Source organism: Corvus moneduloides, chromosome 1, assembly GCF_009650955.1.
Source record: "Corvus moneduloides isolate bCorMon1 chromosome 1, bCorMon1.pri, whole genome shotgun sequence".
Taxonomy (NCBI): Eukaryota; Metazoa; Chordata; class Aves; order Passeriformes; family Corvidae; genus Corvus; species Corvus moneduloides.
This window is the reverse complement of record NC_045476.1, coordinates 148,874,536-149,018,714: the sequence shown is the minus strand read 5'-3', so window position 1 is coordinate 149,018,714 and position 144,179 is coordinate 148,874,536. Positions and strand designations below refer to the sequence as shown.

At 37.1% G+C, this 144,179-nt stretch overlaps 2 long non-coding RNA genes across 2 annotated transcripts; both read right to left on the bottom strand.

Annotated features, from left to right (window-relative positions):
* Positions 1–38,026: 38,026 nt before the first annotated feature.
* Positions 38,027–129,798, bottom strand: LOC116454771. The gene is made up of 3 exons (XR_004244195.1): positions 129,634–129,798; positions 59,647–59,727; positions 38,027–39,183 (listed from the first exon to the last, which is right to left on the bottom strand). It is a non-coding gene; the product is annotated as an uncharacterized LOC116454771 (long non-coding RNA).
* On the bottom strand, positions 94,228–120,399 carry LOC116454766. Its single transcript, XR_004244194.1, has 4 exons — positions 120,388–120,399; positions 108,874–108,878; positions 96,552–96,555; positions 94,228–95,082 (listed from the first exon to the last, which is right to left on the bottom strand). It is a non-coding gene; the product is annotated as an uncharacterized LOC116454766 (long non-coding RNA).
* Positions 129,799–144,179: the final 14,381 nt, after the last annotated feature.

Here is a 144,179-nt window from a genome sequence, read left to right as displayed (position 1 = left end):
TCAGGAAAATGTTTTTCACCCAAAGAGTTGTTGAGCTCTGGATCAGGCTCCCCAGGGAAGTGGTCATAGCACCAAGCCTGTCTGAGTTCAAGAAGCATTTGGACAACACTCTTGGTCACATGATGCGATTTTTGAGTTTTCCTGCACCATGCTAGGAGTTTGACTTGATGATCCATTAACAAACCATTATATTTTGCAATACATTCTTTTGCAAACAGTAAATTTTCAACAAGACAAAAAATGACCATAGGCACAATCAATGTAAATTTAGCTGATCCATTACATTACCGTGAGTGTTTTACAAGATAGACTTTTTATACTAAAATCTGGATAAAAAAATACTAAGAATATAAGATGCATATTAATGAAACTAGGTGAAGTCATCAGAGAACCTGCTTCAAAGATTTAGAAGTCAACAACCAGATTTTCATTGACATCAGTGGATTTTGCATACAATTAGAAGCACTGTTTCTCTCTTAGTCATGCTTATTCCCTTCTCTCAGACATCAAAAAATTTGTCTGTCCCAATATGTGTGGCTCTGCATACATATATTGGAGATATGCAGAGCAAGAGGGAGTATAATATATTCTAGGGCAGAAGCCAGTAGATAGTTTATTTTCTAAACAAGTTAGCTACTATCACTGAGAACCAAATAAGAAGTCAGGTACATCAGGTTAGCCCAGTTTATTTGTTGGTATCTGAATCTTTAAGAAAGTTTCCTTTAAAAAAGGTTTAGATCTAAGATATAGACCAAAGAAGCATGTAGAATGCAATATCATGTAAAATGTCATTTATTTAAACTTAGTTGGGACATAAAATTCTCTACATTAGCAGTTTTAAGCAACATCATGCTTTGATATTAACTAGGGTGTATTTGCATCACAAATTGAGGTGGTCCTCTGTCCAACCCATCAGAGAATGTTGGTGGTACTGGATGCTGCAAAAAATATGAATGTGGCTGCTCTAAAATTTTGCAGTGTAATTCCAGAGGATGCAATTGCTTCAGTTTCAAATCTAGGTAAGAAAAATACCGTCTTCTATAACACTGCTTGAAGCACATCACAGGCCCTTGCACAGAAATTCTATTTCTGTGCGTGAAAGTCATCTTACATATTCTAACATTAAAAAGTCATTGTAAAATAACGTAAGACTATAAACTACTTGAAGCAAGTCTCTGCCTCCTACTCCCATGACTCTCTGGACAGCCTAGTGGAATACCAGATATTCTTTGCCTCTCTGTCTTTAATTATGACATGGAAATGTAACTGCTTCCATGTTAATGAGATGATAGAAGAGTGCTTTATAACATTACAATGAATAAAGAATCTATGAGGAGATATGAAAACTGGCTCAGAGTTCCTGCAGGGGCAGAGTAAACAAAATACTTACTCAGGGTCTAACTGCTCTGTAAAATCCATCTTGTAGTATCTTGAAGAAAAAGAGAGTTAGTAATTATTTCAAAATTTGGTGCAGGTATATGTAATTAGAAGAAGGACTGAAATATGAATATGGGAGTATATGACTAGAATGATGATGTGTTTAGCTCTTCCCTCTACGTTGTTTAGGTAGCTACCTCATGGTTTCGAAGTCATATAAGGACATTGGCTTCTAATGAAATAATATTTTTACAATTTCAGCTTAATTTTCTTTTACTTTTAAGAACCATCTTCCTAAGACTTTGTTTATAGAAGATGTTGGAAAAAATTAAAATCATCATGAATGCATTGCATGTCCAAAAGATCCAAGGGAACTTATCCACTATCAAACTATTGAAAATACCAGGTTAATAATTCATTTCTTTCTCCATAAGGCAGAAATATTTAGTTGCAATTACTTAATACCATACTTGCAAAGTTGTTTAAAGAGCCAACACATATATGTGATTATATGATCAACAATATTAATTATTCTGATTGATAATTTTTTGTGAATATTCACATTTCAGAGCATAATTTGATGAAGTTTTTTCAGGACCAAAAAGAGCAAAGCTGCAATTTATGCTATGAAAAATTTAAGAAGCCAAATCAGTTATTTGATTTCCATTGTGTTTTTAAACTTATTTTATGTCACCTGACATTCCTCATGATGTAGTAGGCAGTCAGCAAAGAGCACAGTAGGACAAATGGCATCAATTAGAATAGAGTACAGCAGAAAAACAGATGTCAGGACTTAGCCCTTTATAAAGAATTTTCACTACCTATAGGTACTTTAGAAGCTGCATTTCTTTCAATATGTTATCCATAATTCTTCTCATACGTTTTGAGCTGAGGCCAATAATCTTATCTCTCTATTTTGTAATGGTTTTGTGTTCTTTACGTGAGAGTGAATGTAGACAATAACATATGGATTCTGTATTATTCTGTCTGACAAGTAGAGAGACTATACTGTTCCAAGTTGAAAATAAATATAAGAAAGGTAACCTTTATAAAGAAAGCAAATAATGGAAAAAAAAAAAGATGAGTAGCTTGTTTTATAAGGTGGTACAGACACATCCAATTACAACATATATTAGCTGCTGATGTCATTCCAAAAAACAAAGTATAAGCCACAGGAGTAACTGCAAGTTCTGTTGCTAAGATACCTACTGGGATAGTGCAATGTCCTGGCACCGAGAAATCTTTTGCCTGCCCTGAGCGGGGACAAATGGAGTCCAATCGCGGCGCGGGGGAACGGGCGAATCACCAGCTTGGGTTCGCCTCACTCTCTGATGCCTAGGGCACGCGAAGGAGGTAGGATAAAGCAGAGGGACTCTCTTGGGGGAAGAGGGTTTATTTGGAGCAAAAATCCACAGAGAGAGACCCAGCCACGTGCCTGGCAGGACAGTTTTGTACCTCAACAGAATGGGCGTGGAAAACACACAGTAACCAATGATACTTCAACTACGGTGTGTTACAGGGGTGGGGAGAAGGGATTACAGCAAATGGGGAAGGGGTAGGTGGGGAGGAATAACGGAGACCAATTATCTGCCGAATAACCTAGATCTCTGTGGAAAAGCGGCCACATATGAGAAATATGGGGAAGGGAGAGCTGCAGCCACTGGTAAGGCACAGATTTATGCATTTTTTCACAGCTTTTTGGGTGTTCTGTTAAGGCTTTGGGCTGTAGAAGCATCAAACCACTGGACCTTTCAGTCCCCTGGTCTGGCTGAACCTGGCTTTGGCCATGGTTCACTGCAACATTCTGTGTGTTAGTCTATAGCTTAATCATACAGTATAGTATTGCTAGAAGCAGTCTATGAATGATATACCAAGATTGCAAGAATAAGGACTAGGGTTGGCCAGGCTTGCTCTAAGTGAATTCATCAGTATCCCCAAAGTCCTCCTTCCTAAGGCTGCTCTCAACATATTCACTGTCCTGTCTGTATTGATACCGGGGATTGGTTTCCCCCACCCAGATGTAGGATCTTGCACTTGGCCTTGTTGAACTTCATGAGGTCCCTATTTCCCACTCCTTAAGCTTGTTCAGGTCCAGCTGGATGCTATCCCTCTGCTCAAGAATATCAACTGAACTACTCAGCTTGGTGTCACCTGCAAACTTGCTGAGCATGCCGTCAATCCCATCATCTATGTGATGAACTAAGAAATATTGTTGGACCCATTATGGAGACTTGAGAAACACCACTGAGTGTTTTCCATTTGGACATTGAGCCATTGAGTGTATCCATACAGCCAATTCCTTCTCCATCGAATAGTTCATTCTTCAAATCCATATCTCTTCACTGTAGATGTAAGAATGTTGCAGACCACCATTATCAAGACAGACATCATTTGCACTTCCCTTGTCTACTGATGCTATTCATTCCACTGTAGAAGTGATGTAGGGTAGAGAAATACAGGCCTGATAAGAAAGCACACTCCTAATATTGTCCCTGCTCGGCTCTGTGGGGTCCCACGTGCACCCACAGAAGCACGGGTGGGTTCAGTGTTACAGTCAGTAGCAAAGAGTTGAGAAGGGTATTTGTGTGCGTTCCGGCAGGAGCATTTATTGCTTCTACAGCGTCAAAGGTTGCAGAGGCAAATACAAACATGATCCCGAAACTCACAGTTTTATCCAGGAATGGGGAAAAGGCAGGACTAGGGAACAGGGACCAATGGGGAAGCTCTGGGGGAGTGACGGGGGGGTAGAGGTTAGCAGCCAGCTGGGGAATCCAAACTGGGATAGATTAACATAACAGAACAAGCATCCTGGGAGAAGCCTTTCTGGTCACCCTAACACGAAGTGGTTCTTGTGATACTAGGGACTTGTCTTACTGAAAACTCTCTGTCCCTTGTAATGTATGTTCACCGGCCACCACACACTCATTGAAAAGTGTGGAAACAGGATGCAGCATAGAGGAGTATAGGCATGGGACATAGGCTTTTCACTAGACCACCCTTGGCTGTAAACAACTTATCCATGAGCGGTTACAGAAACTGATTCTGAGGGTACCAAGGAAAACAGACGACTTGTACTAACATACCAGCACATACAGCCAATTTGGAGGTAGTCTGGAGATACAAGACGCTGAAGAAAGATCATGCTACCAAACATGAAAATGACTCCTTGGGTAGTGTAGAGAAAAAACTGTCTAGAAGAAACTATCAACAAAAACATCACATCTTTCTGTCTTGGCAATGTACTTCAGATATGAAAAATTCCCAGTAACACTCCATCACACACGCCAACACCAGAAAAAAACTTAGGACATAGGAGCAGGGGGAGGATAAACATAACACCAGGAGAAGTAGTAATAGCTGAGAAATGTGTATTTAACAATTTTAATTGTATTAGTATTTTTTATTATTCTGTAAAAATTATCTGGCCAACAAATACTAGATTTCAGTTATAACAACACTATCTGCTTTATATGTACATAAAGTGACCTTTTTCTTTGCCCATAAAAAAGATTTTGAGTTTAACAACCCATGCATTTCTCATCCTGGCATTAAAACTCTTGGGGATATTTTTAGAGAACTTTTTCAGCATGTATATTCCTTAAAAGGGACCCAGACATAGTAGAAAATCTGGGAGCAGGAGAATGACTGGGTGAGTCAGGAACACAGGAAAGAATAGCTTTGTTATTTGCATGCTATAGCGATGTTGGATAGCTGTATAAGGGATAATTTGACATGTACCTCTGTGCCAGAAAAGACACTTCAGCAAGTTCACACCATTTATTCAGTGAGTTTCTTTCTGAACTGAGTTTAGCTTCACAATATGACACTCCAGTGCCTGGACTGGAGTTACTCTTGATTTACACTGTGGTAAGTGTGATTAAAATTTGCTCTACTGCTTAAAACAAGCATTTAAGGAGGAGCTGATCATGCAGGAATAGATTCAAGTGACATCCAAAATATCATCCATGTTATGCAACTGGAAAAAGCTGTTGCAGTGGGGATCCTGCAACACGCATATATCAAACCAGGAGTCCCGTGGAAAGGAAATATATATGGACAGACAGATTCTTGCTAGATGTTTCAGAGATGTTTATTTCTCCAGCCGCATGGCCGGAGCTCAGCGGAGGAACTGTTCCAGTCACGGGACCAAGGGTCCTTCTGCCCGCGCAGGGAACACAAACCAACCAATGGGAACGAGGCTGAGCAGGGGCAGGGAAGCCCCGTGTCTGTGCCCTCAGGGCCCCTCTCCCAGGGCTACATGGCAGGGGAGGGACCCCAACACCTCACCCGTTTTATTTTAATAAAAGGAGAATGAAAACAACTGGATAAACATAACAAGAACAGTTTCAAAACAAAACAAGCCACCCTCCTGAGTCTTTAAATGTCCAAACAGATTCTCTGGAACATCTTAGGGCTGACAGAAGGGAGACAGAATTCTCTGAGCATGCTTTGTGGGGAAACTGAGGCAGGAGAGGGTTTAACTTCTTCCCTCCCCCTTTTCATCCCCCACTCGGCATTGGAAAGGGATTTTTGGGGAAACAACTGGCAAAAGCATGGTTTTGTGAGGGAAACCATGGATGAAAAAACGGATTGGGAATACACTGGGGGTAATAGGACATAGGGTAAAAGGGAAAGGTGGGATTAGGAAAGGGAAACTGTAGGGGGGGCTTACAATGGAGATATTGTCTAACATGACTACGATTTTTTGCATATATACTGCCTTTTACAGAAACACCATCAGGCCCAGTGACCTGCGATGCTTGTAACCCTTTTCTCCCTAGTACAATATTAAATTCCACCACCTCTCCATCTCCCAAGCTTGGGATGCATTTTTCAGGGTTATTCTTTTTAATAGCAGTTCTATGCACGAATATGTCTTGCTGGTTGTCACACCTTGTTATAAAACCATAATTTTGCTTAACATTATACCATTTTACTATCCCTAAGGTCTTAGTTACTATGATCTTTTTCCGAGTGGCTGCTGTTTTCTGTCTCGCTGCGTCTTTGCTCTCTCCTTCTGTCGCTCCCGTGTTGGAATTGTCGGGGCTGCTCATGCCTGCGCGCTCTTCCCGGGGTCGCGTTTGGGGCTGCGCGGGCCGGGCCGGGCCGCGCCGCTCAGTTCTCCGCGCGTCGCCTCCTCTGGTCGCAGCTTCGCTGCCAATGCCTGGCGCTGCACTCACATCTCGGCCGGGCCCCCGAGCGATGACCCCCCCGCGCCCTGCTCCAGCGCGCGTCTCGGCTGGGCGCGGCTCCGTTCCACTGCCATTGCCGCCCGCCGCCGCCCGCGCGCCTCCCCTCTCAGTCGGGCGTTCACGGGGCTCGCTCCACCACGCGCTGCGCAGGGCCGGGCGGGCACCGCCGGGTCCCGCCGCGCCTCGCTCCACCACCGACACTGCGGCTCGCGTGGCTCCGCCCGCGCGCGGGAACTGCCTCGCTGCTGCTCACAGAGCGCTCGGTGCACGTGGCCTGGGCCGCACGGTCCCTGAGCCAGGCTTCCCTTCGCCAGGACACAGCTGACATTGCTCAGCAGTCTCGGTAACTAAATAATATTCACGAAAATATTCTTCCATCGGCATATATTTTGACTCAAATATTAACTGTGTCCAAACGGTTTTCCAAAAGCCCTTGGTAAGAATTAAATCCCAAGAAACATAGAAAAAGTTCTTAAACAACCATGCCAGGAAGTGTTTCAGTTCTTTCTGAGCTTGAATCAAGCTAAAATTTACAAATCGTTGTTCAAGAATCGTTTTAAGTTTAAGATAAATGTCCATATGCGGCTCGGAGAGCCAAGAGTCTTCCCACGGTTCCTCCATAGTTTAGATACGGAATAGCAAAGCAAAACCAAGAAGAGGAATCCAAAGTTTCCAGGGTTTACTCACACAAATCAGTCGCTTAGGGATCGGGGATCGTTCTGCTCTCAATTCGCCACCATTTGTTGCAGTGGGGATCCTGCAACACGCATATATCAAACCAGGAGCCCCGTGGAAAGGAAATATATATGGACAGACAGATTCTTGCTAGATGTTTCAGAGATGTTTATTTCTCCAGCCACATGGCCGGAGCTCTGCCAAGGAACTGTTCCAGTCACGGGACCAAGGGTCCTTCTGCCTGCGCAGGGAACACAAACCAACCAATGGGAACGAGGCTGAGCAGGGGCAGGGAAGCCCCGTGTCTGTGCCCTCAGGGCCCCTCTCCCAGGGCTACATGGCAGGGGAGGGACCCCAACAAAAGCAACAGTTAACAAGCCCAGTGAAGCAATAATAAACTGGGACTTGACATTCCTCCCTTGTCTCCAGGCTGTTGGCTTGTGCAGTAAAAAGAACTAACTGTCCATTCACTGAATTTTGTCAGTCTGATTATCTTTTTTTACCTGCAGGGACTATCCAGTGTAACAAGGCCTTAGAAAAAGATCATCGTTCTTTTAGCTTTTTAAAGTAATTGAAGAGACAACTTCTAGATGGTTTAACCCCACTGCCCTTTTGCAAGATGAATACGTGGATGCCAGTGGGTCTCTGGAGTTTGTTGCTCTTTTATTCTGTAGCTATATTATAACTCAAAGATGAAGCTCCCTGAATAATCATTACTCTTTTGTTCTTTTTACTGACAGTAATTTTACTGTTCTTATTATTCTCTTCAGTATCTGTTCCTCTCTACACAACATGGAAAGTATAAACACAGAACAACACTTCCCAGTCATCATCTAGTATGGAAAATTCGTATCTGTTAAAATACACAGTGTCTGTGCCCTGCAATCGTACTCTGAAATCTAGGCTGTAGACCTGATCATAAATACTTTGATAGGTAAAGCATTTGCCTAAAGGCCATATTAGAATGGCCTTACCAATTTCCAGTTAATGCGATTCATCTGAGGTTCCCCAAAAGACATAGCTTTAGTCTAACTTTGGTCTCAGTGAATATCTAGTTAACAAGTAATATCTCCCTTGAAGCTTAAGAAGTCACTTATTCACTTGTCTTTTTAATCTGTTGCTTACCAGGACCTTGGACTCTTGATCTCCTTGCCTACATTTTTCTCTATCTTATTTTTCTGTTGATAACATGTTGGTTACTAAGCTGAAGATGATCACCAAAAAGAAATTGGGCAATTAATAGGTAATAGATTCCCAGGCTTGTGTTATATTTTCATATGTCTGCTAAACACTGTCACGTGTCCTATAGGTGATTTCTAAAGAACTATAACATTTGATAGGACAAGGTAGTTAAAATGAACATCAGAAAATCTGATGCCATGCTTCTTTGTAAGCCTTTCCATTACTTTCAACAGTGCTGTAGAATGTATTAATTGGGAGGCAAATTGTGGATTTATAATAATTATATATCCTGTTCTTTTCAAATAACTTATTATTTGCTTTATTAATTGACACTGAAAACTGAATTGATGTTCACATGAATAATGTAATAATAGATAGCTTTTATATCCCCAAAGTTTCCCTTCTCATTATTAATGATCACATCATTTAAATAAATTTATTGCTTAGTTCATTCATAAACAGAGAATCATAAAATCATAGTATCATAGAACAGTTTGGATTGGAAGGGACCTTTCTTATAAGCCACCTTTCTGGACCCAGTACTCCTTGTGGGATTTAATGTGAGAGGAGTGAGGGGGAGCATCACCTCCCTCGACCTGCTGGCCACACTGCTTTTGATACAACCCAGGATATGGTTGGCTTTCTGGATTGCCAGTTCTTACCCAGTTTTTCATTCACGATATCCACCTATCTGAGTAGTAATCAGAGACATCAATGTCTCCTTTAAGTGATAAATCTAATTCGTCTTCTCCAGGACTCATGAGTGGCAACATAGAAATTTTCCAGCCTGCTAAACATAAATGAATGAACAGTGCCACCTTTGTCTTGTTACCTTCTGCATCACGAAAACTCTTTCATAATCCTTAGCAATGTAAGTTGTGTCACTTGAGTGTCCTTTTGCAGATCATCCTGGATAGCATTCAAATCATATCGTTCCAGGAAAATTATATGGAATGCCTTTTGGCATTTTAAGGATGAAAAAAGCCTGCAAAACTGATTGACCATGTAACACTAGTTTTCACAGGCAACTTCTGTAGGAAAACTGAAATTTTATAGGCAATTTCACTAGGCGAAGATGTGAACATGTGCCTTCAATGTGTCACAAGAGCCTGGTATAACATATTTCGCAACGGCTGACAAACCAGGTAAACTATGGTCATGGACTCTGCAGGATATTTTGCCTCAGCAAAATATCCAATTTATGATTTTTCTCTATGTTCCCCTCTTCCGCTTAAACTCAAATGCTGATAAGTGCTCTGCTCTACTAGCAAATCTATTGCAGGATTGTATCCATATAAAATGCCTAATCCATCAAATCTAAGATGTTCCCAGGTATTTTTTTCACTATTTGGATAATAATGGGACTGCAGTATTTTATAGTACTGCTATACGATCAAGGATCTGAATAAATCCTTATCTCATAATCACTCTCACACTATAAACATTTATTTCTGCTTGCCTGGAGTCAGTAGTCAGAACAAATTATGAGCACAAAATGAATTGCTGGAAAGATGCGTATTATTTTTAGCATAATTTCATCTCTTCCAAGCAAGCTAAACTGGACTGAATATGAAGGAATTCAGATACAAAACCCCCTTAAATTATATTTTTTTAGTCTATTGAAATGTGAAATTTACCTTCTGAGCTAGATTTGTTTAAAAGTGTTCAGGGTGTTACTTTACCCATAATCACTTAATGAGCAAATGTCTGAAAAATCTTAAATAGTTTTCAAATTTTAAATGTGATGGCCAGATAGAAGTTGATTGATTACTGATTTTCTGCTTAGGAGACTATAATTCAAATCTTTGGGACATCAACCAATTTCATAGCTCTGACTGTATTTTAATAAATTGTCTAATTGTCCAAGATGTTAATCCATTTCCTGTGACTACAATCATCCTCTGCCTCCTTTCTCAATGGTAACTCATTTTTTTATTACACTATAACGTAATATTTGGAACTTTTCAATGCCGTAAGGACTTAAAGAATACTGTTGCCTCTCTCAAAACACTGTCAAGGCCAAAGAAGGAAATTGCCATAAGATAAACCACCACAGCAGGAGCTTGAGATAAACACAGACAGGAGAAATTTACAACACAAAGGTACTAATCAAGCCTGGTGAGGCAGATTTGGTTAGCACATAATGGTTAATGCATCCAGACAAAAATTACCACTGTGGCAAACTGGGAAAGGAGGCAACTGCTTATACATATATCATCAGTCAAACAAAGATCACCCCAAGTTATGGGAACAGCCTCTACATAAACTTGGAACAGCCTGAGAAGAGCCTCTCTGCATATCTGGAACTTGGACTATATAAAAGTGGTACCCCCAGAAGAAGAACTCTGGGACCCTCACCACCTAGAAGCCCAAAGCAAAGGAAGACCAAAGGGATCCCATTGGATCCATGGGTGCTGACTATCTTCTGCTTCTCTCTCTCTCTCTCTCCTTTCCTGAACCATCTCTTTTCTATTTCTTTCTATCTCTCTACCTCACATTTATTTTTAAATAGAATCCACATTATTAACTTCAGCATATGAAAAAGTTGTTCATAATCCTTAGCAATCTAAGTTGTGTCACTTGAGTGTTGTTTTGCAAACCATCCTGGAAGCATTCAAATCATACAGTTTCAGGAAAATAATGCTGATTGCCTTTTGGTATTTTAAGTGTGAAAAAGGCCTGCAAAAGTGACTGACCGTATAACAATATTATTCATGGGCAACTTCACTAAGGAACACTAAAATGTTACCCTAACTCAGGAAGATGCACCTCTCACTAATTGGATCATAACAAATGTAATCTTTTTTCCTAGCTGCAAATAACATTTTAGACAAGACTGCAGTGACAAATATTTTTAAAAAGAAATTTATTTATTCGTGATGTCTTTTAACTTAAGGAATGCAATGTAATGCCTCATAAAAATTCTAAATGAAGTCAATGACAAATTAAGTCTAATAACTTTAATCATATGCAACTATTGTAAAGCAGTGTCATGGATTAACTTCAGTCAGTACCAAAGCACAAAACAGCTACTCATTCACTTTCCATGGATAGGATGGGGGAAAGAATTTTAAGAATAAAAGTGAAAAAGACTTGTGAGTTGATGTCCTGGTTTTGTCTGCAATAGTTGGGTTTTTTTCTAGTAGCAGCTACAGTGCTGGTTTTTTGGTTTAGTAAAAGAATGATGCTACTAATAGACTGATGTTTTAGTTGTTGTTGAGCAGTGCTTGCACTGAGTCAAAGACTTTTCACTTTCCCATTCTATACCAGTGGGGAGTTACACCAGAAGCTGGGCTGCAGTATGGCCAGAACAGCTGACCCAAACTGGACTATTGATATTCCATACCATGTGACGCCATACTCAATCTATAAATTAGCAGGATCTGGCCAGGAGGGCCTGATCAGTGCTTGGGGAAAGGCTGGGCTTTGGCCAGCAGGTGGTGAGCAATTGTACAGTGTATCACTTTTTTTTCCTGTGTTTTGTTTCTCTCTTTTTTTTTCTTCTTTTAGATTTTTTCATTTTTATTCTGCTTATTCTTATTATTAAATTGTGTTTATTGTTCATGGGTTTTACCTTTTTCTTATCCTCCTCTCTGTCTCACCAGGGATGTGGGTGGAAAGTGGGAGAGTGGCTGCAATGGTTTAGTCACTGGATGGGTTTAAACCATGGTGGTTGAGATAAAGAGAGCTAATAGGTAAAGGAAAAGTCAAGCATAAAGCAAAGTAAACCAAGGAATTAATTCACCGCTCCCCATGGGAAAGCAGGTATTCAGCCACCCCCCAGAAAGCAGGGCTCCATCATGCAGAATGATGACTTGGGAAGACAAAAGCCATCACCCTGAATGTCTCCCCCTTCCTCCTTCTTCCAGCTTTATATGCTAAGCACAACACCATATGGGTCTGGATTGTCCCTTCGGTTTGTTGGGGTCAGCTGTCCTGGCTGTGTCTCCTTGCAACTCCTTTTGCATCCCCAGGCTCCTCGCTGGTGGAGTGGGGTGAGAAGCAAAAAAGACCTTGACGCTGTTCAAACACTGCTCAGAAATAACCAGACCATACCTGTGTTAGCAACACTATTTCCAGAAAAAGTCCAGAACATAGCCCCATACTATGTAGAATGAAGAAACTTAACTGTGAAGCAGCCAAAATCGGCCCAGGCAAAAATTTACTGCCTAGAAAATTAGTCCCTATCTGTTGGGGTTCCTCCCCCCTGCCATGTGGTCCTGGGAGAGGGGCCCTGGGGGGGAGACACAGGGTTTCCCTGCTCCCTGGTCAACCTTGTTCCCCATTGGTTGTTTTGTGTTCCCCTGCGCAGGCAAGGACCCTCAGGTCCCGTGATTGCCGCAGTTTTCCTCGGCATCCTCATCAGCCATGTGGCTGGGAAAATAAACATCTCTGAAAATATCTACCAAGTATCGGTCCATATATTTCTTTTCCACAGGCCTTGTTGTCTGATACACGTGTTGCAAGTATCCCCATTGCAATATTTGGTGGTGGAGAATGCTGGCAAGACACTAATCCGTAAGGACAGCGATAGATTTATGAGTAAACTCTGGATTCCTTTTTCTTGTTTTTGTTTTGCTGTTCCATCTGTAAGCTGTGGAGGAATCGTGGAAAGACTCTTGGCTCTCAGAGCTGCATATGGACATTTATCTTAAACTTGAAAAGATTATTGAACAACGGTTTGTAAATTTTAGCTTAATTCAAGCTCAAAAGGAACTGAAACACTTCCTGGCGTGGTTGTTTAAGAACTTTTTCTACGTCTCTTGGGACTTGATTCTTACCAAAGACTTTTGGAAGACTGTTTGGACACAGTTAATTTCTGAGTCAAAATATATGCCGATGGAAGAATATTTTCGTGAATATCATTTAATTACCGAGACTGTTGAACAATGTCAGCTGTGTCCTTGCGAAGGGAAGCGTGCCTCAGGGTCTGTGAGACCCAGGCCACGTGCGCCCAGCGCTCTGTGAGCAGCAGCGAGGCAATTCCTGTGCACGGGCGGAACGATGCGAGTTGCAGTGTCAGCAGCAGAGCGAGGCGCGGCGGGAGCGGTGCGACCCGGCGGTGCCCACCTGGCCCCATGCAGTGCGTGTGGAGCGAGCCCCATGAACACCCGGCCAAGAGGGGAGGCATGTGGGTGGTGGTTGGTGGCAATGGCGGTGGAGAGGAGCCGTGCCTAGCCGAAACACACGCTGGAGCAGGGCGCGGGAGGGCCGCCACTCGGGGGCCTGGCCAAGACGTGGGCGCAGCACCAGGCAGTGGCAGCGCAGCTGCAACCAGAGGCGCCAGCAGCGGTGGCACGTGGGGAGCTGAGCATCACATCCCAGCAGAGCCCACACAGCCCCGAATGCGACCCCAGGAAGAGCGTGCAGGCACGAGCAGCCCTGACGGCCCCAGCAGCCCTGGCAGTTCCAACAGGGGAGCAAGCGAAAGTGAAAGAGAAAGCAAAAACACAGCAAGACAGAAAACAGCAGCCACTCGGAAAAATGAAAAGATCATAGTAGCTAAGGTTTTTAGGAATAGTAAAAATGGTATAATGTTAAACAAAATCATGGTCTTATAACGAGATGTGACAACCAAGAAGACATATTCGTTCATAGAACTGCTATTGAAAAGAATAACCCTGAAAAATACATCCCAAGCTTGGGAGATGGAGAGGTGGTGGAATTCAAAATTGTACAAGGTAGAAACGGCTTACAAGCCTACAGAGGTCACTGGGCCTGATGGTGTTTCTGTAAAAGGCAGTATAGATGCTAAAAATTGTAGTCATGTTAGACAATATCTCCATTATAAGCCCCCCTACAGTCTCTCTTTCCTAATCCCACCTTTCCCTTTTACCCTATATCCTATTACCCCCAATGTATTCCCAATCAGTTTTTCCACCCATGGTTTCCCTCACAAAACCATGCCTTTACCAATTGTTTCCCCAAAAATCCCTTTCCAGTGCCAAGTGGGGGATGACAATGGAGAGAGAGAGAAATTAACTATTGTTGTTTAGAGTTCCAACAGGTACAAATGGAAGAAACCCTCTCCTGCCTCAGTTTCCCCACAAAGCATACTCAGAGAGTCCCATCTCCCTTCTGTCAGCCTTAAGATGTTCCAAAGAAAAAATCCGTTTGGACATTTAAAGACAGGAGGGTGGCTTGTTTTGTTTTGAAACTGTTCTTGTGATGTTTATCCAGTTGTTTTCAATGTTAAGTTTTAAATCTCTTTTGTTAAAAATAAATGGGTGAAGTGTTGGGGTTCCTCCCCCCTGCCATGTGGTCCTGGGAGAGGGGCCCTAGGGGGGAGACACAGGGTTTCCCTGCTCCCTGGTCAACCTTGTTCCCCATTGGTTGTTTTGTGTTCCCCTGCGCAGGCAAGGACCCTCGGGTCCCATGATTGCCGCAGTTTTCCTTGGCATCCTCAGCCATGTGGCTGGGAAAATAAACATCTCTGAAAATATCTACCAAGTATCGGTCCATATATATTTCTTTTCCACAGGCCTTGTTGTCTGATACACGTGTTGCAAGTATCCCCATTGCAACACCTATCCCACAGTTTTTCTTGTAAATTTGCTCCCTTATGATAACAGCGTATTGTACTGTTATGACAGTCTAGCTAAAGGAAGCATGACTTTTATTTGGGGAACCATTGTGACATGGTGTAATTAAATTATTATAACTGATAATAATTGTATATAGAAATTCTACATGGAAATCGGAAGAATAACTAAAAAGAAAAAAATTGAGTCATGAAAATTGTTTTAAGAGCAAGTGTTTTTTAATACACTAACACAGTATTCCATATTGCGCTCCCTGTGCTGAGTGTGATGCAGTTGTTGAATATGTATATTACACATCATTCTCTGGAATGAGTGACTTTGTAAAATCTTTATACAAATTATTACTTATTCTGTCTCTCTTGGTAATAAATCCTTACTACAAAAAGTTATGAGTACTATCATATATTGTTTTCCTGTATTTTTTTTAACTTGTTGATACATTATTTTTGTGATTTTGAGTATGTACTCAAATAACTTTGTATTTGGATAGTTTAACAAATTTTGGAATAACTTTTGCTAATATATCGAGAAACCACAATCATAGGCTACTCAACAGTAATTGAATAAAAATCCATATTGCTAAAAGGTCAGGTGTAACATTCCTTTATTACAATATTCTCTGATATTATTTACATTCATACAAACACAAAAAATGTTTTGCAATGAGGTTAGATAGAAATCTAGCCATCGGTTGGCATGCACATTATATCATTTTACTTTCCCAGTACCACTGAATGCATGGGACAATGAATAGCCTCTAAGCAGAATGATAATGTTGTACATGCTGTTTTCACTGACACTAGTTTATAATTTGAAGCCAGAAGCTGTGATGTAAAACTGGGTATTATCTACTATAGAGCAAGAAACTGGCGTTTACATTTTTATATAGTTTATGAAAGACAGTCTCTTTCAACACTGAAGTGTTGCATTGCCTGCATCTGTCTTTTCAGCAAGACAAGTAATTATTTTCTAGGATTCAGTATATTGAGCATGATAACATTCGTTTAACATGCTTCATTGTCTTTAATTTTGAAGTTTCAATGAATTTGGATTAGCTTCTTAAAGAAGACTAGACTGATATGCTAAATTCAATAACATAAGGTCTGGAAAATAAAGGTTTCTTTTCTTACATTCTTTTCTTTGCGAGTACTGTACGTGCTTTGTAAGCAGTGACTTTTTTCTAGTTTAGATTATACTGTAGATTCTTATTCATGTTGTAGCACACCTTTCTTAAACCTATTGAAATCTTATAATTAAGTTTTCATTTTTATTGCTACCAAAGAGAGTTGAGCCAGACTTTCTTCCATCCTCCTTAAGTTCTTCGAGATTTTTGATTTTGCATCCAGAAAATAAGTCAGAAAGATAACAAGAAATAGTCCAGAAGCTATTAGGGTATGACACATCAATGATGAAGATGCTTACGGGCAAAGTGAGATTAAAAAAATTCTGTATTTTCTGCTTCATGCTAGTGATTTGCATATCAGTGCTAATCATTTTATGGAAGCATACTAGCCATTGATGCAGAATGATGTGGAATAGGAAAGGCCACTTCCTTTGCAAGAGAGGAAAGACCAATTATCTTGTTACTTTCTTAATCACTGACCTACAGCAATCTAGTGCTTTGGCTTTCTCAAAGAAAGAGAGGAGATTCAGAGTCCTTTTAAAACCTGTGTAACAACTTCTGTGTAAACATTAATGGTTTTTCTTTTGGTAACGCCATCAAAAATAAAAACTAGTCTGTTTTCTCATTACCTATAGAAATGTTGATGCTACACAGGAACTCAGGATAAATCTGTAGAAAGATAAATATATTCTCTTCTAATTTTTGGTATATTGTGCTATTGCGGTGGTTTAGATTAGGAGGTTTTAATTTATTTGAAATGAATACATTTTACTTAGAAATGCATTTAAACGTGTTCAGATTTCTCATGAAATTAGAGTAATGGATTAACTTTGCAAAAGGATTTAGTTTGTTGAAATATGGTTCACAAGTTTTGTAGAATCTTCCTTTGCAAAACTGATCATTTGCCAGGGCTGTGAGTGTTTCTCCTCAGGAGGGGCTTTGGTGGTGTGGGCTGATGGCCACCTCAGGCAGGTTCAAGAGGCAGTCTTTGTGATGCTCAGCAAAGTTCAGTGCCTCTTCTGCTTGGGACTTGCTTTAAAATTCAAAATCTTCTCTGACTAATTTGGCAGCTTTGCCTTGAAAGTGGTCTCATATCTCTGACCTGGCCACCAGACATTCCTTTCTGTCTTGAGCCTGAACCTGCCCTGCATAAAGGGTGTGTCACTGAAACTGGACTCCAGTCTGCCCCAGTTGATGCCTCCAGAGCTGCCCTGCTCACCTTGTTCAGCCACACAGGACAGCGCCTTGCTGGCCTCAAGCCTTCCCTCTCTGTCCTATTGTGAGTCCCACTCCTCAGTTTCCTGGGTTTGCAGAGCCACTTTGCTCTGCTGCTCCTTGATGGAGCTGTGGGGAAGTAGAAACAAGCATGTGCATACGAAAATAAAAAGCCAAATTTCTAGATTTTCTCTGTCCACTTATAAACCCCCCAAACCTTTGTGTAGATAGAGTATGCCCATAGCATCATACTATATGAGGAGGGAAGAAGGTACAGTCAAAAATACTATTTTGTAAAATATTGCACCTATACATGCACTTTCTTTTTCAGTACTGGATGTTAAGACAATTTACAAGCATTAATAATCTGAACACTGGCAAAATAACACTTCATCAATGATGTAGATTAGAACTAGAACTCTATTGATATAGCTTATTCCTATTACTTTTTGCTTCCTAACATACATTTCTCCTAAGAGTTGTATATATTGTAATTAGTTACAAAAAGTACAGTTACATTTTTTGAAACAACAATGCAGGTTATGAAAATGAAAAAAGAATTCAATTTTAATCAGTCACACAAATGGTGTACAGTAAAAAAAATTACAATCTTGCTAAACCTGATATTTTATTCCATCTCTGTTAGAAGGTATATATTTTTTGAAGAGTTTTTAATTTTTTTACATAATTCCAGCTTTCTTATGTAAATTTTAAGCAGCTTTATTTTGAAAACTGAAATATGTTTTTAGGGTTTTCTGGTTTAGGATAATCTTCAGCATAAATCTTTTACCTAACAAACAAAACTGACGGACTTCTGTGAAAGATGCATCAGCTAGGCTCTGGTTAGCTTCCACTACCATCTTTATATATAAAGACTGAAGGAGCTCTCTGTAGTTTTAGTCTTCCCATGGAATTACCCTGAAGATTTATTAACTTAAAGGTTTGTTATAGGCTTCTTTAAGCATAAAGTCAAGAAAATAGGTCATTCGCATTTTTATATTTTAATTTTAAATAATGTTATTAGTTTAAAATCCAGGTGTATTTACTTGAAATTAATAGTTGTTTAATTAAAACTATTAATTCAAGAAAACCATCTGATATATAGCTACTATCAGTCCTATAGGGGTAATCAACGTTTAATTCCATTCCACTTGTTGCTGTTTTATTCTGAATATTAATAATGTAATATAAATAGCCATTTGTATTTTTGGATAAAGGTGTTACTAATATTGTTTTTATTATTAGTCCAATTAGTCACCATGGCACAAAAGTTGGTAGTGTAGTGATGAAGTCTGCTGACAGCACTGAGTTGAGACATCAATACAGAGAAACAGGATATCACAGAAGAGGAAAATCTGGAGGATGAGAGAATAAAAACAGGACAAAAATTTGTATTAGAAATGCAAATTTACAGTCCTAGGTTCTATTAAAAATGCTACAAGCTCTCATGTTCATTAATTGGAAATAATTGAGTTGTGGGGAAGCTTTTTGATGAAAGGGAGTTATTAAGCCAGAATATTCCAAGACAAATACTTACATCAAGAACCAATGAGTACTACCTGTTTTATAAATGGGACCACTGAGAATTCATTTGAAATTCTGTACACAGCTCTGGTTCTTTGTTGTGATGAAGACAAACTGAACTGGAACAAGTGGAGAGAAAGACAGGCAGGATGACTAGGAAAATGAAACACCCATCTTATGAGAAAACACTGCCAAAAAAAAAGTCTAAGAAGGCACAGAATATATGCTATATATAATTAGTCAATAGCTTGTTAAGGTAGGAACAAATTTTATGGCTTAAAACCTATATTAGAAACCTTAGGGAGTGATTTACAAAATCCTCTATTTCAAACATCATCTGCCTGTGATTATAGCTTAGATCTTCTACATTTTTTTTCTATTCTACATAGCTGACTATAATGTCATATGTGATAGTAATGTTGCTAAAATATACTGTATCTATACATTTGCTCGGTCTCTTAAGCAATTTTTACAATCTTGTTTAGAAAACAGAAAGAGGTTAAACTGTCTGAATCCAAGCTTGAGGATATTATTTATGATTTGCTGTTACTGATGGTCAAAGACCAGTATTATGAGAAAATAAATATCACTAAAAGCCCTACACATCCTCTATCTGCTTCAACACATCAAAATGAGTTATTCAGGTGCAAATCCTCTACGTTTGAAGCTTTAAAGTTTCATTGTCCCTTGTTTTAAAGACATTGGATGAAATAAAACTTTTCTGAAGGTAGCCAGATCACAATCAAAACCAAGGGCAGTCGGTGGTTACAAGTCAATACTTGCGCTAGACATTAGTGTCTAATTAGTAGTATAGCACTGACTTAAAATTTTCACTAACTCCCAAAATTGAGATTAAATTTCTTTATCTTTTCAGAAACGGAAATTCTCATTAATATTTTACCTATTTTCTTGCTAATTCTTTAATCGCAGTTACATTTAAATTAAAGGATTATGTTTTTAATAAGTAATCTGTCAGTACTTATCAAAGTTGTTAATATCAGGCCAAATCTGAGACTTAGGGGAGCTCTTATCCCCAGTCTGTTTGCTGTGGTTCCACTTTGGATGATCCCATGGCAGCAAGCCTAAGCATGTCCAAAAATGTAGATAGACATGCACACAGTGCAGAGGTACAGATGTATGAATTGACACAGAGAACAATGATCTTCCCAGCACCCCCATAAACCCCATCAGAACTCCCAGCTGTGAACAACTCAGCCAGATCTTCTTCCTTTTCTTCACTTTATCATGTCAAGAGTTCCCCCATTATCACTTCCCTCATCCCCTAGACTCCCTTGATCTACTAACACATGCACATCTGCTGGTCTCTTAAATCCTGACTAGCCTGTGTCAGTCATATCTTCCCAGAGTACCCAGCCCATGTCTCTTGGGCTCTGTTTGTCCAGCCTTTAATCCTGACCCCAGCTTTTTCAGACTCCGAACAGTATTGACTTGCTGGGCAGTTCAGCTTGAGGAAAAAGAGCAAATTGCATAGAGAAACAGAATTCACATATGCAAACACATGCACTCACACAGAACAGAGCTGGTTGAACCTCTTCATGTCTGTGCTGTACCATTTCTTTAAAGTCCCAACTGTTACTGCACTAAGCTCTAGGGCACCAAGCCCTAGAGCTATATTTTCTTAAAAATACACTTTACGTTATGGTTTATATTTCAGGGCTTTTAAAATTTATTGGGTTTGCCTTTATTGTGAATAACTGTAACCAAGATATAAACCATACCCTTACAGATATATTGCTTGGTACATATTTTGGCTTGAAAGTGTTCATCATAGTAAATAAGTTTCAGGATGATTTTAGAGAGCAAATATGACACTCAGGGTGCAGTGACAAGTTTTCATCAACTGAAAAAAAGGTAGGAACAGAAACTTGGAATTCAAATGGCTACTAGAGCAGATAATTTTCTGTATCTCTGAGGACTGGCTAAAGTCATGACTTGTTTCAAAAAAGTAAACCCCATCAGCAGCTGATTGCTGGAGCTCCAATTTAAAAGCATTACAAAATAATTAAAATATCAGCCTGACCAGCAGGTTTTGGACATCTTTTCCTTGTTGGTAATTGTACAAGAAAGAAATGACTGCAGATAGTGAAAATCATACAGAAAAATCTCAGAGGCTAATAGTCTGTTAAGAGATTGCTCTTACTTGTTTCCCAGAAAGAGACTTTGAATTCACTGCACAAAGAGAAACACTTGTTCTAGTCTAACAAAAGAATTTTCTAACTTGCAAAATCACTAAGTTGTATATCTTATGCTCGAGCACATGCTTACACCTGAGTGAAATTTTTACATTAGCCCCCTGAAGTTCTTCTGGAAAATTAAAAAAGCAGTTTAGTTTTCGTCAGTGTATCAACTAGTGAGTTTGTAAATTCTTGTTTTGGTAGAAGACTAGAGGGCATTTAGATAATCTAATGTTTTCTTATGCATGCAAAGCTACTCTGTGTAGAGACACCCATCTTCTCCCTGAATTTTATATAAATAGTCACAAGTAAAATTTTTCAAGTCAATCTGCAAGATTTTTCCTCAGATGCTAGCAGTGGCAGAATTTCACCCAGGAATCATTACTTGTTTTAAAATGATCTTCATTCTGAGGTTTGATATTTTTTTTCTCCTTTGGTCCTATAAACTGGGCTCTGTGTCATTTACCTTTGATATTTTTAAGCTGGTCAGTTGAATATGGTTACAGAGCTACATAAATGGCATCTTTGTGATTAAGCACAACATAGCTTCCATAATTGAAGAAACCACATAAGTGACAAATACCAATTAATAGATATGGGAAAGAAATATCAACTGAGAACTGTACTCTAGGGTTTTATGGTACATAACACTGATTGCAGCTTCCTTGTGTTTAGAGAATGATAAAACTCTCCAGCGAGCTTGATGATGTCTAGTAAAAATGGACTTTACACAGAAAAAAGATCTGTAAGAATATCAACAAAGAGTTTCTGAACAAGAAGGCAAAATATAATCTTTTGCCTTTCACAGAGTTGCTAGTCCAAATCTACTTGAAAATTTTCAAAGTTTGCATGAACATGAGAACCAGAACTTGAACATTAGCAAACTTAAATGGCATCAAAAGCCAAGGAAAAAAAAAAAGCGAAGAAAGAGTAGGACATAGAAAATTCAGGAAGATAAGAAAAAAGAATAACAAGGAAAGAAAGAAGGAGATAGAATAAGCTGAAAGTGATGTACAGGCTTCTGTAATTGGTGGGGAACTACAGTTACCAAATAGGATACTTGTGAGAGACATACAGATTCAGTAGCATCATTGCCAGAAAATATGACACTATGGCTAAAAAAAGTTGCAGTTTTCAAAAGTTTTCAATATTATCTTTTGTCTATGAGTATGAGGGTTAATCAGACAGTTTTTTCCCCCCTGGTTCTTGTGAGACCTGTTAACAATGCAATATTTGTTATATTTGCATCTGTATATCTCTGTATTGATCTTTTTATTTTTCCAAAATTTTTTCAGTAAACATAGGTAGGATATTATGTAACATTAAAGTGTTGAATTTTCTTTGTTTTCAATATTATGTTTGATGTAGTACTGTTACAGCGGGGATTACTGTAACAAGCATATATCAAACCAGGAGTCCCGTGGAAAAGAAGTATACATGGACAGATTCATGGTAGATGTTTAGAGATGTTTATTTCTCCAGCCGCATGGCCGGGCCTGTGCTCAGGAACTCTGCAGTCACGGGACCCGAGGGTCCTTGGCCACACCGGAGAACACAAACCAACCAATGGGAAATGAGACTGAGCAGGGGCAGGGAAACCCTGTGTCTCCCCCCAGGGCCCATCTCCCAGGGCTCCATGTCAGGGGGGGAGACCCCAACATAGTACTATCTCGAAAAACATTGGTATACCTTAATATACCATTATATTTATAACTTCTACAATGTTATGTTCTTTAAGAGGACATGTAGGCAACATGAAATGTACCATTAAATGTTTATGTTCAAAGTAAGTATATGATGACATTTACTGCATTTATTTTTAATCCATAGTCATGTAGGTTTAGATTACACTTCTTTTTAAACATTCTGAATTGTTGATAATTAATTTTTTCAGTAGGAACTCTATTCAGAGTTTGCAGTGATAAATCAATGTATGTTCCACACAGAATAAGATAACCTACAAAGCTTTAGAAAGGGTTTAGAAAGATTAAATAATCTCTAAGTTTTTAGAAGTGAACAGATTGTCTTAGTCTCAATGGTGTGGATGCTTTTCTGGTTGCATTACTATTTGATTTTCTATGATTGCTTTCTTTTTGGGCAGAAGAAATATTTTTATCTGTTTGTACCACACATAAGAGCAAGGATCTTCAGTCCATGACTTCAAGCCACGTAGTTGTTGCTAGAATACACGAAATAAAACAACATCAATTGACAATAAAACCTAACCAAAGATGAGAGGTCAACAGACTAGGGGAGATGTCTCCAGCTGTGCATTGTTGCTATGGTGGCTTTGTTGTCAGGCAGTTTGATTCAAATTGCTGTTACTCTAAACATTCATTTGCATTAAATCATTTAAAGCAATTTGTTCTTACATGTGGTTGATCTCCCATGTTTTTAGAATAAATCATATCTGTCTCACTCAAAAGATGCATGCAACTGGGACAAGCTTCAGCGTAATTAGTGTCAGAACTGTTCTTTTCCTCCAAGCTATTAAGAAAAATAAATTCAACTAAAACCTCCAACAGAACAAAATAAAATAGTCTGTTTGACAAAACAACTCAAAGTACTGCTACAATTAAAAGATTTCATGAAAATAGTGTAGAAAATCATGTTATGGAAAGGGATCTTTTTCATGGCCTGGGAGGCATGAAGTAATGCATTATTCATTTTCACCTAGACAGGAGTGCAGCCATAGATGTCTAGAGATTAAAAAACCAAACCAACCAACCAACCACTCAAACAAAAATCCCCGAAAATAAAAATGGAGAAATTGCTTACATAAAGAAGCAGATAGATATCATATCCATTCTCATGTATTTCTGATCATTTCTCAATGCATGTCTTTTCTAACTAACTTACGGCTATTCTAGAACTGCTGATAAAACCCCCATCCCTTAGATACTCCATATAAATCAACCTACACCTATTAAAAGAAAATCAAAACCAAAAGCAAATATACACACACAAAAAAAAAGCTACTTCACATCACAAGTTCATGGTTGTATAAACACTTTAAATACTTTACAATCCATTGATATTCCTCAGTGGCAGTGTCTTTTTGTGGTTATTCTGCTAGGATTTGATCTTTCATTTCAGTTTACAGAGGAATACTTCTGTTATTTTAAGACAACCAGGACCTAATGTAAAACACACCATAACTGGAAAACAAAGCCTGAGATGTGTAGTGTGTATCTCAATAATGAGGAGAATCCAGTCATTCAAATTCCAGTACTTTGATATTGTCATAGTAGAAACTGATGAAAACCTTCTGACCAATCTTATATTCTTGAAGCTGTTGATATTGCAGTTATCTGTTACAGATCACTTATAAAACCTCTCTTCATATGTCCTATATTAAAATGATTTCACCAGATGCTTTCAAAATGAAAAAAAAAAAACCCACCCTCTTTCAGTGGTACCTTCCTTTCTTTTTCTGGCACACATAAAATATGTAATTTTGCACCTACAAGTTTCCAACAACAGAGCTGCATTTTCTCTGAGATATTTTGAGCACAAATAACTATAACCTCCCTGTAGTTATTTTATCACCAACAAACCTCCATTTCATTTTTTTCTCTAATAGTGTGAATTTTTCATTATTTATATCCACAAATCACTATGAAATACTAAAGTTAAGAAGGCATTTCACCTACACCACTGAATGGCTAAAACCGCATGCTAACAGAGTAGCAAAGAGCATTGGAAAATCAAATATGACCAATTAATCCTGGGATTTTAACTCAATTAACTAAGCCTAACTATATTTCTGATATAAAAGAATAACTGAAAAGGTTAACTAAAGAGTAACTAAAAAGGTCTTTTTTACTGAAAATGTTGATAATATTTGCATCAGTCAAGAAAAATAAAGAATGATGTAGAATTAATCATGGTATTAATGATATTTATGTAAGGAAAAAAAGTAAAGAAATGCAGTTAGGAAATGGAAAACTGAGCCTGAGTGCTAATAGAATTCCAACTAGAAACATCTATGTCTGAGAAAATATCTCAAGAAAATCACTTGAGTTCAGTCAGTTGAGGTACATAGGGCTAGAATCTCTAAACAAAGCACTCAAAAAAATGCTGGGCAAAACCACACTCAAAGAAATATGACAAGAATCTGGTTTACATGTTTTTTTAATTGAGTCATATCACTTAAATAAATACTACTATGCTTTATCACTAAATTTTGTATGGCAATTAGATAAAGGATCCATTGCAGTGGCTACATGGTAGATGGCAGAGCTGGCCATATAAACTTTTCTTTCTTTAGCACATATGGATCATGTGTAAGTAGCAGGAATTGCTACTGTTTTTTAAACAAGTCTCAACACATATATATCATAGTCATAGTCAGTTATGTGGATTTAAGTAATTTTTGGGTAAAATAGCTTGTCCATTACTCTAATTCTTTTCATTATTTAGAAATATTGCTAGACCAATAGACTAAGCTCTGCTGATTCATTTTCAACAAAAAGTTGCTTCTGTTCTGGAAATCTGGGAGATTTATTAAGGAATTCTTTTCATGTGCTATTCACATGCCTCTAGCATGCAACAGCTAAATTTTATGTTATTCATCTTGAGCTGACCAAAAGCCATCCACTGTTCTCCCTTTGACACCTTGAAGTGGCTACCTGAAAACAGAGGCTACACAAGATTAAGAGAATAAAAGCAGGTATTTATTTGAAGGGACTTCAAAGATACACCGTGGGAGTCAAAAGCCTCTCAGGGGCTCCACCCAAGATGGACGCTGGGTCACGGGTTTTTCACACTTTTATAAGTTTTGTCTATTTGCATATCAGGGTTAATTCTCCAATTATAATTTCAGGTAATGATGTAATTACCCCAAGTTTGCTCCCCGTGGCCAGAGGCTCAGTTTAAATATTTCAGGGCCTGGGACAACAACGCGTCCTTGAGTTCAGGCCCAGAGAGGGTTTGTTATGTCTAACCAAAATGTGAGAACAGTAGGTAACTGTAGGTTATATGAAGTTTCAGAGTTACATACTAGGCAGTACAGGATCTGTAAAATATAAAACCTAAAATCTAAGGCATCACCTTCATCCACCAAGTCAGGCATCCCATTCTAGTGAGTTATATGGTTCATTCAAATTCACCTTCGTAATTCTTGATCACCTTCTTGTGTTTAATGTGTTTAGAAATGGTCTCCAGGAAGATTTACTCCACCACCTCCCCTGGCACTGATGTGAGGCTGACCAACTTTTAGTTCACTGACCATCTCCCCCCACCATTTCATTTCTTGAAGATAGGAATCATATTTTGTTAATATAAATTGTCTTCACACTAGATGCAAAACATCAAGAGAAGAAAAACCATCAAAGAATTACAGTATTTTAGAACCAGAGAATATCACTAAATTCCAGGGATGGAAAACCTTTGTGCTCTGCTTGGGTTGCTTCTAACATTATAGCTACAGTGTCATATTAATATTAAGGGAAACTTTGTCATGGCAAATGGAGCGGATCAGCATAAATTAAAGCAGTCCTGAATTTTTTTGATAGTTCTAAATGGCAAAAGGCAGGCTTTTTATTTCCAATGAAAACAATCTATGCATTAAGATTGGACATGTTGCAAATCTTAATGTGAGTCATTACCTAGTGAAACAACTTCTTAGAAAATCTGGTGTATTTTCTATCACTTCAAGCATCCCAGAACCAGAGTGTGTAAGGTTGACCAGTGGGTCAACCTCCCTGCTCAGATAGTCATCCTAGAGCACATGGCACAGGATTGCATCCAAATAGTTCTTGAATATCTCCAGTGAAGAAGACTCCACGTCTCTGGGTCCAGTGGTCAGCCACCTGTGCAGTAAAGAACTTCTTCCTCATGTTCAGGTGGAACTTCCTGTCCATCAGTTTCTGTCCATTGCCTCTTGTCCTTTTGCCTCTTGTCCTTTTGCTTGGCACCACTGAGAAGAGCCTGGTACTTCCTCTTGACACCCTCCCTTCAGATACTGATGCACATTGATGAGGTCCCCTCTCAGTCATCTCTCAAGACTCAACAGGCACAGTTTCCTCAGCCTGTCTTTGTAAGGAAGATGCTCCAGTCCCTTAATCATCTTTGTGGCCCACTCTGGGAGTTCCAGTTCTCTCTTGTACTGAGGAGCCCAGAACTGGACACAGCACTCCAGACATGCCTCACCAGGGCTGAGCAGACAGGCAGAATCCCATCCCTTGATCTTCCAGCAATGCTCTTCCTAATGCACCCCAGGATTCCTTTGACCTTCTTGGCCACATGGGCACACCGCTGGGCTTGTGAACAGTTGTCTACCAGGACCCCCAGGTCCTTCTCTGCAGAGCTGCTTCCCAGCAGTCAGCCCCCAGCAGGTCAGCCCCCAGCCTGTGCTGGTCCATGGGGTTGTTCCTCCCCAGGTGCAGGATCCTGCACTTGCCTTTGTTGAATTTCAGAGAGTTCTCTGCCATCTCTCCAATCTGTCAAGATCCTTCTGAAGGGTTCACAACACTCTGGCGCGTTGGCCACTCCTCCCAACTTTCTGTCATCAGAGGTTGTCATCCTGAGGAGGCATCTGCCCCTCTATCCGAGTCATTGGTGAATAACTTAAACAATACTGGGCCCAGTATGGAACTTCGGGGAATGCCACTAGTGACAGGCCTCTAAACTAGACACCCTACCACTGATTACGACCCTTCAGGATCTGATGTTCAGCCAGATCTCCATCGACCTCATTGCCTACTGATCCAGTCCACACTTCCTGAATTTGCCTATGAGGATTTTGTGACAGTGTTCACAGTCTTCCTGAGGACAATAGACATTGTTCTCCTCTTGTACATCCTGGTAATTGTTTCATTGTAGAAGATAATAAGGTTGGTGAAACATAATTTATGTTTAACTCATGCTGGCTATTCCTGATCACCATAGAAATGGCCTCCCCAATGAGGTGCTCCATCACCTTTCCAGGGATTGAAGTGAGACTGACTGGCCAGTAGTTCCTTGGTCCTTATTTCCCCTTTTGAAGACCAGGGTAACATTTGCGTTCTTCCAGTCGTCAGGTATCTCTTCTGATTGCCATGACCTTTCAAAGATGATCATGCAGGTATGGAATGTCCTCATTGAATGTATTTGGTGATGAAACTACTCAATGTGAATTTTTGCCCTATGCTCTATAGAAGACTGGATCATATTATCACAATAGAACTTTTCAAACCAAATGTCATTATTTTAATCGTTTTAAATTATACTTAAGAAAATTACACAAAACATTGAAGCATCTTGGATGAATGCTTGGAAATACATAACAATACTAATCTAAAGTTACTTAAATTCTCCAGCTGCTGTAGATATATTTGCCCTAAAATCACTTGTTCCTTTCCATGCTTGTCAGAGACTGAATTATATTTTATGACTTAAACATTTTCTTAAAGGACTTTTAAAACTGTATTACGAAAGCTGCAGAGAAGACTGCCGCACCCTGAATGGGGCCCTGACTGAGGGCTTACACTGCTCGCTGATGAAGATAAGATAAAGTAACAACTCAGGGCTGGGGACATTCACAAAACACAAGCTTAACACCTCCAAAGTGGAGAGACCTCCGCCCCAGCACTATCAGCTGCCAGGCTCACACAAACCCTCCACTAAAGGGCAGGGGGAAGAGAGGCTCTGGGTATCTTGGAAAAACCTGTGGTCAGAGGTGCAGTGACTGCCCATCCTCCACTGTGCAGAGGAGCCCAGCTGAGGGGTCTTCACCAGGGCGGGGGGAAGCTTATCCACAGCAGAAGGGGGTGACATGGCCCATCACAGGGGCCCCCAGACCCTGCACCAGAGCCCCTGAGATGATGCAACACACCCTCAGTGTTGCAAGGGACAGTGTGTCAAGCTAGCCCCTGCAAGAAAAACACATGGGTGTTCCCACCTCACCCGAAGTGTATATTAATCCACGGAGTTCTGTACTCGTTGGCATGTGGTGTGGTGGCGTGTGGTGTGGCGGCATGTGGTGTGGTGGGGTGACATGGCGTGTGGCAGCATGTACCGGTGTGGCCACAGCGGTGACAGGGGACCCTCACCACCAGCAGACCGGATGGAGGGGAGCAACGAGACATCATTGGGACCCTCAGATGGGTGACATGCTTCCACCTAACCCCTGTCACCTCTCCCTGTTCCCCCAGCCCCCACACACACTTCTTTTTCTTTCTCTCTTTCTCTTCTCTTCTCTTCCCTTCTCTTTGCCTCTTTTACTATTACATAAAATACATCCATTTTTTGGCAACAACATCTAACCTCGTTTGGTTTTAATCTCGTTTCTGGGAATATTTTGAACCTTTTAAGTTCTTTCCGGTTTATGCTCAGAGACTTAGCTTGCTTTGCTTTTCTGGGCCTAAACCAGATTGTAACAATGCTCCACTGCAACAACTGTCTCTTTTTTCAACCAAAGCTACCCAGTATTCCTGATCAGTTCTTTCTCCTTTGAAGTTTCAGGACCATCTATGAATCTTTAATAGTTCCTTACTAAAATGAATCAGTGAGTGTAGAATTTAGATATAAATTTTAGACTAAAATAGTGTGGGTCAGAGTTGTCCACTGAACTTTTAACAACTCAGTTCATAACCTAACTTTTATAACAGTATTTTAAGTTATAGGGGTGGAGAAAAATACACAATTCCAAGACATTTTCTCTATCCCTAATTTTCGGTGATATTCTTACTTAAAAGTTCTTGTTCTCTGACCAACCAACAAATGCCTGAATCTGGGTAAGAAGCCTGATCAGCCCAATTATTTTCTAGAATAATGTAACAGAAGGGGTCCCTCAGCTTTTCCTCCTATTCTTAATTCAGTTACTAACATGTCTAAAAAAGTGCTCTACATGTTAATAACACCAAAAACCATAGCAAAGATAACAATAACAACAACAGAAACAATAACATGCATATTAACCAACATTATAGTGTAAATGTAATTTGAGAGTAATATTTGGTACATTAAAAGTTGTATAGAGACTAATAAGCACCTTTGGCCTTAAAATTTATTGCTCTAGACTATGGTTATTGCCTCATAAACAAGAAAAACCCCTCAAATTACCATAATCAACTCTGCCACTTACCATGAGCAGAATGCTAAAATCTCTAGACTGGTTCAAAGTAAAATGAAACATAAATTCATTCCTTTTGCAGTTTGGATCGTGCTTATCGTATATCTAAAGAGAAAAATATGTGTACCAACCACCAATTTATTGGAGCATTGCTAATTTGCATATCTAATTTCAAGCTGTACTAATTGCCTTTGAAAATGCCAAGCTTGTTTATTAGCCATTTCTTTTTTTCCTGAAGGAAGAGTCTATTTACACAGAAGCATTCACCGTAACTGGAAAATCATTATCCTGGGACCTAAGGAAAAAAATAAACCAACATTTCAAATGCATCATGGCTAGGTACAGCTCTTTTGTCTTATATAATGAAATTTTACAATTAAGTTAGCAGATGCCTTTAGGCACATCAGCTGGGGCATTATTTCTCTTAAGTGTTTCATCTGCTTTAAGTATCATAAATTTGAGTGTTTCAATTGCTTTGCAAGCAGCACATAAATATTTTGCTTTTATTTTTTTTATATGTGTCTCATTTAATGGTATAGGTCCAGACAAAAAACATTATGAAGTTCAATTCATTTGTGCTTATTCCATTTTAAAATAAATTGCATAATTACTAAGATATCTCAGTCATGAAATGAATTTCCATATCTGCCCTCTCTGGTTTAACAGAATTCCTTTAGTCATTTACTTACTAAAAAGCCCAACCATAATAAAGTCAGTTTTACTATGTCTCCAATAGAAATAATTACATGTTTAATGTTTAAGGTTTTACTTTTTTTCTGTGATAAGAAGATATAAACTGCTAAATTTAGTACTGCTGTTACTATACTAGAGACTAATATAAAAATAGAAACAAACTGTGGTAATAGGGAAGTAAAACATTTAATAAACAACATTATACTTTCTAATCAAACCTGAGTAAGTATAATACCAATATTTTAGGAAAATCTAGAAAGCTTAATCCTACACTATGCCTCTGGATGGAAAACGTGAAAATTTAATTTCTAATTTTTATAAAATTTTCTATAAAATTTTGTCCATGTTCTTAAAACTGGGAAAAGCAAGAAGCAAAATGAGAACAGTTTTTGTAGAGAATGTTGATAGTTAACTTTACATAAAATTCAGAACAGATACAGAAGCCCATCCTTATTCACCAGTTCTCACTATTAGCACAAGATAAATTAACAAGGTGGTAGCAACTGGTTTTAGTTGGGTTTTTACTCTTCATTCTTAAAGCAGGACATTTACCCTTTCTCGTTTTCCCACTCGTGCCGAGAAGAGAAAGAGAGGGAAGGGATGGGAAGGGAAGGGAAGTAGAATACCATTTTTTTCATTCATATTACAAAGGTGATAGAGTTAAGAACTCAAATTCAAAGAACTGAAAAAGTTAGGTTTTAAAGAATCATAAAAGCATAGAATCATTGAAGCATAGAATCATTAAGGTTGGAAAACACTTCTAAGGTCACCAAGTCAAACCACCAACTTAGCGCCACCACTGTTCACCACTAAACCATGTCCTCAAGTGCAATATCCACATGGCAGTATACATTCAGTCCCACAACCGATGATTGAGGAACATGCAACAAAAAAATAAACACAGCAGAGACAGCTCTTATCAAAAGACAAATACATAATTGTCCTGATAGGTAAATTCCAGCAGCCTTAAAATTTGATTGAAATGTCTTCTTTTTTTATGGATTATAAATATAAGGGGTAGCATTAAAATTTCGTTATTCACAATCTGTTGTGATTATGATCTCAATCCTTTGCTCTGCAATATCAGAATCACAAGAACTCATAGAGATATGTGAGTTTGTGAAATCCAATCTTTTAATAGGATCCAGTTAATTTTGTCTTTAAAACCATACAAATTAATAGTACAAGAGGTACAAAAAATACCCTCAGGATGATAGAAACATATTGCAATTTTCCACCTAAAGTTTATAGTTTGAAACTTCATCTGTGTATATATTTTTGTACAAGAAACTAAAGTCTCACAGTTTGCAGTCATAGTTTATCTGTGATTATGGACATGGCACATAAAAATAGCAGCAGCACTTGTCAGGTTTATGCCACTTTAATAACTTTACAGTAATAATGAACTGTAGAGAGAGAAGGAGAATAAATAAAATGGGGGGGGGAGCAAACCAAACATAAAATGAAAATATAACTGAGTACTTGCCTCTGAGTCAGTGCTACAGAGTAGGAAGGGTTTGTAGTGAATATGGCTAAAGAAATACCTCACGCAACTGAATGTATCTCTGTGCTGTTATCAGAAGCTCAGTTATGACTTTTTATTTTCCCGAAGCTGAGCTACAAATCTCAGGACAGTAGAGCTTTACCTAACCTTCTATTGCATCACAGCCATTGAAAGTAATATACATATAAAATACTTACTTCTGAAAGATTTTGTTCACAACAGTCTAGATAAATTAAATATTTCCAGGACGACTATATTGCTTAAATGCATTTAATCATGACATGATAATCATGATAACATATTGCGACGTATCATATTTGTTATAAGAATCTTCTGAACTTTTCTGATAAAAATTTAACATTTTACCACCTTTGGTGCCTTTTAAGACTAATACTTCATATTTTTTTTTAACTTCATTTTATTAGATGTCTTAGGAATAGCTTTGGTTCAGGAATAATTAGTAAATTGTGTGGCCTTTCCATTCCTACAAGAAAAAATGCTTACAGCTATTACATGCATTTTTAAATTAATAATTTGAACCAGTTGAGAGGTGTTCAAGTTTTTTCAAATCTCTAAAGAAAAAAAAATATTTCTTCAAGTGCAATATTATTGGAAATGTGGAATTTTTCATCAAGAACTGACAAGTTAACAACTTTCAAAATAAATATTTATCAGTATCCTTGAGATCTGAAGATATTTTTGCTGAAAAAATTATTTGACCCTGTACTCATTAATCTACAAAATTCTGCCTGGAATTTTTTTTTTTTCTTTTTTTGGTAGAATCATAGAATTATTTAGATGGGAAAAAACCTTTCAAATCACTGGGCCCAAGGTAAATCTAACACTGCCAAGTCACTGCTAAAACATGTCCCTAAGTGCCACATTTACATATCCTTTAAATACTTCCAGGAATGATGACTTAACCACTTCCCTGGACAACTTGTTCCAATGCCTCAAAAGCTTTTCAGTTAAGGGTTTTTTCCTAGTATGCAGTCTAAACCATTTCTGGGACAGCTTGAGTCCATTTCCTCTTGTCCTGTCACTCGTAACCTTGGAGAAGATGCCGACCCCCACCCAGCTACAAGCTCCTTTCAGGTATTTACAGAGCACAATGTGGTCTCCCCTGAGCTTCCTTTTTTCCAGGCTAACCAACCCAAGATCCTTCAGCTGTTCCTCATAAGTCTTGTGCTCCAGGTCTTTAATAATCTTTGTTGCCCTTCTTTGGACATGTTCCAGTCATTGTCTTTCTTGTAGTGAGGGGCCCAAAATTGAACACAGGATTTGACATCTTTCATTCATTCCGAAGTATCTTTCACATGCTGTTTACTAAGCTAAGTTTTTTTTATATTGTGTTAATTAAGCTCTACTGAGGACATTCCTTAATATATTACTGGGGAAATTTGTTGCTTTAATTAGAGTTCATGATTTAATATTTTAATCTTTATTGCCTGACTGAATTTAAGAGTGTCTAGAAAACGGTAGTACTATTGCTATGAGTAAAATCTGCAAGGTATTTTGTGCTACACAACAAATGCTTATAGCTTGTTTGGAGTTAAAAAAAAAAAAAAAAAGAACAAGAACAATGCCATCTTCTTGCCAAAAAGAGCATAAGTAAATTCTAGTTAATTCAGAATCTCTTCAGGAATGAGGTACCTTTTCAACTGCTTTTTTTATGAGCTTTAACATCTTTAAAGAGAGATGTTTTCAAGAAAGAAAATGGCACACAGACACAATACTCAAGGCAAATAGATGTAAAGTGTTAAACATGTTCGTATTTTATTATATCTTGTTTACATTTTTCAATTTTATTTTATCTTTCCTTTATTTACCATATTTTACAATATTCAAAATGGACTATATTTCAGAAATATTAAGTGTTAAATTCCAATGTATAATAACTATCTTTATAGAACAAAATGTCTTGAGAGTTCACATCTTTATGTGATACAATTTCATCTGGAATCTGTCAGTGGAGCAGAAATGGGAGGACCCTGTCTGTCACTTCAAGAAATATGATCACTTTCTTATTATTCACTGTCATACCATCATAGTGCTGATCAGCACCATGTTTCTGTAATGTAAGGTTATGCACAATGAAAGAAACATCTATTATTTCTGTTACCTTCTGAAATTGTTTCATTTACAAAATAATTAATAATACTGATTATTTGACTACACGTGCTGGTTTTGGCTGGGTAGAGTTAATTTTCTTCACAGTGGCTGGTAGGGGGCTGTGTTATGGATTTGTGCTGAACACAGTGGTGATAATATAGAAATGTTTTTGTTACTGCTGAGCAGGGCTTACACAGAGCCAAGGCCCTTTGTGCTTTTTGTACTGCCACACTGACGAGGAGACTGGGAGTGCATGAGAAATTGAGAGGAGACACAACCATGTCATGTGACCTACACTAACCAAAGGAATATTCCAGACCATATGAGATCATGCTCAGTATATAAAGTGGGGTCAGGAAGGAGGAAGAGAGGGACATTTGGAGCGATGGCGTTTGTCTTCCCAAGTCACCGTAATGCATGATGGAGCCCTGCTCTCCCGCAGATGTTTGAACATCTGCCTGTCCATGGGAAGAGGTGAATTATTTCTGGCTTTGCCTTGCTTGTGTGCTTTTGCTTTTCCTATCAGCTGTCTTTATCTCAACTCATGAGCTTTCTGGTTTTTATCCTTCCAATTTTGTCTCCAGTCCTGCTGGTGGAGGAGTGAGCAAGCAGCTGCATGGTGCTTGGATGCTGGCAGGGGTTAAGCCATGACAGTATGTCAACTATGGTTCAAAGTTTCATAAATAACAGGTGGTTATTCTTTTTCCCTTTGAGAACTGCTCTATTACCACATTTTTCTCTTACTTGTAGTGAGGTCTGCATATGCATGCACCTTGAAAATAGCAACTGTTCTGATGAGTTAATAAAAGCACAGAGTTGATTTTGTCCTCTGGTCAATAGAGACACCAACTCATACATGTTCAAGAGTATTAGATGAGTTAGAGGAGTTTTTTTATCTCACTAGGTAAGGCATCCGTGTTTCAAGAAGTGAAGCTCATAAGTACTACTCGAGATGCTACCTAGATGTGGTTGCATATGTTTTTTCTGTGTCTGATACTGTGAATTCTTTAAAATATATAACATATTTGAAGTTTTTTCAGTATTCTTGAGAGTGTAAATGTTGAGGCAATTGTGATATTTAAAAAATCCTTCTACTGAAATCAAATACAAAAATACCTATTTTGATTATTCTATTGTCTACTATAATAATTAAACATGTCTTTAAAAAGGGCATGAATTGCTTATTCTGAGTGCTTGACAAATTATAATGTTAGCATTTAGCGATGGTATACATGAGCACTAGCAATGCTGCAGACCGACAGTAAAATAAAACTGATCCATTAGTAAAAAACAACAGTCATTCAAACATAAATGTAGCGTTTTATATGATTTTAGGGTTTTTTTGCTTCCTGTTAAGCATAAATATTTTCATCCTTAATTTAACTTATATTATAGTGAAACTTGAAGAGATCTATTTTTCATGGTAATGTTGTCTATTTGATAAAGTGCCTTTAGTTAAAAATGTGATAATTGGGCTGAATGAGACAGTCTGTTTTCATAATTGGAAACAAAAAATAAAGATATGTGCAAAATTCACTTTGGTTAAGCTACTTGCTTGATTCTTCATTCTGTAGGTAGGTATTGAAAATAGTAAGGAATTTATATTATGTGGGGTTTTTTTACTAAAATGTAACACAGCCTTTTAAAAAAGCCCTCAAGCCTATCACATCAAATTGCCATAATATATCAGCTTTGAAACCGTATCATGCATACTAAATGAATCCTTTGCATCAGTCTTTCCCCATGTGTCTGCTCAGGTTCTTAGAGGAACATCCTAGAATAACAGGTTAGAATAATTAATAGCATTTCAAAGTAACTAGGTTTCTAGAGTATCTCAATCTATGTGCATCATTCCTGAGACAATTTAACAAGGGGCTAATATTGAGAAAGATTGCACCATACTTTCTTTATTCATCACTTCTGAGTATCTTGACCTTTATTTATTTGTCCCTGACTATTTTTTTACTGGTTAGTCTGCTTCAAAATTTCCATTTCTCAAAATTTGCTTACAAAATAAATTATCTCTACAACCTGTCTTCTAAAGCATGGTGCAAGATACATTATTGCACAGGGTAATGCAGGGAGAAAGGGGTTGAAAATGGAAGATTGACTGAGAAAAAAAAGAATAAGAGTTGTTTTCATTCAAAGATGGCCTTGCAGCTGGAAGATACTAAGAATATTCGGTGTGGGAATTTTCATGTTGTGGTTACCTTGGGTTGTTTTCTGTCTGCGTTGGGGAATGGAATTTCTGCAGAAGATAACAGGATGTTGTAAAAAAGACCTAAAAAACATTCTTCACAGGCCTAGGCTTCCCAGTTGGGAGGTGAAAGAGAGATACAAAGCTTGAGCGTTGTAAAAACAGTCTTGTGAAGGAATGCACATGTGCCAACTCCTATGATATGTTAGAGAAGGGAATAAGCATGCACTTTTTGCCCTTGATAAGAGGGAATAAGCTTAGCAGCCCATTTTGCCATTGTGATGATGGAATAAATCTACTCTTTAAGCACTTCATATGTGGTTTTTGGCCATATTGGTTACCTGCATATATTCAGTTTTCACAAGTATCTTCTTGTAGTTGTTACCAGAATGAAACCTATCTGCAGAAAAATGTGCCGTTTCCCAAAAATATTCCTTTAGTATGAACACCATTACTGTAAAGTGTATTTCTATTTTCCAAGTTTATCTTTTAAATGTTGTTGCAGTGTATATTTGAAACTTTTATTGCAATAATTGCAAGTGACCATGTTCCCAATATTTGCACAACAAAAATACAAAGGGAAAAAGTTTTTAAGTAGGATTTCACTCCTAATAATATCTAAATGTCATGGAGTACTGTGTGAAACTTTATGAAATCCCGTGTTCATTAATGCAAACCAGATCACATTTAAGAAAGAAGAAGGAAAGAATAGGCTATATTTCTGTATTAAACATAGCATTTGTGATGGCTAACCTTTTTGTCTTCCTCAATGTAGTCACCAATGGTAATTTTTCATTACATGTCACTTTGGGGATAAGTTAGACTCTGACCTTTTGTACATAACATACATTTTGGAGTGTTCTTCCCCCCAGTAGCTGCTGTATGTTAAAAGTTCATCTGTGAATTTACTAAGTTTTCTGCTCTTCAGGAGTAAATAATGCCTTTAGAAAAAATCATCTACACACCCACAGAACATCGATTATTCTGAAAAAAGGTACTGTGTATAGCATCTCTACATTAATTGAAGAGAGTTTCCATAAAAAAATGTGATAAAACTAAATCATAGTTGTAGGTACAAAAATGCTGTTAGTGAGGATTTTCTTGTTATTTTTCTAAGTCCGTGAGAGACTTTTCTCTCTCACAGAAGAGGTAGCAGGGAATGTAAACAACCAAGCCACCTGCAACCTTGAAAAGTCTTGTTTATGGTATAGTAGAAAAATATTTTGATAATGGATGTTTTAGGATTTTAGCCAATCACCCCCAAGGGGTGGCTGGTCCTTTGTCCAATTAGACTATGAAGAAAAAAGTCTATAAAAGAGTTTGTAAAATAATTAAATAAATCAATCTTGCTGCACAATTCCTGCCTGTTGGATCCTCTCTCCTCTTCCTCCCTATGGCTGCGGGACACGGTGATATACCGTAGGAACCAGGCCTGCGGTAATACGTAGTATGGTTTCATTGGAAGGGACCTTTAAAGGTCATCTAATCCAACCTCCAATAAATGAAGCCTAGATGGATGGGTGATAGACTTAGCTCTTCCTGTTTGCTATAACATGAATGATTAACAGTGGATAGCATCTCTGTAGGTAATGAATACAAGATTTTGATGCAATGAAATGCTTCAAACTCATAAAATGAGTAACAATATACTGCTCTACAGCAAAACATATGCACTGACCCATATTCCCACAAAACCAGGAAAGAAAAAGGAGAAAACCAACTTTCATTTTGATGCTATTCTCTACATTTGTAACATTTTCCAGAGTCTAGCAAGTAATTTCAAATTATTAGTTACAAAATGGCAGCCTCTATTTCCAAAGATTGCTTTTGGTGTGAATAGTTTATGAAGTCATCACACAATTTTTCTTCTGACATCTGGTTAACCAGATTTGGATTACAAATAAAGTAAGGATCCTATCTTTGTGTATTTTATGTTAGTTTAAATCCATCTGTCCAAGAAAGAAGCCACATTTTCAATCCTAAATTGGACTGAAATAAAACACTTTTTATACAGAAGATAATCTCTAGTTATGAATTTTTCCTGACATATATTAGCATTGAACTTGGTGTTCTAGTAATGACATTTTCTTTAAACTCCATACCGGTAGTAAAATATTGTCTGTATTGACACCTCTTAAGCAGTTACTAAAAGACCATTTCAAATGTCAAACAATCTCCACAAGCTCTAACCCTCTGTAGTGTAAAGAATTGCAAAAAGATCACTTGAGATAATCTCAATAATTGGTTTCAGAACTGCATATGCATGTTAGAAACATATTACAAGGAAAGTAAATCCAGGGCAGATGGATGAAGCAAAATTTTCATTTCTTGTTTACAGGAAGCTATATTCTCTCCCTCCATTCAAAATCAGGTGGAAATGTATATAATGCTGATAATAAATAGCACACGTAGAAGACTGTATTATTATTGGTCACTAGCTCTTTTAAGATTCTGGTTTTTTTGGGTTTTTTTGGTTATTATTTTTTCTCCTGTCTATACCAGAGAAGTGACTCAGCTTGATGTAATCATCTTGAGGGGATGCCTCTGGCTCATAGGTTACAGGTACCTATGTTGCTCAACAGCTGTCAAGATGCTGTCTGAAAAAGATGGAAACAGTTTTCTTCATTTACTGTTTTAAATGAAAAATACATATTTCTCCCCATTTCTATCAAAGATTGAATGTCATTTTCCTATGCACTTAATAATTCTTTCTTTGTACTAAACTAAAATATTTTTACTTTTTGGTAAAGATAGTAAGTAATATGCATTTTATTTGTCTCTTTTTGTACAAATGAACATATAGTATATATACATATTACACATATATTACATATATACATATATATAGTATTACACATATATTTTTTATATACACATATTTTCTACTGGTTCCATCCTATACCATTATCTGTCTAAACTTTTGCTTATTTACACTTAAGGTATTTAAATTTTAGTCTCCCTCAAGAATATTTTTCTTGCTTATATTGTCTTAATACTCATCTAGAATGGCTCACCCAGGTGAAATACTACTATATAACCAGATTCTGAACTGCTAGAATTAACTTGACAGCTCAGTTGAATGACTTTCAATACAAGTGGTCACAATACTTATACCACATCTTGTATAAGCCAGGATGTTAGGACAAGGGACTTCCTTCTTTAATTTTTTTATTTTGATAAATAAAAAATGAAATTCTTCTTCCCCCATAGAGTGGTTAGTAGAAATTTTTAAAGTTATTTCTTAATGGGTAAGCTAGGCGTACTCTTAATCAGAAATATTAGTACTAGTCTGGATTATTTTCTATCTGCACACCTTATTAAAAGAAAGGGAGAAAACCCACACAATTACACCCATTACTCCAACTTCCCAACAGACTTCAGATCAACTATCAGGCTTCTAATCTCTTTCATTTAGTTTAGAACAAAACAACAAAATCTACATTTCAGCAGTAATTACTCAACTAACATAGAGAGTCATAAATAGCTCATTTATAAATAATGTTTATAATATGCTAAAAGATTTTCTAAAACTACTTTAATCTTCCTGAAAAAGCATACCTTTTATTTTTAAATTTTTTTATCAGAGAAACCTCAATTTTTGGGCAGGCTAGATTAACTTCTTAACTTCCTATCTATTTACCAAGCTCTTCTTTCCATCTATTTGCATTAGTAAAAACACCTTTCTGATTTTAGAGACACTAAGCCATTATCTATTACAGCAGCCACTAAGCCACAAAGCTAACATTTGACAGGTCTAAGTACCTACTTACCAGAATAGAAATATGTTACCTGTCCAAGTTGATTCTTGTTTTGCTAGTGCCATTTCTTATTGTCACACACATTTTTGCCTCCTTGTTCCTTGAGGGGTTTTTTGTCATGAAAGCAACAATCTGGTTTCTCTTGCTTCACAGGATATGAGGATTCTTCTTGTGTGAGCATTTCAGGCAAAATATCCAGTAGAAGAGTAAATAGTGAAGTATACTCAGAAGTGAAATAAATTATGTTTGCAGAGGTTTTCTGGAAAATAATGAATCTGTGCTAATTCAAGAACAGCCATGGGACCTCAAAGAAAGGTTAAGACCACTCCATGTCATCTAAGAAAGGAATGAGAGCACTGGTGGGAACCACAGCACCAGATAAATGAAAAGAATGCGGGTGCTAGAATCTCTCATTGCTGATATCTGAATATAAGTTTGTAACTAGAAGGGAAAGTTATACTGCATATTGTAATATAGTGGAAACAGGTTTTCTTCCAAGGTGATGAACATTCAGTATATGGTATCAACTTTTAACGAGTGGGGTTTCACAGGACTCTATCTTAGGTCCTGTGCTCTTCAACATTTTCACAAATGACTTGGACACAGGACTGAAAGGGATACTGAGCAAGTTCACTGATGATACAAAACTGGAAGAAGCTGTTGATTCTCTTGAAGCCATGGAAGCCCTGCAGAGAGATCTTGACAAATCAGAGGCCTGGAAAATCCCAAACAATGTGAAGTTCAATAGGGAAAGTGCCAGATTCTGTACCTGGAATGGGGCAACCCTGGATGTACAGACAGACTCAGGAATGAGATGCTGGAAAACAGTGCTGTGGAAAGGGACCTGGGGGTCCTGGTCAGTGGCAAGTTGAACAGGAGTCAGCAGTGCCGTGGCAGCCAGGGGGGCCAACCTTGTCCTGGGGGGCATCAGGCACAGCATTGCAAGCCAGGCAAGGGAGAGGATTGTCCTGCTCTGCTCTGCACTGGGGCAGCCTCACCTCAGGTGCTGGGGGCAGTTTTGGTCACCACAATATAAGAAAGGTGACCTGTCACTAGTGTAAACTATTAGAGAATGTCCAAGGGAGGGCCACAAAGATGGTGAAGGGCCTTTAGGGGAAGCTGTATGAGGAGCGGCTGAGGTCATCTGGTCTGTTCAGCCTGGAGGAGACTGAGAAGAGACCTCATTGCAGTCTACAACTTCCTTGTGAGGGGAAGAGGAGGGGAAGACACTGATCTCTCTGTGGTGATCCATGACAAGATCCAAGGGAATGGCCTGAAGTTGTGTCAGGGAAGGTTTAGGTTGGACATTAAAGAAAAGTTCTTCACCCAAAAGGTGACTGGTCACTGGAACAGGGTCCCCAGAGAAGTGGTCACAGCATCAAGCCTGACAGAGAAAGAAAAGTCCTTTGAAGTTGTGTCCTATACTATTAACTATGCAGTACAAGACAGTTCACAGTACTCTATAGCTCAACAGTGTGATGGCTGATTTAGCTACAGATAGCATCGTCTCCTTGAGAAGAAATTTCAGAATATTTCAGACCCTAAGTTATAGAATGATTTTCCATATAAATCATAGCCGATGAAAAATTAAAGATATATTCAGTCTGCTTTTGGAAGCAATTAATTTACTCCAACTGTGTTCATGATCATCAAGACCTTGATTGCAGGGTTACTAGAGACAGTGTGAAAAAAAAAAATTATTCATAACAGCTTGATTCTTAAGTTCATTCAGTCATCAGATGATACAGTATAATTGATTCTGCATCTTAATTTTAGTACAGAATGGCAATTAACTTTAAATGTTAAATACAAAGGATTGTTCAAAGATGTTTAGTGGATGTTAATGAAATAATAGCAAACTTAAAAAATAAGGAACTTTATATATTAAGCAAATTATTTTTGAAAAGCTGATATACATTTTTTTAATTTGTTCAATAATGTTTGGGTTTTATAAATCCAGAAATAAAAGTATTTTCATTTCATGTGGGGTTGTCTCTGGTTTGAATGTATGGGTTCTTACTGTTTCACAATATATGGCTGGGCTTATGCAAAATACTTAAATGGAGATCTTTTAAATAAGTAGTTACGACTTCTGTTGAAATTAGCAGAGTATCATGACTATATGTATAAATATCTGTAGCTATTAATTTATTTGGAGAATCTAAATTATTGAATTATCTTGATACATGATGGTGAATATTAAATAAGAACAAAATCATAATTCTATATTTAAAATTAGTCTGCTGTTAGCTGTTCTATACTCTAATTTTATTTTATTTCAGTACTAAAATCTGTTACTCCAAACGATATGATATATATATATTACATTCAATATAACCTCAAAAATCAATTACATGTAAAATATTTTAATGTCTGTTTTAACCTCTATTACCTTTATATAATATTTGAACATGTTTGAACAGCTATCAGTGGTATAATTCACTGAAATCTGTCAGATGAGGTTTGAGCCATATCAGTTTCCATGTAAGTGTATTATGAACTCCCTTTGTGGAAGAAGTAAATACAAGAAAAAGAGGAAATATTATCTGTAGTTATATGTGTCATCCTGCCTTATCAATAATTATTCTACATATTAATTAGGGAAATTTATTAACAGCATTAAAGTATTGATTTTTTAATGTAGCTAATTAGAAGCATCTTATGTTTACTTACACAAATCATGCCTTTGATATTCCTAAAATAACACATAGAATGACTACTTATTTAGACTAATATTAGTAATTTGCTGCTTTGGACAGAATTAGCACTTTTTAAAGCATTATATTCATGGAAATGATTAATTTTCTACAGGAAGGAACAGTTTTCATATGCAAAAATATAAAAGCTCTTTTCCCCAGAGATCTCTAATTGCTCTTCATTCTTTGTTTGATTTTTATGAAAGATGCAACCATTTCTCAATCCAGAATGTAATGATACCGCCAGAGCTCCAAACTCCATCCTCTTTCCATGTGTTATGGGTGAGGATAGACAAGATGGTCTGGGTGAGTTTGTGGGTGTCTCCTATGGATCACCCGCCCAGGAATATCAAGCGGAGCAGGCCCTCCGCAGAGAGTTGGCAACAGCCTCACACTCACAGGCCTTGGCCCTCATGGGGGACTTCAGCCAACCTGAAACCTGCTGGAGGGAAAACACAGCAGGGCACAAGCAAGCCTCCATGAGGTTCCTGGAGAACTTTGATGACAACTTCTTGACTCAGATGAGAAAGGAGCCAAAAGAGAAGTATTTTGCTGGACCTTGTACTCACAGACAAGAAGACACTTACTGGGCACATAAAGGTGGAAGGCAGACTTGGCTCCTGTGACCATGGGATGATGGAATTAAGGATCCTGAGAGGAGGAAGCACAGCAAAAAGCAAGATCACAGTGTTGGACTTCAGGAAAGCAGGCTTTGGTCACTTCAAGGACCTTTTTAGCATAGTCCCAGGGAATAAGGTCCTAAAGTGAAGAGGGTTCAAGAGCAGTCCATCACAACGAGGAAGAAATCAGTCAAAAATACCAAGCCTACGTGGATGAACAAGTAGCATCTATTTAAAGACAAAAAGGAGGCATTCAGAGGGTGAATGCAAAGATGAGTAACCTGGGACTAAATGAAAAATTCAAAAGAAATTAAAATTATGCAAGTATTCAGAAAGGATAGATAAGATGATTCAAGTAATTCTAAAACTAATTAGCTTAATACTTTATTTCCAGTATATTAATAGAAATCCTGATATAGAATCAAATAAGGTATTAAAAAAAAGAATAATAATTAGAATGGCTTTCTAGATAATATTTCTTCTAAAACTTGGCTCCTTTTTTCTGGCAAAGACACGATTGGAACATTGGTCAGCTCACAATTCAATGTCACAATTTTGACATTTTGATTTCAAAAACCTATTATTTTTTAAGAAAAGTAGGGTTGTGAAGATGATCAAGGCATTGGACAAAAGAAGAAGTTGTGATAATAAAACCTTGGAAGAGGTTGGCAAGAGGTTGTGCAAGTTATCGAGTCTCCTCTCAACTTGGTGATGTTCAAAACCTGATTATACATGGCCCTGACTGTTATATATTAAATCCACCAAATTGGCCTTCGTATGTTAAGTGCCCTGATTTTGCATAAGATGTTAAATGTCCTAGTTTTGCATTTTGCATATTAAGTGTTTTAATTACCAAATTAGTATTTACATACTTTAAATGCCCATCAAAGTAGTTAAAGATATAAAGTTAAATTCTCAGAACCATTTAATCACACAGTTCCTAGTTAAAAATCCCTGTTGATAAAATATTCCCAAGTTTAATCCCTTCCTTAAGCCTTAAACTTCTAAATATCTTGTTTCCTGCATATACCCAAGTTATCCAAGTTAATGAGTATATTTTAAAAGATTCTTAAAGTGTTTATGGTTCAGTTTTAAAAGTTCCTTAAAATGACTGTTGATTGTTCTGTTTTAAAAGTTCCTTGAAGTATTTGTAGTGCAGCTTAATGCTTTTGTTAGTTGTCCTTAAGTTCCGCAAGTTTCTAAGCCCAGCTCCAAGAAGCAGACTTCTAGCTGTCAAGAGCTGTTTTCAGTCTCCTGTCCCTTAACCTGCAGCTCAGCTCCATGGCAACATGAATGTCAATGAGGACATTTTCCCGCCTTTCAAGCACCCGAGACAAGAAGCTATCCCATTGGCTGGTTCAAATGACCTCACTTCAAGACTCCACCAATCGCACCAGACCATGGGGCTGGACTGTGGGCGGACCTGGGCGGAGCATGGACATTATAAAATCAGTGCACAGGCGCGGAGCTTGCATTTGCCTGGGATTAGCTGTGGGTGAAACGGAATGCTGGTGACTCAGGCCTCTATCCCCCAGAGGGACCATTTTAATTATCTAACTTTGGAGTAGCCAAAATTAACCCAGTGTTGCAGGCTTCCTGCACTGGGGCCTTGTGCCAGTTAGGCCTAAAGGTCTCTAATCGCTGTGGACCCAGGTTTTAGGATTTTTACTTGGGATTTTTACTTGTGGATTTTCCCAGACTGGATTATTTTAACTTTAATTATTTTTTTAAATTATTCTTTTAATAAAACAGGTGTTAATTTTTAATTAACATCAAGAGTGCTGTCATTCTTGACACTGAGTAAGGTGCTCTAGTTGCCCCACTTTTAAGCAGGAGAGTTTGGACTATACAGTCTCCGAAAGTGTTTTCAAATATCATCCATTCTGGGATTCTGTAAATACCAGAAGACATTACTTGAAATAAGCCTTATTGGACTGATACATTTAAAAGCATAATTCTCAGAGGGGAATCATGTTTGAATAACTCTTTCTAGGGAAAGTCCAAACTGATTGATACTACAACCAAACCTGTTAGCACTTTAATCTGTGCTCTTGAAGTATCAGTTCAATGTTGATTACATTTCCAGATAGCTCAAAGATTGACAGAATCATAATTACTCATGAGAACAGAGTAAACATATAGCAAATTTTGTATTGAAACATGAACTCACCTTATTCAAAGAATAAAGAACAAAATAAAATACTCTAAGAATAACATATGGAAATCATAACTGTAGATTAGGGAACAGTATCATGAAAAGTTGTCACTATAACAGGCTCTAGGGGTGATGTGATATCCTGTGCAGCACTGCAGAAAAGTAGACTGATCTTTAGAAGAATAAAGAGTACTAAGAAAAATAAAAGTTAAGAGATTTGTGAATCGAGTTTAGTGCACACATTTTTAATGACAGAAATAAAAGTTGTTAAGGAATAAACAAAAAATTCCTCAAAAGAAATAGCATGGTTTCAAACATCTTGTGAGAAGTAAGACAGCTTCCTGTAGAACTCAACAGAAAAAGTTGTGTTGAAAAAAACATAGTGTCCCCAGCTTAACTGAAAAACTCAAAAACAAGTGAAGTCTAAAGTTGATTTCTTTGTTGGTTTTGTGGGGGTTTTCCTGGTTTTTTTGGGGATTTTGTTGGTTTTTTTAAAAGAATGTTGAACTTCTCTAAAGAAAAACCACAAGAAAGGGTGAAATACCTGTGTTTTGGTAACTTCAAAATGTATAAGATGGTTTCATAAATGTAGTCTCACTGAAATTCATGATCATGGTTTCCATACCCATACTACTGAACAAAAGATAAGGCAAGAAGATACACAGGATATGGGATAAACAGATGCATCTGCTTGCCTTACACTCTGTCCCTTGACTTAGGATAACTAGTAAAATCAAGGAACTTTCTACTTTCTATATAAATATATCTTATATGGAAATGTTGGGATCCTTCTGAAACCACAAAAATAATATTTTCAAGTATAAGATGAAATACTTCTAATCAGAACAGAAAACTCTTCAAGCATTTTCCAATAGGAAGAAGAAATGAAAGTAAGTCCTATGTCTTAAAAGCTAGCGTTACTATGAACCACTATTCTAGGAAAGATATAATACAAAATATATAGTCAGTTGAAATTCACATCACTTTACTCGTAAGTTAGTTTATACAGTATAAAGAACTTTATAAAATCCAGTTTGACTTCCTGAATAACACAACTTACAATAACTTACTTTAATAATCTTATATTACTGTTACAAACTGTGTTAGAGTAAAGCTTAAGCTTCAGAAAATGTTTCATCTTATTGTGACATTATTAAGAAATGGACACCTTAGTGCAACAATTCCAAGGTCATTTTTTCAGGTAAGTCAATATTGTATACTGTCTGTTTTCAGCTGGGGTAGAGTTGGTTTTTCTTCTGAGTAGCTGGTACTGTGCTTTGTTTTGGATTTAGAATGAGAATAATATTGACAAACACACTGAAGTTTTGATTGTTATGAAGCAGTCCTTACTCTGAGGACTTTTCAGTGTTGCACACTCTGCCAGTGAGGAGCTGCACAAGAAACCAAGGAGGACCAAGCATAGCAAGGACAGCTGACCCAAACTGATCAGAGGTCATCATACCCAGGATATAAACTGGTTTATACTGTAATATAATCTTTTTAATAAATTAAACATAGCAATGTTATCTTAAGGGCATTTTTCCAGTTCTTGTCTTGAACTTTTATTTATTAGCTATACCATGTTTATATGTACCAACCAGTAGAACCGTATTTATTAGTTATTGCACCATCACTTTTGCTGTCCTCAAATCTCAAATCTTCAGCATTTTTGCTGGAGATATTAAAACTAAAAACCTTAATATTAGTCTTCACATTTATCAACCCTCTCACTATTCTCGTATTGATTCAACTAAACAAGATATAAATTATCACTCTGTTATAGCATTAAACAGAGTCCTTATGGTTTCTTTATTGTCCATCTTGTCATCTAAATCATTTTCAGAGCTTCTGCTCTTCAGTGTAAAGTTCAGTGTGCTGTTCAACAGGTTTCAATCATCTGATGTATTATTCTAGAGCTTATTTTATATGTTATTCTATAGTTCTACCTATTCTAGGTAGGCAGTTGCTGTTGCTGCAGAGATCTCCCTGACCAGAAAGCACTAAGGGATCAAAGCCACATCTTCTAAAGTACTGACTTCAATAGAATGATATTAAAAGAATTAGACCTTCCTCTATCCACTACTTCTGAGTTACTGGGTATGCAGAAAAATTGTGAGCATAGAAGAGCATATGAGTTCAACTTGTTCCAAATAATTCTGGTAAATCTTGCAGTACCACGGTATATGTTTGAAGTCTACAGTGTTCATTGTTAAAGAAATAATGATAAATTAATTCATAAATTTAATAAGTGTAATTATACATCATTACAAATTACTATCCTAATTCCATAGATGGTGAACAGAGGCAGAGAGATTAACATATAAAAAGAACTCACTGAGGAAAGAGTGAAAAAACTTGTTCATGATTTTTTTTTCATTCAGTTAAGAGAGTACTGTGGATTTCCATCAGGTTCTCTGTCAGTAACAGCAATCCCTTCAGATCATTATTTTTGTTCAGCCTTGGGTAGCTCAGCGTGTGCTTCTCCAGTCTGCCTTGACTCAGGATTTCTGACAGTCTTCCACCTTGATACACTGCCTGCACCCAGCTCAGCCCATCTCAGAAATCTGATTCCCATTCTAACAGATTAACAGTGCAGAGGAGACAAAACTCCTTCCACCTTTTCTTGTGCAAAATTTTCATTCTCTGAATGAAGAAATGATACTGCTCATTTCCAGGGCAGAGGCTGCTTAGTCTGCATGACATCATGGCCAACTTATTTGTGATTTTCTATCAGGAACTATCTGAAAACAAGTAAGTTCAACTTTTCCCATCCACAGTTAAGATTTTTATCTTAAAAAGAGAGACAGGAGGGAGAGATAACAGGGAGAAACCCCTTCTTTCAAATGTCAAATTGCAACTTTGAAATTCAGCATTGTTACAATTTATTAAAAACACACACAGAAGAAAAAAAAAACCAAACCAACACAAAACTACGAAACCCCAACATCCCTATAAATCTCCTAAAAGTATTCTGTATGCTTATGGATTGGTTCTGAATTTCTAGAAATAAGTGTACCTTACCCTGACATAGAAATGCACTGAAGAATTAAATCTAAACAAATGTTTAAAGAAAAGTTTATAATATATAAAAAGAAAAATTGCAATAGCTTTATGCTGTCATTACAAAAAAGAAAAGTATCAGAAAAATTCAGCAATGATAAACAGAAGTGATTTCAAATGCTAATAAGAACATTGAGAACATAATTTACAATGCTATGCTGGTATAACGGTACTATTAAGTAAATCATGAAATGCCACACAAGCTGTTTTCATGCTGGGACTATCTTTATAGTTACTGATGAGTTAGTATTTCACTTCAATTATATAGTTGAAAATCTTTAATAATTGCTAGCAATGACAAGAGTGAACTTCAAATAGCTCTAAATAAAATATTAATGCTGCAATTATTCAGAAGCATAACAAAAGCACCCTTTTAAAATTCTCACAGGATTTATGCTCATTATCATCAAATTTATGATTAACTAAAAATACCACCACTATAAATTCATTATATAAAATACCTTATTTAAATGTCCAACAAAAATTTTGAATTCATATTTCATCCACGGTCATTAGCCATAACTTTCTAGCATTTGTGCACTTCTCAAATTACATTTTAATAATGAGGATAGTAAAAGGGAACTATAGTTTCAGAAACAAACATTCAGTTTAGCCAGGTATCATATAGCTAGATGCATTCCCCTTTCATAGAATTTGAAATGTTCAGTGTTTCCACCATAAATATGATAAGGAAAAAAATGCAAGTCTTCTATGAATCTATTTTTATTGTATTTTTAACAATAACTTTTGCAGGGAACTTGACACTCTTAAGACTGCCTCTCAAAACATGCACCTTAACAGCATATTCCATACATCTATTTTTGAGCATTTAGTTTAACATTCTAACATATTTTAAGGCCCAAAGTTACTTAAATGGCAGTAAAATGCACAATAAAAGAGCACCACTTACATGAATGTAAATTAAAACACTTTCTCATAAAAATATAAAGCAGTCTTGCTTGAAGTCACAACTTAGAATAAGTCCCTAAATACTTAATTTGTAAGGATACTGGCTACAGCTGCTCCACAACTGTCTGTTACAGTGAGGAATAGTCCTACTATCTGATCTTTATGGATTTCTATGCCTAAATTCCCATGATCATCTAGTCTCTTCTCTAGGAGCCAAGGGTAATATAATTTCTATAGCGGTTTAAGGGTAGTGTAAGAGATATAGTTAGAACATCATGAAGTTCAAATTAATGATCTGACTATATAGTGATACATGCCTGTCTGTCTTTTTTCCAACTGCTTCCATGTGGAACGAATTTTTATATGGTATCAGGTAAATTGTTTGGCCGAACAAGAAAAACAAAGGATAGTTTATTATAAGCTGAGTAATTCAAGCATAAAAAACCCAGTAACAGCAACAGTAAAAGAGGTAGCTAAAAAGGAGAATTAAAATAACTGAGCAGTTCCTCACTAAGGGTTTTAAACAGTTTCCTACCCCAGGAACAATTATTTGTAACCAGCCATGGGCTGCCTTCTCTTCAGCTCATACCAGTATGTTCTTGTGCTCTTGACTTGAGCTTTAAGACATTTCAAAAGAAACAAACAGCTCAAGCTAAATCACAGAAAAGGGTTCACCATAGGTAAAGGTTTTAAGCTCTCCTCTCTTCGTCTTTAGTAACAGTCTGGAAGATGAGTTTTCATTATTTCTGATGATTGTGTTAATCAATAGGGTCTGTGCTGTCAAAAGTATGTTTCATTTTGAAGTGGTTGTGGTTATTCCAACGGAAGTTGGGTTTTATCAAGTTTAAATTTATTAAAAACTTTACCAAGCACACTTCATAAAAAACTTGCCTATCAGTTAAGGCAAAGCATATAATTTTCTCACAGCGTCAGACACACATTTTGAATTGATTAGTGCTGAAATAAGAGATCAATCTAGAAGCATTTGAAGTTAAGTAAAATACCCTGCTCCTTTCACTCGCATCTCTGGGTTTTGGTTTTTTTGTTTGTTATTATTAACACTATTATCAATAGTATTAATAATGATAATTGTTATTACTAATTTTCCATCCGATTATAAACCACAATCTCTGACTTCCAATGGCTGCTTGAAGAAGTAAAGAATAAAGTTCCCTCATCTTGCCAGAACTCTATGATTATGCAAACTCCTGTCTTGCTTTTCTTATTGATCTCTTGTAAACTTTCAGCCTGAGATAGAATGCATTTTCTTTAGGGATAATAAAACTAAACCATAAAAAAGATAAAGATAAAATGCAAAATATAAAATATAAATAAACAAAACCAGCACACAAGAGCAATACTAGGAAGAATGGTCCCCTACTCTCCTCCATCACACCTCTTTCCCACTATTAGCCTTTCCATTGCTGTTGAAGCAAGCGAAGAAAAATGTATTTTAAAAAAGGTGATTTGTTCCAACTCCAGCATTTCCAGATGCAGTAGTCTGAGTCTGATGGAGACACGAATGGAGCCAATATTTCAAAAGGTTGTTGCAATGAAACGCTTTTGAGGAATCAGTATAAGATTTCTGTATGTCAGAAAAAGAATTAAAAAATGTTGAGATAGGGTGTAAAACAGCAAAGAATAATAAGCAAAAATCAGTAAAAAGGAAAACGATTAAAACAAATTTGTTAGCAGTTGAAATGTTTCAAGAGGGTTTCTGTTTTCCAAATAAAAATTTAATTCACTTTATATGTATTTTACCAGGTATGTTACCATTTCATAGTTTTAAATCAAAGGTAGTTTCTGCATGATAATAATTTCTAAATCAGCAGCACAGAATATATGAGTAGATAGTAATTCAGTGTGAGAAAAAACTGACTCGTTGAATTTCAAGTTTCAAGAATAAAAATGTGATAAGTAAAGAGCTCATTAAACTGATACTGTATAGCATGTCTTTAGAAAAGGTGCTCTACAGCCCCAGGCTATCTGAGTGAAGATGAAAAAATTACTGTAGGCACATGTTTTGCTGTGAATATGTATTAACTCAGTATAGGATAGTATATTACATTTTTAATCAAAGTGTCAGATGATCTTATATGTCCCAAGTCCTTTATTGGGTAGAACTAAATGAGCTTTTGCTACTCTGGATAAGAAAGATGACAATTCCAAGTCCACTGGTATTTTGTACTGAGTAACTCCATTCTTTATACTAGTTTTTTCCTTAGTGCATAGTTTCGTAAAAAGAATCTTAAGGTGTCCAGCATTAGTGCTGCAGATGGTTATTTGCAAGATGTCAAGGAGACAAACACATGCATCTAAGCCTGTGTAATGATAACAAAATAATTTAGATAATCTCTTCTTCATTTGACACTCCCATCTCACATAAGAAAACATATGGAATTATGGTCAGAGGTGCCACTGCAGAGAATTGTCCTTCCTCTGCTCCCGAGATGAAACAATATTTCATTTAGCAATGATTTTTTATTGGCAATGACCGGTAGACACAGACCTCCTGCTACCTACTTGACTCTAAGCCACTATGTCTCCTGTGTGCAAACTGTGTAGGTGAAAGAAATGTGGAGATATAGGGTGATTTCCTAATGTCTATTAATTCACCCCAGAACCTGTCATTTTTTAAGACCTGAGCATCTCCAACCCACATTGTCCTGACTGCTCTGACAGAGAACTTTGGAAGAATAATGTGCTTAGCTTTGGGACATGACCAGCCTGCAGAAGTAGCATAATTTAAATCCTCTAGAAGTTTTCAATTTGGGGATTTTTGAGTTTGGATCTTAACATATAATTAGTGTGCATTGTTCAGATACATTAGTAAGTATAGTATACATGGTTTAGATCAGTTAGTATATATTGTTCGGATCTACAAAATTTTCATATCAAGATAGAGATGTATTTGTATTGGATATTATCTGTTCATGATAAAAGAAAATACTAACTGTACACAACTAGATGAAGGGCTAAGACTAGCAGATTTATCTGAAAACTGATGCTTGTTATGATGTTGATTAGTGTTTTAAGTGACTTTTACTTAATGATGATTAGTAGACTTTGAAAAATCCAAAGGGTATTAACTAGTATTAACGGACATGACAGCTCATTTTCTCACTAATCTTTTAAAGAAGACTGTAAACCTTCCTTCAGAGTTAAAACTGCCTGAGTATTAGTATCAGAAATAAAAGAAAGTGAAACAAATCTTAGCTTGTGGGTTCCCTCAGGATTTTGGTATGTACTGGATGTCATACATGAAATCCCTATTTGTGCTTAGTCTTTGCATATTAAGTGCTTTAATTAATTAATTTTGAGTTAAATATTTTTAAATTGAATCTTAAAATTAACCCATCAGCCCATGTACAAAAATCAAGTTCCATTATCAGTGTTTTCAATTGTTCAAAGTAGTTTATTAAGAGAGTTGCACCCTTCCCAGTTAAAAATTCCCCAGTTAAAAATCACCAACTTGCTCCCTTTGCAAACTTCAAACCACCTGTACACCATAAGAGTTATCTTTCCTGTGTTTACTGTATACTTTTACAAGTGTTTTAAGATGTGTTGGATGTATTTTAATACTTTTTTTAGGTGTTTTTACTTGCACTTTGGTTCCAAGGCCAAAAACCCCAGTTCTAACAGCCAGCAGCTATTTTCAGCCCCACAACCATTACTCTGTAGGCAAGCTCCATGGCAACCTGAATTTTAATGAAGGCATTTTAGCTCCCTTATCTCAACTAATACCACCCCTGTGACAACGATGAGCCATTGGTGGACGGAGATGATCTATCAAAGGGAAAGCACGAATCACTTTAAACCGAAGGGGCGGGCTGTGGGTGGGCTGTGGGCGGACTGGGGTGGAGCAAAGACACTATAAAACAACAAGGCAGAGAGGTGGTCTTGCTCTCTCTCTCTGCAGGCTAGCTGTGGTGGATGCCTGTGCTGGGCGTTAAAAGCCTTACTCCTATTAAGGAGCCTTTAATAATTTTTTTTCCTGACTTTTAGACCAGCTAAAAGTCAGTCCAGCACTGCAAGTCTTTTTCTCTACCTGAGGTCTAGTGCTGTCTCAGCCAGAAGATCTCAAATCCCTGCGCTCCTGGGGCATACCATCTACCGAGCAATAGGATCCCAAATTTTTATATTTTTCTAATTTCTGTAATTTTTCCATTTTTCTGTTTTCAATAAATTATTTTTTTTTACTAAGAGTTGTCTCATTTCTCACACTGGATATCAATCAGATCAGAAGACGAATTTGACAGACATAAATTAATAAATTTCTGACAGTTGGATTTTCAATCTGTTGGATTTAAGTGAGAGATCAGGATCCTAAGATCTGTGTGCCTTTTAGGACACACAGATTCAAGACATACAGAGCTGCTGACCTGAAAATGTTTATTCCTGACAGACATCATCTAATAGCCTTCTGTATTGCGAGAGGATTAGAGAAATATTTTGTATACAAAAGAAGCGTTCATGTCATAATGCTACTTTTCAAAAACATTTTTTTTTTAACATAATCCTTAACATATTTTCTATTCCTGTCTAATAATTGACTAAAAGCATTGCTATAACTGCTTTCCTGATACAGGATTGTTCTCCTTCTTTTATCTAGTTAAAGTATCACACAAGAGTAAACCAGTGATCCACAAATGTTTCAAGCCAGGGAAAATGATGTTGAACAAGTAAGATGCTGTAACAATAAAATTTGCTTTTCCACAATAATGTTCCTTGCGGTTTTTATTTTATGAAGATAGATAGATAGATAGATAGATAGATAAAAATAGACAGATAAAGATATATATGTATTTATATATACTAAAATTAGAGAACCTCACAGGTCTACCACATCTGAGCAACCAGATGCATAAGCAGTCAAAACCAGTGTCCATAAGGCTACAGAGCCATATTTCTTTTCTCTCTGGCATAATGAATCAAAAATCCACTGCTAAAAGGTCAAAGAAATATTCTAAGAAATAAAAAAAATTTAATCCTTTAAGCAGACAGAACATTAATTTCAAATCTTCAACACCCTAGAAATTATTTTAACATGTTTTACTATGCTGTGTTTTAAAAGTGATAGGCACTTCTCTTTTTAAACTTACTTTTAGAAGGAATAGCTGAAATAGCTACCCCATTCCAAATCATTGGTATGTATCTAAGGAAGTATGATGTATATGTTTCTTCTGTTGGTTGACTTGGCTGTCTTTCTATACAGCTCTATGGCTGTTGCAAACACCACTAAAATTTCCCCATGCACTTTGCGGAGACTTATTTACATTTACTTTGAGGTGGGTTTGTTTTTTGGGGTTTTTTGTTTGTTTGTTTGGGGTTTTTTTGTTGTTGTTTTGTTTTTAGTTTTGTTGTTTTGGGGTTTTTTAATTGCTTGGTTGGTTTTGGTTTTGGGTTTTTTAGTGACTATAGACCTTAAAGACCAGTCCAGGGTTTAAATGGACCCTTAGATAAACTAAGATGCAAGTTAGTTGAAGTATGACTTCTTTTGCTTAGGGATCTAAAGCTTTGAGAGGCACCTCCAGTCAAAGCTATTGCTGAACATGCATCTAATTCTTACCAAAGCCATACAAAATCCAAAAAAAAAGGTAGTCCAGCATTTAAAACCTGATTTTTTGGAAAGCTTAGTCAGACTCATGGAATATTATAGGGTGAAAAGAACAGCTGGAAGTCATGTAGTCTGTTTTCTTAGACTAAGACTAGCTTTGAAGTTAGTGAAGGTTGCCCAGGGTCATACCTAGCTGAATTGTAAATATTTACAAGGATAGAGATTCCACATACAACGGCCATCTCGTTGCAGAGAGGTTTGTATGATTTACTCTTCCTTATATCTAGCCAAAATTTTCAGTGTTGCAACTTGTTCTTACATATTTTATATTAAACAAACAACATTAAACACCTTCTTTGGTAAACAGTGCTATTTTCTAGTCACCTTTGGTGTCTATGAAATTTGACACCTGTTTTTGTAATGACCTAGCATCCGTGGGAAAGATTTAATCTACTTTTCATTCTGATTACAAGGTCAGCTTCAAAGCACACATAGGTAGCCAGTTGCATAAAGCAACAAAGTGCCAGAGGCCTGACAAGCAGCAAATAACAACCCATTTAGGCCATTATGCACACCACTCTTTTAGATTAAAATAGCAGACAATGTGCCTAAGTCAATAACAACGTTTGAGATTCATTCCATTTTCCAAGAAGCCACACAGCAAAACTGAGCAAGTCCTTTCTCTGTTGTTTTTTACAGGCTTTTAAGCAGCTGACAGATACTGGAAATCACAGCCAAAACTTTTTTTTCTTTGCTGTTTTTTTCATGCAGAGTCTTATGCCGGCTAACTTTTAATCAGGTTACTTAAATGCATTTGCTAAATCTGTAATTTTTTATTTAGCTTTCAGAAGGAAGGTTAAGACATATTTCAAGAATACAGCCGAGTATCAAAAATATGACAAAGCTAAGTGAACTATTTTCTGCCTTTTTTTCAGCTGACCATTTAATCTGCATTATTGAGTTGGTTTATTTTGCTTTGTACTTGCTGATGTGCATTACACAGTACATTTCTCAGACCAAATTTTTTTTCCATTTACTTGACAGAATTCACTTTTGTACATCATAAAGTGAAATATTTTAAGCAAAAAACACGTTCCCAAAAAGCAGTGTAGAGAAGATGCAGGAGGAATAGTTTGATTCTTCTAACTGTATGGTGATAAATAGTTTCCTTCTTTATCCTGTCGTCAATGAGTTTTAATGGCTCGCATTTAAAACCTTACTGAAACATAGCTCTTGCACTTAGACTTACTTTATTCTGCCTCCATTGGAAAGATTGCAATTGAGGTAGGTAAAACCATGAAGTAATTTTTAAAAATTATTTATCTTTTCTGCAAAAATAATTGAAAAGGCTGATAGTAGAAAGTCTGTACAGATCCCTGTCGATACCTGGTGAGAGAAGAATACCTACCAAACTTCTGTTTGATCATCTGAGAAATGCTGATTGGTAATGAAGAACGAGACTCACCAAGTGCATGTATCTGCAAGACTTGTTAATTATGACTTGTGCTGCAAGATATTGCTGTAGCTTGGATTTGCTCTTCATTTTGTGGTGGGGGTTTGTTTTGTTTTGTTTAGTTTTTTCTATAAGAAGTGTTTACAGGCAAGATGCTAATTTACATGTTAGGTAGTCAAGCATTGAAACATTGCCCAGGAGGGTGGTGGAGTCGCCATCCCTGCATGTGTTTAAGAGGTGTTTGGATCCATCACTGGGTGATCTGTTTTATTCATTTAGGGGTTGCAGTAGAAGTGGTGCTGGGTTGATGACTGGACTGGACTGATCTTCCATGGCATTTTTTAAGGTTTTAAAGAGCAGGAAACAGAGACATTACAGAGACATTACTTAATTGAAGTGCAGGATTGCTCATGAGTATGTTGCAGTCTCTGGCTTGCTGGTGCCAGATAGTGAGGTGCCGTGACCTTCCTAAAAGCATCTCCAAGGCGAAGCCACTCGGTAGGACCACCACACACTCACACACGCGTGCACACACACACACGGGTAGCTCCAGTAAATGGGTTGACGGCAAAGATGCAGGCAGGGTCTTCAAATGGAGTTGCACAGGAGGGGTTTATTGCAGCCACACGCGTGAAGGGTTCCAGGGACTAAGACAAAGAACATTGGAGGGTCCAGGGTTACATATGGGAGCTGAGGGAGCACCAGAAACTAATGATCTGAGGGCATGGTGGCGGTACACAGGTAGGGCTAGGGTATGGGAGCCAACGGGGAAGCTCTGAGGGAGTGGCAATGGGGCAAGGGCCAGTGGGGGAACAGGGAGTGAAGAATCTTCTAGATCAGGGGCATGTAGAGTAACAGGGGGTGGGGAGGCCAACAGGCCAACCGGGGAAACAGAACTGGGGTACCTTAACATAACAGAACAGAGCATCCTGGGGGAAGCCTTTTCAGTCACCCTAACCTGGGGAGGGTCTCTTGTACTTAGGGACTGTCCCATCAATGGACTCTCTTTGTCCCTTGTACCACAGGCTCACTGGCCACCACATGAGTACAGTAATACTAAAAAGAAACAGTTTTTCTTAATCTAAAGAAGCATTATTTCATGCTTCTTTCACGTATGTTTTTCATGTATTTCTAGGAACCTCCTTCGCAAACAAAGTGTATGATGGTAATCCTTAGTTCGTGTAGAATATTTTTCATGAGGAAATTTTCAGATGTTTTTTAAAGAGGATTTAGTTATTCTGAATTTAAAAACCACATTTGTATTTTTGGGCTGGATGTAAAACTTTTGAAAAGGGACATTACATCACGTATATGTCAGACCTTCTAGTTTGCAGTTAAAATTCCAATGAAATCTTAAGACAAATGGTGTGACAGGCATTAAAAGACATCTCAAAATATTCAGAGATCATGCTGATCTTATAGACACTTTTAAGAATATATTAATTATTGGAGTCTGAGAGCAATTTACTTTCTTCTGTGGAATTAAAAATCAGTTGGAGACAATCAAATTAAAACGTACAATAATTCAATGTTGTTAGAGAATACATTTTTTAATGTTTCATAATGTTTTAATGTTTTCTTTCCCGAGAGAAGGAGCAAAAACTAACTTCATCTACCTCAAGTGTCCTGAATTTACAGTTCTTCCAGGACTGGCCAACACTGACACCACCTGATCCTGGACTAAAACAAAATCCCTTAGAATTAATAAAGATTTCACTAATAAGACCACAATTAGATGAGCACTGGTACCCAAGACAGATGTAGTTTATAATTGTGAGGTTATATTGAACAAGGATCACATTAATTACTGGCCTTTTCCATTAGGAGAGCAGGCCAGATACTGGGTAATTTTATATCTACTTAGGCAAGCAAAATTTAATTTGGAATTATACAGATTTAAATTTAGAAGTGAATTACTCACTTGACCCAACTGAATTTTTTAAGAAATGAAACAGTTGGAGACTCTGAAGGTAGTTAAGATAGTTGTCAGAGAACAGACAGGTACTGAAGAACTGAGGTCAGGTTTATGACTAATGGAAAGAAGAAAAGAAAAAAGAAAAAAGAAAAAAAAAAGAAAAGAAAAGAAAAGAAAAGAAAAGAAAAGAAAAGAAAAGAAAAGAAAAGAAAAGAAAAGAAAAGAAAAGAAAAGAAAAGAAAAGAAAAGAAAAGAAAAGAAAAAAGAAAAGAAGAAAAGGAAGAAAAAGAAGCGAAAAGAAAAGGGAAGGGAAGGGAAGGGAAGGGAAGGGAAGGGAAGGGAAGGGAAGGGAAGGGAAGGGAAGTGAAGGGAAGGGAAGGGAAGGGAAGGGAAGGGAAGATTTTGCAGCTGGGGGGGTGTGCAATGATCATCTAATCCAACTGCTTGACTACATCAGGGCTACGCAAAAGTTAAAGCATGTTTTCCAAATGCCTTTTTAACACTGACAGGCTTGGGGCATCAAACACCTCTCTCAGGAAGTCTGTTCCACTGTTTCATGATCCTTTCAGTAAATAAATGTTTCCTAATGTCCAGTCTAAATCTCATCCGGTGAAGCTTTGAACCACCATGTGTCCCAGAAAGAAAAATTCAGCACCTCTGTCTCTCCTTCTCCTCCTCAGGAAGCTGTAGAGAGCAACATGGTCTACCTTCAGCCTTCTTTTCTCTAAACCTGAGTCCTTAGCTCGTTGTCACAGGACATGCGTTCCAGCCCTATCACCTTCTCTGCCCTCCTGCTTTTGTTCCAATTAATCATACTAACAGAAAAAATGTGAAAACAGGTAAAAGTCAGAACTTCATCTCTGGAGGAAACATCTGGAATTGTTCAGCCTATAGAAGAGAAGACTTGTGGGGGGATCTTATACATATATATAATTACCTGAAGGGAAGGTGCAGAGGCGATGGACCCAGACTCTTTTCAGTGGTGGGCAGTTACAGGACCAGCAGCAATGGGCACAACCTGAAAAAGAGAAAGCTCCCTCTGAACATCAGAAAACTGTTGTCCTTTGTGTGTCAGCAACAGAATTTGGCCCATACCTCCACATGACACCACTAATGCCAGGAAATGATGAGTTCAGCATGGCAACCCTCACTAAATCAGTCATTATGATTACATAATTTGAAAAAGTTATATTTGCCATATAATTTTATAAATTTGGTTAACATTTACTTATATCCTATCTTAGTCTATTATACTAATTACTTAGATAGTAAATACATGTTTCTAACAAATATTTTAAAGCCCCACAAAATTAAAATCCTCCAATTTAATAATTTTTTAATTTTCATTTTATTTTTCATTTATTTTGGCTTGAGAAAATATTGAAGAAAATACGTAAGCATAACAGGGCTAACATTTATATGGCATTTATATTTTCTGGTAGCTGATACTAAAATATTTTTGTTTACTTTAAGTTAAAAGATAGTTTATGACTTATGATGAATCTTCTTCTTATGCCTCACATCCACATGCGCTTCAGGCAAAATGTGGGACGAAAAATGGAAAAGTCAGAGACTTTTGTATTTCAGGATACTCTGTGATTTCTTTGATTCTTTCAGCAGATTACAGAAGCTGTGATAAGCATTAAGATACATGTCATATTGCCATGTCTGCCTTTGTTTTTTTCCTGTTGTGTTTGCCTAAGTGGATTATATTTCATTCCTCTATATATTCCTAGCATTGAAGCTATGAGAGATTGGTTGATAAAGGCAAGTTTTACTTCTTTGAAAGTCTTTTTTTTCTTAGAACATCAACAATTGTCAGCTGTACATAGCCAATGCTGTATAAATCAAGATAGATATCACAGAGCAGTGGAGTGATATTGTCATTAACAATCTACAAAAAAAATGCTACATTAGATAACTTAATCATTTTTCTCTGTGTTTACTGTACAATGCTTATAATGATATGATGATGATTTTATTATAAACTTCAAATAGAATTTCTCTGATACATACTTACACTATATGTAATATGGGTAATAACAGTTCTTACAATAGCAATGGCACTGTGTGACTTCATTAACAAATACACGCATCAATGTGCTGAAGTGGAATCTGGTTTATTCACATCTCTATACAGATGATTAAAATGGGATGAGCTGGGATTAAACAGCTCATGTTCAATAGTTATAATGCACAGACTACATACTAGGTAATTTCTAGCTCCAGGAAAAGTCAAAGATACACTGACCAAGTAAACATGGAGAGATATAGGATTTTATTTTTCAGTTTGCATGATGTAACAAGAAATATCTACTGCAAACCAGATCCCCAAGGTTTCAGGATATGCCTCATACAGTTATATTTCTGACAGAGAGCTTTTTCCTGATGCTATTATTCTGGTTATTATCACCTAACAAATTTAAAAGCTCATTAAATATGATTAAAATTACAATTTTGAAGGAAATAAAATAAAAAAGAAACCCAAAAATAAAAATACCGAACCAACAAAACCCAAATCAAACTCTAACAAAAACCAAAACTAGGAAATACAAGAGCTGTACAAAGTGAATAAAATAAAGAAAGATACTAATAAATAGCTTTATTATTTGTCTTCATTTCACTCATATTGATTTGAAAGTATACAGTTAAAATATATAGACTCTGAAAATTAAGGGAAAGTTGACTACAAACCTAAGCCCACTTGTGTTATTTTTCAGTTTATCTACAAGTGCTGTGCTACTATGACTAACAGATACTGTTTAAGTATGGCATCACAAGCCAGCCATTGAACACTGTTTTTATTCTTAGAAAAACTACTGCAAAATATGAAAGAGGAGGTTTTGTGATGAATGGAAGGAATATATAACAAATAAACAGCCTTGAAAACATTGTTCTTCATATAACAAGATCTGAAAAAGAACTTTTAATTATTCTAAGCATACTTCATGAGGGGAAAAAAATTGTTTTTCTGATAAATATAGTGCATAAATTCTTATTAGGAATGTCAGGTTGCCATCACAATATGTAGTCATGTATTTTGTTAAGAGAAGTAGCAAGCAGACATCTTTCTTATTTACAAACAAAGGATATTTGACAATGAGCAAAGACAAGAGAGAAATTTGTTGGTCACTTATGACTTCCCCTCAGCAAAATTTAATACAAGAGAAAGACCACTTACGATATTTAAAAGTAAGTGACACAAATGTACATTCCTAAGGCAGTCTGTTTGCAAGTAATCTGTGACAGACAAAAGTGCTATGAAATAAAGTGAGGTTGACAGGGTCCATAAAACAAGCTGTGCACTTGCCTGAAGATGTAGAGTATCAGACAAAGGTCTGTAAATGCTGAAAGTCTAAATGCAGGCTGCTATGTCCTGTGCTTTTAAGGAGGCATAGATACATATAGAGAATTTTTAATATTTTCTGATGGAACAAAAACAGACTGTCTCTCCTTGGTTAGAATATAAGGTTAAGAGAAGAAAACAACAACAAAAAAACCCTAAATAAAACAGAAGTTCCAAGGACTGTGAGGGTTTGGGTAAATGCGGACTTATTTAGTCAGTTCAGGCATCTTGACTCTCAGTCAGAGAGTTTCAGTCATATGGAAATGATTACCCTCAGAAATTTGAAATTTCTGTAAGAGGTCTACTTTTCACAAGGTTTCTTTAAACACTTTCTGAAAATCAGAACTTCAGTATTTTCAATTGAAGATGCACGTACTGAGTTATAGAAAACACTGCTCACTCCTTTTTTTCCCTCTCCAGCCTTAATTTTTGTGCAGCTGGAAGAGACCCCCAATTTAAGTGTTTTACCAGCCTAGACCCTGCTCAAAGAGAATTTTTTTGAAGATAAATAAATGATACTATTCTATTAGTAGGACTGATTATGGTCCATTTTTAACTGCTATCTTCCTTTAGGCTTCTTTTGGATACTGCTCCTGCAGCTGCCCAAAATCCTAAAAGAAATAATTATTTTTGAATTTGTTCCTTTCCATTAGTGGTAGGAAAGACCACCATTTGGAGTTTTGTCATAAAAACACAGAGGAAAATTTGGACTTTAAATCAGGATAAGGCTCTGAGTTAGCATGATACTGAAAGCTAGTAATAGGCTTGATGAACAAATCTATTCAGATCTGTTTGGTTAAACAAGTGTTTCTACTTTTGGTGGCTGTCACGATGTTTGAAGCAAATTTCATGTTTTAACAGATGGTGAAACAGTAAACTGGACACAGAGCAGGAGTCCTGGCACAGTCCTACCATACGAGGACACTGTTAAGATTCAAGACCAACTTGACTTTTCCAGGAGGAAGCATTAACTATAAGCTGAGAAGAATGTGTATCATAATTTCTTGGTATACGTAAGAAACCCTGGTTGTTCCCATAATACTTCATTCAATGTTACTGCTTTTATTGACTTCCAAGTCTCATGTAATTTAAACATAATTGCTTTATAGCAGCTACATTCTCTTAAGTGACAATGACAAATATACTATTGCAATTTTTTACATAATCTGTCAAAGAGAGTTTTGATGAGTGAATGATGACCAAGACATCCTTTCTTGGAGAGACTATTTACAAGCACTTCAGATTAAAAATACTATCATCATTGTAATTTGAACAGCAATAAATTTTGAATAGACTATTAGCAATCTAATGAAACTATTAGTAAATTTCTGAATTGATGAGTGAGATATTTTCCTTTACCCTATGTGTCAGGTGTTTTTCAGTTCTAATTTGGATGCAGTGGTTGCACTACTCTGAAGAGGTTTTTGAGGTTTTGGTTGTGGATTTCTCTGTTTCCCCATTTCATTTTTATGTAGTGAGTTGTTCAACTGTTTAGTGTCCCATCTTCTGGAATAGTGCTAACAATGGAGAAATAAGTTTAAGAAGGAAGTAAAGAGAAGAGTAATCATGGATGGCACTGATTGATGGATCAGCATTCAAAGATCTGTGGTAGTGGATCTTTGAGTGCAGTCAGGAAGGAAAAAAGATGAATGTTTTAAATGACCTTTCCTAAGAAAGCTAATGGATGGGCTCAGCTACAAGGACAGTTCTTTTTATGGAGTAATGGTTGAACTTCTGTTGAAGACCTATAACTAGGGAAGAGATGTCTTTTATATCAAAGGAGGGGTTTATTTTTTTGGAAGATTATCCAAGCACAATTATCCCTCATCCCTTCAATCCCTCTTCTATGACAGTATTCACATCATGCTGCTCTCTTACTGTCTCCAACCTCAAAAGAGAAGAAAAAAAGAAATGAACAAAACCCACACCAAACCAAACAGTCAAGGAATAAAAGTTTATTACAGGGAAATTAAATTTGTAGGCAACTCTGTTACAAAAAATACAGAGTTGCTTTATAAATAGGTCAGTAGCATTTTATAGCTATAGACATTCTTATGTTTTGATTTCACTATAAAGCTAAAAAAGTGTTCGGAGTTCATTATTTCACAGTCTATTTTTTTTATGGGGGCCATTTTGTGCACTCTATTGATAGAGTTCTGTTTCCAGTCCATTTATTATCTGACATAATCTAGATATTTTAGCTCCATTTTTTGTCAGGAGTTCTTTCCTCTCCATTACCCACTACCTAGCTTATTAGCACACAAACTTGCTTCTTCCCTCATGAAATGGATGTCCATCAGATCATTAGAGGCATGGCTTCCTAATCTAAATGCCCATTTTTTTACATCTGTGATATTAGTCTTCTAACTATTTCTTCAATGTCACATCCATTTTTACCCAGTGTGCATGTTAGACCAAGTAACTATTACACCACTGCCCATGTAGAGCATGAAGGAAAGATGTTGGGCAGCATTTTGGTGACAGCAAAGAAACTCATTTTATATACCACAACTCTGAAAACAGGATGCTTTGATGTGCAGAATTTAACAAAACAAATGAAAGACTTGATGAAAATAAGCCATACAGTAAAAAATGTAGATTGCTACCCAAAAGACTGAATGCTGAATTCATAATTCAGTCCTAAAAAACCCCAAACCCCCAAACAAACAAGAAACCAAATAAAACCCAAACCTCCAATCTCATGAAACTCTCAACAAAACAACACAAAGCAAAACCAACCAAATCCTCACTAGAAATATTGTCTATTTCTTTTCAGAAAGATATTTCAGGGAATTAACCTTCTCCCTTGGTAAAATTGCTTTAGAGAGGAGATGATTTTATTTTCTTAAAGAGGTGTATTGATGGGTTTAGCACAGATGGCAAACATGACAGATATTTATTTGTTGAGTGTGTTTTCATATCAGGAACATGTTTTATGGAACAACAAGCTTGAAGACAGATTTACAAACCACAAATATATGATGCTCATATATTTTTTTTATCTTTTTGTGACATTATTGGAAGTTAGATATGAGATGCAGTTTCTCCCTTGATTATAAAATCTTTGTTTGCAGAACTACCCTAGAAACTGAGAGTATCGTTAACCAGCATTCCAAGATACTGTAAGAATGGTGACACATAGTTGTTCACTGAAAAGAAAAACAATCTGAAGTAATAGAAAGGAATTTAATATGCTGTTAAAGATATGTAGCCCAACAAAGGAAAGTCAAAGAACTGATTACATAACCTATTATGGTATCCATTATATTTCTCTCCTAATGTCTGACCACAAAACTTGGAACAAAGAGGAAGGTGGTATCCTCTGTGAGGAATGAGACAACTCTTGGTTCTTAATTAAAATAATTAAGAACAATTTATTAAAAGATCAGCAAAAAAAAATTGCAAGTACAAAATCATTATAAAGTCAAAAAAACCCCCAGGTCTGCAGTGATTAGAGACCTTGTTGGCCGAACTGGCCCAGAAGTCCCAAGGCAGAGACCTTACAATGCTGAGGTGACTTCAGCTAACCCAAAGTCAGAATGGTTAAATTGCCTCTTTAAAGAGGTAGAGGCCTGTGCTCCCAGCGTCAGACTTCACCAGCAGCTAATCTGAGGTGAAAGAGACCCCCTGACTTGTGTCCAGCAGTTTATAGAGTCTGGGTCCTGCCCATGACCGCCCACTGTCCAGCCTCCATGGTCCTGGATGATTGGTGGTGTCTTGAGGTGAGGTAATCTCAGTCTGCCAATGGCTCACTGTTGTCTAGGGGAAAAATGTCATCGGCTCTAAAGGCTGGAAAGTCTTCATTAAAATTCCAGGTTGCCATGGTGCTGAGTTGCAGGCCAATGGCCAGGTTCTAAAAATAGCTCCCTGTCAGTTAGAAGGTCTGCTTTTTGGCAAAGCTCAAAACTCACTTAAAATTTACAAAGGTTAAGAACACTTGTTAAAAGGTCTAAGACTGGGTTATAAGTATTTCAGAGAACTCGTAAAAACAGGGTAATTAACTTGGACACATATGGGAATTAAGACATTGTGGGTTTTTACACTTTTTAGGGACTAAAGAGGGCAACAAACTTGTGGAACTTTATTAAAAAGGGATTTTTAACGAGGAATTACGTAAAACACTCTTTGATCAACTAATCAGGGGAATGACTTTGGAACTTAGTAACTCTCAACTGGGTTGATGGGTAATTTGAATAAGCAATAATTAAACAATTAACAATTAAAAGTTGAAACACTTAATATGCAAAGGCCAACACTCCATTTCATATATGACACCCTCAAATATTTTTGGGGACTGATTTAGTTTAATATTTCCATTACTGATATGACACAAAAGAGAAATAATACCTTAAAAAAAAATCAACAAAAATACTATATTTAAAACTGGGCTGTATTTTAAGAGAGAAAGGAAATAGAATCAATAAATCAAGTGCAGGTGTCTCAGTTTTAAAGACTAGTAAGAATTTAACAGATAAACTGAAATTTCACATTCTAAAATGTAAGCAGGACAAGAAATATGTGAACATTTTAATTGATCAGAAAAGAACCATGATTCAATGGTATTAGGCAGTTATGAAAAGGACAAATTTAAACCTGGAATGAATTCTAGTACATATATTGAAGTATTTTGATTGCAGTATATGATGTTTTCTGAGGCTTGTATTTTTAATAATTTATTTTTAGGAGCAATAACTCCATTCAAAAGTTTAAGAAGCCTTATGTGAAATGTGACAGCCCCTGCTCAAAACTCCCCTGCTCACTCTGCTCAAAGCTAACTGATGAACACATTGACTGTGTGTCACTAAGATTGTTGTTCAATCTTCATAACAAACTATTTTCTTTAGATTTTTTTTGCTCTTTTAACTTCTTGCTATATTAGAGGCTTCAACTTGAATTCTTAATTAACATGCTTTAATTCTTATTATGTTCTCTACATCATGGACTAGAGTGTATGTCATACAATAGGATAAGTCAGCATATTTTCCCTGAAGCATTTGTAATAAATTTATCCCCAGAGTCAATTATCCCCTCGTCATCTCAGTAATTGCTTTGTAACAATATTCCATGAGGCTATGCTGTGTGGAGTAAGACTTCCATTATCAAGAAAAAAAGAGCCATCTTTTCTTTGTCTTTCTTTCTATGGTAGCACTGTAGTTCAGGCAAGAACAAAACTCAGGTCTCATAGAAATATTTAAAAGACAGAAGGATCTTTCTTTTATCAAAGCCCTTTTGTCCCTGTAGTTATTAAATAAAGTACTGGTATTCACAATAACAGACTACTCCTTGTATTCAGCTAGCGTTGCATTCATCAGGCCTGGGCCTATCACAAGCATTTTCTCTGAACTTATCTTGTCTTTGTTACAGCTTTCTTTTAGCATATTTATTTATAAAAGTATTTATGTAATAACCATATAGCTGTTCTTCAGCTTGCTTTAGTTGTGTTAAACTTGGAGTATAAAATTCTTATATTTTGGGTGTAATGTTTAACTTGAGGTATAATATTTTTTAATTTTAACAAGCACTGTTAAAATTTTTTATGTAGACAGTAATAGCAAGTAGTTTTCCTTTGTGCTGGACCCTAAGACAAGGACAAGACTAAAGGAATTCAGGCATACAGTGAGAGTGGAAACTGTTAGCAGAGGATGATACTGGAAGTTTATCAAAGTCATCAGCAGCCATATATTTTCAGTAATGCAAATATAGAAGCTGGACAAAAATAGTTTTAGGTGCAATAAAAATTAAACCCAATCTCTACCTAATATATATAAAAAATGCCAATGGTAGCCAAGTGCAATATAACTTGGTGTTTCAATGAAGAAGACCACAAAAACAATCAGAACACTGGAACACCTCTCCCATGAGAATAGGCTGAGAAAGGTGAGGGTTTTCAGAGTGGAGAAGACAAGTCTATAAAATTCTACTGACCTTATTACAGTCTTTTAATACTTAAAAGGGGCTGGTAAGAAAAATTGTGACAGGCTGGTTTTAAACTAAGAGAGTAGATCAGACTAGGTATAAAAAAAGTTTTTACTATGAGAGTGGTGAATAGATTGCCCAGAAAGGTGGTAGATGCCCCATGCAGGGAAACATTCAAGGTCAGGTTGAATGGGGCTCTGAGCAACCTGATCTAGTTGAAGATGTCCCTGCTTGTTGCAGGAAGTTTGGACTAGATTACTTTTAAAGGTCTCTTCCAAGTCAAACTATTCTATCATTCTGATTCTAAGAAAGAAGGTGTGAAACATGCAAATCAAACAATAGAAATAATCCTAAGCAAACCATAAGGTGAGGAAGAGAAAAATCTTGAATATTAATGTCTTCTTCCTACTACCAAAAGGGAAGGAACTTATCTGTGTACACAGCATGCTTGGGATGCTGACAACTTGTTGCAATTGTCTCCTCCCTACAGAACTCTTGACATCAAGATCCAGAAGAGCAGTGAAAAGCTCAGAGCACAATGCCAATAAAAAAGGTGAAGATATTAGATAGTATATTTCTTGTATAAGAACTTGCAATTTTAGTCTTGTTAATGAAATTTATTTAGAATTAATAAATTAGATAGCAAGTATTTGCATCATTCTAACTGGGTTAATATAACTGTCTGTTGTATTTTGGTTAGATTAGTAAATACTTCTTAAAAACCAGTAATAATTTTTTGGCTTCACTTAAAAGTGAAGTATTTACCTTTTTGTGCATCACTGTCTAAACCAAGGGAATGCAAGGAACTAGAGAACTGAAGTGAGCCAAATGCACACATCAAATACATCCAAGAAGTTATGTTAATCTTCTTTAAAAATTCTCAGAGAGGCAATATATTAGAGAAGATGAGGGGTTATCTGAATTACAAAACTGGAAAGAAAAGTAAAAATAATAAGGAAAATAATTAATCAATCCTTGAGACAGAATGCGGCCACTAAAACCTCTTAAAACTGTCTGATGACACTTGTGATTAAAGTCTCTTACAAAACCAGCATTTTCCATTCCTTCTGCAAACTTCAGGGTCTACTTGACTGTTTCTATAATTTCATTCTAATTCCATGGGAAGCAATATCCCTGTATTTGTGGGTTTTGCTTTCACAACAGTATTGCTATGCATTGCCACGGTCACCCATTTAGAAGTATCAGAAATATCAAATATGTGTACATATGTAGCAAAGCTGGAACTAATGGAAAAATAAAAAGTAATGAACTTATTCGGTAAGGGATGAGAGTGGCAAAGGAGGAAAAACCAGAGAAAAGAAACAGAGGAAATAGGGAATATAAGGAGTAGAAAATCATGTGATCTGTGCTGTTTGATGGTCCTTTTAAAGGACCATCTGAATACAGCAGTTTGGAACAGGACAGTAAATCCACTGTTCCACTCTGCATATGTCTGACCTAGTTCCAGTGTTTGGAGGGACCTGGCATGAGTGAATGATTAGGACAAGAACCATGAAGCACTACAAGGGATCAGAAAACCTGCCAACACTAAAAACAAAGTAAGAACTGCAAACTGGCAATATACAAGTCAGGAAAACTACCCATCAAGACATGATGAAGATTAAGTATTTTAAAGCTACACTCATTGCTTCTTGGAGTAGTTACTTAGAAACTCACTTAGGAAAAAGTATCTAATTTAATCCTGAAAAGTGCTAGTTCAGATGTTAGAATCTAAAAGCCACCTTACATTAGAAAAAAGGAGAAGTACATAAACCCAGCTCTCTGGTAGTTGGGAAGGCCAAAATTTCTACTTTTGAGCTTTGAAAATGAAGAGGTACATTAGAAAGAAATTAAACTTCTCACCTGAAAGAATAAAATGCTTGTTCATTGCAACCTTGCTGAAGGATGCAATATTAAAAGCTCAGTGTAAATGTAGATTGCCATTCATAATGGCTTTTGAAAAAAACACATAAAGAAGGAACTAATTCCTCAGTATGATTAGAGAGAAGCCTATAAAAGGCTGTTAGTGGATAAAAGGTACCCTTCAAAGTAGAAACCATATCAAAATGAGTAGAATAGAAAAGAACCTTTAAGAGATTTTGAGAAGCAAATGCTCAAGACATTAAAACTAATAATAAAATGTTTCAACTCATAAAAAGCAAACAGCTTTCTACAAGCGAGTACTAACCCAGTGCATAGTTGAGATAAAAAGTAGCGCAAATAACAAAAACCATACTCAGGAAGAAAATTTCAGTGTTTACTACAGGGAATTGTAAGGAGTATCTGCAGCAGAGAAAGGAGAAGAAACCTGAGGAATTTCCTCAGATAGAAGTGTCAATAGAAGGTATTAAAAACTACTAATTCAAGTAATAGTAATGCACCACCACTTGAATATATTCACTGAAAAAATGCTACAGGAACACGAACTCACTGAAGTATAAATTATGATGTACAAAATACCTTTTAAATTCACCTCAAAATTAGAACAACATATGGAAAAAAAAAGGGTTCATAAAGATTTCCTGAGGGTTTCTGGAGAATTATAGACCAGCAATTTCTATTTGAAACTAACTCACTGTCCTAGAAAAAGAAATTAAATTCGAAGACATATGAATGAAGATTTCATTTTCAGATCTAAAGTTAGCTATAAGAACTTCCTGAAAGATTTCACAATACTGATCCATTGGTGGAAAAAAGAAAAAAAAATCACTGAAATGGAATGTGGCTAGCAATAGTTATGCATGTAACAGGCAGGATCTTGGAAATACCAATCATGCAAAGTTGGTCCATCTTTCAACCTGCATTAGAACCAGTGCCACTAGAAAAGCCCAAAAAGTATTAGTAACTGAACATTCCTTATTGAGAGGCACTGAAGCACTCACTTGCCATACAGTCAATTTCTCTTGAGATCTTTTCTGCCAACTAGGAGCTCACCTTTGTGATGCCACCAATAGGCTGCTGAGGTTGGTGAGCCCCACCCCTACTACTCTGTGTAGGTCCCAATGATACTGTGACAAGGCAACTTAGGACTGTCAAAAGACACTATATGTCCCCTGAAGCAATGTTAAAAGGATCTGGAGCATTGGTGATATTCTCCTCTGTCCTACCAGTCAGAGGAAGAGATTAGTTAAGATGATGCAATAACCAACAACACTAAGACAATAAGATAATAGGAAAGAAGACAATAATTTTTTTCACACAGGAAAAGAAGGGTGAGGGTTGATCTCGCTGACTTTTACAGCTTCCCAAGAAGGGAAGATGAGAGAGTTGCTGATCTCTTTGCCCTGGTATCCACTGATAGGATGTATCGGAATCATTTTAAGCTGCATCACAGAAGGTTCAGGGTGGATATTAGGAAAAATTTGTTTACTGAGAGGGTGGTCAGACACTGGAACAGGCTTCCTAGAGAGTGGTTGATATCCAAAACTTGTCATTGGATAGGAGGAAATGACACAATACCCTTAATAATATGCTTTAATTTTAGTCAGGACAAGATGATTGCTGTAGGTCCCTTCCAACTGAGCTATGGTATGCCTTTCTATTCTAGTTTAGTCTAGTCTAGTCTATTCTAATTTATTCTATTCTATTCTAGTCTAGTCTAGTCTAGTCTGTTCTATTCCACACCATTCCATTCCATTCCATTCTAAATATTTCTGAAGAATTGTCAAAAAACCTTCAGAAAGCTTACTCTAAGTACTAGAGGTAGAAATTCCTAATAGGTCTCCTACTGGAATATATTTGCTCTGAATTTACTGCCTAGATTAAAAGCAAATTGTAAAATTCATTATTTTTTCACAACTTTTTTTTATAATTAAGATGTTGTACATGTGTTAGTTTTCTAACATAGAAACTACACCCAACTCCATTATTTTTAACTTGAATGAATTATGGAGAAATCCCTTAATTCAGAGTGAAAGAATTCTTTTAGGAGATAAGAATTCTATTTTGTGCTCACATTTAGAAGCTCCTTCCTTATTTTAACAAATGGTCTGTGTAAGGTTTTTTGAAGGGAAAAAGTCTTGTGCAGAGGTGGGTGGGAGTTTGTAAAGTGTTTTCATACTACTAAATTACTAATACCATGCTTTAAAATCTCCAGTTTTAAATGAGAATTGAAATGTTTTCTAAACCCATCAGTTCAGGACCCTCTGTTGTTAAGAAAATCCTAATGAAGCTAAGTGCCTTGGCTAGCAAACAATTTTGACTTTATATGAACATAAACATAAATTCTTCCTCATTGCCCAAACTGCTTCGCAAAACCTTTCACTAGAAGTTGTGTAATGTCTAATGTGAAAAGAACTGGGCATAATTCATCTATCATTTTTATGTGTAAGATACAGGAAAACATGAAAATAAAGAAAACCTATTAACAACTGCTGAGTCTCAGATGGGTCTAAAGTGGATTGTTGTTAAGTTCATTGTACTTAGACTTTGTACAGACTACAGGTTGCTGTATGAAGTATTATAAGAAATCATTATGACCATGGTCTTCCAGAGTTTTTGAAGAAAAGAGAAAAGCTTACTCTGACTTAAACTGTACTTTACTGGAGCAATTTCACTTCGTTGAAATAGTAACAGAACTTTAATTTCCTGTATTTTTGTGTATTCATACTGTTTAGAATCTACCAGGAACTTCTATTTGCCAATTTTTTGAAAGCATGAAAATGAAATGATGATATACTAGCCTACCATCAAGGTTTATTACTTCAGACATACTGGAAGAAGCACCCAAAGACCGTGTTTCTGTTACTTTATAGAAAGACATTTTCATGATCTTTGGTTGCTTTTAGACACATTAATCCAGACAGTGTGAGATGAAGCTGAGAAATAATATTGCATTTTCTCTTTCCTCATGATCATATCAGTAATGAATTCAAAGCCTTGGTATTATTTTTTGGGATTGTGGATGTTTCTGCTAACAAAACCAACTTACAATCTGCCTCTTTTTGATGCTCTCCAAGGAAATTTTTTTTATCGAAGTTAGGGCTAAGCATTATGAAATTTTGATACTGAAATGGAGAAACTTTACAGTGAGCCAGACAGCTAACAGGAAATGTAAACCACAGCTAGGGAGTTTGCATGGCATAAAGCCACCTAAATATATGTCTGGAAGCATAGCCCAAATACTTTTGCAAAGCCAAACTTTTATTTGCTGCCTAAACCTGGAAAAAATATTTCCCTAGCCACATTGTCTTGAGTGAAGCAAATGTGTATGTGCCTATACACTGTACCAGATGTGAAAAGATTTGTCAAAAGCCAATGATCTCAAACAGCTACATTGTTTAAAGACAGAAGTTTTGAAGAATATATTATGCTGGTGCTGTGACACAAGAAGGATTCCTTAATGCAGAGAATGTGTTTCAGAAATACCTAGAATATTTTCTGCTAATATATTAGGTAGTCAAAAATCAAACCGAGCCTTATATTCATTTCATATGTTGCTGTAGCTGGGACGAGAAGGTTTCGAAGTAATACATCTTCTAATGGTTGAAACATCACAAACATTCCTGTTCTTTTGCCTTTCTCCCTCCTCTATTTTACCAGGTGCTCCACTTAGATGAAGAAGACTCTCTTGAAATCCATAGAGAACATTTCTTTAGCTACTATATGCACGTTTTCATGCACTTTAGAAATATTACAACAGCACCAAGGTATCAGTTAAGTGTGAAGACACCACTGAAAATGAGGAAAATAGGCCATTGAGAGATTTATAAAAACATTTTAACAGAAAAAGCTGGAGATAGACTTTTGATTTTGTTTTATTTTTCAACTCTTTGCAGATATTTGCTTTGATCTGGCCCTGAGGACATATTTAACAAAGAGAATTTCTCTAGAAAAGGTAAAATGTTAATTTCCAACAACCCTTGGATAGAAGATTTTGGAGAAAAAATATTGATATCTTCCAGTTTCTTAATCCTAATTAAGTAGCGAGGATACCTTGTGCTTCAAATTGTTGCCAGAGTAATAAAGGCAATATGGCAGAGGGCAAGTACTAGCAAATACAGTAAAGTAAAATAATATGCTGTCATGGTGTGACACTGGCCAAACGTCAGGCACTCATGAAAGCCACTCACTCACCCTCTGCTGCTACAGCTTGATAGAGGAGAGAAAAAATTAATGACACGTTCATGAGTTAAGGACCGGGAGAAAACACTCCAAGGGAAAACAGGCTCAGCTTAGAAATACAAAGTAAACTTATTACTAACAAAATCAGAGGAGGAAAATGACAAGCAAAATAAGGTGTTATAAACACCTTTTCTTCCCCCAGCCCCTCCCTCCTTCCCACTAACAGCACAAGGAGACAGGGGGTGAGGATTTGGTTTGTTTGTTCCCCAAGGTTTTCTTCCACTGCGCGGGGAGAGGAGTCCTTCCCCTGCTGCACTGTGGGGTCCCTCCCATGGGAGGCAGTTCTCCGTGAAATACTCCAACATAGGCCCAATCTCATTAGCAGTAGTCCTCCCAAAACTGCTTCGCGTGGGTCACTCTTCCACGGGGTGCAGTCCTCCAAGGACAGGCTGCTCCAGCCTGCAAGCAAGGGCTCTCTCTCTACCGAGCCTCCCACTGACTCACAGCCTCCTCCAGGCATCCACCTGCTCTGGCACGGGCACCTCCCCCACAGGCTGCAGGTGGATCTCTGCATCTCCCATGTATCCCCACAGGCTGCAGGGGCGCAGCTGCTTCACCATGGTCATCACCACAGCCTGCAGAGGAATCTCAGCTCCGGTGCCTGGAGCACCTCCTCCCCCTCGTTCTCTACTGACCTTGGTGTCGCCATGTTGTGTCCCTCACATGTTCTCACCTGCTCCTCTTCTCTGGCTGGAATTAAAACTGCACCACTACCTTTCTTTTGATTTCTTCTTAAATATATTATCACAGAGGTGTTACCATCATCTCTAATTGGCCTAGCCTCGGCCAGTGGCACATCCATTCTCAGAGTCATCAGGGATTGGCTCTGCCATAGTGGAAGCTTCTAGCAGCTTCTCACAGAAACCATCTTTGTGGCCCCCCTGCTACCAAAACCCAGCATCTGCAAAACCAACACATATGGTAATGGAAAGAAATTGTTTCCAAATACCACCCATATAAAAGAGAGAATACATTTTGCTAAATTTGAAATTTAATGGACCTTAAGAGAAAGGTGTCTGGTTACTGGCAGTAGAATCATAGAATATTTTAGGTTGGAAAAGATCTTTAAGATCATTGAGTCTAACCATAAATCAAGCACTGCCAAATCCACCACTAAATTGTGTCCTAAACTGCTGTATCTACATACCTCCATTGCTGGTGACTCAACTACTGCCCTAAGCAACCTGTTCCAATGCCTGACAACCCTTCCCATGAAGAAATGTTTCTCAATATCCAATCTAAACCTCCACAGGCACAACTTCAAGATATTTCCTTGAACCAATAAATCCTTTTGTCCCCCAGCCTGTTGGAGGTTGCCCCAGAGTTTGCCCCAAGATCTTGCACTTGACCTTGTTGAACCTTATGAGGTTTGTGTGGGCCCTCTGGATGGCCCTATTCTTCAGGTTTGTCACCTGCAACAGTAAGCTTAGTATTGTCTGCAAACTTGATGAGGGGGAATTTGATGTCACTGTCTGTGTCACTGATAAACAGTATTGGTCCCAGTTGAATGGGGGACACCACACACGTCCATCTGGACACTGAACCAGTCCTTCCAACGAAGACATCTCTCCTTTAGAGCAAAGAATTCTGTGGGGAATATCAAAGGCTTTTCAGAGGTCCACATAGATGACATTTGTAGCTCTTCCCTTTTCCACTGATACAGTCACTCTCACAGAAGCCCTCTAGGTTGGCCAGGTGAGATTGTCCTTGCCAAATTAAGGTTAAGCCATGCTGGCTGTCTAAAGGGCATTCAAGGAGAACTTGGGAAAAACCAGATATTCCAGGGGAACTTTTATATTAATCTTTCTTAATCATGTTTTTCCATCTTTGATACTGCTCTAAGTCCTAAGTTTTGCACATGTATAAAGATGCTTAGAAATCTGAAAACAGTAGCTACTTGCATAACTGACAACTTGTTGTTGAAATAGATTAATATTTTCCATATATGGGGCCTCCACAGTGGGTCAGTGTAATTCAAATCCTGAGACAAATGACATCTAAAATAGGGTTCCAGAATAACTAATTTATTGGCAAAGCAATATATAGAATTGCATCATCATAAACATTTGCTTTGTTTCATGACATTAGCATTATCCCAGCTAAAGTAAATGATACTAGATGGGCTTGTACTGAGGGATATTCAAGGACAGTTCTGTTATATCTCTCCAGCCTAGACCCTAAGCATGGTTTAAGCAAATCTTTTTGTGTGTTTATACAGGTTGGAAATACCAACATGAGAAGCTAGCAGATTTAATTTAAGTGACTTCCCTATCAGTTCTTCAATGGAGTAGAGGTTCCTTCCTCACTTATGTATCATCAAGTTGTAAGTGTTGTAACTTCATCCATAAGAACCAAGCCCAGAGTAGTCTATAAGCTGTATTTGATACATAATTCATCAAGCATTAGTGCTTATCATCACAGAAAACAATACTCACAGAAGTGGTTGTCATAGCAATTAATTGCCAGCATTTATTTTTAGAGGTGAAGCAGGCTTGTCATCTGTGAAACTTCTTCACATCAGAACTCTGCATCGGATTCCTGAGGTATTAATTCCAAGATTTCAGTTTAATTAAAGCCAGTGCAATGGGTCTTTTTTTTTGTCTCTGCTGTGTTCAATCAATGACATCAACCAGTGTCTGTACAAGCTAGATTTTTGATTAGTAATGGATGGAGACTGTTCAATATACTTTCATTGCCATAAGGGAGAATTAGATATTTACTTTGTCATTTATGATTCATACAGTGTTACAAGAATTAGATTTTATAGCTAGTTTTGTTTTATCTCATTGTCAGGTGATCCCAGTGATCCACAATTTTGCTTACTTAATTAAATAATATGCTCAACTCTTCCTGAGACTATTACTGAGCATTTAAATAAATCCATTTTTTGATAATGTGGATGGCTTGACTTCCTTCTAGACATTCATGAGTTTGCCAACATTCTACTTATACGTGTAAAATTTCAGATATTGCACAATGACTGGTCCAATTACCCAGGAAAAAAGTTGTATTTTGACATTATGATTTTACTCAATGAGAAAAAAAAAGGCACCTGGGTATCTGACAAGAAGATCTCACACAGAGTTTAGATATATGTCTTTCATCAGAATTAATTAGCTTGAACAGAAATATTGAAGTGTGTTTTTGCATATTTTCTTTTCAAATAAAGTGCCAAATCTGAAGACAAAATTATTGTCTTCTCTAAAAATTGTCTATCTTTCTAAAAACCATATATGATTATATTCATTTTAAAACCTTAGGATACAAGAATTAGTGGTGTCTTCATAGCTTCATGCAGACTTGAATATCAGTCAGGTGAGACGTGCGCAATGCAATTTTTTTACCTTAGTCTAGGGCACAGCATTGTCTCAGCTTCTCAGAAGAGATACAAATTTGTCACTGCCTTAAACATACTGCATTCTCTATCAAAATATGCAGTTCACCCCAAAGTGTCCCATATGTAAAATATAGGGAAACAATCTTACAGATCATCTTTGATGATCTTGGCAAAATTCTGGAAATAATTTTGCTTGTTTTGCTGGCACTACCATTCATTAGAAAAACACACTGCTCTGAAAAACACTGTAAACAAAGGAAATGAAGCTGAAGCTAACCAGCAGCTACAGGGAGAGTGGCTTTCTGCATTCCGTCTGCCCCTGCTGTGGGGCCGCCTGAGAAACAAACGCTTCATCTCAGAAACCTCGCATGATGTATGCATTCCCTGTGTGGAGGGGTTTTCAGCCACTAGGAGCTGGCAGAAGGGGGTTTTACCCCTCGCGTGCCGACACAAAGAAGCCCAGAGGTCAACGCTGAAACCCCTCTGGAAGGCGGCATTCAGTGCCCAACACACAATGAAAAAGGAGCAGAGCTCCTCACCCAAAAGGGGTTGTATCCTCCTGTCGCTGTCAGGCAGGCACGCAGGCGAAGGCAAAGAAGTAAAGAGAGGGGACTCTCCGTATGCGTTCCATGCAGGCTTATTCCCGTGAAAAGACAGGGACGAAGAGGCCAATTGGTGGGAGGGTCCAGGGATCTTATACTGGGTACAGAATAGGTGGGGAAAGGGATCTCAGCCAATAGGATAGAGACAAGCAGGTGGGATTGACAGGAAGGGAACCAATAGGAACAACACATAGGAGGGACTCAGGGAAGGGTCCAATGGAGCGTCAAGGAACAAAGAACTTTCTAGAACTAATACATACTAAAGAAGGAAAATGAATATACATAACTTCATACATAAAACAAGAAGACAAAATATTAACCAATCAGGGGAAAACATGCAAAAGACAAAACAAGGGAATCATGGGTTCTCACCATGACTGAGAGTTACATGCTAAACTTGGGCTGCTAACCACCACAGCTGGTTGTCTGAGTTCTCCTCAGGAGAAAGAGTAGCTGCAGCCACCTGCACCGCTACACCTGTGAAGCAGAAAAATTCTAGAATTTTAGTGTTTAGGGTTTTAGTTTTTTGGTTTGATTAATTTTTTTTTTAAGAATTTCTTTACTGTACTGCTGCACATAGAAGGATCAGAAAGCTCATGTCTGCTACAGCTCTTTAGAACATGTTTCTTGTCTATATATCTGGACTGAAAAACCTGACATTCGTTGGGGCAAAATGAGCAAGTGAATTTAGTGGACATGAAGCAAATTATTTTATTACAAGAAGAAAAGTTTATTTCAGAATCAGATGTTCAGAATCAGATTTTTTTTTTTACCATCCTTTTGTATCTAATGGATAGATATGAAAGTGTAAATAGCACCAAAGTGTAGCTTTTAAATTCTGATTTCACCTGAAATAATTATTCCTGAAAGGATTTTGTCAATGGATTGTAGTTTTTTTCTGTTTGTTTCTTTGTTTACAGGCAAGTTTTGAGGTGTTTTTCGGATTCTCAGAATGAAGGTTTTCCATTTTTGTTTACAATGAACAGACCAAAATATTTTATGCAGTGGACATGAGAGATTTTCTTCTGTCTAAAAGTAGTTATTAGCCTATGTTCAAAACAAATACATATATATAGCTGTTTTATTGTCCATTGTTTTCCAACATTTCTTAAAACTATAGGGAAGAAATACAGGACAAGAAGGAAACCTTCAGGACAAAAGTTGCTAAAAGGAATTCAGAGGACAGATGCTCTGAAATGAGGTCACAGCAGTGAACAGCTCCTCACATGTTAGGAGTATTTTAGAATAATCAGTATTGCATGAAAAAAACTGTATTTTCATTGATATTTTCTCCTTCCACAATTTTCTAATTTTAAGCAAGTAAATGATAGCAACGCTATTTTAAATTTCTGGTGCAGAGTGCCTACCTATACCCTCCGTAATTCTCAAGGCATCACTAAAGACTGGAAAATAGGAAGTGAAGGAAAAATACCTTCTGGAGAAATGGTAAGAAATGAATATTTATGAATGGAGTTTTGCAGCACCATTACTGTGATTACTTGAAACAAACAAGGCTGTTCAAGAATTACTCTAAAAAAACCAAACTAGTGTCAGAAGCACTGGTTTTGCTCATCTGTATTTTGTACCTAATTTCCTGAGATCTTTATGTGTAATGGACAGACAATATTAATGTTGAGCAATTTAACACACATCTGTTTATGAGAGGTTCTGGAGGAATTGTGTGTGAAATAGCCTTACACATGACTCAGTAAAATCTTACAGTTTATATGGTTCAATTAGGCCTGTGAAATCTGGAAGTATCACTGAAGAATGGAAACCAGACCTGCAGCTAAAGTGCAAGTGTTTTAACAGGTAGATGAAAACTCACTCTCAGAGAAGTGGCAAAGCCTAAAGGAAAATCATAGTCTAACTGGATAAATGTAACGTGATTGTATCAGGCAAAGCCCAGTGCTGGAGCAGTACATAATATTCTCTCATCTACAAAATAATTTCACAAATAGCTGAAAAATAACTAGCAGGAAAATCTCACCAGCTCACTGCTTAGCACCAAGTCCATCTCTCCTGGTGATCAAAGTTACAAAAATGAGGAAGCAATTTTTTTTTTCCCTAATTTGAGGAAGCAGGAATACTTTGTGTATGAACAAACATGACAGGAAGTGGATGACAGGAATTGTGTCCTCCTGTTAATTGTTCTGTGCATTAGCATGATTTCCCTTCCTGCTTTGCTGGAAGTTTCCTCTTGGGAATGGGAATGATTAGGGGAATTCTTCTTATATGAATATCTGAGTAGTTCTGTAACTGTTGGGGAAAAAAGCCATTACTGGGGAAAAAAAAACATTACTGGGACAAGTAATTTGCTGTTTTATGGTCCTGACCTAGCTTATCCTTCCTAAGGAAAAGGAGTTGCTCTCATGTCATTATTCTTCCATTGTTACAGAAGATATGGTAATACGGTGATGAATTTCAACAGTCTTTAAACTTTGTTTAAGGAGGAATAATTATATGATTTTCTTTCTTTGTGGTACAGTAGTTGAAGAAGAGCTGATACCAACATTCTGAACTGATGAGGCAATACAAGTTCTTTCCAGATAAGCACATTTTCCTAAGAATTAGTTTATGTCTGCCTTAAATATTTAGTTCTTTTCAACACTCTAAACCCAATAATTGGATCAATTATGAGAAAAGAGAAGGAAAAGGTAATTTCATTTTAATCAGAATGATTCCCCAGTACTCTATTATCTAAAGGCACAGTGCCCTCCCACGGTAAAAGCATCTGCCAGGGCAGGACTCAGGAATGTCTTGGCTCTGCTTGAACTCTGGAGGACACATATCCTTTTTATTGGTTGCCAAGTCAGCCTAGCTCATGGAACATGACCCCCTGGGCTGTCATATTCTTGATTATTTGCTCTTCCACAGGGCTGAAGGAATTAGGAAAAAAAAAAAAAATAGAAGAAAAGGTTGAAAGGATTCCTGGAACAGAAAAGCAATATATTCTACAATTGAAGTCAAGTTTTCTTAGATCATGTGCCAAAAAAGGCATAGTAACATGAAAGACCAATTATGATGAGATTAGCCTCTTCAAAAAGACTGATCAAATAGCTCATTAAGGGTAATGTATGGTGTAATAGCAATGCACTATGGCAAAACAAAAGGAATTCAGTATTACTTTGCATATCTAATCAAGATAATTTCAAAGCATTTCTACATTTAGACTGAAAATATTTTCTGTAAAAAATTACTAATACTTTTACAAGTTATTCAACTTTTTACTTGATAAAATCCTCATTTCTTTTTCATTAAGAATCATTTTCATAAAGGTTGGAAAAGACCTCTAAGACCATTAAGTCCAACTGTAAAGCTAACAAGTACACCATTGAACCATGTCCCTAAGTGCCACATCTACATGTCTTTTAAATACCTCCAGGAATGGTGATTCAGCCACTTCCCTGGGCAGCCTGTTTCAATGCTTGACAACAATTTCAGTCGAGTACTGTTCCCTAATACCCATCTAAACCTCCCCTGCTGCAACTTGAGGCTATTTCCTCTTGCTCTATCACTTGTTACTTGGGATAAGAGACCAACTCTCCACTCATAATCTCCATTCAGGTAGTTATTGAGAGCAATAAGGTCTCCCCTGAGCATCCTTTTCTCCAGGCTAATCAGCTCCAGTTCCCTCAGCTGCTCGTCATAAGACCTGTGCTCTAGACCCTTTACGTGCCTTTCATAAGTCTGTCCTGACCAGGCCCATTCACATGGTTGTTCTTACTGCACCTCATTTTTTAAATAAAATTCAATCCAGACTTTTTAATATTTATTCAAAATATTTTTGTTGATTTATTGGGTAATTGTTACAGTGCGGATACTGTAACACGATGTATCAAACAAGGAGGCCCGTGGGAAAGAAACATATATGGACCAATTCTTGATAGATGTTTCAGAGAGATGTTGATTTCTCCAGCCGCATGGCCGGAGCTCTGCCGAGGAACTGCTACAGTCACGGGACCTGAGGGTCCTTGCCTGCACAGGGGAACACAAAACAACCAATGGGGAACGAGGTTGACCAGGGGCAGGGAAACCCCATGTCTCCCCCCCAGGGCCCCTCTCCCAGGGCTACATGGCAGGGGGGTAGGAACCTCGACATTTCACCTGTTTATTTTTAACAAAAAAGATTTAAAACTTAACATTGAAAACAACTGGATAAACATCACAAGAACAGTTTCAAAACAAAACAAGCCACCCTCCTGAGTCTTTAAATGCCCAAACAGATTCTGTGGAACATCTTAGGGCTGACAGAAGGGAGACAGGACTCTCTGGGCATGCTTTGTGGGGAAACTGAGGCAGGAGAGGGTTTAATTTCTTCCCTCCCCCTTTTCATCCCCCCCTTGGCATTGGAAAGGGATTTTTGGGGAAACAATTGGCAAAGGCACGGTTTTGTGAGGGAAACCATGGGTGGAAAAACTGATTGGGAATACACTGGGGGTAATAGGATATAGGGTAAAAGGGAAAGGTGGGATTAGAAAAGGGAGACTGTAGGGGGGGCTTACAATGGAGATACTGTCCAACATGACTACAATTTTTAGCATCTATACTGCCTTTTACAGAAACACCATCAGGCCCAGTGACCTCTGTAGGCTTGTAAGCCTTTTCTACCTTGTACAATTTTGAATTCCACCACCTCTCCATCTCCCAAGCTTGGGATGTATTTTTCAGGGTTATTCTTTTCAATAGCAGTTCTATGAACGAATATGTCTTCTTGGTTGTCACATCTCGTTATAAGACCATGATTTTGTTTAACATTATACCATTTTTTGCTATTCCTAAAACCTTAGCTACGGTGATCTTTTCCTTTTTACGAGTGGCTGCTGTTTTCTGTCTTGCTGCGTTTTTGCTTTCTCTTTCACTTTTGGGGCTGCTTGTGCCTGCGCGCTCTTCCTGGGGTCGCATTCGGGGCTGCGCGGGCTGGGCCGGGCTGCACCGCTCAGTTCTCCATGCATTGCCGCTTCTGCTCTCAGCTGCGCTGCCGCTGCCTGGTGCTGCACCCATGTCTCGGCCGGGCCCCCGAGCAATGACCCCCTTGCACCCTGCTCCAGCGTGCGTTTCGGCTGGGCGCGGCTCCGCTCCACCGCCGCCATCGCCAGACACCACCCGCACGCCTCCCCTCTCAGTTGGGCATTCACGGGGCTCGCTCCACTACATGCTGTGCGGGGCCGGGTGGGCTCCGCCGGGTCACGCTGCTCCCACCGCGCCTCGCTCCGCCGCCGACACTGCAGCTCGCGTCGCTCCACCCACACGTGGGAATTGCCTCACTGCTGCTCGGAGAGGGCTCGGTCCATGTGGCCTGGGTCACACGGACTCTGAGGCAGGCTTCTATTCACCAAGACACAGCTTACATTGCTCAACAGTCTCAGCAATTAAATAATATTCATGAAAATATTCTTCCATCAGCATGTATTTTGACTCAGACATTAACTGTGTCCGAACAGTCTTCCAAAAGTCTTTGGTAAGAATTAAATCCCAAGAAACATAGAAAAAGTTCTTAAACAACCATGTCAGGAAGTGTTTCAGTTCCTTTTGAGCTTGAATTAAGCTAAAATTTACAAATCGTTGTTCAAGAATCTTTTCAAGTTTAAGATAAATGTCCATATGCAGCTCTGAGAGCCAAGAGTCTTTCCACAGTTCCTCCGTAGTTTAGATATGGAATGGCAAAACAAAAACAAGAAAAAGGAATCCAAAGTTTCTAGGGTTTACTCACACAAATCAGTTGCTTAGGGATCGGGGATTGTTCTGCTCTCATTATCCACCATTATGTTACAGTGCGGATACTGTAACACAATGTATCGAACAAGGAGGCCCATGGGAAAGAATATATATAGGGACCGATTCTTGATAGATGTTTCAGAGAGATGTTGATTTCTCCAGCTGCATGGCCGGAGCTCTGCCGAGGAACTGTTACAGTCACAGGACCTGAGGGTCCTTGCCCGCGCAGGGGAGCACAGAACAACCAATGGGGAACGAAGTTGACCAGGGGCAGGGAAACCCCGTGCCCCCCCCCCCCCCCCCAGGGCCCCTCTCCCAGGACTACATGGCAGGGGGGAAGGGACCCCGACATTTAATCAAAACTACAAATTGCCCACTTGATATGAGCTAGATAACACAAGTTACTAATACTCAAGCTAATAATAATACCTAAATGGTATTTTATATTTACACAATAGGAGTATCTAAAAATATACCTTATGTTAAATTTTTTTTGCTCTCAGAAAACACATTAAATGATTTTGTGGCTAAGTGGTCCTCTATTCCTGCTCTAGTCTCATTGCTTGACATTGTGTAAGTCACTTAGCTTCTTTTTTTCTTCATGTTCAGCCTGTAAGGTGACTAGTATGCATGTTTCCATTCTACACACCTTTTAATGCAAGGACATTAGTTCATTGTATTTTTCTACAACTAAGACCATGGAGGTTCTTGGTCTAAGCTACATAATCTGAATGCAGACATATGGCAGCAATGATACATGAAACCTTTCCTTCTGACTTGAAAGAGATCTGAGAATGACCTCATCAAATCAGACCTTTATTTAACTATTCCCCCAAATCCCTAAATCTTTACCAATGTGTTGCAGTGACCCAACCCACTGCGGGGCTGGGGCAGCGTGATGCCAATCAATCCCAGCCCATCCCCTGGATCAAGTTTTCTGAAGAGGCAGTCTCAGAGGGTGGGTCGAGGGGCGGCTCAGAAGCCTAAGCCGCACCCCCTGGGCGGTGCCCGGGCCCAAGTCACCTCCCCCGGTTCGGGAAAATTCCCATTTACTCGGTTGTTCATTGGTTCTTTGTTGCATATCCCACCTCTCAGTTTTTCCCAGTGGTTCTTGTTACATTGTATCCTCCCCCAGCTTGTAACTCATTGGTTGTTTTCCCCTTTCACCACAGATTTCAAACGCTCTATAAAACTGAGGACAAGCCTTGGGGAAGCATCCCATCGCATTCCATCCCTTCTGAGCTTGTTCAGGTTGCGAAACCTCTAACAATAAACCTGTTAGAAGCTAGACCAGAACAGCCTCTCTCTTCGTCTCCGAGCTAACGTGAGCTGATACCCTCGGCTCCTGCCTTGTTCCCTCTGCAAAGAAGCCAGCTTTTCCTGATGCCGACGCACAGAAGAACACAGTTGGACTCTCTTTGACCTGGGGCATGCCAGAGCTCATGCTTCGAGCACAAGTACTGCATTACCAATGTATTATATATGGTCATGGAAACAGGAATTACGTTTGAGTTCAGTGTGAGTTGGCTGTATTGAATAGATCTCAGATTTGTATGAAAATGCTTGTGAGCCACTGGAAAGAGTTGGAGACTTCAAGCAAGTAACTTACTTTTTCTTGAAATCTGCCAAGTATGAGACTATTGCATTTATTCTTGTAATGGCAATCCTCTTTAATAAATGCCAGATTACTAGAATGTAATTTGTGATCATATTAACATGAATACAGCTCTTAGAATCCCGCTGGAGCCTCTAGAAATATTATTAGGATTGTCAGTAGAAAGGAGTGTATGGTTTAAAGGGTTCTAAACTAATCATGCACTTATTAGTTATGGCCAAATTCCTGCTAACTCCCAGATGAGGGAGAAAACAAACCAGAACTAATTATTACAGTTGTGCACACAGGGGAATGTATCTGTAGTAGAAAAAGTAGAATAAAATAGCTCTCATGCCTATAATTGCTTTCTCCATTATGTCATTTTGAATTATTACAGGAAAAAAATAATAGTAGCATAGTAATATGAGGTGCTGATAGACTACAGCAATATAAAAATGGGTATCAAGGCAGCAGCTGCGGAATGTTACTCTGTGAAATAATCTGTACAGTTAGTAGAAACAGATTTATGAATCCATTTAGCAGGACAAATAGGTATACCTCTGACTTGAAAATAAGCAGATTCAGTAGCACTAAGACTCTGATTTCTATGTTCCATCTTTTTACTTTAAAAAAATGTCAGAATGACAAGTTTTTTTCTTTCAGAGTATGAAAAATATGTTTACCACAGAAATAAACGTTAAAGGGAAAACACTCTTTTTAGAGGCCATCCTGATAACTTTCTATATGGTAAGGCAGCTTTTTAAAACCAGAATCTAATCTTACGTTTTAATAAAATTATGGCACTTCAATAAAGATTATGTAATAATAAAATCTAGTAATTTAGATTTTCCAGGAAGATCATTCTTAAAACTTAATGTGCTGTTTCCAGCCATGACAGCAGTAATTTTTTGCAGTAGTCAGGAGGGGTCATGGTTAGGACCCAGAAGTTATTCTGTACCACGTCACATCATTGCTGGGGGTGGGGGGAAAGGGACGCTTCTGGGGACAAGGGGCTCTGTCCAGTTGAGAAAACATGCTGGAGAGAACCATCTGGTATTGTCTGTTGTTGGGTTTATTTTTCCACATGAATTGTTTCTTATAACCTTTGTTATTAATATTATTGTTGTTACTTTTCGTTTTCTTTTCTTGTTGCAGTTTCCAGTAAATTGTTCTTAACCTGTAATCTTTGCCTTTTGTGCTTCCAATTGGAGGGGGGAATGGGAGTGGCACATGGTTTTAGTAGGAGTACTAAATTGGAGAATACCATTCCTAAACCATGACAATCTATCTAAAAGAAATTACTCTTAATTTTATTCTGTTCTGTAAATGTTTGATATTAGATAATTAATCAGGTCTATAGTTCAATAAAGTTCTGAAATGAGGCCCCTCAGCTGTATTATAAAATTGTTGCAAAAAACAGCAACTTCATCACAAACCATCCAGATCATCTCTGTCCCTCATATCCTATGGCTTCGTGTTTTACTTTCTGCTCCAAGAAATGTAGATAAAACCTCCACTTGAGAGCTGCACATATCATTATCTTTATTTCAGTAACAATCTCTAGTGTGATGTCTGAATTATTGCAACAGAAGGAAACTGGGTCTTTTAGAAATCTCAAAAAAGAAGGATAGCTGCAAAGTTCAATCAATTAAGCATACAGTGCTCTCTCCAGTCCCTTATTTGGCCCCAGTGTTACATTTTCTGCTGATAAGATTCCTATATCAGATGTTCCTATGCTTTTCTCACTTGCAGGAATCAACTAATATGACTTTATGACCCTGATGAACAGGAAAAATGTCCATCAGAGAAAATGGTAGTGGTGACTTCCTTTCATCCGGTACTTGATCAGTGTTTATTCTGAATATCACTGCTTTGGATTCAATTCCATCCTTAGGATTTCATTCCATCTGGAGCTGAGGCCTCATCTGCTCATTTCACTTGAAAATTGATATGCATCCATCTTACAACCTGCCACTGAGGTGGGGTAATTGAGCTTGTTAGTATATCCCTTGGGGAAGATTAGACTGAAACAACACTGCACAATCAGGGGGTGTGTATATATATATATACACACATGTATATATATATTTTAGAACAAATTGGTTGCAATGGAAAGGAGATATGTAGTTGTTCTGGTTATTAGCTATAATAAAATAACAGTATAGAAGTATGAAGATATTTAAGAAAATATATAAGAAAAAGAAAGAAAGGATAAGAATAGACAGAGGAGAGGAAAGATATCACTACCCAGGGATCCAGCAACAAGGAATTTAGATGTCCATGGGTCACAGTCTTGATCCATCAGGTGTGAGGGAAGCCCTGGGAAAAAAAGAGTTCAATGGGTTAATATACATTCAGGTTCAGGTGAGAAAACCCAGTACCTCCACTAGGGGAGGAGTGAGGGGAGCTTTAACGACATGGATCATGTGCAGTCCTCTCATGGAAGGCCCCAGAAATTAGACTGGGGGTGCTTTGGTGGTCATTGATGTTCACAGAAGCCATTTGTCCCATAAATTGGGGCGATAAGTGTATGAGCACTTGCTTCTTTCCCCACAGTTTGCCACACTGGGAATTTTTTTCTAGATGCATTAACCAGGATGTGCTAACCAGATCTTGCCTCCAGGCCTGGAATTAGCATCTTCCTGTTGAAAATTCCTTCCTTCTGTGTTTATCTCAGGCCCACTGTGGTGGCTCATCTTATGGCAAGTTCCTTCTGTGCCCTTGACAGTGTTTGAGACAAGCAGCTGTGCTCTGTAAGTCCTTACACCATTCTGTGGATCGAACACTGTCTTCCAAAGACTTTTCATCAGTTCATGGTTTGTCCACCAGGGTTGATGCATATGTAGTGGAGAAAGGACAGAAAAAAAGGAAGACAGAAGAAGACAGATAAAGCAACTCACTGTCCAGTACAATGCGATTACCAAAACAACAAAATAAAACAGTAAGCATCAGAAGAACAACTACAGGATTAGTCTAAGAATTGAGGGGATAAACCAGGATCTGAATATCTAAAATCACATCCCTTAACATTAACAAAGTTGCAAACACAGGTAAAGTTAAAAGCCCTTAAGACAACGTGCTAGGAAATGTACTAGTACATCAGATATGTTCAAATGGCAATACAAGTCTGATTTACTTTGAAAAAATCCATTCCTGACAGGAGAATCCCACCATGGGTTCATCACAGAGGGAACAGAAGTTGCACTTTGTAATATAATGTCTAATGATCAATTACATGTTTGGTTCCACAAACGGTTCCAGGTAGAGTTGCATGGGAGCTAGTAAAAGGCTTCTTTGTGTTCTATCCATGTCCCATTTTAGTCCATGACTGTCCTTCTTTCTGCTCTAGGAAGGGGGACTCAACCATGTTCCATGTAACATTTTCTTTTGTTTTGTTAAGACTATTAAGTTCACTCACTAATATCTCTGAAAAATTTAGCTAAATCATTATAAATCTAGAGGCAGAACTAGGAGGGTTAATACACGTTTTGACAAATTCCTCCCTTCTGTGCTTGTCTCAAGTTCCTGCTGCAGTGGCTTATTTTATGGCAAGTTGTTTCTGTGCCCTTGACAATGTTTGAGACAGGAAAATGTGCTCTTTAAGTCCTTACATAGCAACTCACCGTATCAAAAACTGTGGGAACTGAAGTCAGAGATGTCTATAACAAACACACAACATTTATTTGAAGACATAGGCCTCTGTTGTAGTCGCTAGGTTTAGTTTCGTAGGCTGCAGCTTTCCTGAGAGCTCAGTGGAGATTCTTAGGGCAGTGCGACCACAGTCGCCCTCCCGTAGTCCATTTCGGACAGCCCCGCAGTTCTTGCTCCAGCAACTAGCAGCGCTACAACCAGTGATGGCAAAGGAGGCAGAGAAGGGTCTCCCATGAGGGTTTGAGAGGGTTTTTAATCACATCTTGTCCCGGCAACCCTCAGAGGTAGGGAGACCTCCTGATCCAGGTGCAGGGAGATTTCTCAGGGGTGGTACATGGGTGGAGTTGGGGTACAGGAACCAATAGGGAGAACCTGAGGGAGCGGCCAGGGCTAAGGGCAGGGGAGAGTGGGAGGGGGGATATGGGATCAGAAAAGCAGTGGGTAGACAGATCACCGCAGGCCTCTTTTCTGTAAAGGTTACTGATTTGAACATTTTCAGAAAACTTAAAATATCTGAGTTGAAGCTCCAGCCAACCTGATGATAGAACTTTTCTGTCTTTCAAATTCCAAGAACCTTTTCCTCATAAATCTATAGTTCAGCATATGAGGAAAGGGAAAGGGACATTCAAGAATACAGAATTTTTCTTTGCAGAAACACAAGTTCAAAAGTGTACAGTGTTATAATAATGCAGTTCATAAGTTGCTCATGACTCAATAATCAACACAGCTGAAATTAAACATCTCATTTACAGATGTTTTCTGATAATTATTGTTTTAACAGTGGGTGGATCACTGGAAAAACTGCACCAGATCAACTTTAATATATCAGATTTCAAAACTCTACGTATAATTGTAAGAAAATGCATTAAATGCTTTAAAAGTGGATGCTGTACTGTCTTCTCAGAAATTCATTATAACCTACTCCAACTTTAAAACCTGCAATAAACATGGAATAAAATCTCTGCTTGCTCCAGAGATGCTCAATAGAGTATGCATTCGAATTTTTCTTTTGGTAACACAACCACGACAAGACCCAGCATTATTTTAGCTATTTAGATTTTTTTTGCTAATTGGTTTTGTCTACAATTTATTTTGGGTTTCCTACTGTCACAGACAGTCTTTGGAAGATATTCATTAAAATGACAATCCAGTCAAATGAAGCTCTCCGTCTTAAACCTTTGATCTCCATCTCCATACTTATCCTGAAATTTAGGCAATTAACTAAATAAAAAATAAGTATGTAAATAATAACTAAAATACATGCCTTTTTTATCTTGTATGCCATGAAGTGGATTAATTGTAAGCAATTTTTTTCTAAATTTCAGTGAAGAAATAGCAAGCATGGAATGCATAACTTGGAAACAGCAGAAATGTCTTAAAAATAAGTAAACAATATAAAAAAATTATTCCATACATAAAAATGAAAAAATATATTTTATCTGAAGATCATTTTAATGTTCTGCTTCCTGGTTTTCCTTCTGGTAATGAAATACACAATATAGGTTTTAATACAGGAAATAGTGCTTCTTCTTACTTTTTGTTGGATGTATAAAATTAATCCTTCTTTTCAGTTAGCATGCAGAGAAACAGCAACTTAATTTGGCATATATCAACAGTAGAATAAAGACTGATACATTAATTCATACCATACTGAAAAGCATTACATCGGTGTAAGTCCATTTCCTGAGCACATGGATCTCTCCTTGCAATTTTAATTTCTGCCTTTGTGTTTATCTTTGTCCTTGTAGACATTCTTCCCTACCATTTTCAAATCTTACTTTTAAAAGAAGTATATGATAGTATTAAAAACAAAGCAATTAAATTAAAATAAGAATTTAAATCCCTGTTTACTTTTTCAGATAAGTTACTATTTCCAGGACAGTGCTATTATGGGAGAATTTAGCTGAATATTTAGTTTGCATGTATCATCTCTGTAAAGAAGTAAAACCTACTCTTTGTCTATGTGACAACATGAGGCAGTCTTCTGCAGTATTCTTCAACAATAGCTTATTTTTTAAATTGATCTGCTTTAAAACACCTAGCCATCAATATTAAAGAAGGAACTGCTTGCATGAGAATTATTTCAAACTTTTTTTTCTTAAGATGTATCGAACAGCTTTATGCAATGTATTTTGTATGCCAAAAGACATATATTGTGTTCAATTACCATAAGAAACATGGCAGAATAGCTGTAATAAGAAATTCTTGAGAACAGGCCTCAAAATAAACCTAAAGACACTGCTGAAGCAATAGCTCAAACTGGTATTAAATGAATGTGTTCTAATCCATGATGTACTATTATATACTGATTGCTGAAAGCTTTTCCAGTTGAGAGCAATATGTTGAACATGTATCTGACAGAGGCCTACACTGGTATAATATTACTTCACAGTTAGGTGATCACAAGCTGCCAAGTAATTTGTAGAGATAGCAAGGGAACAGGAGAAAGACATGTTCTTGCCCCGAGGCTTATCAGAAGGGCAGAAGGGTGATACTGACTGAGCAATGCGCAGCTACCAAAAAACATTTTCAATATTTTACTTGCTCAATACTTAGAAAATCTCCCCTTACCTGGTGACTGGGACTCAAATATACTTCAATATTATAAAGGAGCAGGGAATAAAGTGGCATCTTTAGATATTCTTCAGAGTTTGCTTGCTTTTATTTCTGACCTTTTGGGTGAAGGAAAATCATAGCTTGTCTAGTTTTTAAGATAAGTCAGAAGACTGATACATGCATGAAACTATCACACACAGACAAATGCATACAGGTTAGATAAGACAGAGGACATCTCTCTGTCCATTGGTTAGGAAAAGAACAAAAGCAAGCAAGAAGTATAAGCCAAGGTACACAGGTTAGATGTGATTAGTGAACCCAATATGTAAAAAAAGTACATTAAAGAGTGACATTTTCTCCTATACTAAAGAATAAATACATATATGAAAAACTGAAACTCTATATGAAGAAATACATGTAGCTTTTTATGGAGAACTTATGAACATCTTAAACTGTCAAAAATACTAAATATAGCATTTTTCTTTTTTTTTTCAAACAGTTACAAAACCTAAAATTTTATCCCCATGGTTTATTTTTCATTGTTTTCTTTTAAAATTGTTTCTGGAATTTATGAAGATCCTTCATTCATTATTTGTATTATTTTCACCTAAGCTACTACACTCGCTACCAATATCCTATGAAAAAAAAGTAGAAAAGTCAGGAATTCCTTTATTACATTCTACTATCTCTATTTTTTTTTTTTTTTACAGAAATAATAAGCCAAAGCAAAATTTCTAATTAAATGTGATGTCAAACCAAGGTAAATTCTGGTTTATTTGGAGCAGAGAAATCATATGCCACCACTCTTTCAAAGTAGAAGTCAATTGTTAGAGCAAGTTTTAAGGTCTAAAGTAACGTTATCCTGGTCCATTCTCTGCTGTGGTGCCCTACAATGTTTTGCAGCAACAAAGAAACAGTGTCATTATTTTAATGAGAATACTATTTAAACTAAAATAAATATTCCAAAACATGCCATCCAAGGTTACATCCTAGCAGAACTTTCAAGTTAGACTCAGAAAAATGAGTAATGTGGCCCCTAAAAAAAAAAACCCAGAACCTCAAAACAACTCAAGAAAAAATAACCTAGGATTATTTTTAAAAAGTATGCAATATTTTGGTGGGGAAAATCAAAAACAAATACACATGCAAAATGTTAATTGAACCAAAGGCTTCAAGTGACAGCCTCAAAAGGGAAGGCTTTTGCTCTCTTTTGTTTTTTTTTTTGCTTGTTTCTAAGGTGTTTATTATATTTAATGCTTAAAGTCTATCTGCCATGCGTTCTAGATGTACAACTAAAAGCATAAAAAGTGATCCTGTAATGTTCCCACATATCTGAATCCTTGTCTAACTTGTGCAATCTCTTTGCAGTGTTGGTGGTCCTCCCTTTCTTATGGCTGAGTATCTCTGCACAATGTGATAGGACTCTGTCCGAACATCTGCTCCGAACAATGACTACATAATTTTCTTGAGGTAAATATAAAAAAAATAAAAACTATTTTAAATCTTTTAGCAGAGATGCTTAATTACAATATGAGCTAGAAGTGAACTTTAAACAGAGATACAGAAAGAAACATGTCTAGTAGTCAGATAATGAATTCAGATAAAGCACTTAAAAATAATTAAAAAAAAACTTTGAAACCAAATCTTGCATTTTGTCTTTCCTGCTGCATTTTACAAGACTTTACTCAAATCAGTAACTTCTGATGACTTTAAAAATAGCAATAGAAATAGCAATAGAAATAGAAAAGATAGCAATACGTTGTGTAGATGTGCTGGTTTTCACTGTGATAAATTTCTTCATAGTATCTTGGATGGGGTTATGTTTTGGAGATGTGATGAAAACAAGGTTGATAACACACCAATGTTTTAATTATTGTTTAACAGTGCTTACAGAGCATCATAGCCTTTTCTATTTCTCACATCATCCCACCAGTGAGCAGGCTGGGGGTGCACTAGAATTTGGGAGGGGACACAGTTCTGGTGAAGAAGGAGAAATGGAGGAGATGTTCAGAGCTAGAGTTTGTCTTCCCAAGTCACAATTATGCAAGATGGAGCTTTGCTTTTCTGGAGAAAGTTGTGAATGGATTCCTTGTTTTGCCTTGCTTTTGTGTACAGCTTTTGTTCTACATATTACACTATCTTCATCTCAATCCTTGAGTTTTCTCACTTTTACCCATCTGATTTTCTCCCCCATCCCACCAGGGATGAGTGAGCGAGCAGCTATGTGGTGCAGAGTTGCTCACTGGGGTCACATTACAACCACAGAATAACTTCTAAAGTATTTCATTTAGATTTCTGATGCCATTGTAATGCTCCCCAACCCTGACATGCCTCGTGTCCATGGTCACACTATAGCACCAGGTAATGCTGGCTCCATATCAAGTCCAAAGGTTTTTCCCAGGTAAGCTTTAATACTTAAATCTCTCAGGAGAGAATTCATGTCATCCTCACCCACAAGAGAATGGCCTTCTATAGCCTTCTACTGTTCAGCTTATTATTTTATTGAACAAAGTTTAATATAAAACTGTATAGAGCAGATAGATAAAGAGAAAATAGGTCCTATCCGTCACAGCTGACTACACTATTCCTTGCCTGACAAGCAGGATCCTGACTGACACAAAATTAAAACTTTCTTCCCTAGTCCTCCTAGTGCACTCTGTCCCATAGCACACCTACCACACCTGACAAGCTAGTTATTCACACATCACACAGTCTTGAAATTGTATATCCAAACAAAGGGCACACAAGCATATATCTACCACATATCAGTAGTGTTCAAAAATCCTGCCATTGGTGCTTCCTATTCTTGTCTCTTTACAAGTTTTTACTTAGAGAATCTCAGAACCACAGAATGACAGGGTGAGTCAAGGTTCTAAAGGGATAAAATTTTAGCTAAGAGTTGGAAGAAATTTGTATTAATTAAGATATAGAGTAGAGAAACAAAAGATAAGTTAATGATTAGTAGATGCCTAAGCTAGGGCTAAGTGATGTATTATTTGCCATTATATTTTAAGTTTTGTATTGTAGGGGGAAACAGAATAAATGAACTGTCATTAAAACAAATTGAAACTAATTGAAACCAATAGAACTAAGAACAGCACCTATGTTTCGTAATAACTAATCAAAAGTAGGAGATCTTGGGGTGCACGAAGAGGTCATGAAGGCCTGCCAACAGCAACAAGGTAAAAATGTCACTATAAGGAAGACATTCCTGACTTCATCTTTCAGGACCACTGAACCAATTTGAGACCACCGACCCAATTCAAGAGAGAAACTGCGCATGCATGAAAGACCAATGATCTCATTTTAATACGAAGCGGAGGATGGGAAGTGCTGGGGTCATACATATGTAGAAGATGTAAAACTTTGTGTAATAAATAGAGAACGAAGAACCTTGTACTTTGCTGGGATGTCTTTAGGACACTACTCCCATGCTGCCTGCCGGTGCCTGAATAAACATACCACTTTCTAACTTTAATTAGTTAGACGGTCTTTTATCCATGGATATTGGGATTTAATGAATCAAGGGGCTGGAAGAGACATTTTCATCCATCCCAGCCGCCTTGTCTTGGGGTCGCTTTATGATGTGTATCCCCTATCACCTGCTCTACACCCAGACATGATTCCTGTGCCTTTCTGTGTCTTTAAAACTGGGTGTGAGAGAAAGAAAAAAAAAGGCCAGATGAACTTTTCAAAGCAGTTTGTGCTCCAAGGTCACACTACTCCTGTGTGTGCTTCTGCCGAGGCAAGCAAAGAGGAAGTATCCTTTCCTGCTTTTCAGCCAGCTTTTGGCTCTGTTTCAGCAGAGAGAGATGGAGAGTTAAACTTTTTTCCTTGGGACTTCGGCTTCTTCTTCTTCTCTTCTGAAACTGTTCAGAACACCAGAACTCAGTGGGAGAGCTTTCCACTGAGGCCTGGAGGGGGCCCACGTCAACCCAGCTCCAAAGAGGAGAGAGAGACCACACCCAAAGAAATGACTCTGAGAATTTACCAGATTCTCTCCACAGTGAGAGGTTTTATTATTTAGCATTATTCTTTTCCCATTGGGCATTGTGTCTGTTAAATAAATAGGTTTTTTTCCTTTCACTTTCCTCTGAGGAAAACTCTTTCCGAACCTGGTGGGGGCGTGGGGTCTAAAATCTACCATCTATGAGAGGACATTCATTTTGGACGTTCCTCTGAATTTGTCTCAAACCAGGACACTCCTCCATGAGCTGCATCATCTAGAACAGGTTGTCCAGGACAGTGTCCAGACAGCTTTTAAATATCTCCAAGAATGGAGAAGCCACAAATTCTCTGGGTTTTCTGTTCCAACCATATTGTTCTTCTTTTACCCTGTTCTTGATAATATAGATTCTGTGCTGAGTAACACCATTTAAAAGCCGTGCATGGCACTGCGTACAATTCAGCAGTCATTTAAAAGCTTTCTTAAGGATTTCATTTGGAATTCTGACAATATACTTAAAGGATCCTGAATTAAGATCCTCCAAATATATAGGTGCTTCAATGTTATTTTGCGGCTATGTCACTTAGGTGTAATAATCTCATATTTAGAGGCTTAATGTTACGAGAATGAGTCATATAGAGACATAGAACTATAGCATCTTTTTGGTTGGAAAAGACCTTTAAGATCACTGAGTCCAAACATTAGCCTAACACTGAAGTTCACCACTAAACCATGTCCTTAATTGTCATTGCTACATGTATCTTAATTACCTCCAAGGATGGTGACTCAACCACTGACCTGGGCAGCCTGTTCCAATGCTTGACATATCCAATCCAAACCTCCTCTAGTGCAACTTGATGACCTTTCTTTGTGAGAAACAGGGTCAGGGTCATCTTTGAAAACTGGACGTATGACCTCTTTTTAACTACCTCAAAAAATATGGCTCAGAGAGTTTTACAGAATTGTCTCATTTGTGTCTAGCCTTTTTTCCTTCTATCTGTCATGTGCTCCTGAAATGTAAGCAAACAGCCTCAATCATGCAATATTGTCAACAACCCTGTTATTTAGAAAGTGCATTTTGTTAAGTATTTGATTGTTAATAAAGGGTAGAACTTGTTTTAATTTTCTCTGCACTCTGGAGTCATATACCTTGGTCTTCTCATTCAACCTGGAACAAAAGTCATTCCTGCTTCATGTGACATTAGCAACTACTGAATAATTTCATATGCAGATTAAACACTGCATTACGGCCCTCTTCATGCCTAGAATGTCAAATAATTAAGAGCCTAATCCATAACTACTGCAGCCTCCAAACTGTCATGTAAAATACTAAGTTGCCCTGCCTGCTACTTCTGGTAGTGTCTATTCATTATTATAGACTATTATACAATTATATTTGTATTATTGTTTATAATGAGGTGAAAAGAAAGAGTATTGGTAATTACTTCTGACCTTTTTGGTGTAGACAGTCATTTTCTTGGAGTGTTTTTGAGGGATTTTTTTGAGGTTTTTTTTACTGTGATCCTCCTTTTCAAGATTCACATGTATGCTAATTATCAAGCATTTTCTATCACTTCCTTTCTTCTTCTAATCAATAAAAATGGATTATTAATTTTTTAAAAAGGCTTTTTTTCTGGTTTTCCTTCAAATGCAATGCAAAACTAAATATGATTACCTGTTAGGTTTCTGAAATTTATCTCAAAGTCTCCAAACTTTTTCCTAGGTGAATGCTAATTCAACCAATATCAGAAAACACAGAAGTGATGAATTTTACACTTGCCATTGTCCAGTCACAGATATACAAGACAAATGGCAACCATTTCCTAGGAAGTCTAAATTTATCAGCTGTTGCTAATACTACCTCTAAATCTTGCAGACAATCTTACAGTAAGTTTATTTTTCATATCTTTGATTAATACAAACATTCATATATAAGATTGCAAGGAAAAAAAAATTAAAAATATATATAATATCAGTTCTTGAAGACTACTGAAAGAAAAAATCTCCATGGGAATCTGTGACTACCAGAAATTTCACAAAAGTCATATAGTCTCTGACATCAAAGTACTTCTCACAAGTATCCAGATGTCAATACATATATCTGAGTTTGCTCCATTGAGATTTACATGATTACTCTTAAGTCAATCAAACATAGATTTCTTTATCCTGAAAGCCTTTCAAAAATGGTTTTCCCTGGAATGGACTAAATGCACATTTATTAAAGAATGTGATGATTTAGAATATAATTAACTCAGCATAGTGTAAGACACAAGATCATTTCTTTGTGAAATCAACACTTGAGATTTCATTTAATAATTAAGACATCCACTTAAGTTCTTCCACATAATACTGCAAACCATTCAATAGTGGGAGCTTTTGTTTAAAAAAAAAATTTAAAAAAAGGCTTTTTGTAGCAGTTTGAGGGACAGTTCAGTAATTTTCAGTCCTGTAGAAAACAAGCTTTTAAGAAATAATGAACAAATTGTTTCATCTGAACAGAAAACCATAAGACTTAGCCTTACAATTTAATTCCCAAATTCAACCATTTGTTTCTTCAGTTTCTTTTAACTAGGCTATTAGGGAATCTGCTGAGTTACAAAGTACAAAACACTTTTGGAAAATTATTTTTTTTCTTCCTAACCTTGCTGACCTTCTAGTGATATGTCCAACCTATCACTCAATTATGATGGAGGAGAGAAAATATGTTACCTTACTCTTGTTGACTACTGGAATTCTGGAGTAATCATGTTGCTAGATGCTGAGGTTAGAAGGTGATAAAAAGGAAGAAAATATAAAAATGTCTCTAGGCAGTAATTCAGGGAGCACTGGTTAAGTTTCTTTCCTTTTCCCATTTATTCTAGCAATCCAAAAAACTGCTGTCCTTGTTTTAGAGACCTTAGGTGCTTATCTTTACTTATTCTATCTCTTTATCACTGTTGCTCAAGGAATAAACAGGTACAAGATACTCTCTATTTTCAGTGAGAGTAACCTACTAAAGCAGAAGTGAAGAAAGTTCAGAATTCATTGGGAGAACACACTCAGAGATGGCCACAGTCATGCTTGCACTGACCCTGGGCAGTGAGCAGGCTGGGATAAAAGGTCCTCAGGAGGTCTGGGCTTCCTTAACCAGGCAGTCAGATCTCACAGCTGTGCCTGAGTTTGGACTTCTGTGTCTTCCAGGCTGCCATGCCAGGGACCTTCGAGAAGTTGAGGGCTGCCAGGTTGAGAGCTTTTAGGGGTGACTGCCTGAAGGCATCCCCACCAGATACCATCAGTTTTGCCTGTGCTGGATGACTTCCTCCAAGCAGTGTAGTCAAAATTCCCTGCCTCTGCTTTCTGCTGACTCCCCCAGTAGCGGCCAGGTCATCCTCTAGTCACACTTTGTCAAACTATGCATCAGCTCCAGCACTCTTCAGTCATATGGAATTAGAATATGCTAGAATTTTCAAGGGCAGAAACACCAAGGACTCTTAATGAAAAGTGGGCACAGAGAAAAAAATTTGCTCATGAGCTTATTAATCCAGCTGCTGGTGAAGTGAAAGAGAATTCCCCAATGATTAAGAAGGGAATTCGGTACTTTTCTCCCTGTCTGGTATAATTTGAACATTACATTTAACCCTAATAATAGAGAGAAAATTGTTGTATATATGATTAAAGCCCCAAGAAAAGCACATCATTAAAATGGACATTTTAAATCTGACTAATTATATGGATAAAGTTAGAGGAAATGTTTTACTCATTCCTGGATACAAGTAGGGAGAAGCACACTTTTCTAACAGAGAGAAACAAATATGTTGTTTTCAGTTTCTTCCAGACTTAATGATAATGTAAGCTGGCTCCCAAGGCAGGTAGTGGTCCACCTCTGATTGCCTCCTGAAACATTTTTCACCTCTATAATGAAAAAAAGAATATTATGTAGCTATGGTTCAATCCATTTATTCTGGTTCCCTTTATATTTTCTTAGAATTAGCCTGGTAGCATTACCATGTTCAATATCTAGAAAACCCTCCCTATAGGTCAATATCATGTCACAAATTTTTGTTTCAAAAATTGTACTTTAGCTGCAGACAAATAAAGATGACAATATTGATCTTTGGTCTTGAACCTATATCATTTGGTTGAGTGCTGAAGGGACATAATATCGTGGCTTTCATTGGGAAAGTCTGAACCTCATGGTATACTGCCTTTTCAGTATATATGAATATACTAATTCACTTTTTCCGTACTTGACACTTTAAGTTTGTATATAGAGTTTTATGTTCATACATGCCTCAAAGATTTAAACCCAGAAAAGGATCAGATTTGATGCAGCTAATGAAAACTTCTAAGAACATTCTTAATGCACAGGAGCACTCATGCTCCAATGACAGAGAAATTATATTCTTAAATTAATGGTTAATACTTACATGATTATCCAGTGTATTTTTTCTAAAATGTACATCTGTGTGAATTTAAGGGTACAGAAAAAACTGTAGTATGGTTAAGAAAATACAGCAATGCTTTTTTTCAAAAAACAAAGTTCATAAAGTTATTATTACATCTCATTTTGAGTATTCCTCAGTACTTTATCTATTTTCAATATTAGTCTTCATTTTTAGCATAAGTGAATATCTGCATTGTTTTACATTTTGTATAATTTTATCTACTTCCATAATTCCACAGATAAAAAAGAAATATGAAGTAAAGCAGGAGGCGTTTTGGAAAAAATCCTTATGTTTAAACAGTTAGTACACAAAGTCATGTTCTTTTTGTAGGCACAACTGTGAACTTCATTTATGTATGTTTTATCTGTAATTATCTATGTAGATTGGATAAACTGCTCTTGCATATAAATAGGCATTTAAGCCTACAGTTACCTGATTGGCATGTGCAATCAGGGTAACTGATCTTGCAACTGCACGTCTAATATATCTACAATGCAGGTCAATAAAATTCAGTTAATTTGCAATAATCTTTTGATATTAGAATCATCTTGGCCTTTTGCACAAGTAGCAAGCTGCCAAAAATAGAATACCTGAGCTGCATTTTCTGCACTGCCTTGTAAAGACAGGCTAAAATTTCTGCCTTTCAGCTCCACAAAACAAATCAGATCTGTTCTAAAGGTGATAGCAAAACACCAGTAAAATCAGGAATTTTCTTTTTACCAAACTACTTTACCTGATAAATAATTTGCTTAGCTGCTATTTCAACCTTTCCTGATGAACTTGATGGTAGTAAAAGCCACACAAAAAGCTACTGGATTTCTATTTCCCCTTCAGATTTTACTTCAGAGTAAAGGAAGTTTTAAATAAATGTGTTGTAAACTGGCAAACTATTCTTATTACTCTTAGCACTGATTCAAAAACAAGAGTGTGAAAAATTCACTTTTAGTATATTGCCAATAGCTTGGAGATTAGTTACAGAAGAGTTTCTCCTAGACATTTCAGGTTAATAATGATTTCATTTTAAAAAACCACCAAAAAAATTATGTTCTTCAGAAAGGAAAAGTAGCTGCAGGCTGGGGGTGCTTCTCCACAAAAGCACATTTTCTATAGATGCTATGCTCTTTGAATAGTGTGCTAGTGGCTGGTCAGATCACTGGGGGCAAGTCAGAAGGAATGCAAAATGTGACTTTTAACTCACCTTTACATAACCTTCTCCTCTGAAAAGTCCATTTTCCTGCTGTCTTTAAATGACCCAAGGGCTCTTCCTTCTAAAGCTAGGCTGAAGAGGCCACTAAGGAGCATAAACATTGTTCAAGGAGCAGCACAGGATAAATGCAAGCAAAATATGCTCCTTTTTCTTCATCTGAAATGCTGAGAGAGTGAGTTAGACAAGAGCCATGTGTCATTTCTATCTACTGCATGAAATATGATACTTTTTGGAGAGTTAAGCACAAATAAATTTGATGAAAGTACAGAATACCAGTATATTTTTAATATCGCGCGTGTGTGTGTATATATATGCATATATTTGTCTTGCCACATATTTTCTCCTTCCACAAAAATGTATGTATTTACTTGGTAAAACTGTCTATACTCCAAGATCCATGTTAGACCTTTAACTGATTTGTCATACACCTGGGAAAAGATAGTTCCTAGAGCATATGCAATCTGGCCATGTCTAGACCTTCCCTACATGATCAGAGCTATTGTGCATTTTACTGTATCACAGAAGTGAGAAAGGAAGGCTAATGCATCTGGGAAATGAGCTTGTAGACATGGGAGGAACGACACAGTGCACATATTTCCATTAAGGGAATTCTAGACAGAAATATGCTACCTCTAGTCAGCAAGTTAACACAAAAAAATTACCAAAAGTGTGATGTGGCTGAACCACTTAAGGTTTTCTTATACATTTTAAGCCATGGTGGGAGCCACAGCATAATGGTTCATTGTGCCAGAGAGTCTGAACTTTCTTTGCTGAAACATATGATGCCTTCTGTAACATTTAATTTCTTGTTCTACAGAGCTTACTAATTTTGTGAAGAGTTGTTCAGAAAGTCCACTTTCAAAGCAATCTATAAGGCAGAAACAGATTAATATATTGTTATAACATGTAAAAAATAAGAACATGAAAACCAATTGATAAAGCTAAGTTGAACTCAGTACCGAACCATTGGATAGAGCAAGAAATTACTCCTATTGTTCCCTGACACCACCCCAAGAGAAGCCTAGTTCAACTTGATGTCTTCTGGGCAAAACATATAAGTAAAGCCCCTTGTCTGTCCTTTCCTACAATGGATATAAATTTTTCCCATCATAGCCATTTTTTACTCAGAGTGCTGTTTTCTAGGGAATATCACTTTTCCCAATGCTTAGAGAGTCCAAAGAATCCAACTGGAGTGTATACTCAGCTAGCTAGCAAAATGCCAAGAAATTGATATTTCACTATTTTAATTGTCTTTCTTAAGTCACTATTCCAGCTGTGGGAGAATATCTGATGCACTCTTCATCCAGAGACAGGTCTTGCATTCATCAAGGATGAATTTATCAGTACCCAACTGACCCATCTGATGTTAAAATCCAATAGAAAAAGCATGTATGTCACACAAAGCACTGAGCATAAAGAAACAAAAATTGTTTTGGTGATGAAAGAAGCTGCATATTACTAATTGCAAAGCAAACATCCTGGCAACAGACAGAGGGGAGGGGTGATACCTATACCTCTGATTTTGGAGTCAGTCATGGTTCGTCATTATATGCTGATCTTTCACTTGTCTCTTATGTGTTATATAAAGACCTGAAAAGGAAATGTATTTGTACACGAATAACAATTCATTTATTTTATAGCCTGTTTCACTTTGTTGTCAGCTAATTAAATTCTGTCACTGAACCAAATATGATTGATTGTTACCTACAGCTGTTCCCTGTAAATCTGTCTACAAATAGTTGCTCCAAGATGGTAAGCTTTCTGACACTCTCTAAAATACAGTCAGCAACAGAAACAGACAACCGTTGAAAATTTAATCTTAACAAGACTTCCACTAAACTCAGGGGGATACCATTTTTAATTAGAAAGAGAATGCCAGACTCTGAGTAGCTTGCTTAGCAAAGTTCACTAAGAAACATCTGATTAAAAGACATAAGGTGGACAGCTTTATTTTCCCTCTAGGAAAGCCAACAGCTACAAAAATTATTTCCTTCATAAGATGCATTTAGTCATCAAAATGACAGCCTTGTCAGACCATGTGGCAGATTACCTTTTATTTTTTTAGTTTGTTTCCTACTGATGTGTCAATAAAGAGAACACACTGCCAGCCAGTGAATTTTTTACGAACAATATCATGTATGATGGTGTGATGGGACAGAATGCCCTCTCAGAAATGCTGCAATGATGCAAAACTGGAAAAAGTGGTTCACCAGTGGTGGTGCTGCCGTTCAGACGGACCTTGAGAGGTTGTAGAAATGGATATTGTGAAACCTCATACAGTTCAACAAGAACTACTAATTGAACAATCACAGAATTATAGAATGGCTTGGGTTGGAAGGGTCCTTAAAGATTATCTAGTTCCAACCCCCTTGACATGGGTAGGGATGCCACCCACTAAATCAGGTTACTTGGGGTCTCATCCAAACTGGCCTCGAACACTTCCTTGGATGGGCCAGTCACAACTTCTCTGGGAAATCTATTTCAGTCTCGCACTACTCTCACAGTAAAGAATATCTTCCTAACATCTAATCTAAATCTCTCCTTTCTTAATTTAAAAACATTTCTCCTTGTCCTCTCACCACATATCCTTGGAAACAGCCCCTCTCCAGCTCACTTTTAGGCCCTTTCAGGTACTGGAAGGCTGCTATAATGTATCCTCATATCCTTCTCTTCTCTAAGTTTAACGAGTCCCACTCTCTTAGATGCTCCAGCCCTCAGATTGTCTTTGTGACCCTCTTCTGGACCCAGTTTAACAGTTCCATGTCTTTCTTGTTCTGAGGACTCCAGGGATGGACAGATACATTACTCCAACTGGGGCCTCTAGGGGCACAGTAGAAGGGGAGAATCTCCTCCTTTGACCTGCTGGCGACCCCTCTTTTTGTGCAGCTCAGGATGCGGTTGGCCTTTTTGGCTGTGAGTGCATGCTCTTGGCTAATATCCAGCTTTTCATCCACCAGTACCCCCAAGTCCTCTGCAGGAATTATCTCAGTGGGCTCTTCTCCCAGTCTGTACTCACATCTGGCATTCCCCTGACCCAGGCGCAGCACGTTACACTTGGACGTGTTGAACTTCATGAAGTTCTTGTGGGCCCACTTCTCCAGCTTCTTCAGGTTGCCCTGGATGGCACCCCATCCTGTTGTGTCAACTGAACTGCTCAGCTTCATGTCATCTGCAGACTTGCAGAGGGTGCACTTGATCTCACTCTCTGTGTCATTGATGAAGATATTGAAGAGTACCCATCCCAAGACAGAGTTCTGAGAGACATAATTCATCACCAGCCTCTACCTGGACATAGAGCCATTGATGATAACCTCTCTCTTTTGATTTTTTCTGATCCTCTCTAGTATCCCTCCCAATAAGGATAGGAGTTGTCTTCATGGTTCCTACAGACCTGTTTAAATTCTGGAAGGTAGAGAAGTTGATCATGCTATCCACCTTACACTACAGCACAGTTTAGCCTTCTCTGCAAACTGTGGACAAACATGTACTGTTGAGACAGTCTCTATGAAATTAGTGAAATTTGGGGTAGGGAAAGAACAGAGAGATGATAAAATATATTGAAACCGAATTTTAACTTTTTTGAAAATAACCATCACTGAAGTCTCCAATCCTTGATATCAGTGATTACTCGGTTTGGACACCGTTAATTGTTCACAGTACCTAACAGGAAATGATTGGTAATATCTTTAATATGGAAAGGTGAAACTTTCAAAAGTTTCAGTCTTAGAGCAGACACCAAGCAATATGATCCCTGTTGCATTTATTCTGGTAAATGTAATTTCTGTTTTCATACATTATAAATGATACCAGGAAATAACAGTATTAGTAATGAAGTGTTAATACTGCCATCTGGCTTCTTTAGTGTCTGTCTGAACTGGAAATGCAAATCAAACATACACATTTTTTCTCAAAATACAGATTTTTCACTAAGTAGCTATCTTAATTCTTGGCTATTTTTCTTCTGTATTTAGTTGAAGAACTTTTCGGCTATATGTGATAGCTTTTACTTGAACAAATTAGCTAACTCTTATATTGACTTAGAAGCTTGCTAGATCCTTATCTGTCCAGTACTTACTTACCCAGAAGCAATTCAGACCTGTAGTTTACTCATATTAAACTGTATTGTACTCCCCAAACAATTCTAGTGTTTAGCAGTGGTATTTTTGGAAGAAATTATCACCACATAAATGAAGAAAAGCAGAATTATGCCATTTTATAATCTGAGTGCTTGTTTTACTGAAAATTATTCTTTTTCTGTCAAAGTAATTGCCATTTATAACTTAAATAATTGTCTGGTCTCACTGAAGCAACCATACTCTCTGATGCAGAGTTGCACATGTACTCTGTGTGTACAAGGTTATACCCATCTCTGTATTTTACAGTCTTTATATAGTGTGAAGAAAAGGTAGATTCCAGGTCTGTGGAAGTAAGCACATCTAATACAGAAACCTATGACCTTTCACTCGTGCCTACACTTCTGTAGACATACCCACAATTAAAAGCTGAGAGACTACATCATCCCTATAATTATAATGCAAATGCAGGTTACTCAGTACTAGAGAGCTTTTGGTCTAGAAAAAAAACCCACTGGTTTTTGCTGGGGAAATGACAAGAGGCATGCCTACATAACAACCGAGACACAAAGCTGTTCTGAAGCTCACAGTATTTGAAACCAGAAAGACCTATGCTGTTTGTCCATCTATGTGCTGGCTTGGCTGGGGTAGAGTTAATATCCTTTATAGTAGCTAGTATGAGGCTATGGTTTGGATTTGTGCTGAAACAGTGTTGATAACCCACTGATGTTTTGTGACTGCTGAGAAATGCCTACATACCATCAAGCCCTTTTCTACCTCTCGCATTGCCCCACCAGTGAGGAGCCTGGGGTGCACAGTAGAGAGGCAACACAGCCAGGAGAGCTGACTCCAACTGACCCAAGGGACATTTCATACCATATGGTGTTGTGCTCAGCATATAAAACTGGGGGAAAATAAGAAAGGGGGGTACATTTGGAGTTGATGGTATTTGTCTCCACAAATAACTGCTTTTTCCTGGGGATGGAACACCTGTCTGCCCATGGAAAGTGATTAATGAATTCCTGATTTTGCTTAAATTCCTTGGTTTTTCTTTGCTTGTATGCATGGCTTTTGCTTTACTTACTAGACTGTCTTTATCTCAACTGCTGAGTTTTCTCACTTTTATTCTTCCAACTCTCTCCCCCATCTCACCCTCTCAGCAGGTGAGTGAGCAAGAGGCTGTGTGAGGTTTAGGTCTGGGCTGGGATTAAACCACAGCAATCTGGATTTAACCCTCTCTCAGCAAGGGTCAAAGATTCTACCTAGTGATTTTCCCATTCAGTCCATCATCCTTTCAAATAAAAACTATTTCTTTTTCTGCTCATAGAAATATTGTTTTCTTCCCTGAAGAATCTGTAAGTAGATCTTTTGGTCTGTTTTGTTCTCTCTATCCCCCAACACTTCTACAAAATAAAAGGCTATGAATCTGGACCTACAGAAATGTCCTTCCACTGACTAAAAAATAACACTCACAAAATTATTATTTCCTGTGTGTATTTTTAATGTATTTCAAAGTGCATTTTTGCTCTTTTCAGAGAAATTACTACCTTTTTCTTCCTTCACTAGTTAAAATAATTCAGAGACACAGAAAATATGTTAATTTATAGTGCATTTTCCGTAATCTTCTAAGTCTGTATTACCTCAATAAATATATATAGTTTATGTTAAAGTTCAGTTTTACAACATCTAACAGTTGTGAAGCTAGAGTTTCTACCCCAAAGCAACAATTCAGTAATTCTGTAATTGTTTTAATTTTGGGGAATTTCAAAGCTGAAGATTACTCTATTGTCTTTTTTTAATATTTTCTGGGCCCAAAAACTGACTTAGGCTGGAAACAAATTTCTTTAAACTTAAATACATTGAATCTTTTATTTTCATGACACTTGCACTACAGCCATCATGATAAACCTCTTAATCCTTGATTTTATGTCTTCAGTTTACTCACTGTCCTGTTTTAGTAATGCCTCTGAATGAAGTCAACCTATAACCTTGAATCTTAAAGGAGCTGAGCAGAACTTCCTATGAATGGAGAATACTTTCAGGAATCATAAGGGCTTCTTCAACAGTAACTGGAAAATATGAAAGAAACTGCTTTCCTGGGATCCCTTTGTCCTTTGATTTTCAAAGTTCTTCTAAGCCATAGATGTTTAATTTGACCATACAGCAATTTATGTTTGATATTCTGATTCTCATATACTAGCATTTTATTGGATATAGTTAACCTTCCTATTCATAAAAGTAACCTGAAAGTAAAGTCTGAGGAAATATGATCGGAAATGGAGTGTTAACACCTAACTGATTTTCAGAAATGATTATAAGTATCACATATTAACTAGGTGTGGGGAGAGAGGATGGAATAGAGCTGCAGGCTGTGGGATGCGCCTGCAGAATGCCATGGCAACTCAGAGAACCTTCTCTCCTCCTGACCTTGGGGGGACTAGATGCCACAAGGTAGAGCCCTGTGGAGAGGAGCCTGCCAGAAGCTGATAGACACCTGAAGGGCTCGTGATCACCCTCATATAAGGACATTAAGAAAGTGTGTTACTGACATGGCAATGTGTGATAGGTTGCTTAGTGAAAAATACCATAAAAGGAAATACTGTGTCTTGAAGAAATGTATAAAACCTGCTCGTTTCTTTGAATAAATGTCTCCAATTCCCTGCCGGTCTGAGTCTGTGCTTCAGTCATTACAACTAGGAATAGTACAAATACTGATTTTTTTTTTTTTTTTTACACACACCTAATATGCATCTATAAAATCTCTGGTTTTTAATCATGATATACCAATGTGAAATACTGTTGCAAAATGGATTTTTTTGATATGCTTACTAATTTGTCTTTAAAGGATTTCCAAATACAACAAAGCTGATTCTTACCAAGCAGAGAAACATCCTATTCAGAAATACTATCATTAACTGGAAAGATGATAGTAATAGCTAAAAGCTCATATCATACTAGCTGAAGCTTTGCTTTTTCTTTTTTTGTTTTTGTGCAGATGTTTTGCTTATATGAACTTTAACATTGCTTTTTATTTCACACTAAAACATAGTAATTTACCAATTTTTGATTGCAGAAACAAAGAAAAACATTTAAACAAATGAACTCAAGACTCTCCATGACAGCAGTTTTCATAGCTACAAACTTCATATACTATAGATTAATTGTTTTATAAAGGGTGATTATGGGAAGACAGAATTGAAAGTCAAGGGACTACATTCTTCTAGTGAAGAGATAGGATGGTAAGTTGAAACAATGATAATGAGAATGGCATAAGTACTAGAACTTAATAACAAGGATTACACATAGACAATACCACTTTATGCAAGGAAACACTCATACAGTAAATGATGAGCTGTAGATGTTTGATTCTGTGATTTGTCCCAGTGTGGTATGTAACTCCTTTAATTCTCATTGATAAGTATTGCCACTGAGGATATCCTGTATCTTTCAGAAACATTCAGCACATCACATGACCATGAGTTTATGCAGCAGTGACTGGGCTACAAAAGTCTATCCAGACCCGACACATGATCTAGAAACACGTGCTGCGTACCAGGGGCTCGTACCAGGGATGTTGCTAAAAGACTACCAAATCTCATACAGAATCACAGAATCACCAGTTTGGAAGAGGCCTTCAAGATCACAGAGTCCAACCCATGCCCTAACACCACCTCAACTAAACCATGGTACTGAGTGCCACATCCAATCTTTTTTTAAACATATCCAGGGATGGTGACTCCAACACCTCCCCGGGCAGGCGGTTCCAGTACTTTATCACTCTTTCAGTAAAAAACTTTTTCGTAACATCCAACCTACATTTCCCTTGGTGCAGCTTAAGACTGTGTTCTCTTGTTCTATCAGTTGTTGCCTGGAAAAAGAGACCAACTCCCACCTGACTACAACCACCTTTCAGGTAGTTGTAGAGAGCCATAAGGTCACCTCTGAGTCTTCTTTTCTCCATACAGTCCACTGAATGCCATTATCTGCTGCTCTTGTTTCATGCGGACATCAGTAACACAGTCAGGAGCACCCTGAAGAGTACCATGAAGAATTATGGAATGCTGGAAGAAGAAGTAAGGGACTCTGGAGACAAGATTTTTTTTTTAATCAATCTTCCTGGGCAAAGGGAAGGTGTTTGAAAGGGCCAGTCTAATCTGGCTAATCAACAGATCAGTTACAGGACTGCTGCCACATCCAGAAGTTCAGCTACTTAGACCATGGGGCTTGCTTTGAGAAACCTGTACTGCTGGGAACAGATGGGGCCCATCTGTCAGAGAAGTGGGAGGGAATCTTTGGTCTAGGCTTGCTGAGTTGGTAAAGAGGGCTTTAAACTAAAATTGCTGGGGGAGGGGAACCTTGATTCATCCCACTTCAACTGGTTTGATGCCAGTTCCAGAACAAGATGCCCAGAGCCTAGAGAGGGCTTGCAGGCAGTAGGAATTGCAGCTGAAGGGCAACACAAAGGTGCCCCACTCAAATGCCTCTATGCAAAAGCACAAAGCATGGAGAATAAGCAAGAGGAGTTGGACATGAGCACACAGCTGCAGGACCATGGTCTTTTTTGCATTATGGAGATGTGTTGGGATGGCTCCTATGACTGGAGTGTTGGAATGGAAGGATACAGGCTTTTTGGGAAGAACAGGCAGGTGAAATGAAGAGAGAGTATCTATGTCAATGACCAGCTGGACTTCATCACGCTCCCCTAGGTATGGATAAGGAGTCAAATGAGGCCTTATGAGTCAGGATTAAAGAGAAGACCGGAACAGATGTCATTATAGTGAGGGTCTCCTACAGGCCACCCAATGGGGTAGACCAAGTGGATGAGGCCCTCCATAGACAAATAGGAGCAGCCTAATGTTACCAAGCCCTGGTCCCCATGGGAGCTTCAAGCACCCTAATACCTGTTGGAGGAAAAAAATGGCAGGGAGTAAGCAGTTCAGGAGATTCCTGAAATGTGCTGATGATAATTTTCTTCTCCAAATGATAGAGGAAACAAAGAGGACAGGTGCTATGCTGGACCTTATTCTCCCTAAAAAGGAGGGATTGGTGGGGAATGTGAAGCTCAAGGTCATCCTTGGCTGCAATGACCATTAATTAGATTAGGCATTAGGAAGAAATTCTTTGCTGTGAGAGCAGTGAGGCACTGGAACAGGTTCCCAGAGATATTGTGGCTGCCTCATCAATGGAATTGTTCAAGGCAAGTTTGGAGGGAACATTCAGCAACATGTTCTAGTGACCCTGTTGATGGTGGGAGGGGTTGGTCCTAGATGATCTTTAAGCTCTCTTTCATCCCAAAGTGTTCTATGATTATGGAATAGGCTCCAGTTTAATTATTATCTATATTAGAGTTGAGCCTCAAATCCCAAATAAAATTAAGTTTCTATTATGCATGCATCTTGTTAGAGTCTTATAGTTGGAAAACAAAAGAGTCAAAAAGAAAATACTGGGGAAAGCTATGAAATTATTTCTTTGAGATCCTACAGTTAGTCAGTGGTGAAATGAAATCATTATGACCTCAAAATTTAATAAATTGCAGTAATCTGTTCACTAGATAATCTGTTCACTAGATAGCACTGCATTTCCTTTTAAGCTCTAGATGTGTTCTATAAAGATGGTATTTGCTATGAATGTTCCTAGAAAATTTTTTTTTTCCTCTATATTGTCCCTCCCCAATGGCACTTCAAGATGCATGTGTGGCCCAAAATTAAAATCAGGGAAAATATCTCAACAGTCACTATTGTTATGTGCTAAATTGCATGGAGAAGACTCAGGACCTGGAAATGTTTGTCTAAGTAGAGATGGATTAAAGCTAAAATACGATTTTTGTACCTCAGATATCATGTAAGAGCAAAATCAGAAGAAGAAAAACAAAACAAAACAACCCCCTTAAAATTTAGATAAGAGAGATACGAAGCAACTATATTTCTCAGCTAAGTTCTTAGCAGGTAATTGACAATCACAGCCATCTCATTAGGCACTGTCTGAAATGGGCTTTTAGTGCTAGCCCTAGAGAACTAAATGAAGATTTATGAATAAAAAAAAAAAAAAGAAGATATTGGTGACATTCTGAAAATGAGTAGGGAGCTTATTGCAGGACTGATCACCATTTCTACATCAGTGTATGTTTGCCTTATAGTTATACTAACCATTGTGTGTTGAGTGTGGTAGTGAAATTAAGTGATACAGAAGAAGGCAGGGATCTTCTCATCTTTGTCTTAGCCACGAGATTGACTAACTGGATATTTTCTACTTGTTTGCTTTGCCTATTTTTTTTCCTGATTTATCAACCTTTCATTTATCTGTATATTGCAAGTTCTCTTTTGTTTTTTCAGACTAGGAGATAGAAAAAAATTTGTCTTGTTTTCTAATTTACCTTTAGTATTGTGTTTCATTGTATGTTTCCTCTGTGACCCTGTTTTTATTTTCAGTGAGAATGAATTTATGCTAAACTGATAAAATCTGCATATGAATGTGCAGACTTTCAGTTAACACTGTAGTTTTGACATTAAGGAGTTTCAAGCATAACCATATTGCTCATTGTTTGGTGTTCTTTCCTTTTTTTGTATCCTGTAATCAGTTATTCCACACAATTTCCTGACCTTTGTTTCAATTTGCATAAAAAATTGTGATCTCGCCCTAGTTTTATGCATCAAGTACATTAAGTTCATATCTATCCCAAAGCTGGAAACCATAAAAAGAACAACCAAGTATTAGGTTCTAGAAATTTATGTTACATATATTCATTAATAATTTAACCTTTTATTTTAATTCCCTGTAACTTGGTGTAATGATTAGCAGTTTATAGGCAGTCGATAACTGTGAATCACTACAGTACGGAACTATATAGTACTAGTACATTTTGTTCAGTGGATAAGAAAAGCAGCAGCTACATAAGAAGTAAATAATGAGGGAGCTGGAATAAATCAAAATTCCATGATACCTGATGTCTAGGTGTAACCAGAATAATTGTTTTATTATAATGACCTTTAAAAGTCAAGTTGAGAAATTTTCCTCAAAAATGTTCAGAAAGCAAGAGTAAACTATTCTTTACTTATCCATTTCAGTACTACTGAAATGTTTCAGTCTAAGGTAGAAACACAGGGTTAACATTTTATTCTTCCCATGTTTTAATTGATTGAATATTGGCTATCAGACTGTGAAATATGTTGAATTGATATTATGATATAATTTTAATATCTAATATAAGGTTTTTAGCATAGAAATGAAAGAGTTCCATATTTTTGACATATCTAGTATAGATGGTCTCACTCTTGTTTCACCAGATTTTCTATTTTGTGCAAGAGTGCCTTTTGGATCTCATTTAGTAGCACTCAACACAAAATTTAAACTAGAAATTTCCCTTGGAGAAAAATTAATTCTATTTTTACATTCTGGCCTCATGATATTATTAAAATGTTTTAAAACTGTTTTGATCTTAGGTTACTAATTTAGGTCTATTGCTGGGGTGCCGTTGCTGGCTAGCACGCTGCCCCGAGCACGGGGCAATATTCTGCCTGCCCCAAAGGGGAGGACGGGGGCCGATCACAGCGCAGGAGGGCAGGTGAAGCACCTGCTCGGGTTCGCCTTGCCCACCGATGGTGAAGGTGCGCGAAGGAGGTGGGAAAGAAGTGGAGTAACTTCTTTGGGGGGGAGAGGGTTTATTGAAGAACACAAGAAAACCACGGAGAAGCCGAGAAAATGGGACTGACATGGGGTTTTATATCCTTACAGAGTGGGCGTGGAAGACACGTGGTAACCAATAATACCTCAGCTAGGGAGCACTACAAAGGCGGGGAAGAGGAATTGTAACAAATGGCAGATGGAGTAGGCGGGGGGTGGAGTAGCAAGGACCAATTGACTACCGAAGAACATAGAACTCTCTGGAAAGACAACCAAATATGAGAAATAAGGGGAGGGGAGGGCAGCAGCCAATGGTAAGGCACAGATCCACATACTTTTCACAGCCCTTTGGGTGCTGCCTGTGACTTCAAGGCTTTTGGGCTGGGGAGGCATCAAACCAATGGACCTTTTGGTCCACTTGATACAGCTGACCCTGGGGTTGGCCATGGTTCACCGCAACAGTCTATATTCCTAGCTGTATTACTGAAGCTCTTAATAGTCTTCTGACTAACTTCTTTAAACTTTTCCACATTGCGTGTCTACAGGTGTGTTGAGATTTTTCACCGTTCATGTCACATGTCCCAGTTTTGTCACTAAACTGGATAAAACACAGGAAGAGTTTTAGAGCAGAGACTTGACCCTTGGTTCCCTTAACCTCTTGGCAACTGTGTCCTGCTTTCTAGTCAGCATGCAACATTTCCTTCATCCTTTCTCCAAATCTGGCTTCAGTTTCTTTATTGAACTTGATTTATTTCCTTCATAGTGGCAAAGCTTTCTTTAAAGAGATGGATAGTGTTTCTTTATATGAATCAGACTAGCATATATCTAAAGGTGATGGCATCTTATAGAGGGAGAAAAGAACTGGTGCAATCTCCTTTAGCTGTTTTCCTGAGGTTGAACTTTAAAATAATGCTTTATGAAAAAAGTGTTGTTCTGGTTGCACTTTTAAAATACAAGTTTTTTCAAAGAATTATCACCCTTCTTCGGTAAGTCTTGTTGAAAAACGGCAGGGCACACTTGGGCTGGGTGGGATGAATTATCTTTAAAAACATTACAATTACTCATAAGAGAGATATAGATAACCTTAAGAGGTCAGACTTGGAAAACCCTAAATTGCAGCATTAGATCCTATGTTACAATGAGCTGTGTAGAGTTCAAAGTATCCCAGAATCCAGCTCATAACTGGGATAATTTCATATACATCTCAAATGAAATGTCTACATGTTGATACTCAAATAAAAAATAAGGAAAAAGGAAAGGTAATATCATATAATATAATGCATCTTTTTTCTTCCTTTTGTTTTATAAGAAGCCACAATCGACAATTAAGTTATAATCAAGACTAAATCTTTCTCTAAAAAATCTTCAGGCCCTTACAAATATTTCCATAATACATATGAATATATATTTTTGTAGAAAAAGATGAAGTAATAAAATGCACCTGCATTACTGAAATATATGTCAGGAAAGTTCAGCATAAGTTTGTCATGGTGCTGAGTGCCAAGGACACATTGATAAATGAACTCCTTAGTGACATAAACCTGAAAACAAAAATTCAGCCTTATTGATGTCTAACACTAGTAAGAAAAAATATCTCAAAATTTAGTATTTCTGTAGCCTGCTCATTTGAAAAGACTGTGCAGACATCATAATTACATTGCCAGACTATAGAAAAAAAGCATAATTATGATCATGCTTAGCACTTATCTAGCACTTTTCATCCAAGCATCTAAAGTACTTTGTAAACAATAGTTTACTAAATATCCTTATAACTTCTTTTCTGGTACAGACAAAAAAAAATTAGTTCCCTTTCTTTATAAGTCTCTTTTATTTAATGGTGTTGGGTGACAGGTGGGAAGTAGGAAATTTCTTCTGATTAATGTTACATTGGCATGTTCATCTTTCATGCTTTGTCATTTTAGGAGGCTGTGCAACCACTGTTTTTATGCCTTTAGCACATCACACACAAAACCGTCTTTGGGACTTCCACTGTCCTTTCTGAAAAGCTGTTTTGCCTCCTAGACATGTAGCAACTTTCTGTATTAAACTCATGTTTTTGTCCGTTACCTCATTGTACAACAGTGGAATGTCATAGAAAATCTTCATTAGACCATCTGTGATGGCATCCCTATAAAAATCTAAGAAAAAAAAATACAGCTTTAATGAAATATAAATTCTTCTGAGTATTCTGGATTATTTTTGAAGCTCATTATGTAAAAAAAGACTCTTTACAGTAAAAAGCACAAAAGATCGACAGAAGATCCAGACAACATAACAAATGTGTTCTGTGGCCTCACTTCAGTTTTCTCACCATTCTACAACTGGGAAAGATTGAACACGTCCAGAAAATATCACTAGGCAACATTCAATTCATTCACATCACAGAATAAAAATAAGGGTAATGATTGCACACATGTAATCAAAGGACATTTTTCTCTCTCTGGTTGTAAATCTAGTGAATACAACATGGGAAGAAAGATTTGACTAGATATAAAGGCCTGGGAAACAAAGCAAAGAAGTAAGTGTGTGCAACCTTATGATAAATATATCTGTATACACATATGTTAATAGAACATTAGTCTGTGTCAATGAATGTATATAAACTCAAACACAGATATATACAGATATAAATGTATTAATTTATTAATTTATCCAAATATGCAATAAAAAAAAAAAGTTAAAGAGGAAGAGGAAGAGAAGGAAAGATTCAAGTGTCAGAAGTTCATTGGATTTCCTTAACTGTCTCATTTAACTTTCAGGATGTACTTGTCTACTCACTAGAGTAGGTGGCTCATGTTTTGTTCTGGTGGTTTATGTCTTTTTAAAATTTCACACTGATTCTTCTGCGATACTTTGTCTGTCCCTTTTGTGGCTTGGAACACAGCTTTGTAAATGTTGTAGTTATATTCTGTGAATATTTAATACAACTGCTGTTTTCTTGTAGGAAAGATGAATCTAGGTTTTGCCTTAGGAGCTGGGAGATACTTTAAATATGCAACTGTTTTCTTCAAGTCATTCCTGTAGGCAAGAGGGAGCACATCTGCTCCTTAATAACTGGAAAAAAAAAACAATAAACAAAGCTGCATAAAGCCATTTTTTTTTTCAGGATTTCCATGAGATTTTCCTACAAACTAATATTAACAATTGCTGGAAGCTATTTTTAAAAAATAATTTTAAAAAAATCCAAAATTGAAAGAATGCATGTTTGAAAAGTATCAATATATCTGAGGTCTTTTTCATTATTATTATCTGTAATGGGATTTTTTTTTTTGGTGGGAAATAAGCAAAAGGAAAATATTTCTATTTACTCTTGATGTTCTAGTAAACAAGTCTAGAAGCCTTGTTTACTAGACACATGGCTTAGGGCTTAGAAGCCCTAAGACTTGTTCAAATTTAAAGACTAAGCTGAAGAACGGTTTGAAAGAAATGCAATGACTACAGATGAGAATTATCCACAGTAAAAAAATTATATTGGCATGTTGGTGGCTCACCCAGGCAATGAAAAGCCTACCCAGCTTCCAGTGAACACTTGGGTGACTTGTCGGCAGTGTTTTTGCTGCAATATTTCACATACCACTCATTATCAGAGGCAAGAAACAATAATTAAGACTTGAAAAAAATCTTAAAATTGAAGCCTAGCTCTGATATATGTCACCCAGCTTGATAATTTGATCAGACAAGAAAAAAAAGGCAGTAGAACCTGATATATTGAGAACTATTCTGATCCAACACATACCTTAAAAATACTATGAATGCGTTCAGCAGAATTCAGATCAGATGCAAAATTACTGCCATCCTGCCGGATGTTGTTAGTACAGCAACATCATTACAAGAGTGCCCAGAGACTGTAGACTAAATTGGGAGCCATTATGCTCAGTGTTATACATAGTACAAAATGGTATTTGATTGTCTAAACTGATAGTCTAAACTGCCAGGACAGGTGGAGGAAACAAGAGCACAGAAAGAGGCCAAAGACTGGCTGATTCCTCAAAGGTGGGTGTGAAAGCAGAAGAGGTGGATTCTGACCCAGCCAGCCAGCTACAAAGCAGTATTTGCCCAGGAGCTGAGTTACCAATGGGAGTGGAATATTTTAGGTAATTGTGCAAATGCATCTCAAAAAGTCTCTCTGTCTTCTAGACTGTAGTTGATTCATGTTGAGCTGCTGTGAAACATGGACAAGGCAAGCTTCATTTTTCATAGTACACACATTCCTGTGTTCCCCTGAACTTCTAAAGAAGCCATCATAGTGTCCAAAATCACAGTAACCTATGTTCCAACTCACTGCAGAGGTGACTTTCGCATAATGTAAATGGCCTAAATATGTCAGTTACATATCTTAGAAACTGACTAAAATTTAAATGTTTTTATTGAATAAGCAGCAATTAATTAATTTTTGTTATCATAAAATCAGCAAATCGTCATTTAGGTTTGAAGACACCTTTAAGATCATCAAATCTAACCAGTAACCCATCACTGTCACATCCGCCACTGAACCATGTCCCTAAGTGCCACATCTACATGTCTTTTAAATACCTCCAGGGATGGTGACTCAGCCACTTCCCTGGCCAGGCTGTTGCAATGCTTGGCAACTTTTGGTGAAGAAATTTTTCCTAATATCCATCTAAATCTCCCCTGGTGCTACCTGAGGCCATTTCCTCTGGTCCTGTCACTTGTGACTTGGGAGAAGAGACCAACCCTCACCTCAATGCAACCTCTTTTCAGGCAGTTGTAGACAGTGATAAAGTCTCCCCTGAGCCTCCTTTTCTCCAGACTTAATAAACTGAGCTCCTTCAGCTGTTCATCATTAGGCCTGTACTGCAGAAACTTTGCTGATTTTGTTGTCCTTCTCTCAACACACTACACCACCTCAATGTCTTTCTTGCAATGAAAGGCCCAAAACTGAACACAGGATTTGAGGTGCAGCTTCACCAGTGCCAAATACAGGAGGATGATCGCTGCCCTGGTCCTGCTGGTCACAATATTGCTGATACAGGCCAGGATGTCAATGGCCTTTTTGGCCACCTGGGCACACGCTGGCTCATGTTCAGCTGCTGTCAACCAGCACACCCAGGTCTTTTTCCACTGGGCAGCTTTCTGGCCAATCTTCCTTCCCCAAGTCTGGAGCATTGCTTGGGGCTGTCATGACCCAAGTGCAAGACCCAGCACTCAGCCTTGTTGAACCCAATGCAATTGGCCTCAGTCCACTGATCCAACCTGTACAGATAATTTTGTAGAGCTTTCCTACCCTCAAGCATTTAAACATTCCTGCCCAGCTGTCTGCAAAATTACTGAGGATGTACTTGATCCCTTCGTCCAGGTCATTGAGAAAGATAGTAAAAAGGACTGGTCCCAAAGATGAGTTAATTCTGGTTAATTGCTTCTGAGTATTTAACTTTTCATTTTTTCTTGGAATTTTAATATTCAGCATGGACTAAATTACAAATCAATTGGCTGCCAGTGGTTTAAAAGAGCTCTGAAACCTTCTTTGATACAGGAGAAAGCAAGATAATTAATATATACAATGTTTTAATCTAAGAAAATGGACATATAGAAAGAAACAAATGTTGATTGTTTCTGTGGTTTTTAATCGAATGAAAAATTGTTTAAGTTTACAAGTTGCTAATATATCCTACATGCTAAAGCTGTTAACTATTAAACTTCCAAATATGCTAAGATTGAACTCTACATCAAAATATCCAAAAAGGTTACTCTAAGTACTTTAGAAAGATACATAAGAAATTATGCTGTTTTATTTTGAGAAGTTAAGAAAAAATCTCATTTTCGTAAGTTGGAAATGCATTAAATTAAAACTTGAAAAACTAATGGGAAAAAAAAATGTTCAGGAATTTCCCACTCTTCAAGAAAAATAATCAGTAGTGAAAAGCTGTATTTACAGGATTTTAGTATCTATTATCTTTATATGTAAGCAAAAATGTTGTTTGTTCTTGAAATAAAGCTTTTACTACATTCTAGATGAGTGTGTGTATATCCATTATATACATATAATGACTTTAGCTGTTATAAACAATGTTAAGGACATTATAGGTGATATAGAAATATATAATTATTATGATGAATATATTATATTGTATTATGATGAAAAATATAAAAAATATTTTATAAAATTGTCATTGAGTAAAATGAATTTCACTCAAAATTGCAGCTCCATATTAGTATGCATTCAAACTACGAAATAGCTATATGAAGAATTACTCTGATGGTTATTCTGTTTACCCAGGAAGTACACCAATTTATTTACCTATTTTGATTTTTGCAGAATTGGAAAATCTTTAAATACTCTCAACAGTATTACTTTTCTCAAAGCGACTGTGCAAAATTTTAAATATGTATAAAGAATTTCCAAATTTTATTCCAGAATATGCTTTTTATTCAGTGCTGGCACGATGATTTTACTCTTGCGCTTTACTCTCTATGCAATCCCTAATTACTGGTTGAAGGTCAAGTGAGTGAGTTATGTCAATTGATTCTATTTTTGCTACACAATTTTTCTCACATTATTGCATTGACTATGTACTGTTACTAGCACATTGGAGTTGACCAATGCAGCAATATTTCAAAAGTTATTTCAACTTACTTTAAATTTGTATATATTTCTACCTAAACTATTCTTCTTGTGAGTAAACTTAAGAAAATGTCAGAATTACTCATTTCTGTAAAAAGTGTTGTAGCTGAACTCTTCTCAAGGGTAAGAAACTGGTGCAGTTACTGAAAATTACATCTGAAGCCTACTATATAGGATCCTTTTAAAAGAGATCTTTAGCATTTACTTTTATGCTAACAGGCAGTGGAATAACATTACTAGGAGTCATATCAAAAATAATATGTTCAAAGGTCCTTTAAACTTAATTATAAATTATTTTAATTTAAACTGTGATAGTATTCAGTGAATGATTTATTACAGTATTATTAAATGTTCTTCTTCATAGTATAGCAATTTTCCACTTCATTGCTGCCATTTGAGAATGACGTCAGAAGTTGCTTCACTTATTCCTTCTTCTTAATGATTTATTGCCATGGTTGCAAAGCATTTCAGCTGGCTACTATAGTTTCTTCTTTCCCCAGTGCAGTTAAAAAATACCTTGGTGTTTTCTCAGATTATGTTTAAAAAAACTATTTACCTTTTTAAGTTCTAATTGCTATGGTTCATCTAGACAGCAATGGAAAATTCAATATCGATGACTATGATGAAATTTTAATATGCAACACTAATTATCCTTTAATCCTTAGATACATTTGTTGACTATGTCACAATTTCCAATTGTTGTTAATGTCAAAATCTAAACAGTGTAAGAGAAAACAACAGGAAAGAATTTGCAAGGATTGTTCACACTCTTAACTTTGAGTCACAGTGGAGCTTCAGCTCCTAAATAATGGATGAATTTCTAACAAAATCTGATTTTTGCAGATTTGACTGCAGTGTTAGCTCATTCATTGCAAACCTGATTTTTACTTTTTTTATAATTAAACTTTGTTACATATATATATACATACACAACATTACTACAACACCAAAAACCTGCCCAAGGATTGTTATTAAGAATAACCTCCCCTGAAGCAGGTTGCAAAGGCAGTCTAATGTAGTGTTCAACTATCCTTGCTGTTAAAATATTTTTCCTAGTTTCTAACCATAAAGTCCTTTGCCATACATTAGTTCTTACAGCAAGTCCAAATCAAAGAGAATGCAAACAAATAATCTTTCTTATAAAAAGGGAATTTAGTCTGTAGAAAAGTGTGGATTTCTTTGTTGATTTTCTTTTGTATTTTACTCAAGAAACCTGAAGAGTGGCTTTGTAAAAATGATCTAATGGTGCAGTCCCATCTGTCAAAATCAAAAATAGTCCAAGGTTTTTTATAAGCATCTAAATCATAAGAAAATATATTTATAATAGCCTTCCTGGTATTTTAAGCAAAATTTTACTTTTTATGAACTTCACTAAAAAACTAGCATAGCGAATACTCAGTACAATGCTTATGTCATACAAAATTATGTGGTTCTTGCAGGTATAAGAACGTCAGAAAATAAAATTATGATGCTGAGTCTGAAAAATCTCCAGATTTTGAAGGCTAACCTGAGATAATTTTTCATATCATAGAATGTACAGAATAAATTATTAAATATTTTGAGATAAAAAACTTTTTCAGAAGGAGGTTACAAGAAAGAAGGTGGTGGAATATGGCCAAGAGGAGGGAGGAGAGGGGACATGGAACTGTGTTTCTACTCTGAGCCGCTGCATTGGTGAGCTGTTGTACAATTAATGTTAACATTGAAAGATACAGGCTACCACTCCCTTCAAAATCACTGAATTCTTACCTTAATTAAGAAGCAAGTGTAGCCTCTGCTACATGATGGCATAATTTTTCTTGTAGATTAAAGACCAACTATTGTTCCTGAATTACACCTGGATCTCTTCCAGGATAAAGCAACATATGAGAACTGGGACTGATGCCATAAATGCCTGCTTGACATACAGTAATTTACTTGCAAGCAAAAGAACAAGAAATAATCCATGTGATTACTGATAGCTGCTTAATCTTCATGATTGAAGTACTCAGACATTTTGGTTCCTTGGCAATATCTAATTCTAGGATATTTAGATAGTAAGCAAAGCTCTACTTCAATGTTTCTGACCATCTCCTGTCTTAAGACCTGAGACTTTCAAGCTGAGAATCCTGGAAGAGGTTCCTCAAGTCAGATGCTGAATGGTACAGTCAAAAGATTAACCTGGTAGTTTGAAGTGTATGAAATTATCCTCAAAATCCTTTTCCACTAGAAATTAAATGCATTTCCTGATGTCATTTATAAGTTAGTATTGATTAAAGAATCACCAAGGAATAATTAATCTGCAGATACAGACATTTCTCCCTTATACCTTATCTGTATTTAAAGTAAATATAAGAAAGATACAATTAAAAATATTATACCTAGCCTAGTGTCTAAAATCAGTACACTGAATTAATAAATGTAAATCAACAAGCACTAATGTTAAATAAATGTTAATTGGTGAAAAATTTTCTGTCACTATAGAAGATCAAATCATTTGTGGAAGATCTCTTGTACTGAACAGGAGGAACAGGCATTAAAGAAAGAGATTTTATTTTTTTCAGTATACAGTGATATACACGTCACTGGGAGACTTTGAGCAGCATATACAAATCCTAATCTTATTAAACACTAACAGTAGGTTCAGTGCTCTTGAGTGGTGTGGAATGCTGTATGGAAGCAGGCACTTCTTTGTCTTACCACATCCTTCATAAACTCTAGACTTGAAGCAACTGCTATAATCTTGCAGTTTGATCTCTGACTTAATGGGGGCCTAATGAGATTCCTGACAATTTGTCAGTTCTGCAGCTGTGCTAAACTAAAGCATGGTTTAGTTAAATGCTCTTGATATAAATTTTCCCAGCAAGAGAGAAGGCAGCAGAATTTTTCAGATATTGTTGCAATGGCTTGGAAAATGCAGTTGAATTTTTATGCCAAGTCAGAACTTGTCTTGCTTAGGTTGAAGTGATAGGATCATGTTATATGCTTGTGATCTAGCATGAAGAGCTTGCTATTTCTATTTTTATCCCTTCTGTAGGCTTTTTTAGGTTGTGATCATGGCCTCACACCTTAGTTTTCTCTTAGATTTACTAACAGGTTGAATAGGTTGAACTTTTCTGATTTATTTACTCAGAGTCTAATTGACCCTTCTTTAAAATGTGATAAAAATTCTTGTATTGCTAAGTAATGCCCACATTTGACAACTAATTTACAACCTGCTTGTCAGTAGATAACATGCCAAAACATTAACAGTACAAAAAGCACCATTCAGTAATACACATGACAGTAATTAAACCATATCCAGAAGTATTTAGAACTGCAAAGGTGGAGAACCAATTGAAGCTGTAAATTACGTTCAGGTGTAAACACATCCCACGACACATATCTTCTTGTGTATTTCCTCATTCTCCTTTCATGTACAAATCTCTATTCTTATATTTTCAGCATACAGCATATTATGTCATGACACAGACATCATTGTTGTGATTTCAAGTGATTTGTGGATGGTTTGAGAGGCAGCAGCAGTTCTGTAACTTTGTGGCTACATTTAAAGGTATCACAGAAGTAAGTATCTCACCACTGCCCAGTGTCCCTATCTGCCTGAATCCTACTGTAGCAAAACAAAGGATATTAATCCCTGTTACAGCGGGGATACTGTAACATGCCTATATCAAACCAGGAGTCCCGTGGAAAGGAAATATATATGGACAGATTCTTGGTAGATGTTTCAGAGATGTTTATTTCTCCAGCCGCATGGCCGGGGCTCTGCTGAGGAACTGTTACAGTCACCGGACCAAGGGTCCTTTTGCCCGTGCAGGGAAACACAAACCAACAATGGGGAACGAGGCTGACCAGGGGCAGGGAAACCCCGTGCGTCCCCTCAAGGCCCCTCTCCCAGGACTATACGGCAGGGGAGGAGACCCCAACAAATCCCTTATCCTAATTTAGCATTAGAATTTAAGTGTGCTGAAGCCTTAGTCTGCAAGCTGTGATATGCTGAACTTTTACCTAGTTAACTAAAAGGAGGTCCCAGAGCTGGTTGGAGCTGGAAGATAAGGAAGAAAGAAGGTTGCTACACTCATCAGCAGAAGCTGCAACCTTAAATGTGAGAAAAGACCTGCCTAGAGACAATGAAGGGGTCCAAAGAGGAATGGGAAGACCTCAGACATGTATTGAGAGAGGTGGGGAATCTAGACTGTAGAATTGCACAGGGATTTCTTTGTTCAGGATCCATTTCTAGAGGCACCCAGCTCGAGGTTTCTACTGATTTATCACTGAAATAAATTACCTTATTGGACCTAAAGCCTGAGACTCTGCTACAGCATAGAGTGGAGAAAATTCTTCAACACCTACCTATTTTTGTCCCTCACAATTTCATCTAATCCTTGCAAATTTTCCACTTACTTTTTCATGGGAAAGCATGATGTTTCCCTCTACTGTATTCTAATTCATTCCAAAGTTATCACTGGAGTTATTTAGGTACCTATTTACCCCAGGACACTAATGAATGTGTCATAGCTACTGGGTTCAGGTGCACGCTCAAACACCTCAGCTCCATTGAGATCCATTGATTGAGATCACTCTTACTTCTTCCATTACTTGCCTTCCATGAAAAAGACCTCAGCTGCCCTTGGATCCTTACCGCTTAAACTTTACAACCTGTTGATTTTTATATTTTTTTAGGTATAATGGGAGACATAAGGTAGAGTTCTGGAGAATTTAATAGTATGAAAGTTGATATTAGTAGTATGAAACTATGGAAAGGGGATAGGCAGACAGAAGGCTCAAACACTGTGCCAGAGAGATCCATGGGGAAAATACCACATATTACAGCCTGTAAGTACTTGTGGAAAAAGGACTTGAGGCAGCACTCTGTTGGTTACACTTAACAGGGGAACTCCGCAGGAGTTACAACACTGAAGGAAGCCAGTATAATTTGGCAGAAATGTCTTTGTCTTTATTGTCTAAATCAGCTATATCTGGTTTTTATGCTTCTCCTATACTACAAAATGAAACCCTTTTTTCTTTTTCTCTTTGTTTCATTATAAAATTGATATTCCTGACTATGTTCTGAACAGCTAAAATGCCTGATGTGAGATTAAATGAATTCCTTTTATCTGAGAGAGCACCAATTTTCCTAATATTAGAAAGCACACAATATAAGGGTATGTAATTTAAAACACATTAGCAGCTGGATATTTCCCAATCCTTCATTGAGCTGTCTGTAATGGAAGTATATTGTGTAATAACTCCTTTCACTTGCTTATGCTCTGTATGACATGGCAAATCTGAGGACTGTCTTAAGGTGAGTCTCTGATAAGTACAGAATCTAGATTATAATCAAATCTTTTGATAGGAAGTTTAATAATACAGTGAAATAACATGACAATTATGAAGGATAGTTCAGGAGAAAGAAAGAATAAATTTTCCTATTATTTTGAATAACCTATGTTAAATTTTGGGAATGTGGTATGCAAATTAGACAAGAGTGCAGGAAAAATCAGGGAACCCAGGTCCTTTGAAGTAAAACTTCTGGCCTTAGGTCTTTAGAGTTTTTCTTCTGCTTCTAATTATTTTTTCAACTTCCAGAAAAGTGTCCTAGCAAGGCCCACCACTAATTCTTTGAATTACAGAATGCATTTTAATAGGTATTTTGAATGTTACCCAAGACAACATTGATGACTGCAAAAGCTGCAGTTGTAACAAACAAGCCCATTTTAGTAATCCAAGATCATTATATAGAGGTCTGTTTTCATACTATAGGAGCAGTTAACTCTAAAAGTACTATCATAACTAAAGTGAAATGTGATGGCCTCAAATGTAAAGGCCCCATTTTGAAGACATGTTACATCCAGATTCTGTTTTCAAAAATATATTGTACCCCCAATTATGCTCAATCTGATTTTTATTCATAATATTTTTGATAATAAAAAATTATAAAATGTAATGAGGAGAACCAAATAACTCATCCCTGTGTCTGTTCTCATCAAATGTGGTCATTTTTGTCTGCCTAAAACAAAGAATTTCAAATACAAAGCAGTAAGTTTCAGTGGTTTCTCCAAAGAATAACACCTTTTTTTAAGCTTTAAAGTCGGTTGGATTTAAATGCTTACCTCTCTGTAAGGCTTGGAGCCTATCTATTCTGGCCAAAGATTTGCAGCAAGTCTGTAACAGCAGCCAGAAAAAGTCACAGAATTTTGTAATTGTCTCCAGTCCTTGAGTCACAAACCAGAAAAAAACCCTAATATGGGGAACTAATATGTCTTTTGCTACTTCTGGAATATAAACTGAGAAGAAAAATCAAGTAAGATTTGGTTTTCTGTTTCTGCATGCCCAGGCACTAGATTTACACTGGTGGAACTGGGCCAACAATTCCATGATGGAAAACAATTAAAAAAACCCCAATTATGCGAGTCGTCCTCACAATCTTAGGCCTGTCTTCAAAATGAAAGTGGATTCTGATAATCTTGTGGCACCTATTTTTTGTCATATAAAATTCTAGTGAATTATAGTTGCCCAAGAGGCCTTACGCCATCTTTTATATTTCGTGGACCTATTAAAGGCAATAACGAAACTGATATTTTTGAGAAAATTTTTACTGTTCTTCTTTCCACCTATATGTAATTTGAAGCAAATAGATGCAGCAAATATTGGCTTTTCTTCCCTTCCCTTTCACTTACATGTAACTTGAAACCACTTGTCTCACTAACAACCACTAACTTTTTTTTCACATTAAACATAATGTCTATGTATTTTAAAATTAAATACAAAATTTCTGAATTTTTTCTTTTTTAAAAACTATAACCTTTAATTTTGTCCCAACACATATTCTTGCATCTAAAATATACATAAGTATTGCTAAGCAACGCTTAGCAGATGCTGTTTTTAGAAACTTCTGCTTATACAACAGCAACTCTTTAGTATTAATCATGCAAATTATAATGATGTTCTTCAATAGAAATCAAATTTTAGCCTGTTAATGACCTTTATAGACATTTTTGTGTCAGCAGCAATCATCTGTGCATGAAGTTCAACCACATCTGCATAAGGCGACTTTACAAGATCTTACCATTTAAATCAAAATGAAATCATCAATTGTAACTCATCTAATATCAGTCTAACATTATAATGCAGTAGAAATTTGTTCCTGCTTGCTACAACTGGCAGAACTAAGCAGCATAAAAATTATTGCGACAGATGTACAAGTAATCAGTTATGTCACCTTATTGATGCATTCATGATTATCCCTTAATGAGGCAGAATTTCTTAAGGGGGAGTACTTGTCCCTAATGAATGTTTCTTCAGATGCCAGATTTGTTTGTCTGCTTTCCTTATATGACCTGCTATCCTTAATTACTGTTTATAGGTACAGTGGAAAAGCAAAATTCTTGAAACAACAGTAGATAAAAGATCCTGCATTTCATTACAGGAAAACCGACTTCATGACAAAATAAAACAAGATACTGAGATGTGACCAAGGTCTTAATTCAAACAAACAAACAAATACAAAAAAAAAAGGATGAAAATACAATATAAGATTTTAATGCAAAATTAAGAATTGGCAGCCTTCTAATGGACTGCTGATGGAATTTGAAAAATCTATTTCTTGGTTTTCTGTCTTTCTCTTCAATTCAAAATCTGGAGCATAATTTACCAGGTACTAAATTTGTTCAGTTCCTCTTAATACTGAGTGGTTAGAAGACTGATGAAATAGCCAAAAAAGTCTGGTAGGGTGGAGAGAGGGCAGTGCTAGACAGCCCACTAACAAAATGGAATCAGGAAGTGACTTCAATAGAGTGGAATCCAGAGTCCTGTTATATAATAGAATTTCCTATATAGTATTTCATCTCATGAGAAAGGGGATATCTTGGCACCTGAAATGGGATTCAAAATCATCATTTATCTCAGAGAATGAAAAGTAAATTTGTTTTGTTTTGTTTCTGTGCATGTGTGGGGTTTTTTCTTTTATTTTTTTTTCTCCAAGTTTTATAATATATCTATGGGTATGACTGTAGAGAAAAACAAATTTTCATCTCCAAAGCCCTGAAGAGAACACTGTATTTATTTTAGAAATGCATTTATTAAAGCTGTGCTCCCCAAATCTAAGAATCCAGCTCTCTCTATTTTATGAAGCTGTAATGATCATTTAGTTGTAATTACTGTCTTTTAGTATTCCCTTTATGTCCTGCTGTAGAATGTACAGTTTTGAAATACCTTTTGACTTTTTTTTTTAAATTGTTTGAAAAGCTCTTTTGACATTAATTATTTACTTGCTATGAAGTCTTACTGGTTTATTCAGTTTCTTATAAAATGTCACCTCAACCATTTTATTTTTATACAGATTTATACTTGTCAGACAATAGTATTTATATGATGACTTAATGAAAGCAGTGACAATTCATATTTCACTTCAAGGTAAAAATAAATATTTTATCTAATTCTCTACTTATCTCTAATGGAAAATTTGGCAATTAATAATCTTACTGACATTTTCATAGTGTATTCGTAGTAAATGCTAGGTGGTTGTAGAAATACTGTCATTATTGAAGACAATACACCTGCATGGGATAAGGGCCTTGCAAAGTACTTATTCACAATCATTCAGAATAATAGAAAAGCTGGGAATTGGACTTAATGATCCTTGTTGGTTGCCTTCCAACTCAGCTTACTCTGTCATTCTGTGAACAGTTGGTTGGACATTGGAGGAGCTGATCTGAGTGCTAGGTCATTCAGCCTTGTTTTTTTTCTAGGCAACTTGTGAAAAACCTCTAGTGGCAGAAACTGCATAATCTCTGACCAGTCTGTTTCTGCATTACTCTCCGGGTTTTCTTTCTGTTTTGTTTTTGTTTTTTAAATGTACAGTCTGAACTTCCCAAGCCACAGCTTATGGCTGCTTGCCATTGTTATATCATCTACCACAAATTCCTGTGAAAATCTGCACTGAGAATGAGTTTCAGTTTTGAAATATACACCTAACACTTGAATGGGCAAACATGAAAGAAGAATTACCCTTTTTTGCTGCATACAAATTTTTTATGACTCTTAGGCAGAATTACTTGTGGCTCTCTATGTCAACAATAAGATTTTGAAAGTACAAGTGCAGTAGCAGTAGGGTTCTAGAATCACATTTTGACCTCTCAGGAGCTACCCTTCCACCAGAAGTACAGTCTGATCACCCTCAGCAAGTTCCTTGCTTGTAAAAAACAGCAAAGAAATCCACACTACAGTGATGTGATCAGTAATTAGTATGCACCTGCTGGCTTTGTCCTGGTAATTCATTATAGTGAAGTTATCATCAAAATCATGGTGTGTTGATTACACATTAACTTTCATACATTACCAGTGGGCCAGTGAATTGATGATATATTACTGTAGAGTGTCAGGTAAGCACCAATTGTAAAATATCAGACATAAACTTTGTTGTTTATTTGTTTTTGTCAAATCAAGATAACTTGACAACAAAGACAATGGCGCAAGCATTATGCTATCAACATCCTTCATCACTGAACAATGGACATTGGACGTAAAATTGGATGTGGGCCAGCAATGTGCACTTGCAGCCCACAAAACAGATCAGATTCTGGGGTGCATTCAAAGTAGTATGGCCAGCAGGTTGAGGAAGATGTATCTCCCCATCTATTCTGCTTTCATGAGACCCCACTTGGAGTACTGCATTCAGATTTGGGGTCCCCAGCACAAGAAAGATCTGTTGGTGTGGACCAGGGAAAGGCCACAGAAATTATAAGAGGACTTGAACATCTCTCCTTTAATAAAAGAATGAGAGGGTTGGGGTTGTTCAGCCTAGAGAATGCTCTAAAAAGATTTCATAGCAGCTTTTTAATATATAGCAAGGGCTTGCAATGAAAATGGACAGAGACGTTCCTCAAGACCTGCAGTGACTGAACAAGGGTTAGCAGTTCTAAACTGAAAGATTTTAGAGCTCCAGAGTGGGATTGCCTGGCATAAGGTCTCCTAGAAACTGCATTTCACAATCCTAAACTGTTTCAGAGCAAATTTCATAATACCTTTCTGCAGCCACAGCACAAACCAGGGCCAGTGGTGCCAGGGCTGCAGGTTTTGGTGTCTGGCAAGTCTGTTTTCTTCCCCCTGCAATGCAGCAACATCTCAGAACTGCAGCACTGATACCAGCTGGAAAGAAGCAGGGAAACCTACACTTGCAGGTTTGGAGTTGCTCCAGACAACGCCAGCAACCCCCATTCGCCACCAGAACTGCTTTGTAAGCTCCTACCTTCCCATTTTTGTTCCAGGAGGAAGGTTGAGCCGAGCAGGGTTTCTCTGCCATATTGTCTTTGTCTTCTGATCCACAGGTGTCTTGGGGTGACTTTATGATGTGTATCCCCTATCACCACTCTGTGCCTAGGCATGAATCCTGTGCCTCTCTGTGCCTTTAAGGCTGGCTAAGGGAGAGGGGTAAGAGCCAGTGGAATTCCTTTGGTGCTGTGTTTGAAACACAGATAAGCTGGCTTCTCCTGCTCAGCTGCTCCACTTCTGCAGCAGGAAGGAGAATTACATTCCTTTTCCTTTCTAGGTAACTTTTTGTTTGTTAACTAAAGCAAGTTTTCCTGGAACTCTGGTTTCTTCTTCTTCTCTTCTGGACTGTTCAACAACACCAAAGCATTGGCTGGGAGACCTTACACCTCAGCCTGGAGGGGCCCAAGCCGACCCAGCTCCGATGAGGAGAAAGCCACACCCACAAGGATTCTGAGAATTTACCAGGTTTCTCTCCACACCAATAGGTTTTATTATATCGCATTATTCCTTTCCCATTGTGCATTGTGTTTGTTAAATAAATAGTTTTTTCCTTTCATTTTCCTCTGAGGAATTTTTTTTTTTCACCCAAACCTGGTGGGGGAGGGTGATTGTAACCTGCCTTCTATCAGAGGATATTTTCCTCCAAATTTGTCTCAAACTGGCACAACAGGGTATTCCAAAGCAGCTGCCATTTTGAGGAAGGAGCTTCTCCACCATACTGTCTTTGTCTTCTGATCCATGCTGTCGGCTATGGTGGCCGCTATCCTGGGGGAGTGGCTTATCTGCCATCTTGTTTTCTTTGTTCCTGGAGAGTCCATGGGATTTAACACCTTTGTATCTTGTGATTATTACTGTTATCTTGGTTGTTGCTGTTTGATCTTTAGCAAACTGGTTTTTTTTCATTTTTATCTTCTTGCATTCATTTAAATCTACTTGCCTAATTGGTGAAAGGGCAGTGGTTAAAACTATAAAGGGGAGGTAACTAATTTTTGGAGTGTCCACCCCATACAATTGTCTTAAAATAAGAAAAAGAGTCAGAATTGCTCCCCATCTAGCCTGGCCTTGAACAACTCCAGGGGCTGGGAGTCTACCTCCTCTCTGGGCAACCTGTTCCAGTGCTCCACCACCTTTATAGTAAATAATTTCTTCCTAATATCTAATCTAAACCTTCCTTCCTTCAGCTTAAGGCTGCTGGCCCTTGTTCTATCACTTCATTCCCATGTGAAAAGTCCTTATCTAGCCTTCTTTTAAGCTCATTTTATGTACTGGAAACTGCTCTAGGGTCTTCCCAGAGTCTCCTATTCGTCAGGTTGAACAGCCATAACTTTTTCAGTCTGTCTTCACAGGAGAGGTGTTCCAACCCTATAATCAACTTAGTGATTCTCCTCTGGATTTCTTCCAACAGGTTGATGTTTTTCTTGTGATGAGGTCTAAGGTTAACAGAAAACACATAGATTGAGATAGATAGATAGATAGATAGATAGATAGATGCATGCAAAGCTAATAATTTATAACTGTAAATGAAATTTTAACAGTCCCATTCAAGAATCATTGCTAGTCTAAATCTAACGACAGAAAGGCAAGAATAAAAATCTAAATAGAAAAAAATCTATAAAGAAAATTTTATGTAATAGTAATAATAGCACAATTAAAATTGTAACACACACTCAAAGTTTTTGTCCCTTTTTCACAGTGTCATGTTCACCCTTCAATTGTTTGCCTGGCTCATGGAATCATAGAATTATTTAGAATGGAAAAGACCTCTAAGATCATCGAGTCCAGTCATTAACACTGCCAAGTCCACAACTAAACCATGTCCGTAAGTGCCACATCTTTTAAATACCTCCAGGTACGGTGACTTGGCTACTTGGCGACTCAGCTACCTCCTTTTTATGTGTATTCCAATGCTTAAAAACACTTGCCATGAAGAATCCTTTTTATAGTATCTAATCAAAACCTCCCCTGGCACAACTGGGGACCATTTACTCTTGTCCTTATGCTTGTTACCTGGGAGAAAAGACCAACACCCTTTTTACTACAATCTCTTCTCAGGTGGTTACGGAGAGTCATAAGGTCTCCTCTGAGCCTCATTTTCTCAAGGCCAAACACTCACAACTGTCTCAGCCAATCCTCATTACACTTGTGCTTCACCATCCTTGTTGACCTTCTTTGGACATGCTTCAGCATTTGCACTTACATGGGTCAAAATGCAGGATCTGGCACTTCACCTTGTTGAGTATCATACAGTTGTACTCAGCTCATCAATCCAGCCTCTCCAGATTCCTCTGCAGAGCCTTCCTACCATCCAGCAGATCAATAATCCTGCCCAATTTGCTGTTGCCTGCAAACTTGTCTGAGGGTGCACTCAATCCCCTCTTCCAGGTCATTGATAAAAGTATTAAACAGGACCAGCCTAAATACACTTGTGAACAGTCACCTGCTGAATCTCACTCCATTTACCAGCACTCTTTGGGCTCAGCCATCCAGCCGGTTTTTTACCCAGTGAACTGTACATCTGCCCAAGCCACTGTGGTGGTAATGACGCAGTCACAGTGAGCTTCCAGTACCATCTGTCACTGGTAGGAAAATGATGTTCATAGTGATGACTTGCTGACTTTGGCGGGGGAGGACATGCAGACAATCAATGTGATTAATAAAGCAAGCTTAGTTTATTTGCAATACAGAGGCACTTATATAGTATGAGAGTATATGCTTATCAGTTCTTTAATTGGTTTAAACTTACGAAAGCGCATTCTTACTTCTACATAATTGGGTTAGATAAAAGGCTACATTTGGCAAGCTTCTATTATTTATGTTTTGACTTGAGAAATCAAAGTTCTCCCTCCCTTCTCATGGTCAGTACATCTTATCAGCACAGCACTGTACCTCCTTAAAACTCCCTTTTGGTTCTCACACAGGCATTTTCTCATGCAGGCATTTTCTCATGCAGGCCTTTGCTCATGCAGGCCTTTGCTTGTACAGCTCTGTTATTGATCTGGCTTTATCAATGATCCATGTCCCTGATCCTCTAACCATTCTTCAACAGTGATGGTTCTTTTTTCTTGGCATGGGATATACCTGGGGTCATGTTTGCTAATATATTTTTATACCTTTACTCTTTCTTTATCATTCTGCAGCTCCACTTTACATCCAAGTTCACTAAATATTGTGTCTCTTACATATATTATTTTTGTTATCCCTAAACCCCATTTTGTCTAGATCCATGTCTGCATAGTGTTAATGACCATGGCTGAGTTTTTAAAGCTGTATGTTATGTCTTGACTTCTGAAGGACTCTGATACTGTAACAGGCCTGTATTTTTCTACACTGCATCAGTTATATTAGAATTTAAACTATCCCATTCTACATAAAGTGCTTGCTGCTGCTTTTTACCTAAAATTGTGGTTGTAGCACACAAAAACAGATAAAAGTAAAACAAATTAGTCATAGACACTTAGACGTTTGGACAAACTGTTGTCACAGCTAAGCCAAGTAAAGCATGACTGCAGGTAGGTCATACCATAACAGAGCATAACTGCTAAGCATTGGTCCTGGGGCCTGGCAAGCTCAGTACAGAGGTTATGGCCCATTAGGGCAATACCTTTAGGAATATATAGTTACACTCTGCAGTATTCCTGTGAACCCAGTTTTGTAACATTTTTATTTCAAATTAAACTTATTGTAAGATTGCTTCAAATATCAGCATGATATTTGTTTCTACAGCTGAGCAGGCAAGCCCAATACTAAACATAAAACCAGGAACAACTTCTGAAGATCATTATGTTTTCAGCTGTTGATGCATGTTGCAGCAATGCAGCTCATGCAAAGATTGCAACACCTCCAATACCAGAAGATATCATCATTCTTTCAAGTTCTACCTCTTCCTTAACGTAACAGTAGTTGTGATCCTTTGTCTTCTAAAAGAAAAAGAGCAGCAGGTTTGTGTCAGGCATGCAAAACTACTGGTATTAGCAGTTATCTTTACATGCCCAGTCAATTAGCAAATATAGCAAGAAGAAAATAAAGGACACCTTATTTAAGTATCATGGACAGGACTATAATCAGTTTTAAAGAAATAATTAATCCAAACTATATTAGTGCAAGTCTAAAACATAACAATACGGAAACTCAATAGAAAAATGAACAATTATAATTCATTAAAATTCACTTTGGAGAATTGAAGTGAGGCTAAGAAGATATTGGAGAAAACATGTTTTCTGTGTAGAGGGCCAATTTATATGTATTTCCTGTATAAATATCTCAATATATAGGATTGAGTACTGTTCAGAACAAAAGCAAGGAGTAATAAAGAGGACAAGAAAAAAAATCGTTTTTCATATTCTGACAAAAGAGTCTCACAAATTCTATCAGGTTTTGAAGAATACATGGAGCATGAATGTAATTCATGACACTGTCAGGAAAACTTTAAAAATATTAGTAATTTTACAAAATTTTGAAAATAATTGGAAATATTTGTCTTTTTAACAGCTAATATTCTGTCTCCTGTGGTACCTACTGATCTTCTGGGCAAAATATTTTGTGATACCCCCCTTATCTAAGCATGCACATTTATGTCAAAGAAGCAAAAACTTAGGTCCTACAAAATTGAGGACATAAACGTGACTAAATCTTTCTGCAGTTTCTGAAGGAGATGTGGGAAGGATGAAAAACTCTGACCAAGTTCTACAGGATGCTGAAGACTGCTCCCCAGGCAGCCATTTTCCTTCCCCGCCCATTACAGCATACTGCACATTGATATGTTCAACACTTCATGTCACTCTCTCCATCAACAGGAAAATAAACTGAAACTTCATTTCTAGCTCCCACTTCAGCTCTAATGTACAAAAGTCTTTGCTTCTAATTATCTTGTTTTTGCAGACACAAGTATTAAATGAAGAACCACTCTATGCCAATTACAGTTCCCATCCTTCAGTGAGACTACAGCTTCATCTAAAATTGAGAATAATTCAGAGGAATAGTTTGTGAACGGTATTCCTCTGCAAAATGTCAGAGAAGAGGGAAATTATTCCATATATTAACTTCAAGCAACCCTAGCCAGTTGAAAAGACAGGTATTTAGTAATCATTAATTATGGTTAATGAAGCAGGGGTTTTTTATCTAACAACCAAAACAATTGTTAAAATAGACTTTAGATTGTATGAGACTTCAGTAACAGATAATGCTTCCTAAGCAATTTAGAAACAGAATTAAATAATTTTACAAGCTTCGATGTTTTAATTGAAATCCACCAAAATGTAATTATCTTTTTCTAATGAAAGTGTTTGAAAAGTGTAGATTAAGGCTTAGAAAAGTGTTGAATTGGAGTGTCATCATTCCTATGAAATGTCTTTGACATTTATTATGGAAAAGACCAGTTTGATAACCCATTATGAAAGGAAAGTTTGGTTGCAGAAAATCAATAAGCTTTCATAAAAAAACTGAAGGACTTTTCTAGGAAATGGTTGAGTCTGTTTAAATTCTAATTAAACCATTTGTGTATTCTTGGGGATTACATGCAGGAACAAATTAACTGAAATGAAAATGAACCCAGCCTGGCATAAAATGCATTTTCTTAAATTAAAAGGGCATTTTTCAAAATCACAACTGAAAACAGCCAGTGTTAGAGTACTTACATTAAAATTGTAAAGTTTAGGCTTTTTTTTCAATATTTCACACGAATAACAACATTTGCTACAGGATGCATAATTCTTCTCCATTTTTTGCTACCTAAGGTGTGAGTTGTGTCCTTACTTGCTGTGCCACTTTGCTGTTCAACTGACTTGTACCCACTTTCCCCATGTTGGAAGCAGCTACACATCACAGCATGCCTGTGACACTCTGGGTGAAAGCATTGGACCACTGTTAAGAAGAAATGTATTCCAAAGGGCTCAATGACAGTTTGGAGTTTTCAGAAGTCTGATGTCTTTAAACCAAGTAAGTGATAATCATAAATTCTATGAATTAGAAATGAAGAATTACACTTGCAACGTGGTACTGTAAGTTAAAATTGGACTACAGTCCAAGGTTAAGGCCACATTGCTTTAAGCCACTTACAGGAAAACTGCAACAAGATTTTTGAATAAAGGTTAAAGATTACTATTTTTTTCCCTATTGTATGTTGTCCACTGAAGTTGTCCACTGAAATTGTCCACTGATGATCCAATCATAGAAGGCCACTAGGTTGGTCAGGCTGCATAATACAACATGTATTTATTTGACTTCAAGTTTCAAGTTAAGCGTATCTATGAAAAACAGAAAGAAAGTTAAGTTCATTAGTTTTAAGGTCATGTGACAGAAACCTCACAATTTATCAGGTAAATTTATTATTCTTACAAATGTTTAGTTGTTTAAACATAGAGCCCTATGTTGCAACTGGCTTATACATATTTACTTTGTTACGATAAGTTAATATACCTGTGGAGTTTTTTGCTTTTCTTCTGCCTTAATGTTTTTAGGCATTGTTCTACATTTTGGACAGTCAACAATAATTACACAAACAGCAACAATTTGTAGCAGATTTCTGTCTCAAACCACGTTGTTCCTCAATCTACTTGAACACTTCAATGGTAAGAAAAGCTTTTCTGGCCTTTTTCATTTATGGATTTTGTTATCCCACAAGGTAAGAACTAACCCTCTGACTGAGGTAGGCAGAATGTTATGAATGACATGTCAGCATGTCATTCCTCATAATCTTTGTTTTTGCTTGTTTGTGCTCTTTGACTTTTAGATTTTTCATAAGTATTAAAACAAATACGTATAATACACCATTGTTACAGTACTGTTGATTTAATCTTAGGGGCTACTGATGGAAAAACATACCATGGAATTCCCTATGGCATTTTTATGAATCTTTCTTTTAAATGAACTTTTCTTGCTATTTGATTAATTTCCTTCATGGAATCTCAACTGATTTCCATTGTATCTTTACCATATTTTCGCACTTTACTCTCTTACACATGAGAAGACTTCCTGTCCTTTTTCCCCGAAAATCAATAATTATTAGGTGATTGACAATAAATTCAGAATAACTTAGACTTCCAACCTGTAAGGCAATTCAATCCTGTTACCAATATTCTTTTTTTTTTCAGAATTAGACTCAGATTAGAGTCAAATTTGGCTTTGTAAAGTTTTTTCTTCTCCATTAGAATAACTGCCAGTGTTTATCATTTGCCTCCTTTAAAAAAAGTTGTTTCTAAAATTATTGTTAAAGAGCTGTGGCCAGGTAGACGGTAATGTAAGTTTGATAAACACTGGTTAATGAGGATGCATTATTTATTTTCTTTTGTTTACAGCACAGAAAAGAAAAACAAGGGAGGTATAAGACAAATAAATATTGCTTGGTTTTTGTTGGTTTTTTGCTTTTTCTCCACTCAATTTTAAATTTTGCTTTCTTTTCAGTTTCAATTCCAAAATCATTACACCTCTTCTGAATCTCACATAAAATAAGTAGGGTCTATTAGTATATATATATTTATTTGAGTTTGAAGATACAGTAATATATTGGTGGACTTCATTATTCATCTCTTATCATATTTTCTTCAACTTTGAGTATTTTGGATTTCCTTAGAAAGCTGTTTTAGTAAATGGTGCTGTATGTAAGTAATTTTTAGAGGAACAACTGGGATTTCTCATACACAGTAATGCACTCTTGTTAAAAGGCTATTTCTTATTAAGCAGTATAAATATATTTTAATAAGAATGAAGCAGCTCTGACTTTGAAATAGCCTAAGGCACTGAAGTGCTTTGTGACTATTTGGGATGCCAGTAGCTTCACAGACTGAGAAGTGGGAACAATTTCTGGTTTCCCCAAGGCATCACTGTCTGAAGAGTTGACCTTCTTCCCAACTTTAAGTCCTGCTGTCATTCTGTGATACACTAAAAAGTACAACAGTTATTCAGCCAAGGTGAAAAGCATTTTAAGCTGTATTACCCCCTTGAAAAGGGATTCAACCCATATAATTATATGAAAATTACTGTCATTGCCCAATATTGATTCTGAACTAAAAGTCAGAAACAATTTATAGATTTTTTTTTTTTTAATTCCTCATATCTTTTGCTGTAAAACCCAAAAAGTACCACTATTCTAATCAATGTCAGATAGCAGCTTGGAAAACATTTGCACACTTCTAATGCTTTTTGCTGTCTGAACATGTGAGTGGTTGAAAATAATGATTTCTAAAACTATTATTATAGCTGAAAGGCATCTTTAGTCTCACAATTTTTTTATTCCTGTGTGTTCTCCAGAAAAAAATAATTGCATTAAAACATATGTCTGAGTCCCTGTATGTGTATATATAATATAAGCATGTGTTTGCTTATGTATATGTGTAAATATATACATATATAAGTCTAAATAATGTTATAGCTAAAAATTATTTACTAATACATTTTTTAGATTACAATGGAGAATACTGAAATTTTAATATTTGATCTTCTTTCTGTAGTTATTGTTAACTCTCATGGAACTGATTAAAACCATTACAACATAAACTACATAATTACAATAATTTATATTGGGTATCCAGAACTTTTTGTAAATCATGTTTTTCAGAAAATGGTTCTTTCACACATAATGTGTACAAAATTATATCAATTAAACAAAAGCATATGAACATTTGTGTGTATATACAAGCGTATGTCTCTCTTTCCTCCTCCAGCTTTGTAAAAATCCCTGACTTAATCAAAATTTGTTAGTTATAGCAAAAACATTTTTTCAAAGGTGATCTCAGTTCAACTAATAGTAGGTCTCTCACAGAAAAATGTTGAACAAATATCCTTTTGTAGTGTCTTGGAAGAGAAGAGTAAAACCCTAAAGGCTTTTTGGAAGAGCTCCTGTGGAGAAAAGGAGAACATGACAGGCATCATCCTTTTTTCTTGAGTGTCAGTGTTTTTACGTCCAAGGAAACGAGGCTATGCCTGGGCCTTGTCTGGAAAGTAATCACATGGTGACATGTGTGTCATTTCTGACAGACTAATATTGAGCAACATTTCTTTTTGAAATTTCTAAGTGGGACAGGTCATGTCAAATCCCATAAATCAAAAATGTCACTTATTGTTGCAAATATATGATATATAATAGGGAAAAGCCTAAATAAATTATTTTTTATTGAATGCACGAATCTTCACTTTTTAAATGCTTGGGCAAAGAGGGATAGCTCCAAGTTCCTGTGTACCCCTATGTCCTTTATAAAACAAACATGACTGGAATCATCATGCTTTTTAGAAAGAAGGGAAAGATGACTATTCCATATATATGCATCAAAGCATGAAGAAAAATGCCTCACATTTGAAAGTAAAAGCTGCCTTTTGAGCTTCTAACTTTAAGAAAATTGATGAAATATAAAGGAGGCTGAAATCCATTCACATTTCATTAAGTAATTTTAATTTTATCTTAAAATATGACAGCTGGAATTACAATGTAGGGTAAAATTCCTATTCTTGTTAATATAATGGGTGATTTAATTACTACATTACCTCTCATATCATGTTACAGAAAGTAAACAAGAATGTATTAAAAAGTGGAGTGGATGTTGGTTTATTCCATAGAATCTGCTAGAAAGATAAAATCATAGAATAAGGGTTTGGAATGGATCTTAAAGATCATCTAGTCCCAACACCCCCTGCTATGGGCAGGGACACCTCCCACTAGATCAGGTTGCTCAAGGCCTTATCCAATCTAATTTTGAACACTGACAGTATCGGGGCATCCACAACATCTCTGTGCAACCTGTTCCAATGTCTAACTACTGTCAAAGTGAAAAATTTCTTCCTAATATTTAACGTAAATTTCCCCTCTTTCAATTTGTATCCATTACTCCTTTTTCTATTGTTTCCTTTTCTAAAATCACAAGCCAAAAAAGATTAAAATTATAAAAGCGGTTACTGTTTATTGAAGGTCCTCCAGGGGCACTTATCGCAGAATGCACACATGATACAGGGCTTTGGCATTTTTATAAGTTTAGCAAATTAGCATAATTGACAAGAATGCCCAATTAGAAGTACAGTTAATGAAGTAATTCCCTCTCTTGGTTTGGCTCCCTACTGGAGCCTCCCCCCTTGCTTCTAGCCCCACACTGCTTGTGTCTAAATACATGGGAAAGTGACATGGTTTGGTTCACTGAAGAAGCAAGATTAGAATAAGATTCCAGGAATGTATTTATCTAACAAAGTACTGAATTTAGCTAAGAAATTATATAACTATATAATAATAGTCTACAGAGCAAAAAATATTTGAAAAATATATAAGAAGTAAAAATCCTTTGGTATTACTATCACTACAGTTCTTGATGAAAGTCCCTCTCCAGCTCCCCTGTAGGCCCCATTCAGATAGTACAAGGCTGCTATGAGGAAGCTTCTTTTCTCCACGCCAAGCAGTCCCAACTTTCTCAGCCTGTCTGCTGAAATGTTCTGCTCCTCCAAATCAGGGGGCTGCCTAGCACAGTGAGAGTACATTGGGGAGTGCATGTCAGCCAAGCCAGTGTATGGTTTGCTTTCCTAAACTATATATTCAGTCACAGGATTAGTGATATAGAGAAAAAATGCCTGCCTAGTCTTTGTTTGTTTGTCTATGGGCCCTCTGCCTCTATTTGTTTGGTTGGTTGGTTTTTTTTTCTGATCAGATAACCCCAGTTCTAGCAATGGGCAGAAAATAACTGGATTTTCACCTTTCTTCAAATATGTAGCAATATGTGAGCCCTTTCTTATCTGTTTACAAAATAGGTTTTGAAAGAAAAAAGCCTGGTTTTTCTTCATTAAATACATTTTTATATTTCATTATCAATAGAAAAACTATGTCATATCCTCTTTGAATTAAATAAAGACATCTTGAAGATTGTACAATGAGAATTTTAACATCTTTTAGATTCACCCTTCAAAGACTGGCAATAAGAGGAGTAACCAAATATCACTATTTCAGATTATTATTAATTTTGTGATGGACTAAATTTTTCTTCCATGGCACTACACACATTTCCACAAAATTCTACAGAGATGCCATTAAAAAAAAAAAAAAATGGAGATTTTGAAAAAGTTTGTAAAAGAATTGAGGGAAGAAAAACATATATGTCCCTCATATTCAGGTACTCAGTTACCCTTTGCTCTGGTTGATACCGCACTCCCAGTGAAATTCAGGTCCTAAAGTACTTGTCTCAATACTGTCAATGTTTACCAGGTGGACTCACAAGGTTTGTGATAAGTTATCAGGTAGTGTATAACACCACTTAAACATTTCTGTAGCACATCACTTCATAAGTGACTATGACAGTAACTTTTAACTCTAGATTCTGGCAGGGGGAGGGGTGTTGTAAGCATTTTTCAGCATATCTAAATAATGCTTCATCCTACTTTCTGAACTCTTTTACTTAATGGTGAGAACCTAAGCCTACTGAAAATTACAAAGCTCATGTCTGTTCTCCTTTTTGTTAGCATATATGCTGACCAATAGTATTTTGCAGATATATAAGAAAGGGCAGGACCATTCCTACCTTTTTTTACAATAATTTTATAAATTTAAGTTTTTGGTTAAGCTGGTAGAAGGAAGTAAGGGAGCTGTTCCCTTTCCAGCATCATAAAGTTTAAATTATTTTCTGGAAGATGAGCAGATTTAGTATGCTGCCATGGTTTAACCCCAAAGTATACTTATGTCAATATTTTTCAGTGTGATTTTTTACTTAGAATTTTATTTTCCCTTAAATGTTTTCAGAGCAAAGCTCTGATGATTTCTCCCCTGCTTTATGAACAGAAAGAAAATGGAGGATGTTAAGGGAAGGACTACTAGTTTTTTCTCTGCTGAAACTCTGCAGTACTAGCTTGCTTTTTTTGAATTTAATATTCTAATATATGGTAACTGTTATTGTTTAACCTGTCAAGAATATGTAAGGGAGCAAGGAGTATGACTGTGATATGTAACTACACAAGTGGAAAAAAAATATAAAGAACAGAAAAAACAAAGGACTTGGTGAAGAATGAAGAAGAAAATGTGCTCTTGGAAATCAATAGGACCACCTATGCCTTGAAAGACGAGAGCCTGTATTATCAATGTCTTCCTTTAAGAAAGGTAACTTGATTAAAGCATTGCAGTGGTAAGGGTTAAATGTTATACAAATACTACCTACCCCACCTGAGATTGTTCTCTGAAATTAGTTTGAGTACAACTTATACATTGTAAAGACATTTCCCTGCTGGCACAGACTCATACCAAAGGATTGAAAACTAACAAGAGCAATCCATAGTAATACATATACCTCTCTTTATCTTGGTAAAAACAGATTAAACTCTCAATTTACCAGCTAGTTTCAAGTGGTACAGAAAATTATGCATTTCAAAGAAAATGTCTATTAACTAGGGGAAAAAAATTAAAAATGAGAGGGGAAAAAAAGATAAGAGTGCCCATTTTAGATATAATAAGGAGTTATATCTGGAAGCACTGTTGTCATTGATATTTATCTTTTCATTAACTTATTTAGCATGAATTCATAATCTGGATGACATTTTAAGAAAGGTCTCCACTGTGTCTGAAATAATCAGTTTGCTCTGCATGGCAAAACTATTTACTCTTGTTATGTTAAAATGAATCACATTAAGAGCATCTGACTTCAGCTGGCAGTTAATTGAGATCAGGGATACATCACTGGTAATCATTTTACAAATGAGTTCCCTGTTTGCATTCAGTTCTGACTCTCAGCTCCTAGCAACTGTCAGGTCTTTGTTAACAGATCCTTATCAATGAAATTCTTTAGAATACATCCCTTGATTAGAAATGAAAAGAACATATCTTTTACTATGCTTGCTAGTGGCCTTATTGTATGAACTGTTTTTGAAACCCAGGATACATACTGTTAAGATTGCATTTGACCTGAGATAAAGCAATAAGGTTTTAATAATATTTTAACATTAAAAAAAAAGCATATCTTGCTTTTGGTTATGTAGCAAGTAATACTTTATTGTCAGACTGATTCATAAGAAAGCCCCTTGTCTTTTACGAAGTGTGAGTAAAATATGCCAGCACAAATTGAAGCTTATGGAGATCCATGTAGTTACTCCTGCTAACAGATGTAGTACTTTCTGGTTTAGAACAAGCATAGTCACTTTGACCAATCTAGAAGGAAAAGACACACACAACCCAAAACCCATCTGACAGTTGGACTAGAAGATTGTTGTAGGACCCTTCCAACTATTCTATTCTATTTTGTTCTATTCTATTTTGTTCTATTCTATTCTATTCTATCCTAATGTTTTATTATGTGTGCATTAACTGTGTATTCCTTCTCAGTAAACTATATGGATCTGCAAGGGAAGAGTTTAACAATAAATGCCAACATTTAAGTACTACAGACCAAACAATCATGGAAGATCACATAAGTAGCTCAAAATCTTTCCTTATATAGTGTATACATAAATTTAAGGACACTGATATTTGCATACATAACCTTATCTTTTATGCAGTGTGATATGCAGGAAGGAATAAAAAAATTGAAAGATTTTGGTGTGTCATTAGTAACTGATATTTAAAAATGTTGAATTATCCATTTTAGTTCAAAAAGTAGAATTACAACAGTGTTTGCTCATAAAATAGCCCAATTCTTTCTAAAATCAGATGCTTGTGTTGAATTAATTTAAAGGATTAAGACACACTGAATATTCGGTCATTAGTTGTGGATGGTTCAGCTCAATTGCTTTCAGCCTCTTAAAATGCCACATTCTTCAAGTATCTTAGAGTACTAAAAGCTTGCATCCACTTGCAGAGTCCACATGTGAAGTCCTTTTATCTGACTTCACCTCCACTATAAACTGCTATGTAGGACAGCTATAGTTTACCTGTTACAGCACAACAGATGTTTTCTTTAGATTTTCTACATGATTTTGTAATGTATTTTTTCACAGAAGTGCAAGTTGGTGGCATATTTAGATACACTTCTGTCACCCTGCACTATCTTACATTTAATCTGCCATCATACTGAAATACTGTACTCATCACACATAAAAATATATATTTTGGATAAACCCTTGAAATCTTGACACTTACCTGACTCAAGTGTTCTTCAGATTTTTTTAGTGTAGCCAGTCCCTGTTTCAATCTATCATTTCATGTCATGAAACTTCAGGTATAACTCAACAGAAACCATGCAAAATGCTTTTATGGCGCATACTGAAAGATTTACTGCAAGACTACTAATAAAACCAAATAGCTGTTTGGCCAACTACTACTTATTTTGTCAGTCATGTATGTTTTCCTATCAAAGCTGTATCATTTGGAATTAGATTTTTTGGAAATGAAATTTCTCACTATTGTATAGCATGAAGATATATTGCATGACATAATTTGAAGCAAAATTATGTTGCATAATTTCACAATAATACCCAGAAGACTACTATGCTATAAAAAAGTTATATACCAACACTTTAGGACAAAACTTACTCTCTGCCCCCTCACTTTATTTCAGATGTGTAATCTTTCTTCATTTCAGTTTGAAAAGTTCCAACAAAGTTTATTGCAGTGAGGAAGACCAGAAACCATGGAAATGA